The 144,179-nt window shown below is 48.5% G+C and overlaps 1 protein-coding gene across 2 annotated transcripts; it reads right to left on the bottom strand.

The window, feature by feature from the left end:
* Window positions 1-77,303: 77,303 nt before the first annotated feature.
* LOC119956749 (bcl-2-modifying factor-like) lies at window positions 77,304-139,507 on the bottom strand. 2 transcript variants are annotated; one of them, XM_038784103.1, is made up of 4 exons: window positions 139,342-139,507; window positions 110,337-110,724; window positions 96,833-97,017; window positions 77,304-78,292 (listed from the first exon to the last, which is right to left on the bottom strand). In XM_038784103.1, the coding sequence occupies exons 2-4, from the start codon at window positions 110,650-110,652 to the stop codon at window positions 78,179-78,181; spliced, it is 615 nt and encodes a 204-aa protein (XP_038640031.1). In that variant the 5' UTR covers window positions 110,653-110,724; window positions 139,342-139,507; the 3' UTR covers window positions 77,304-78,178. The 2 variants fall into 2 exon arrangements, with proteins under 2 accessions (XP_038640031.1, XP_038640040.1); XM_038784112.1 differs by lacking the exon at window positions 139,342-139,507 and adding an exon at window positions 119,974-120,051.
* Between the last annotated feature and the right edge of the window lie 4,672 nt (window positions 139,508-144,179).

Below are 144,179 nucleotides of genomic sequence, written 5' to 3'. Positions count from 1 at the left end.
AACAGAGCAGTGAGGGAGGGGGAGGGGTGGCAGGGCTGCGAGAGCACAGCTAGGAACAGATTGTGTCTTGCCCGTATGCAAAATTAAAGTTCCGTTTACGGGGAAAATGGCGTCCCAGATACATGTGGCCTGGGACACAGGACAGTGTGCTCAATTATGAGACAATCCCATAAAATACGTTACAATTGGTCACCCTGCTATTGATGAATGGGGAAGGGTGTTATGGGACAGAATTTCCCATTCAGGGACGAAGCCGCATGGTGGGGTTGGAACGCTGGTCTAACTAATTAGGTTTATCTTGATGTTTCAAGCAGCAGAAAACCCCATCGTCATACCTGGTTGCCATGTTTAAAAGGCGCATGGACATCACACTTACCCACTGTTGAAATAGGAGATGGCAGACTGATCCGAGGGACCCCTGGCCCCACACTCAAAGACGCCTCCTTGGAAGTCCTGCTCAATGCAGTGGAGGCCAGGAGGTTCTCTACCCAGAGGATGGAGGGAGGAGGCTGAATCAATAAACCAACCCAGCTTAGGAGCAAGTCTCAAGGGCGGTCAATGCCCAGGGCCTCCAACAGGAGACCTCCCTGCTGTGCAGGAAAAATATGAATGACCTCTTCCGCTCCTCCAGGGTAAGTTAAACCTCAACTGCTAACACTCTTAACACTCACCTCAGTGAGGCGACATGGGCCTCAGTGACATTGTGATAAGGTGAAGCCTTATGGTCTTAGATAAGGAAGTGCACCTGTAGGGGCGCCGCATCCTCCACCAGCACAGACACAGACACCTCGGTGGGTACTAGATGTACTTCATTAAGTGTCTCACAATCTGGCGGTCACTGCATGGACACGTATCAACAGCAGGAGGAAGCAGGGAAGCCTCTCGAATTGGCTATCAATAAGATGCCGAAGAGGCAGCACGCGGCAGGGAAACATCAGGCAGAGGTGGTTGAGGCCCTCAGCAGAGAGTCATGTGTGGCAAAAAGTCGTCCGTCTGCCCTCTGACGATGTGGGTCCAACCTGTGCGCGTGTGGAGTTCTCCATGAGGAGGGTTTGTAAAGGTCAAGGAGAACCTGGTGCATCAGATTCTGCTGGAGATTCAAACAGACCTGCATTTCATCGTTGTAGCCATGGGTTACTTTGCATAATGGCTACGCAAGAGGGGGACGGGGCACCTCAACTTCCCTCCAGGTGCCCCTTCCCCCCAAGGGGTCAAGCAGGAGCCTTTGGGAACCCAAAGGAGGAGGAGGAGCGGCTGTTAGACTCCTGGGACATCCACTCGGGACTTGGAGGGGGTTTGGCCCTTTGAGATCCCCCTTGCCTGTGACACCTTCAGCTTCATCCTCTGTGACTGCAGAGAGAGCAGCTGGCGCACAGCGGGACAGCCAAAGTAACCCGGGGCCCTCCAGAATCTGGGTCACCAGAGGATGGTCGCTAAGGTCATTCAAGCCAAGAGAGCCAACTGGTCAGCAGGCTGCTTCCAGATTGTTAATCTTAAGATTGTTAAATTTACGACACTTCTGTAAATAGACCACACATGCATTTTAATGAGGTCTGATGTAGTTTAGCTGCGATTCCCAGTGCGTAAGCCTGTACGCCAAACCATTCTCCACCCAAACCCCAACACCCACCCGCCAATCCACCACATCTTCAGAGGGACACCCAGACTCGGTCGATGTTTCCCAGAATCAGGCATATGCAAGGCAGCAAAGATATTTGTCATGATGGATGGGAGCACACATTCCCACCATTATTTTTACACTGGCATGAAACTGACTTTTCAATTCCCACTCCATTGTCCCCCTGCCCATCATTAAACCCACCACAGAGCAGTTTGGAAAATCCTGCCTGTCGTTACCGACGTGGCATCCTGATTAGATCCGTCACAGATGCCCAGGCAGAAAGGGGCTGTCTAAATTGCCTCCTCCCTTCCTCTTATTCCTCAACCCTTTGCTGTTCCTTCATATGCTCCTTCACCTCCGTTTCCCCCCCTACAGCTTGTGGCTGCCTCCTCACGATGGTGAGGTTGTGCAGCATGCAGCAGACCACCACAAACTTTGGGTGGCAAGGCTCCACCAGACCTCTCTTGCATTGAATGCATTCTGCACATTTGAGCGGGGATTACGCACCTGAATCAGAAGCTGTGTTGTCATCGGACAGCCCTTCTAGCCCAGTAGGCACCCTTTACTTTGTCACAGTGACTGAAGCATAGCTGGCACAAGGTGTAAGCCACAGTGTGTAAGCAAGATGATAACTGCTATGATATTGAGCCTTGAGCTGCAGGATTGACCGCTGAAGGCCAACAACAGGGAGTGGATCCTTTTCAGTTCCAATGCGCGGCAAAGTTCAGGTATCGCACACATACAGTGATGTCTATGCAGTCAATGGCCTCCTGTACCATGGAGAAGTCTGCAATCCAAGCTAATTCCACCTGTTTGACTCTAGCCAAGAGAGAATGAAATGTAGTCATCGCTCGTTCTCTCAACAACAGGTCTCAGTAAATTCCCTTCTGTAACAGTGGAGGGTAAACTGCAAAATGTTACAAATGTCTCCACCTCAAACCTGGAATGAGCCAGATGCATTAATGTTCATTGCCACAGTCACCTTCACAGCCACTGTAATGCCTTCCACACCCCATGCTCTCAGGTTGTAGTTGTACCTGCTGCAGGAGGCAGATTTCAGTGAGGCCATCATTACTATAGCAGAAACATTTCACACGTTGTTCCTTTCTGAGGTTCAGTAGAACGATTCTTCCCTGAACAGCCCATGATAAATGCGGCCTCCATCTGAGGGCCTTCTTCCCCAACCTCCTTCTCCCTCCTCCAGAGGCTTGTCCTGCTCTATGTGATCTCTGTCCATTCTCCAAGCCAAGCTGTATTTCAAAGTGCCTCACAGTGTACCAATATCTGGCTGGATCTGCTACCAGTGCACCAATGTCTGGGTGAATTTGGGTACCAGTGTATCAATGTCTGGGTGAACTTGGTATCAATATATCAATGTCCAGCTAAACCTGATACCAATGTATCCATGACTGGCTGAACCTGGTACCAATGTATCAATGTCCGGCATAGACCAGTTGAGTTGAACAACCTGTGTCAGTTTCAAACATTCAATGTAATTCCAGGTAATTTGTTTGATCACCTTTCAGGAGGATAAGGGAAGGGCAGGTCATGGAATAATTTTTTTCCCCTTCCACTAGGCTCCATTACTTCTTGCAGGAGATTTGATGGGTGATGGCTGGATGGATGGGGTCATTAGAACATAGAACATACAGTGCAGAAGGAGGCCATTCAGCCCATCGAGTCTGCACTGATCCACTCAAGCCCTCACTTCCACCCTATCCCCGTAACCCCTCCTACCCTTATATATGCCATGCTGTCATGGCACATATAAACTGCAATCATGTCGACCAAAGCTAGTGAGGGAAGGGGTTATAAGAGGAAATGGTGGGAATGGAGGCCGATTTCTGGTCCTGCCCACATCAGGATCTTCCCATCCTGTCAAAGGTCAGTGGACATATGGCCAGCCTTACCACATACCCCACGCAGAGCACCGCCGTAAAGTCCCGCCGGGAAACTTTAAACTGGTTCATGAGAAACTGATTCTGCCCCTGTGAAGTGCCTTGAGCAGTCTCACTGTGTTAACAAGGCCACAAATTTGCAAGGTGCTAGAGTTTATTTCTAGGAGGAATAGAATTGAATGGCAGCGGAGTTGTGTTGAAACTCGGTTGGGCTACACTTGCACCATTCTGGTTTACGCATGACAAAAAAAGAATACTGGGGCACTGGAGAAGGTGCAAAAAGGATTTACAGCAGTGTTGTCAGAAGTAAGAGATTGTAACTATCAGGAAAGGCTGGACGGGTCAGAGCTCATTTCTCTATTAAAGGGAAGGCTGAGGTGACCGAACAAATGATCAGATGTTTTGATTGGAGTAGACGGAGAGAAGGTTTTTCCATTTGTGCGATGTTCAAAACTATGGGTGATAGATATAAGATAAACAAAAATAAATCCAATGAATAATTCAGGGGAAACTTCCGCATCCAGAGTTATCGGAATACAGTACTCGCTACCACACAGAGTAGTTGAGGCAATTCGAGTACCATAATCAAGGTGTGTAAATTGGCCCAGTGCACAAGACAACCACATTTTTCCAGCTCAAAAATCATGCTTTTACATATATTTGCCAAATAAGTCACCCCAGCCTTCCTTTCAGCCATGACCTGTGATTAATTGTCAGCCTCAATTTTTCACCTCACAGGTGCATCTTTTACTTCCTGTTACCTTATGACTGGACATGAGGAGGGGGGGGGGGGGGATTTTCCAGGCAGTTCTCACCAGCGAGATCTTCTGGTCCCACTCACTGCGAACCTTCGCCACGGATTTCCCGGCAGCATGGGGGGGGGGGGGGGAATTCAATGAGAAATCCCGTTGGCAGGAATGTAATGTGAGAGAAGCCTCGAGCATTAACAAAGGTTGGGCTGAGTGGCCTCTTTCTGTGGTATATTCGTCGTGGTATAAAAGTTGTTGCTGTGCACAAACTTGGCTCAACTTCAAGTTCAGCTGGGGAGTCTGCCTCCTTCCCAGTCGAATAGTCTACAACATTGACTGGCTGGACTCGCAAGCATGGAAAATAACCATTGGGGGCTGAGGGAATTATACAGCAGCTTTGAAGAGACAAATAAATCATTCGGCGATTCACTGTGCAGTCGCTCAGCTTTTTGAGATACACAGATGTGAGAGAGAGTGAGATGCAGTGGGAAAAGGGGTAGAGGCAAGGAAAGAGTCAAGAGTTACAGAGGAGGTAATTGAAAGCAATCACCAGCTTGGCTGCTGAATCATCTCTCCGTGCCAGATCCATTCTTGGAAACGACTTTGTAATCGCTGGTCTTGCTGTTTTAGGGAGACATGAGCTGTACATGGGTGAATTATTTGTCAGTGGATAAGACCGATTACCCAGCGCACGATTAATGACAGATTGATGTCGCAGGGTCGGCTGTACATGGTACATCTCTGGGAGGACTCGAATAACACAGGCACCATTTGTGCAGCTGCACTCTCTGTCAGCGTGGGGCCTGTACTGAGGGGAAACTGCTGACACAGGTATCTGCTAATACACGGAGTTCGCCCTGCCTGCAACCTCACAGCCAGACCGAACCTCTTAAAGAGACACCACCGCTTTGTCACACTCAAATGCTCAGCTAGTTACCCCTGACTTCACCAGTCAAGGGGGAAATAGTGTGGTGAGGGATGGGGGGGGGGGGGGGTGGATAACTGGCAGGTGTAAATAGGGAGGGGGAAAAGAAAGGGAGAGGGCGAGAAAGAGAGGAGGAAATAGCGAGGGGAAGAGAAATAGAGGGGGAATAGAGAGGGGGAATAGAGAGCTGGGAAAAGAGGAAAACCGGGAAGGGAAATAGGAACGAAGGACAGAGGAAAATGAATGATTAATAGAGAGGAAAGAAAGAGAGGGGAATAGGGAGAGGATAATAAAAGAGGGGCCAATATACATTGAGAAAAGGGGGAATAGAGAGTAAATAAAGAGAAAAATATATGTGGTGAAAAGGGGAAATAGAGGGGAATAGAAAAGGCAAATAAAGAGAGGAAAATATCACCTAGAAAAGCATCAAAGCAATCACAAAACATTTCTTTGATATATGGTGGCTGTCAAACAGCTAAGGGGAGCGGCTAATTTGTACATGGCATGATCCCACAAGTATCTCTTTGGCAGGGGAATGAAAACAAGTGAAATATGATTTACAGAGGAACCGTTTATACAGTTTTATCTCCTGTGAAAGGTTGCCCAGGGGAGTGCCTGATAATTGGAGACAAGACACTGGAGGATTAATTGCACCGACTATGAGCTTTGCAGATGTGTCAGCGTTTTGGGCAAGCTCTTTCATAATAATCATATTTGCTGGGGCAAGAATATTGACCAGGACATAGGGAGAGCTCCTCTATTTATCTTTAAAATATTTTGTCTCAGAATCCTTTATGTCAACTTAGAGGGGAGACATGGCTTCGGTCTAACACCTCGCCCAAAAGACAACTCCCAGGGCATCGCAGTACCCCTTCAGCACTGTTCTAAAATGTCCGCTTTTATTATTGAAGTGCACAACATTCTCTCTGATGCGGTAGATTCAGGAAAGATATTTCCCTGGCTTGGGGAGTGCGGATTTTAAGAACCGGGGACACAGTCTCATAAGAGGCCATTCAGGTAAGAGATGAGGAGGAATTTCTTCACTCAGACGAGGAATTTCTTCACTCTGAGATACCAATGACATTGCACGGGCATAGTACGGGAAGATGGCATTGAGGTAGAAGATGAACCATGGTCTACTTGGATGGTGTATCGGGCTCAAAAGGCTGCTCCTCTGTTCTTATAATGCTTTCAAGTGTGCACAGTAAGAAGTCTTACGACACCAGGTTAAAGTCCAACAGGTTTGTTTCAAACACGAGCTTTCGGAGCGCAGCTCCTTCCGAAGGAGCTGCGCTCTGAAAGCTCGTGTTTGAAACAAACCTGTTGGACTTTAACCTGGTGTTGTAAAACTTTTTACTGTGCTCACCCCAGTCCAACGCCGGCATCTCCACTTCAAGTGTGCGCCATGAGATTTGAGCACGCAACCGTCTAACTCAGACTGCACAGTGAGCCACTGCCTTGCAGTTTCTTTCAGTGCCACACAAGCTTTGGGAGGAAGGCTGGGTGGCTTGTGTTTAATGAGTCAGCCAGGGGATTGGATCTCACACATCGCAGCACAGTTTCTGGACTTCATTTAGAATGTCCAGCTTAACAACCCAAACAACATTCAGGAATTTCACTGACCAACGTCCTGGTTGCTTGGATAATTCAGCATGGCCAATCCACCTCACCAAGTCAAACCCAGTCTGTCCTCACACCTGGATGTAAAAGATTCAATTTCACTGCCTTGTTTCCTACCACCTTCCAACACTACACTCCTTTGGCAGCACGGTGGCCTAGTGGTTAGCACAACCGCCTCACGGCGCTGAGGTCCCAGGTTCGATTCCGGCTCTGGGTCACTGTCCGTGTGGAGTTTGCACATTCTCCCCGTGTCTGCGTGGGTTTCGCCCCCACAACCCAAAAATGTGCAGTGTAGGTGGATTGGCCACGCTAAAATTGCCCCTTAATTGGAAAAAATAATTGGGTAATCTAAATTTTAAAAAAAACACTACACTCCTTTATTCACTGCACAGCACCTGCGGTAGGTAGTAATAATAATCGTTATTGTCACAAGTAGGCTTACATTGAAAATAAGTTACTGTGAAAGCCCCTAGTCACCACATTCCGGCACCTGTTCAGGTACACTGAGGCAGAATTCATAATGTCCAAATTATCTAACAGCACGTCTTTTCGTGGGAGGAATCCGGAGCACCCAGAGGAAATCCACACAGACTCCGCATAGACAGTGACCCAGCCGGGAATCGAACCTGGGACCCTGGTGCTGTGATGCCCCATTGCTAACCACAGTGCTACCATGCTGCCCCAGGTGAAGTGTGCTGTTCCTTTTTGATTCCATTGCTGACTTATTGACTGACCATGGTTCCCGTGGACCTTTCACACATCTAGCTGGTTAAATTACGGGATGCAACAGTTGCAGTGGTTGCTACATGTCACGAAGAGCCCTTCACATCTCACAAGCGTTGATAGTGTGCGAAAATCCCCAAACAATAACCACACGATAAAAAGATCTGATTAAATGTACAGCAAACAACCACAAGCCTCAGTGACTGTGGCAAGAGTTAAAGCACTGTCAAAGCAGCTGCGTTACTAGAAACCAACAAAAAAAAAATTCCCTGGCTGCAAATGGAGCCCTTGCTGAACTCAAAGCTTCATAAAATACTACAGCACAGAGAGAGACCAGAGATTAATCTTTAACTCTTGGAGATGCGCAGATTATCCTGGAGATTGGACAACCCAATTCGATCGATTTAAATCAAAACAGAAAGTGCTGGAAATAATCCACAGGCTGGGCAGCATCTGTGGAGAGTGAGAAAGAGGTAACGGGAGGGATTCTCCCCCCCCCCCCCACCCCACCCCATTTTGTGGTGGCAGAGGATGCCCACCATTGGCTGGCAGCGGGACCTTCTGGTCACGCCATTGCAAATAGGGTTTGCCGTTGTTCACAGATATCCGCTTTCAGTGGGACCGGAAGATCCTGCCAGCGGGAACTGCTGGAAAATCCTGCCCAATGTTTCAGGCCCTGATACCCTTTATATTGTCTTAAACTTAAGACTGAGGTGGTATCAGCTTGACTCTACCCTCACTCACACACGCAGAGCCCCAATCACTGCCTCCCTCAGAATCCAGCCAACTGACGGAGTTTTCAATCTCTATCTCTGTCCCAAACTTACTCACCCCTTCCAATGATGGGGAATCAAACTTAACGTAACTATTCCAGGCAGCTGGTCCATACTCCTTCCCTTCATGGTGGCTGCTCTGAGACTCTGAACATTGGCAGACTATTTGGCCACAGTGGGAATCACAGTCAATCCTAACCCAACCCGATAGCCACGTTTTAGTGGGCACCATTGCACAGTCATCATCAGCGGAACCCACATTACCTCCCTGAACTCCCCCCCCCCCAATCTCAACCCCAATGCACACCCCCCCCCCCCCCCCACCACACCCCCACACACACACATATCACAATCTCAGCACCTCCCAAAGTGCGTTGCAGCCAATTAAGTGCTTTTGAACTGTAGTCACTGTTGGAATGTAGGCAACAGATTTGTGCAAAGCAAGATCCCACAGCCAGCAATGTGATGATGACCAGATAGTACGATTTGGTGATGTTGGCTAAGGGATAAAGATGGTCACGGCTACATGGGGAACTCACTTGCTCTTCTTGAAATCGTGTCATGGATTGTTGACATTCACAACAAAGGATCAAACATCTCATTCGGAAGCTGGTGCCTCTGACTGTACAGCACGCCCTCAGCATTGCACTAGAGCAGAGTCAGCATGAACTGAGAGTTGAAGTCTCTGAAGGGAGCTTTGAATCTTTAACCTTCTGATTCTGATGCTGGGGTGGGGATGGCCATCCAACAAACCAAGGCGAACTCTGAGGACTTCAGAGAACAGTCGTCCATCTGCTTACACCCTGGCTGAGATCAGCTGAGCCAGTGCAGAAACAAGCCAGGATCTGCTGCCTTTGCTGGATGAGACTGTCAGGGGCAGAACCTTCTAGCTTCTGCGGAAAGCAGAAAAACAAACAATAAGCCGAACAAAATGGAAATAGCATTGTGAGCAGCAATCTGAAGAATCACATAGCCATTCCGCCTTTGGGTCTGGGCCTATGCTTGGTTGAACTCACTCTGGGTTAACCTTTATGCTCTGTCTCCATTACCCTCTCACCATTCTCACATCTTTGCCAAAGATGCATCTGGCACCTCAGGTGCTTTGGCAAGCTGAGCAGAGCAACCTGCGGTGCAGGGCAGCTGAAAGCCAGCTTCTGTATCAAGACACACTGTAGAGGAAATACTACAGATTGTAATCAGTGCCATTGAAGTAAGATAGAAGTAGTAGCATGCACCTTCATAGCTCCCTGTAAACACTACATGCAAAGGGTAACACATGTTCCTTGGCATAGAGTGAGGCCTGATCAATGCTGATATCCTACAATGCATATTGGAAGCAATCCTTGAATCTAATCAGGAATATAGGAACAGAAGCTGTTCATTCATTTACTCAATTCGCTATTCAACTAGATCATGGTTCATCTCTACTATAGCTCCATCTCGCTGCCTACCCATATACCCTCGCCCAATAAAAGTCTATCTATTCCAGTTTTACTAACTATCCATTGACCACCAGCAACCAAACCCTTTTGGGGCTGGGATTCCAGATTTCCATGACCCTTTCCATGAAAAGTGTACACCACACGGTATAATGTTACTGTCCTTATAAACGACGGTGTTGTCCCTGGCTCTGCCTCAAATTCTGGATGAACAAGAAAGCCATTTTGGAATATCTCATCTTCCTGTCCTTGACCTGGAAAGAAACTTTCTGAACAATGTCTTAAATGGAGAAATCTTTGTGAGGGGGTCAAGGCCAACAGTTGCAGTGTTGCACATAACCAAGTGTGCGAAAGAATTTGAGGTAAAGAGGTGGTCAAGCCCCATGAAGTTAGGGTTTGAAAGGCCAAATGATGGGAGGAGAATACCGACAGCGATATCATATTTCACACAGTGACAGCCCTGAGGTAAAATGGGTAGGAGTTGGTGCAGTGAGCCTGAATTTCAACAATGTGAGAACATAAGTAGAGAAAGGCTCAACAGGGAGAAGGGCAAAAAGTTATGACCAAAGTAATGCTCAAAAGAAGGGAAACATCGATGCTGTAACCTATCATGCTCCCTACACCCACCCCCCCTCCCACCACCCCCGCCTCCTCCATTGCCAGTGTGGATTCAAATTACCCTTCTTCCCTCGACCCCTAAAGCAGGGCTTCCCAGACTGAGGATCACCCCCAGTGGGGACCCAAGCACCGGGGCAGCAATGGCCGCCATGGACCTCGGACTGAGTGTCAACAACTTTGAGGCACCTTTAAAGCTTGGAGTTATTTGTCTATTGGTGGACGTGGCCTAGCGGACATATATTTGAGGCCTGATTCCTGCTGCAAAAAAATAACGTTAAAAAGGTGAGTGTTTCCTTTTTTAAAGAAAGCTACCCCTGCTCAGAATCTAAACACCCCCTCCCTCTGCAGCTAAAGAAAACTGGGAAATACTGACCTAAAGAGTGAAAATAGCGGGCATGATGTTCCCACCACGCTGCGCCTGGCACTGATCTGGGCTCGCCAGGTCGCCTCGTGAGAGAGGATCAAATCGAGATTTGCGCGGGCGAAAACCATTTTGCAATTCGCCTGGCCCGCTCCTGATGTTGAGTTCCGAAACTCACCCATAAATGGCAAGAAACTCATTAAACCTAATTTGCATTCATTTCAATCTCATTAGAGAGATTTCAATCTCATTAGAGAGATTCAAGTTGAATAGAACGGCCTCCCGAGAGTCACCTGACTCCCCAGTGAGAAGTCATGTGACCGTCATTTAGTCCTCCTCTGCAATAATGGGAACCCGGCACAATGGCTACTGAGGGGAGGTGAGTAGTCCTTTCCATTTTCCGTCATGCAGCTCAAGGGATCCAGGTTGGGGGTCACCCTAGCCCGGGGAGGGATGAGGGGCTTTTTTGTGAGGCCTTCAAACCATCTTTAAACATCTTGGAGACCCATAACAGAGGCAACCACAGCTTCAGCCTGTCTGCCCTACCCATCTATGCCAGGAAAAAGCCCTGCTGCAGTCAATTTCACCTCCTTTGACTGTGAACAACCTCTAGCTTCACAGCTAAAGGCTATTTCAAAGGAGGGATTAGCCTGTTGGTTATAATAGCACTTCACACTCCTGAACTCTGAAGTGCTCCTCAAAGAAACAGGTGCCATGTCTGAGAGGATGAGTAGTGGACTGGATGTCCTGCAACTTTTGATGCCTGTACAATGTGCCGATCCTCTAGGAGCACCAGCACCATAGAGGCAGCTGCCAACAATAAAACACTAAAGGGCAGGGCTTCACCACTGAGGACCCTCTCTCGGCAAAAGAGTAAGTGTCTGGGCGAACAGAGGACAACGGAGCATGGCCTCTGTTGCTGGCAGTGGCCTGGGGTCCAGGGTCTCCAGATCTGGCCGGGAGGGAGTGTGCAGAGCAAGGTTTGCCAGCACAACTGGTTTGCTGGCTGGTTCTCTAAGGGAAGGTCGGACAGTCATGGTATGGATGGGAGAGGCTTGGGTGATATGAGGGTCCCGGGATAGAAGACCTAACTGATTGTCAGTCTCTCTCTTTCGCCAATTCCTTCCAAATACAAATATGTTTATTGGAGTCAATCCTGCGGAGGTTACCTTTGCTGTGCTTGTCGCAGCCGAGGCAGGCAGCCACTGAAGAAGGCAGTGTGGTAAATGTGATTCACACTATATACAGTTGCCAATATCACTCCATGTATATATGTTCGTTATCTACCCATTGTAAGATCTATGCTGTATAGTTGCCAATATAACTCCGTGTATATATGTTCACTATCCACCATTGTAAGTGCAGTTGCACTATCGGACCACCAGGAGGAGTCGCTCTGGGAGTACGCGAGAGTTTGTACTGGGCTCCTCCCTTGGCTCCGCCCAGAACTCCTCCCCCTGGGACCGATGTATAAAGATCAGTGCCTTAGAGCCAGCCTGCCATTTCATCTGGAGTTCAACGACGAATAGGCTGGCTCTGTTGTAAGTGTATTAAAGCCTCTGTTCAGATCCAACTACACGTGTTCGCTGAATTGATGGTTCCATCAATTTAATACACTGAAGAAGCTGCTGAAGTAAAGCATGGAATCCGCTCTAAAACCAGGACGTCTAGAACTCGATCCGCAGAGGCGAAATAAACCTTCTGCCACTGGCTGAAATGTTTTAAGGCCTACCTGGCCGAAATCAGCACCGCTGAAACTACAGAGGAACAAAAGCTCAGCCCACTGCACGCGAGGGTAAGCCACAGAATTTCTACACAACTAAATCCAGCCGGTTCCTACACCGCAGCGCTGGCGATTTTGGACAAAATGTATATTAGGCCCACGAACGAGGTCTTTGCCCGCTATGTGTTCATGACTCGCCGACAACGGTCTACTGAAACTTTAGCTGAATTTGCACGTGAGTTGAATAATCTCTCAAATGACTGCAATTACCAGGCCGTAACCGCGGCCGAACATAGGGAGCTTGCTGTGCAGGATGTTTTTGTAGCGGGCCTTCGATCTAGCTATGTACGCCAGAGACTATTAGAAGATGGGGCCCAGGGCTTAGAGACTACCGTAGAGGCTGCTATCACAATGGAAGTTTCCTTCGGCAGCCTCAACTTGTTTCCCGCGGACCCCGTTAACCCCGCATGGGCCCCCGACCTGAGGACCCACCAAGCCTGTGCCGCAAGGCACCCCAGCTATCGCGCTGCCACAGCCGGTAGACCCAGTCAACTACTCAAGCTATCCAGCTGCTCCAGCTAATTAGTCAGCTCCCCCAGCCAGCTACTCAGCTCGCCAAACCAGTTATTCAACTGCTCCAGCCTGCCTCTATTCAGCTCCCCAAACCAGTTATTCAACTGCTCCAGCCTGCTACTTCTGTGGACAAAGCCAACACCCACGGCAGCACTGCTCAGCCCGATCCGTGACCTGCAGCAGCTGCGGGAAGAAAGGCCATTATGCTAAAGTGTGCCTCAGCAGAAGGACCCCAGCCCTCAACACCCCAACAGTCCAAAAATATCGCCTTCCAGCACCAGCAGGCCCGTGGGGCCCGAAGCGCTGCGGCCTACGCTCAGGCTCCACCCCCTCCCACCATGTGCGATCCATCTTGACAAACCTCCACCATGCGGCCGGCCACGTGCGATTCATGGGGGCCGCCATCTTGGACGCCATCTTCATCACCACCCTCCATGTGCGATCCACAGGCCCCAGCTGCATCTCCAGACTCAAACAGCTCATCGGAGGAGTACGACCTCCCCGGGCAGTCACCACATGGCCCGCAACTCAGCGCAGTGATCCTGCATCAAGCTCGCCAGAACGCAGCGGCATCTACTCGACAGGACGCCCGATCAGAAGAATTCGACTCCCCCGGGCACTCACCACGCAGCCTGCAACTCAATGCGGTCACCCTCGACCAATCTCTCCCCAAGCATCTGAGAAATTCGATGACGGATGTCCAGATCAACGGGTACAACACGTCGTGCCTCTTCGACTCCGGGAGCACAGAGAGCTTCATACACCCAGAGCTGGTAAGACGCTGTTCCCTTCCTATTTTTCCCGTCAACCAAACTATCGCCCTCGCTTCGGGCTCCCATTCCATCCAAATCCAAGGCCGCACTACAGCAACGCTAACGATGCGAGGCGCTAGCTATTTCAAATTTAAACTATGTCTTGCCCGACCTCTGCGCGCCACTCCTCTTAGGCTTGGATTTCCAATGTAACCTCAAGAGTCTCACCCTCAGCTTCGGCGGGCCCCTGCCCCCACTCACTATCTGCAGCCTCACCACGCTGCGCATCTCCCCCCCTCCTCTCTTCGCCAACCTCACCCCGGATTGCAAACCGGTAGCCACCCGCAGCAGGCGGTACAGCCTGCAGGATAGGGTATTTATCAGAACGGAGGTCCGAAGGCTGCTCAGTGAGGGGATCATAGAGGCCAGTAATAGTCCCTGGAGAGCTCAGGTGGTGGTCGTCAAGACCGGGGAAAAATTCCGCATTATAGCCAGACCATCAATCGCTTTACGCTCCTAGACACGTATCCCCTCCCCAGAATCGCAGACGTGGTAAACCAGATCGCCCAATATCGGGTATTTTCCACGGTGGATCTGAAGTCTGCATACCACCAGCTCCCAATCCGCCCGGAGGACCGCCACTACACGGCGTTCGAGGCCGATGGCCGCCTCTTCCATTTCCTCCGGTTTCCGGTTGACGGGTGTTCCAACGAGCAATGGGCCGAATGGTAGACCAGTACGGGTTGCAGGCCATGTTTCCGTATCTGGATAATGTTACCATCTGCGGCCATGACCAGCAGGACCACGACTCCAACCTCCACCGTTTTCTCCAGACGGCCCAAAAATTAAACCTTACATATAACAAGGAGAAATGCGTGTCCGCACAAACAGACTAGCCATCCTCGGCTACGTTGTGGAGAACGGAGTCCTGGGCCCAGACCCGGACCGCAGTCGAGTCTTAGAACTCCCCCTCCCCCATGGCCCCAAGGCCCTCAAACGGTGCTTGGGGCTCTTTTCGTACTACGCCCAGTGGGTCCCAAATATGCGGACAAAGCCCGCCCACTCTTCAAGGCCACACTATTTCCCCTGTCTGCTGAGGCGTGCCAGGCCTTCAGCTGCATCAGGGACGACATCGCCAAAGCAGCCATGCGGGCGGTGGATGAATCCACTCCCTTTCAGGTTGAGAGCGACGCCTCAGAGGTAGCGCTAGCAGCCACTTTAAACCAAGCAGGGCGGCCCGTTGCATTTTTCTCCCGTACCCTATCCGCTTCAGAACTCCGACACTCCTCAGTCGAGAAGGAAGCACAAGCCATCGTGGAGGCTATCCGACACTGGAGGCACTACCTCGCAGGTAGGAGGTTCTCCCTCATTACCGACCAATGGTCGGTCGCCTTCATGTTCGACAACTCGCAAAGGGGCAAAATTAAAAATGACAAAATTCTTCGATGGAGGATTGAACTCTCCACCTACAATTACGATATCAAATATAGACCGGGGAAGCTCAATGAGCCCTCGGATGCCCTATCCCGCGGGACATGCACCAGCGTGCAAATCAGCCGCCTAAAAGCCATCCACGATGACCTCTGCCACCCAGGGGTCACCCGGCTTGCCCACTACATCAGAGCCCCGAAACCTGCCTTTCTCCAACGAGGAGGTAAAAGCGGTCACCAGGGACTGCCCGATCTGTGCGGAGTGCAAACCGCACTTCTATAGACCAGACAGGGCCCACCTGGTCAAGGCTTCTAGGCCCTTTGAACGCCTTGCGATCGATTTCAAAGGGCCACTCCCCTTCACTAACAAAAACATTTACTTCCTTAACATTATTGACGAGTTCTCCCGATTCCCCTTCGCCATCCCATGCCCCGATATGACCTCCCACACAGTCATTAGGGCCCTGCATAGTGTCTTCACCCTGTTCGGTTTCCCCAGCTATGTGCACAGCGACCGGGGTGCGTCCTTTATGAGTGACGAGCTGCGTCAGTACCTGCTCGACAAGGGCATCGCCTCGAGCAGGACTACCAGTTACAACCCCAGGGGGAACGGACAGGTGGAGAGGGAGAACGCGATGGTCTGGAAGACCGTCCTACTGACCCTCAGGTCCAGGAAGCTCCAAGTTTCCCAATGGCAGGAAGTCCTCCCTGACGCGCGCCACGCAATTAGATCCCTCCTGTGTACAGCTACCAACCAAACCCCTCACGAGCGGCTCTTCATTTTTTCCAGGGGCACTACCACAGGGGTCTCACTTCCGGCGTGGCTGAGGACGCCAGGCCCGGTTCTCCTAAGGAAGCACGTCAGGGCGCACAAGCCCGACCCCATTGTTGAAAAGGTGCGCCTGCTTCATTCCAACCCACAGTACGCATTTGTTGAGTTCCCGGACGGTTGCCAGGACACAGTATCCCTCCGGGACCTGGCACCCACTGGATCCAGCCCCCCACCTACCCCCACCGAGGAACTTCTTTCCCCGTTCCCTATGCGGCCGCCCTCTTGCGCCCCCGATTCTGCGAGCTCACCCCACCAGTCCCGAGCGCCAGCACCAGCCCGCTCCCTGCGTCCCCAGTCTCCATTCGACCAGGAGGTGTATGAGGCTCGGACAAGAGGCCCGGAGCCGACAACCGTACCCCAGTCCGCGACGCCCGCCCAGCCACTGCAAGAGGCTGCAACCCCAGTCTCTGCAGATCAAAACGGACAATTTGTCCACCGGACAGACTGAGTATTTGAGCCATCACCCCCGCCGGACTTGATTTTTTAAACAGGGGGTGAATGTGGTGAATGTTATTCACACTATATATAGTTGCCAATATCACTCCATGTATATAGGTTCGTTATCTTCCCGTTGTAAGATCAATGCTGTATATAGTTGCCAATATAACTCCGTGTTTATATATTCACTATCCACCATTGTAAGTGCAGTTGCACTATCGGACCACCAGGAGGAGTCGCTCTGGGAGTACGCGAGAGTTTGTACTGGGCTCCTCCCTTGGCTCCGCCCAGGTCTCCTCCCCCTGGGACCGATGTATAAAGATCAGTGCCTTAGAGCCAGCCTGCCATTTCATCTGGACTTCAACGATGAATAGGCTGGCTCTGTTGTAAGTGTATTAAAGCCGCTGTTCAGATCCAACTACACGTGTTCGCTGAATTGATGGTTCCATCAGGCAGCAAGGCCTCCGTAGGATGGAGGTAGAACCATATATTCAGGGTCTTTGCACTGCCAACCTCATGTCTTGACTGGGAGTAAGTGGTGAGGGATCGTTCAAAACAGCTCCCCCATGTTAGCAACGAGGCGTGGGTCAAGCGAATCAGACAGCGAGGGAGCCAAGCATGGCAAGATTCACATCGGGCCTCGTTTCAGGCACGAAGTGCTGGTGAATACAGGTCATGATCTTGCCATTACAGCCAACACGAAAGACCCCGCCGAACTCACCCCAAATGGCATTTTGTAATTTTTTGAGTGAATCATGCCCAATTACTCTACTCTTGAGGAAGTGGATGCGAAACCACTGCATGAATACACACAGTGTTGTGCTTCTGTTGCTGAGCCTAGTAAGTCAGGCCTATGTTTATAATCAGGAGAAGGTGTGCTCAGACCTACTGCAACAGTTTGAAAATTTGAATTCAGATTTTACCGGCATCACTTAAAGGCAGCATGTAGCTAGTAGGTTGTTGGTAAAGACACAGCAGGCTCTCTAATGTACTCCAGGGAACCTGCCGTCGTTATACTCAGTCGGCTTTTAAGTGACTCCTGCCCCTCACACAACGCGGCTCGTTGAGCACCCTCTGTGGATTAGCAAACCACTCGATGCTGCTCGGGGTGGGCATTAAATGCCAGCTTTGCCATATACTGAAGCCCACACCCTGAGAGTAATGGAACAGCCAGACCAGCCCAACAAAAGATTAAACTTTGTTGCTCGGTGTGTTTTATTTCTGACTAACACACTGACCCTCCCCCACCGCCACACACCGCTGCCACCCCTCCCCCCACATCCACCCTACCCCCGCCCAGCTACATGATTTCCTGCTGATTCAGGCACACAGCGGCTGGCCTCCGTCCAACCCGAAGCACAAAGAACACACTTAATCACGAAGATGCTTTCGATCAGCCCACAAGGACTACTTGTTGTGGTACATTGTGGAGAATTTCACTTCAGCTGAGTGCTGCTGCAGGGCAAAGAAACTTAACCCTTGAACGGCCACTTTACTTGGAAAAACTCACGGGCTTGCTTTGTCAGGAAGCCAATTTAAGTCAGGATATCAGTTTCCCTAAGCTGTGTCCTGAAAGGTTCCAGCACGCTCCGGGCCACCCTCGCGTGCACTTTCGCTTATCCAAAATCCCGCTCTCTGCCTCCACACCAAATCCCATTTACCCATCAGCCCTAGCAGCGCTCGATGACCTGGCTCCCCAACGAACAAGGCCTCAAATTTAAAATTCTATTCCCTGTTTTCCAGCCACTCCATGGTCTTACCTCCTCCTCAACTTTGTAATCATCCCCCTTCCCCCCTGACAGTCTGCAACTTTGTGTAAACCTCTGCATTCCTCCATTTCTTGTCTCTCATTCACACCTCATGCCCTTCGCTCACCATTGGTGGTTAGACACTTGCCACTTTGAGAAACTGTTTGGTCACCCGTCCAACTATCTTTTTGCTGATGGCGTTTGTCTAATTATGCCCCCGATAGAGACACGATATGAATGTAACGTGTCGTTGTTGGAAGAGGGGTAACAACCACAAATCCTTATTGCTGCTTGTATAATCCTGAGGTAAAGTGTACATTTGACTGTACGCAGCCAGCAGGTGAGGCGAGGGCTGGGCTTCACTGTGAAGCCCCGCACAGTCAAATACCACATGGATACTCAATAACCAAGTTAATATTTGAAGGGTAGCCATTCGGGTGAGAGAAGGAGTCACTGGGCTGGTTTCTCTGCACCCCGATGCCGAATCGTTCGGCGATGGGGCAGAGAATCCAGTTTCCTGCATGAAATTGGGACCGGTGCCGGTTACGCAATTCTCCACCCCCCAAAAAGCGACGTACTCAGGGAGTACGGTGCGCCAATTATCCTCCGCCTCAGGCCGTTGCCTGAGGCCCGCCCCGCTATTCTCCGTTCCCGCAAGGCCGAATTCCCGACGACGTGGACCACTCGTGGTCCCACCGTCCGTGATACCCACGTGGTGGCAGCTGACTCAGTCCGGGGCCGCCACAGTCGGGGGAGGGCCGATTGGAGGGCAGACTACACTTCAAAGAGTACACTGTCTTCTGGTGGATGGTTGGAGTCAGGGGTGAGGCAGGGTTGGAAGTAGTTTTAAAATAATATTTATTGTCACAAGGAGGCTTACATTAACACAGCAATGAAGTTACTGTGAAAAGCCCCTAGTCGCCAAATTCCGTCGCTCATTCGGGTACACTGAGGGAGAGTCCAAATTACCTAACAGGGCGTCTTTCGGGATTTGTGGGAGGAAACCGGAGCACCCGGGGGAAACCCACGCAGACACAGGGAGAAAGTGCAGACTCCACACAGACAGTCACCCAAGCCCGGAATCGAACCTGGGACCCTGGCGCTGTGAAGCCATTGGTGAGAAAGACACAAAGAAACAGACAATAAAGAAACATTTTAAAAAGTCAAAGCTCAGAAAAAGGGGGAGAGGGACAATCAGAAGCCCACAGTGCGAGATAGAGTGTGAAGAGTGAGAGTGGAAGTGAGAATGGTAGAGAGGGAGTGTGTGGGAGAGAGGGATGCATAATCAAATCCAAACAATATTTAAGTTAATAGAATTTCTGAAAGGGGTGCAGCATTGTACAAACCGCAATATAACTGAACCACAACAGGACAGCATGTCCTATCAGAACCCACAGACACCGAGCAGTCTCAATGCTTAGCAGTTTGCAGCAGCACATTAATATTGAGTCTATCAGCAACAAGCTGGACAGAGGAGTGGTGCCCAAGGTCTGACCTGAGCTTACTTCCCAAGCGATGTCAGTGACCCCCAGCATAGTATGCTGAAAAGTCATCTTACCTTCCTTTTCCTGGTCTGAGTGTAATTGAGAGGACAATGCAGAGGAAACTTTACTCCATATCTAACCCTTGCTGTACCTGACCTGCGAGCTTTTGATGGGACAGTGTAGATGGAAATCAATTCCATATATTTTTTAAAATAAATTCATTTTTTCCAATTAAGGGGCAATTTAACGTGACCAATCCACCTACCCTGCACATCTTTGGGTTGTGGGGGTGAAACCCACGCAAACACGGGAGGAATGTGCAAACTCCACACGGACAGCCGGGACCGAACCCGGGCCCTTGGCACCGTGAGGCAGAAGTGCTAACCACTGCACCACCGTGCTGTCCTATCAATTCCATATCTAACCCCTACTGTACCTGATCTGCGAGCGTTTGATGGGACAGTGCAGATGGAGATCAATCCCATATCTAAACCATGCTTTATCTGCCCTGGGAATGTTTGATAGGATAGTGCAGAGGGAGACTTACTCTGTATCTAACCCTGTGCTGTACATGCAACGGGAGTATTTAGAATCACTACAGTGCAGAACGAGGCCATTCGGCCCACTGAGTGTACACCGACCCTCTGAAGGAGCATCCCACCTAGGCCCCCACCCTATCCCATAACCCCATAACCCCATTTGGCCAACACACCTTTGGACACTAAGGGGCAATTTTAGCATGGCCAATCCACCTAATCTGCACATCTTTGGACTGTGGGAGGAAGCCAGAGCACCTGGCGGAAACCTACGCAGGCATGAGGAGAAAGTGCAAAAACCACACAGTCAGCCATCCAAGGCCAGAATTTAACCTGGGTCTCTGGTACTGTGAGGCAACAGTGCTTACCACTTGATAGGGTAGTGCAGATGGAGACTTACTCTGCACCTAGCCTGTGCTGTACATACACTGGAGTATTTCTTCGGCTCAAAGGTACCATTCCAGATTCTGGACATTAAACCTCAGTCCATCAATGTGTCAAAGGCGCCAAGAGAGGAGGGTTAAAACAGCCAAGGGTAAAAACAAATTTTCAAGAGACATGTTACACAATGTTCTCTGATTAATCACTCTTTTATTTTGTTTTGTTTTCTTGTGCCCTCAGCTATAATCTCCTAGAGTGTGAAGAGAAAGAGAACAGATCGGGACAATAAATAATCACGGGCTTCCCCGCCAAACAGTTTCTTCAAACAATTGCAGTAAAATGGTGTGTTGAATATGGAGTGAATCTCCTTCCACACTCTCCCATCAAACGCTCCCAGAGCAGATACAGCACAGGACTAGATACAGAGAAAAACTCCCTCTGCACTGTCCCAATAAATATTCCCAGGACAGATACAGCAAGGGGTTAGATACAGAATAACGCTCCCTGTCCCATCAAACGCTTGTCCCATCAAACGCTTCAAGAGCAGATACAACAAGGGGTTAGTTACAAAGAGAAGCTCCCTCTACATTGTCCCATGAAACATTTCCAGGGCAGGTACAGCAAGGGGTTAGTTACAAAGTAAAGTTCCCTCTACACTTGGTATAACCTGACTGGAGGCCATGGGGTCTGTACCATTTGGTTCCCCATGACCTCCCCTGAGTATGATCTTCCCAGATGAGTGGATGGAGCTATACCCTTAACCAAGGCTGCTCTGGGACATAAATAGCCCGGCCCAAGTGTGGGCCACGTGTGGGAGACCCTTCAAGTAGTGTGTGCAATGAATAAGTCAAATAAAACCTTTTTGTTCCACTCCATCATTGCTTCCTCGTGGTTGCTTGCCTGGATCTTACAATTCTGTCTCCATCAAACAACCCCAGTGTAGGTACAGCACAGGTTTAGATACAGGGTAAAGCTCCCTTTGCACTGTCCCATCAAACACTCCCAGGCTAGGTACAACACAGGATTATATACAGAATAAAGTTCTCTATAAACTGTCCTCATTAAATGCTCTCAGGGCAGATACAGCATGGGTTAGATATAGTACAAAACTTCCTCTGCACTGTCCCCATCAAACACTCCCAGGACACATGCAGCATGGGGTAAGATACAGAGTAAAGCATCCATCTACACTGACCCTATCAACACTCCCAGGACAGATACAGCAAGGGTGGGATACAGTGTAAAACTCCTTCTACACTGTCCTATCAAGTGCTCCCAGGGTAGATATAGCGTGGGTTAGATACAGAGAAAAGTTCTCTCCATACTATTCTATCAAACAGTTCTGGAGCAGATATAGCACGGGATTAGAAACAGAGTAAAGCTCCTTCTTCACTCTCTCCATCAAACACTCCCAGGACAGGACAAACATGCCGGTAGCTGGAGAGCAAAGTTCCCTCTTTTTTAAAATCTAAGTTTAAAGTACCTAATTCTTGTTTTTTCAATTGAGGGGCAATTTAGTGTGGCCAATCCACCTACTCTGCACATCTTTGGGTTGTGGAGGCGAAACCCACGCAGATACAGGAAGAAAGTGCAAACTCCACACGGACAGTGACCCGGGGCCGGGATTGAACCCGGGTCCTCGGTGCTGTGAGGCATCAGTGCTAACCACTGTGCCCCCGTGCCGCCCTACAGTTACTCAATTAGAGAATGGCTGATCTGTACACTAACTCCAATTTCCTGCCTTAGCTCCATATCCTTGATACCCTTACAGAAAAATTGCACTAAAAATACAAGAGGAGTGACGCAAACTCTGTCTCTCCAGCAGACGGGGCGGTCAACACATCGATGTCCGCCAAGGGTCCAGCCATCTTCCAGATTAATCTGTTCTCGTGAGCGGATGGCAATGGTATTCTATCTGAAGTTGGCAGTGTGTTGCAATAAATATCCAAATTGGTATTCAATGACATCAACGGGATATGACTGCAATATTAGCTCTTTCCCTCCAGGTATGCGGGAAGTGAATCAGGAAGAGGGGGTGGGATTCTCTAATCTCGCAGCAGAGTGTCCACGCTGTCCTGAATGCCGTCGCATTTTACAACGGCATGAACAGGCCGACCCGACGACTACTTCTGGCCCGCAATAGGGGCCAGCACAGCACTGGAGTAGTTCTCGCCGCTCCAGCTGCTGATCCCGGCACGAACCGGGTGCCGCGGGATCCGCACATGCGCAGTGGCACCAGCGGGATCCGCGCGCATGCACAGTGCCTTCCTTCAATGCGCCAGCACCAACGCAACATGGCGCAGGACTACAGGGGCCGGCATGGAAGACACGAGGCCCCCAGCCAGAGAGGCCGGCTCGCCGATCGGTGGGCCCCGATCGCGGGCCAGGCCACATCAGAGGCATCCCCCGGGGTCAGACCTCACCTTCCCCCCCCCCCCCCACAGACCGCCCCGACCCTTCCACGCCAAGTTCCCGCCAGTTGAGAGCAGGTGTGGCCGGCGCCGGCGGGACTCGCCGTTTTCACAACGGCCGCTCGGCCCATCCCGGGCCGAGAATCAGCGGGTTGGCCGCGTAAAGCAGCCCCCGACCGGCGGCATGACAACCACGCCGGCACCAATGATGCCGATTCACCGCCCTGCGGAGAAACCCGTGCCGGCGTCGGGGTGGCGTGGCGTGATTCGCGCTGGTCGCGGTGATTCTCCGGCCCGGCCCTGGGCTGAGAGAATCCCGCCCGCGGTGTTTAAGGGAAGTTACTTCACTTCCCTTGGGGAGGGATAAGGCTCCCTTTCCTTCCCTAACTTCCGCTGAAACCCTCCTGAAACCCCTTTCCTTCGGTGCCAGCTTACTGGTCACTGACACCATCTGGCGGGGGCGCAGTTTGCCAGAGCAACTTTGACATTTTCCATCTCCCCTTGACCCCACTTCACATTAGACCTAGAGATTGAAATATCTCGTTTGACATTACTCTTTAAACTAAAACAATCGGGAGTCCATATGAGGGTGAAATTCTGCAACTGAGGTATCAGTTGTGGATCAGTAATAGCACACTGAACTATAAGGTTGTGAGTTCAAGACCCACTCTAGAAACGTGAGCACATAATCCAGACTGGCACTTCCAAATCTTCCCTGTCAAAAGTGTTGTTTTTGAGAGGAGGCATTAACAAGAGAACCTATCTGCTCTCTCTGGTGGGCAATGTGCTATTCGAAGACGATCTCAACGTCGAAAACGATCTCAATATCTAACACAACTCCACCCCCAAACAACAACACTAAACCCAATTATCTGTTTATGTATCTCATGGCTATTTTGGGGATCGTGCTGTGCTTTTATTGGTTGCCATGGGCTTTTGTTTTATTCATGCACGGGATCAGTTCATCGCTGGCAACGCCAGCATTTATTGGCCAGACACTTCCTGAGATACAACAAGCGACTACACTTCAAAGAGTACTTCATTAGCTGGAAAAGGCTTTGGGATATCATGTGGTTGTGAAAGGCACGATATAACTGCAAGTTGTCATCTTTCACTCCTTCCTTCCCTTCCACCCTTCCCCAGTGCTACTTGATGAAGTAAAGATTGCTAAATAATCCTCCCCTAATCCCCTTAAAAGGATTGGCTGTTTGTGAATGCACATTTATAAAACGACACTGATCGAATGTCTGTGACATGGGAACAGGCTAGTGGAGGTGCACGTTGTCCATGCAATGTCACATCAGACCAATGAAAGGTCTGTTTGGCAAAATGTTGCTGCCCTCGGGTTGCCAACCCTCCAGGATTGGCCTGAGCTCTTCAGGGATTGAAGATCAATCTCCAGGACACTGCTGTCTGCAATCCTTGAAAAAAATCATTGGGACATTAAAAAAGATTGTTGTTTTTTTAAAATTTGTTTGAACATTTCTCTTTACCAGATATTAAAAAGCGGGAGGGTGGGAATGGGGGAAGAGATGGCTGATTGCCTGGCAGTCAAACATCATTCAATTGGGTAATGAATCTTTTTGATTTCCAATTGGTTCTGTACTTTACAAGGATGGGTGTGTTGGCTGACTAATAGATGGTGTGTGCATGGGGTCAGGCCATGTGATGAAACCTCCAAGGATGGCATGGTGACACAGCGGTTAGCACTGCTGTCTCACAGCGCCAGGGACCCAGGTTCAATTCCAACCTCGGATGACTGTGTGGAGATTGGACTTTTTCCCTGTGTCTCCTCCTGGTGCTCTGGTTTCCACCCACAGTCCAAAGATGTGCAGGTCATGTGTTTTGGCCATGCTAAATTGCCCCTTAGGGTCCAAAGGTTAATTGGGGTTACATGGTTACAGGGATAGGGCAGGGAGTGGGCCTCGGTAGAGTGCTCTTTCAGAGTCAGTGCAGATTCGATGGGCTGAATGGCCTCCTTTCTGCACTGTAAGGATTCTATGATTCTAACACATTTCATCAGTATTGGCAACTCTACGCTGCCCTCCACCACAAACAGGATCATGGCAAACCCAGAGAAATGGTTTGTGAAAGATTGGGCGGGATTCTCTGATCCTGATGCTAAATGTTGGCGCCGTCGGAAACGCCGTTGCGTTTCTCGACGGCGTCAACATGGCCTCAGGAGCAGCGATTCTGACCCCTACAGGTGGCCAGCACAGCACTGGAGTGACTCACGGCACTCCAGCTGCCGATCCCTGGCGTCAGATGGGCGCTGCAGATCTGCGCATGCACTGTGGGACCGGCGCGCATGCGCAGTGGAACCAGCACCAATGCGCAGTGGCTCCCTTCTGCGCGCCGGCCCTGATGCAACATGGCGTAGGACTACGGGGGCCGGCATGGAACAAGAGAGGTCCCCAGCCCGAGAGGCCGGCCTGCAGATCGGTAGGCCTCGATCGCGGGCCAGGCCACAGCGGAGGCCCCCCCCCCCCCCCCCCCCCCACCGGGGTCGAACCCCCCACCATGCTGCCCCCGAATGCATGCACGCCGAGATCCCGCCAGGTAAGACCAGGTTAGAACGGCGCCAGCGGGACTCGGCTTGTTTTGCATGGCTGCTCGGCTCACCCCTGCGGAGAATCTCCGGGCCAATGGCGCCAATTCTCCGCTCTCCGGAGAATCGCCGGACCGGCGTTGGGGGTGACGTGGCGCGATTTACGCCCGTCCCGCCGATTATCCGGCCTGGACTGAGAGAATCCCGCCCATTTTGTTTCCTCAACTATGGTGTCCTGTGAAGAACGTCCTCGCAATGATGGAGACATCTGGGGCTCCTCCCGTGGGTCAGAGTTCCAACCAGTGAGGCTTGCATTCCTGCCAGGAAAGCCCGAGGTTCAAAATCTGCTCTGCCATGGATCGGGGTCAACTGATCTCAGCTCAGCAGTAAGAGCATTTCAATTCGTGGCCTGAGAGTGGGGGCCCAAAACTAGGCCAGCTAAGAACGAGGGAGAAAGGAAGAGAAACATATGTTGATTGGATCTGACGAAGGAAAGTGGGAGAAGGCGTGTTTGTGGCACACGCACTGGCATTGACTGTTTGGGCTGAATAGCCTTTTCTGTGTCATAAATTCTGTGTAAATTATTATCCAAAGTTCATAGCAACGTCCTGCCCCCACCCCCACACTACCACCCTCGCCAGCCAGGAAGGAGCCTGTGTGGATTAAGTCTGGTGAGGATTGAGACAGATCTCTAGCCCAGCCAACGATGGTAACAAAAAGGGGAAACAAGGGGCAAAAAAAGTGTCCAAGGAAAAAAATATAAAGAACCTCTGAAGGGGAACAGCTGGTGGCTTACAAAGGAGGCACCCAAGAGCTTTTAGATTCTGCTGACGAGACAGAACAGAGTGCACCGATATCCTCCCTCACCCCCCTCACTGGAAAAACTTCACCAAGCGTAACTTCAATGGCTGAAGAAAGCTTTGAGAAATACTCTAAAACTTGGCATCACAGGAGGTTGATTAAAGTTAGAATCCCTGGGAGAGGGGCCTCTTTAAATATCATGGTAATAATCTGCACAATTCCCTTTATATCCTCAGCCCTCTGTCTCTCTCTCCCTCCTTTCAGCAACAACTCCCCCAACCACCGCCTCTCAAAACACAGACTGAACGCACTGCACCACCCAGAGAAAAAAAGTGTCTGACTCAGCTTTTTCCTCAATGTCAGATAAAAATAGTCGACCTGCAACTCTTTGTCTGCCTCCCAGTTTGTGATTAATTCAGCCACTTGGGCCAAACAAAGCGAGTGGATGACGCTGAACAGAAATCTGCCTTGTGCACACATTGATCAGTCTCCAGATAAGTGCTACTGTCCCTCAGTGAAGTCTGGCACTGAATAGTGTTTAGTGAGTGGATAGATCCAATTCATGGAGATCAGGATTGTGTTTTTTTTTGAGTTTGGGAGCAAAATAGATCTCCACAGACCTTCCCCAGACCTTACTCTCCCACTGCTCCATGACTAAATCAACAATAAACTTTCTTTTGCAGCTTTAACACAGTGTAGTGCTTCAATGTGCTCTGTAGCAAAGAGGATTGGATATTAAACCACAATCTGAGCAATTTATTTACTCTTCACAAGAAATGGGTGCTGCTGGCTAAGCCAGCATTTTTATTGCCCGCCCCTAATTGCCCTTGAGAAGGTGGTGGTGAGCCGCCTTCTTGAACTGCTACAGGCCAGCTGCTCCTCACGTTCGGCACAATATCGTGGGCCGAAGGGCCAGTTCTGTGCTGTATTTTCTATGTTCTATGTTCTAGAACACCTACATGTGGTATAGGGACACCCACAGTACTGATAGGGAGGAAGCTCCAGGATGTTGACCCTGTGACAATGTGATGAACGGTATTAATAACTGCTGTAAACGGTACCTGACCTTAAATACCTTGCCCCTTTAAGATGCTTGGAACACTGGGGGACTCCGCCTCTGGCTACGCCCCCAGGAAACGGTATATAGGATAAGGCTCCATGTGGGGAGCACACTTCTCTCGAATGCTGTCCTGTTCTCTGTAGATTAAAGCCTTTTGATTACCGACCTCGCTCTCGCATCGTAATTGAGGGTGCCTCAGACAGCAAAGGAATGGTGGCGATAATGTTCCAAGGAAAGGAGCCTTGGCGAGTTGCTACAGTGCATCTTGTAGATGGTACACTCTGCTGCCACTGTGCGTCGGTGGTGGAGGGAGTGAATGTTGGAGGTAGTGGATGGGGTGTCAATAGGTGGTGTGCATCGGTGGTAGAGGGAATGGATGTGAAGGTGGTAGATGGGGTGCTAATCAAGCAGGCTGCTTTGCCCTGGATGGTGTTGGGACTTCTTGAATGTTGTTTCTTATTCTTTCATGGAATGTAGACATCCTGGGAAGGATTCTCTCAGCCCGGGGCGGGCCGGAGAATCCCTGCGACCGGCGCGAATCGCGCCACGCCACCCCGACGCCGGCACGCAATTCTTCGCAGAGCACAGAATCGGCACCATTGGCTCCGCCGTGGGTGGTGCGGCACCGGTCCTGGGGTGGGGGGGGCCACCGATTCTCGGCCTGGGATTGGCCGAGCGGACATCATAAAAACGCCAAGTCCCGTCCACATCTGCTCTCAGCCGGCGGAAACTCGGCGTGGAAGGGCCCCGGGAATTCCGACCAGGGGGGGGGGGGTGCCTCCGATGTGGCCTGGCCCGCGATCGGGGCCCACCGATCGGCGAGCCGGCCTCTCTGGCTGGGGGCCTCCTTCCTTCAGCGCAGGCCCCTGTAGTCCTGCGCCATGTTGTGTCTGATCTGGCGCGTTGAAGGAAGCCATTACGCATGTGTGTGTTGGCGTCGGTGCCACTGTGCATGCGCGGACCCAGCGGCGCTCAGTTGACGTTGGGATCAGCAGTTGGACCGGCGTGAACCACGCCAGTACTGTGCTGGCCCCCTGCAGGGGCCAGAATTGCTGATCCTGAGACCGTGTTGATGCTGTGAGAAAACAACGGCGTTTCCCACAGCGTCAACACTTAGCCTCAGGTTCACAGAATCCCGCCCCCTAGGCCAGCAGTTGTTGCCCATCTCTAATTGCCCTTGAGAATGTAGTTGCGAGTTTTATTCTTGAACCGTTGCTGTCTATGTGGTGTAGGTTGGACAGTAGCACAGTGTTGCTTCACAGGTTCGATTCCCAGGTTCGATTCCCGGCTTGGGTCACTGTCCGTGAAGAGTCTGTACATTCTCTCCGTGTCTGCGTGGGTTTCCTCCAGATGCTCCAGTTTCCTCCCACAAGTCCTGAAAGATGTGCTTGTGAGGTTAATTGGACATTCTGAATTCTCCCTCAATGTACCCGAACAGGCGCCGGAGTGTGGCGATTAGGGGATTTTCACAGTAACTTCATTGCAGTGTTAATGTTAGCCTACTTGTGACACCAATAAAGATTTCTATAGGTACACCCTGAGTGCTGATAGAGAGGGAGTTTCAGGATTTTGACTCTACGAAAATGAAGTAAAGATGAAATGGTTCCAAGTCAGGATGGTGTGTAACTTGGAGGGGAACATGCAGCTGGTGGTCCCATGCATCTGCCTCTCTTGTCCCTCTAGGTAGTAGATGTTGCAGGTTTGGAATGCGCTGTCGAACGAGCCTCAGTGAGTTGCTGCAGTGCATCTTATAAATGGTTCACACGGCTGCCACGGTGCGTCAGTGGTGGAGGGAATGAATGTTTGTCGAACGGGTGCCAATCAAGCGGGCTGTTTAGTGCTGGATGGTGTTGAGCTTCTTGAGCATTGTTGGAGCAGCACTCATCCAGACAGGTGGACAGAGAAGTCACCATCTGACTTGTGCCTTGCAGATGGTGGACAGATTAGGAGATTCAGGAGGTGAGTTATTCACTGTTGAATTCCCAACCTTTGACCTGACCTAGTAGCCACAGTAGTTATATGGCTAGTCCAGGTCAGGGTTAATGGTAACCCCCAGGATGTTGATAGCGCAGGATTCAGTGATAATGCAATTCAATGGCAAGGGGAGATAGTTGGATTCTCTCTTGTTGGAGATGGTCATTGCCTGGTACTTGTGCAGCAGAAATGTTGGCCGGGATTCTCCGATCCTGCAACCAAGTTCTGACACCGGCGTCAAAGGTGGCGCGAGTGACTCCAGCGTAAAAGGGCCTCCAGGCCCAGGCATTCACCCCTTCCTAGGGGGCTAGTACGGCGCTGGAGTGGTGTCCGCTGCTCCGCCGCTCGAAAGTCGACACGTCACGGCCGGCGCAGGTCAGCACATGCGCACCACGGCCGGCATGGGTCCGCGCATGTGCGTGGGTTGCCATCTCCGCGCTGCCTCACGGGCAATATGGCAGAGCCCTACAGGGGCCCGGCACGGTGGAACATAGGCCCCCCCACAGAAATAGCCCGCCTGCCGATAGGTAGGCCCCGATCACGGGCCTAGCCACCGTGGAGGCCCCCACCAGGACGGCCCCGCAGCCAGAACTCCGAGGATCTGCCGGGTAGGACTATATGTAACACACGCCGGCGGGAGTCGGTCAAACTTGGTTGGCACGCGGCCCGTCGAGGCACGGAGAATCGGCGGGGTGGGGGCCACTTTCAATGGCCCCCGACCGGCACACAGCGACCCCACGGGCGCGATTGCCGCCGATTCTCCGGTCGCCGGGGAATCGGATGCCCGGCGTCGGAGCGGCGTGCTGCAATTCTCGCGCCCCTTCGGCGATTCTCCGACCCGGCGCGGGATGGGATAATCTTGGCCATTATGCATCACTTATGAGTACAAGCCTGGATATTGTCCAGGTCTTATTGCATGTGGGCATGGACTGCTTCAATATTTGAGGAATCGCAAATGGTAATGCGCAATCATCAGTTATCATCTGCACTTCAGACTTTACAATGGAGAGAAGGTCATTGATGAAGCAACTGAAGATGGTTTGAACCTAAAGCACTCCCTAAAGAATTCCAGCAGCAACATCAGTGAGCAGGTTTTTGCTGACTAGGTGTTGTTTGATAGCACTGTTACTTACACCTTCCATTAATTCACTGATGATTGAAGTAGACTATTGGGCCATGAATTGGCTGGGTTGGATTTGTTCTGCTTTCTGTAGACAGGACATAACAGGGCAACATTTCATATTGTTGAGTAGATGCCAGTGTTGTAGTTGTGCAGGAACAGCTTGGCTGTGGGCAAGGTTCGGTTTGGAACACAAGTCTTCAGTATAACAGCCAGAATATTGCCAGGGCCCATAGTCTTTGTAGTATCCAGTTCCTTCATCCGTTTCTTTTGCATTGTTGTGCTGGGCTGCACCATCATTACGGGTGGGATATTGTGGAACCTAATCCTCTGGTTACTTGTTTGGCTGTCTATCACCATTCATAACTGGTTGTGACAGGGCTGTGGAATTTTGGTCAGGTCTAATGTTGTGGCGTTGCTTAACTCTGTTTATCACAGCTTCTACTGTTTGAAATGTCCTTTCTTGTAGCTTCACTACGTTGACACCTCATTCTTCAGGGTTGATCCCCTGGCTTAATGGTGATGGTGCAATGAGGGACATGCTGGGCCAAGAAGATACAGGTTGTAGTTGAATACAATTCTGCTGCTGCTGCTAATAGCCCACAATGCTTCATGGATGCCCAGTTTTGAGCAACTAGAACTGTTATGAATCTATCTCACTTAGCACAGTGGGAGTGTGACACAACACAATGAAGCACGTACTTGGTGTGAAGACAGGACTTTGTCTTCACAAGGACTGTGCAGTGGTTATTCCAACCAATACTGTCATGGACAGATACATTTGTGGCGGGTAGATTGGTACAATTGAGGTGAAGTAGGTGTTTCCCCCTGTGTTGATTCATTCATCACTTGCTGTGGTCCCAGTCTAGCAGCTCTGTCCTTTTGGACCTGGCCAGCAGTAGTTTTACAGAGCCACTCTTGGCAGAGGGGAATTTACAGGTCATGGGGCCCTGCGCTCACCAAAAGGGCGGCATGGTGGCACAGTGTTTAGCACCTCACAGCACCGGGGACTAGGGTTCAATTCCGGCCTAGGGTAACTGTCTGTATGTAGTTTGCACATGCTCCCCGTGTCTGTGTGAGTTTCCTCTGAGTGCTCCAGTTTCCTCCCACAGTCCAAAGATGTACAGGTTAGGTGGATTGGTCATGATAAATGGCCCCTTGGTGTCAAAGGTGTGAGGTTTTGGGGATAGGGCAGGGAATTGTGCCTAGATAGGATGCTCTTTCAGAGGGTTGATGCATACTCAATGGGGTGAATGGCCTCCTTCTGCACTTGAAGGATCAATAACCACAGAAATGAAGGAGTAGTCCGAATTGAAGGCTTTAATCTACAAGATGTTTCCCCAGCAGCTCGAGTACAGAAAGAACAATGGCTGCTGGGGAACACGGGTTCTTATACACCGCCTCATTGGGCGGAACTACCTTCGTCTTGACCAATGAAATGCAAACACTTGGGCCAATGAGCAGCGAGCCTTCTCCACCAATAGCAGCTCACACTCCCAGGTACCGTAGTACCTCTACTCATACTACCACAAAAATCGAAGCTTCCCTCTGGTCAGAATGGTGGTAAAGATGGTCAGCATTGCGCTGTGTGAATCTTGAGGCAAGCAAACATGGAACTTACTGATGAGCAGGGAGATGGAAAAATCAGCCAACGTCACCACTGCAGCACCAACCATTGCAGGACAGCCTAAGTTATCAGGTAATTCACCCATACCTTTGGATGAGGATGAATGTGCAGTTGATGCACTGTTCAATACTTCAAACTTTTAAAAGTAAAATGACAAACTATTATTTTGCTGATCTTCACCCTCCTGCCTCGCCTTCAATTCTCTGCATTTTTGACTGCCAGGTTGATAGTGTCACTTTATATTGCTAAAGAATCTGATCTTGATTTTAATAAAGTGTCTGCAAGAGCAGGCGTTTGCACAGTCAATCCCATGTTTTCATCAGCTTCCACTCAATACAAAAATTGGATTCATTTTTTAACTATGAAGCTGTGATTCTGGATTTCAAACAACACTCACGCTAATGGCCTCCGAAACCCACTCCCCACTCACCCTACTCCCCTCCCTAGGCAGCCTGATACCTCATTACCCTAAAAGCAAGGGACCTACCTGGTTCCAGCAGGATCTAACAAAGTACTCCGTGGCTCTTCTTGCAGTCCCGGCAGGGCCCACTACCAGGTTGCAGCACCGCGGCGACTGCTGAAGTTGGCTGGCCAATCAGGTGGACCAGCAACTCTTGAGGGAGGGCCTGCCTCTCATTGAGAGGCCGATGTCCCATTCTCCACCTGTTTATATTCATAGGGTGGCACGGTAGCACAGTGGTTAGCACTGTTGCTTTCCACCTCCATGGTCCCAGGTTCGATTCCCGCTGGGGTCACTGTCTGTGCGAAGTCTGCACATTCTCCCCATGTCTGCGTGGGTTTCCTCCGGATGCTCCGGTTTCCTCCCACAAGTCCCGAAAGACGTGCTGTTAGGTGATTTGGACATTCTGAATTCTCCCTCAGTGTACCCTAACACGTGCCGGAATGTGGCGACTAGGGGATTTTCACAGTGTTACTGTAAGCCTACTTGTGACAATAATGAAGATTATTATGATTGGTGGCGCCATTATATGGCTGAGGGATGGTCTTTTTGATGCGTCAATTGCTAGCCGACTCTTGCAACTTGGGAGGGGTAGAGAAAACAATATGTACCGCCAGTGGAATTAAGCTGGAGCTGGAGCAGTGGGTGAGAGAATCTATGATTGGAGGAGAAACTCCACACAGATCCTTCCCATGCTCCAATCCAACTCTGCAATGTTTCCCCGCCTCTCAACATGACACCTCCACCCATCAATAAGCCGGCATGTAAGCTGATGTGGACGGGGGCGACAATCGTCAAATTCTTCGCTCCCGTCTTTGATTTTTCGCGGGCTCTTTATGAAGTTTTAAGGACGTCCACTCCCCCACCCCATACATTCTGAACCCTGGTGAATGGGGCTGGGCGCAGATTTGAATATGAGCAAGCGTTTGGATGAGCTGATGCTTATATTGTCAACATGGATGACGGTGGATCAGGCGGAATTTACTCTTACGGTACCAGCGGCTGCGATGGCGGATGAAGGCTGCAGCAGTAGGGAGATCCCCAGTGATGCTCGATCAATGACTCCAGAAGCGAGATTGGACGAGAATTGAAGGCTTTATTGTACTAGATGTTTCCCCCAGCAGCGCAGGTACAGAATGCAGCTGCTGGGGAGACACAGGCTCTTATACCCCGCCTTACTGGGTGGAACCAGCAGGCAGGCTTCACCAATGATATAGCAGTCTCAGGTACTTCCCACACCAATGGTCTTACAGCATTGTCCAGGGTGAATAGACACTCCACACTGCTGCACGAAGGACCGATTATGCCACATCAATACTTGAAGAAATATCATCGTAGGGAAGAGGATAGGCAGGAACCAGTGTGTCAGGTGGTAGAAGCAGTAGAAGAGGCCTTATGCAGTCATGGTAAGAAAAATGCCTGTTGACTGATGCCTGAGTTTTCCAAATTTCCACATGTCCTGCCATTAGTGTCTCATGCGCTATCCGCAGTATTTCCCCATGGCATTCGGGCAGTACCACTATCTGATGAATAGGGTGGTCTTCTCCACGACGATAAGAATCTACACAATCTAACAATACCCCATTAAATGGTCCTTCAAACACTGGTATGGTATCCATGATGTGGAGATGCCGGCGTTGGACTGGGGTGAGCACAGTAAGAAGTCTTACAACACCAGGTTAAAGTCCAACAGGTTTGTTTCAAACACGAGCTTTCGGAGCACGGCTCCTTCTTCAGGTGAATGGAAAGGCTTGTTCCAGAAATGTTTATATAGACACAGTCAGAGATGCCCCGGAATGCGAGCACCTGCAGGCAATCAAATCATCAAAGATGCAGAGAGAGAGGTAACTCCAGGTTAAAGAGGTGTGAATTGTCCCAAGCCAGTTCAGTCGGTAGGCCTCTGCAAGTCTGGTATGGTATCAACAGTGGTGGTCTGATCACATGTTGTGGTTTACCCAGGTCCCGCAGATGTCTTGGAGCCTGGGATATGGGTTCAAGTCTGATTTTTTTTGGCTGGCAGGGGCTTGCAGAGGAACATGTCCCAGGGTGGGAATTGTTAGGGAACGTCTTGGGGTCTATGGAGAGAGGCTTGGGGTGGCGGTGGGTGGGGGGGGGGGGGGGGGGGGGGGGGTGGCGTCAGAGGTCTCTGGATCTTAAGGGGACCAGTTGGAAGGGGATTCTGATGGAGACCACCTGCAACAAGCCCCCCATCCCCCCACCTCAACTTCCCAGCCGAGATCGAACTTTCTTTATATCTGAGTTTCCCCCCTGAGCTTTCATCTGCCTGTCAGCCTAAATGTTGAGGCTGGGCTGGAAATTGACTAAATTGGCCAACTGCACTTGTTTAAATAATTCCTCCAATTGTCCTACATGCTCCTCCCATGTGTCACTGTAAATTACCACGTCATCTGTAGCCACCGAAGTTGGCCATTTCCCTAAATACAAAATGGAGGAACGCAAAGCATACAGGATAAAATGGACAATGTTTGCAGCCCCAGTAGGCTGCACCTAGCAGGTGTGGATTCTGTCTGCTAAGAAAGCTGACAGCACCGAAACGAACATTCTGCATACTAATGAGGCAATCACCGGGATAATTAGCATGTTAATGGAACGATTCCCGAGACAATGGACACAATTGGGGAAGCAACTGCAACATTGTAAAGGATACCAGACACTCAGGCACCAGCAGGGTTCGAAAACAAAGAGCCTGAAGGCCCGCCCAGTAGCTAAGGAACAGCCTCAGTATTGGGGGGATTCAAACATATCGATTGGGAAGAGATCCAATTGATTCCAAGCAGGTAAGGGAGTCTGCCCAAAGGGGCGCGGATCCCTGGGACCTATAAAAGACAGGTCCCACACATGGTTCAGTCTTCTCGTCCAGCCCTTCTCTCTCTTTGACCAACACTCTGTGGACCAGCACCTCGACCAGCTTTTGCCAAGAAGACCTTGAACGAGAGAGAGGAGAGGGTTCGGACAGCAGCCGCCAGCAAGTAAGTGCCTCACAATGATCGCTACCAGAGATAGACACTCCTGACCCCTTTTAACCTATACCAACCTGAAGTCTGCAGACCAGAGCAGAGCAAGAGGCCTTGTTCCCTGATCCGGCAGTTCCTTCGAGATAAGTATTAGTTTATTTAGCAGCAGGAATAAGTTTAATCCTTTTAGCGTGTGCATGGGTAGTTATTATAATTGTATTATAATAAACTCAGTTGTTTGGACTTACTAATTGGTGTATGGTTTATTGCTTTGAACTTCACCTTGAACTTATGGTGGTGTCTTAACGATACCTGGCAACTCCAGAGCTAAGTAAAGAAACAGAGCCAAATTGAGTGTTGAGCACACTCACCCAGAACGACCAACACATCCAAATGGGCAACACAGTTGGGAACCCAAACCACTACTTGATGTACACATGGTTGAAATATAGCTGATGCGTTTTAAATTCTGAATGTCATCATCTTACGCTATCAATCTCCTTGGAGTCACAAAGGTAGATGTCTCTTTAGCCCTGATTGTTAAAGGAACCTGCCAATTCCCATTTAACAAATCGATTTCGAAAGGCACGAGGCACTGCCTACCCTATCAATACAATCCTCCAACCTGGGAATTGGATACAAATCAGCTTTGGTGATGACATTCGCCTTCCAGTAGTCGATACAGATCTGGCTTGTCCCATCTGGCTGAGGTACAAACACGACGAGCAAACCCCAGCTACTCTGGCTCAATTAAATGATTCTCCAACATGTATTGAATTTCCACTTCTATCTGAGCTAGTTAATAGGTTCAGTCGATATCGATGTTGGAGTTGGAGTCACCAACGTCTACATCACATTCAGTTAATGTAGTGCACCCCGGTGTGTTCCACAAGCCTTCTTATGCTTTTGCAGTCGCCTTATGAGATCTATTCATTGTTCTTTGTCTAAGTATGCAAACTCAGAATCTAACTGTTCTAGCATTACCGTATTTGTTAGTCGTACCACAAGAGGGTCGCTTTGTGAATTTTCGACCTCTTCCCCTGCCTCACTCTTATTATCTCTGATCTCTTCCACTGCTTCTACCACCTGACACACTGGGTCCTGCCTATCTTCTTCCCTACGATGATATTTGATGTGGCATAATCGGTCCTTCGTCCTGCAGTCTGGAGTGTCTATTTACCTTACTCGCCCTCCTAATTACCTTTTTAGGGGCCGCTGAATTTTGCTTTCAGAGGTTCGCCCTGCAAAGGCAACAATACCATTCCTCATCTCCAGCTTGGAATGTCCTGGACCTGGCATGTTTGTCTGCCTACATTTTCATTCTTGATCGTGAAAGCTTTCAATGCTCTCAGGCTACCTGACAAGCTCCTGTGAGTCTTTCCAGGAATATGGACATGTAATCCAACATGTGAGTCTTTCCAGGAATATGGACATGTAATCCAACATTGAGGATTTGTCGTTTTGTTTTAGAAACTTCTCTTTCATCAACTTTAATGGGCCCCATACTTCATCGGTGGGCTTCTTTGCCAGCGTGATTCTCCGTTATGCCGGCGTCCAGGGGTTTCCCAACGCCGTGGGGCTGCCCCACAATGGGAAACCCCATTGACCATCCGGCGTAACGGAGACTCCCGCCGGCCAGTCGAGGCAGAAATGTGGCGCGGCGAGTCGGAGAATTCCGGCCACCATAGACCTATTCAAATGGGCCAAATCCAGTAGATTCGTTCAGAGAACCTCTGGTGGGAAATAGTAAAAATCCAATCCCTTGTCCCAATCTTTTAGATCTTCATGGAAATAGGCCCTAATCCTGGTTTTAAGAGTCTGATGATATATCTCCAAAGCTCGCCGAGTTTGTGGGTGATAAGCAGTAGATTTTAGTTGTTTGATACCTGAAGTACGAATTATACCCTGGAAAAATTTAGACATAAAATTAGGACTGGTCAGATTGTACTTCTCAGGGCAGGTTCGATTCCCTGCTGGGTCACCGCCTGTGTGGAGTCTGCACGTTCTCCCCGTGACTGCGTGGGTTTCCTCCGGGTACTCCGGTTGCCTCCCACAGTCCAAAGACGTGCAGGTTAGGTGGATTGGCCATGATAAATTGTCCTTTGTGACCAAAAGGTTTAGGAGGGGTTATTGGGCTACGGGGATAGGGTGGAAATGAGGGCTTAAGTGGGTCGGTGCAGACTCGATGGGCCGAATGGCCTCTTTCTGCACTGTATGTTCTATGTTCTAATACTCGTATCCACCTCTTAAAATTGTTCTGCTGAATCCTTTCAAGTTCAACATAAGTCTGTCCCAGCTGTTTCCTTGCAATCTGAAACTTTTGCCTTTATGTCTCCGGAATTAATTCATATAAACCAGAATAGTCTCTTCTTACCTCATCATAATACTTAGACACCCCCTCTGACAGAGAAGCATCCTGCGCCCATCCCATCAGTTCACTTTGCATGGGTAATGTCCACTTTTCCATTTGAGTGGCTATTTTCTAAAATGTCATGAAGAATGCCTCTACACCTCTATCCTCAAACTTTGGCAAGGCCTGTATAAACCTAAGCATATCACCATTGTGTTCTTATCTAGGGTTAAGCTCCCCTTTAGCTCTTGACAGCTCTCATTTAATTTCCAGCGCTCACACGTGATCGGCACAGGCTTGGAGGGCCGAAGGGCCTGTTCCTGTGCTGTATTGTTCTTTGTTCTTTGTTCTAAGCTGGAACTCTTTCTCTTTTGCTGTTTCCTCCAGTTCCAACTTCCTCACTTCAAATGCTCTTTCCTCTAATTCCATGTCTGTTTTTAAGAATTTCCTCATGCTCGAACTACAACCAAATCCTCTCCAGATCTCCAGGGGCTGGTTTAGCTCACTCGGCTAAAATCGCTGGCTTTTAAAGCAGACCAAGCAGGCCAGCAGCACGGTTCGATTCCCGTACCAGCCTCCACAAACAGGCGCCGGAATGTGGCGACTAGGGGCTTTTCACAGTAACTTCATTGAAGGCTACTCGTGACAATAAGCGATTTTCATTTCATTTCAGATCGGTTTCTCCACCAGAAAGTGCTTCTGATGCTGCACTACCTATACTCTCTTGTGTTTCTAACAGACCCAAAGTACTCAACTAATACACCATGGGCGGGATTCTCCACCCTGCCCCGCCAGTCAATGGGGTTTCTCATTGTCGGCAGCCCCACGCCGTTCGGAAATCCCCAGGCGTGGGTGCGCTTCCGGCGCAACAGAGAATCCCGACAGTGGAGAATCCTGCACCATGTATCTCTACCGCCTTAGCTTTAACCAGCACCTCTACTTTGAATTCACTTGCCAATTCAATTAACTTATCTTTTCGAAGCACTTGTGAATCAACCAAAGACAAGTCCTCCCACCTGAAGAAAGGCTTTAGCAGCTTCCAGAGCCATTCCCGTACCAGCCTCCTCGGACAGGCGCCGGAATGTGGCGACTAGGGGCTTTTCACAGTAACTTCATTGAAGCCTACTCGTGACAATAAGCGATTTTCATTTCATTTTTTCATTTCATTCTATTATTCTAATACAAAGCTGGTGCCTCTTTAATATATACTGTACCTCAAATCGGCGCTGTCCACCGTTACAAAGATCCCAGGGCTGAACCCCCAAATTATGTCACACCATCCTGGGCTAGAGCATGGTCAATTCCATCTCCACTTGACCCAGAGTCATAACACAAGTGAAATCAGATATTATTTTAAAATACCTGAAGTCCTTGCCTGAGCCCAATAAACTGCAGTCACCAAGTTTGCAACTTTAACACAGTTTAACACAGTTTATTATGTACAGTATTATAATTAAACATACAGAAAATGTAACTGACTATCTGATACTCTTTCCCAACCCCTCCTTCCTACCTACCCCCACTCTCTACACACACACACAGACACACACACACGGAAGGGACAGGGCAGTTAAGAGGTAAATAAATGATTCATTAAATAAAAGGGTAAAATATCTTTAATGCACTGGGCTGACTTCTAATTAGTATTTTTCGAAGTTCAGGCATTTGTCTTCCTTATTGGCTTGTGATGGTTTTCTCTGGCAAGGTTGTCTACTTTCTCTGTAGATTCAGGAACATTTCAGGCAGAATTCTCCGTTCCTGCGGCTAAGTGTTGACGCCAATGGAGGATCCGTGGATACGTGGAAAAATCGGCACCACACCCGCACCGATTTCGCTACCGGCCGATTTGGCTATCGGAACATGTGAAAAAGGGTGGGAGAATCGCCGGGTCCGTGCTGGACACGCGCAGGGCTGACAAGCTGCTGCCATGTGTACACTTACATCCCCCACACACGCACCAATCGTGCCCAGAAAGATGGCGCCGGTTGTGCTGGACCATGTAACTGTCCACCTCGACCACACAACCCACCTCCCAGCCACCCACAACTACTCCCCCCAGTCCAGGCAGAAGCTCCCCTGGCCTGCGGCAAGACTGTTAGCAACGTATGGCGGTGCTGGATACTGTCTGTAAGCCCTCTCCCTCTCTCTCTCTGCAGCCACCACGGCCCGCACCATCGGGAACTCGGCCCATCGGAGGCGGAGCATTGTGGGTGGGCCTGTGATATACCTTCAATTCACCAAGAGACAGAGAGAGCGAGTGAACATTAGGCTTTATTAGTCATGAACTTGCCTAGCCACAGTCGGTTGTACAGATGAATGCGCCCACAGGCGGCCCGTCTATATATGGCCCCGGTGAGGGCGGAGCCAGAGGCGAAGCCATACCGGGGTTACAGTACCATACCTGGAAGCAGCTCGTATCACCACTTCCAGGTCATAGGTTACAGTATCATACATGCATTAGGTGAATACATTCACCACAGCCTGATAATAAGATGCGAACGCGGTCGCAACCGTGCACGCGCAATGACGCAGATTTGGAAGGGTGGAGCATCGCGAATCGGCGCCAAACTTTCGCCTGCCATGATTTTGGCGTTGGGAGCTATTCTTCACCCGATCGCCGTTCCCAATTTCAGCGTCGGGCAACAGAGAATCCCGCCCTTCAAGTTTAGAACAAAGTTATGCCAGTCACTACTGCTTTCACAACAATAAAGCAGTTCTTTCACTTCAGTCAGTGTTCCTTCTCCTTTCAATGTCTGAACACTTCTGCCCAGTTCTCTCAGAAAGTATATTGCAGGAACCAATCACTGACTGCTGTCAGGTAGAACACTGACCCTGGCCAACCCACCAGTTGCTAGTTAGCCAATCGAACCTACTTCCTCCAAAGCTGGTTCCGAAGATCCACCTCCTCTTCAAACCTAAAACCTGGGAACAAAGTGTCCTAACAAGCAGGCTGCTTCAGCTTGAGTCTTCTGCTTAAAGGTACATTCCGATTATGGGTCTAAACTCAGAGTCAGAGATGCTCGTGGAGGGTCCCAGGGAGCAGGGGAATTTTCCATTGGAAGTTGAAACTTCCCGGGTAATTCCCACCAAGTTTAACGCATCAGTACCGTAAGGTCCTGACAGATTTCTCAATCATATGTCTGGCCTCTGAAGTTCCAGAGACTGGAATATTTGGGCCAATCTATTTTTATGATCTTGGTTGAGGGATGCCGGCCAGGATGCCTGACTCCCTTCAGAATACTGCCATGGGATTTTACAAGTCCACTTGAGGGGACAAATAGGGTCTTGGGCTAATCATAAAGCCAGAAGACAAGGAAATTAACTTGTGTCAAAGTTATCTCAGTGATAAAAAACAGGGACTTTCTCAACGGCACTATACTACTCCTTCTAACCACTCATCACCTGAGCTGTGAGAAATAGATTATAACAACCAGCACACTTGTTGAATTGAGAGACCCATACTTAAACTAACAGTCACAGCGCTGAACTAGTTGTCTGTGTTAGAAATCCCCCAGTATCTCCAATGCTATCAGTCTTATTGAAACTGGGTTAACCCTTTCTCACTTGAGTAGATGCACTCATTTTTTTTTCTTTCTAAATTTAGAGTACCCAATTATTTTTTTCCTAATTAAGGGGCAATTTAGCATGGCCAATCCACCTGCACATCTTTGGGTTGTGGGGGTGAAACCCACGCAAACACGGGGAGAATGTGCAAACTCCACACGGACAGTGACCCAGAGCCGGGATTGAACCTGGGACCTCGGCGCCGTGAGGCAGCAGTGCTACTCACTGCACCACAGTGTTGCCCGTAGATGCACTCATTGACTTCAAGCTGACCGAGCGTACCATCTAGGCTGACTACAAAGACACGGTCTGAAGATGCCAATCTTCAGATCAACTTTAAACTGAGATTCTCTTCCTGTCGTGGTTGGATGTCCGGGTTCTCAGGGTTTTGTTCATAGAGGGAGCATGTCTAACACAAAGTTGGGTGGGAAGGTGAGCTGTGAGGAGGATTCAGAGATCCTTCAGTGTGATTTGGACAAGTTGACAGAGTGGCAGATGGCGTATAATGTGGATAAATCTGAGGTTATCCACTTTGGTAGCAAAAACAGGAAGGCACATTATTATCTGATTGACCTGAAATTAGGAGAGGGGAATGTGCAACGAGATCTGGGTGTCCTCGTACACCAGTCACTGAAGATAAGCAGGCAGGTGCAGCAGGCGGTAAAGAAAACAAGTGGTATGTTGGCGTTCATAGCGAGAGGATTTGAGTACAGGAGCAGGAATGTCTTGATGCAATTATGCAGGGCCTTGGCGAGGCCACATCTGGAATATTGTTTGCAGTTTTGATCTCCTTCTCTGAGGAAAGGGGCTGGATTCTCTGGACGCCAACGCCGAAATACGTTCGGCAATCAGCGGGAGAATCAAAGTTCCCGACCAAATTGGGGGAGCCGCCGCTTTCGCGAAGCTCCTCCAATGCGCCGCCCCCGACCGGTCGAGTTTCCGGTGACGTCGGTCGCGTGTGGTCTCATCCATCGGGAAATCGGTGTGGAGGCTGCGGACTCAGTCCCGAGCCGCCACAGCCGGGGGAGGGCCGATCTGTGGGCAGGAGGGACTTTATAAGGGGGTGGGGCACTGTGGGGGGCTGGTCCGCTGCAGGCCGCCGCCATGCGCATGCTTTCGACTGGACGCGTCCAGCTGTATTTGCCAAAACCCCTTGGAGGCGTCCAGCTTCGTGAAGAATTTGGCATGAGCCATCTCGCTGGTGAGCTCTTCTCGTTTTGGTATTGGGTAGTGTTCCCTCATAATGTTACGGTTCAAATCTTTGGGGTCGATACAGATTTGAAGTTCCACTGACGGTTTCTTGACGCAAACTATGCAGCTAACCCAGTCTGTGGGTTCCGTGACCTTAGAAATGACGCCCTGGTCCTGGAGGTCTTGCAGCTGCTGCTTGAGGAGGTCCTTGAGGGGTGCCGGCACCCGACGCCGTGAGTGAACCACAGGGGTGGCATTTGGCTTCAATAGGATTTTGTATCGGTATGGGAGTGCGCCCATACCTTCGAACACGCTATGGTGTTGTGCTATGATGTCATCAAGTTGAGCCTGGAAGTTAACATCTGGCGAGGCTGTTGCCTGTGCGGACGACATGGTGTGAACCCACTGCACTAGGATCAGGAGTTTGCAGGCCCAAGCACCGAGCAGGGAAGCTCTGTTGGCTCCTACAATTTCAAATTGCAGCATTGCTTTTAATGACCTGTTGGACACCGCAAGCTGGCATGAGCCACTGGCAGCAATGGCATTGCCATTGTAGTCGAGGAGCTGGCAGGCCGGTGGAAGAATGCTTGGTTTGACGCGGATGGTGTCGAGGTCAGACTTTGAAATGAGGTTCGCTGAAGCGACGGTGTCCAGCTTGAAATGTATGCGAGCCTTGTTAACCGTAAAGGTGGCACACCACTCGTCATCCGGATCAATGTTCAGAATTGGGAGTTGTTTCACCATCATTGAGAAAGACAGTGCATGCTTGGTGATGATGCCCACCCGGAATGGGGATTTGAGGCCCTCAGTGTCGGAATCTGGTAGACTGTTGGGGTTGGAGTCTGTCACGGGTTGCTGTACTGACCGGACGCTCCTGCGCTGTGGCTGGGATCGCTGTGTGCTGGGCAGTGGAACAGATCTGCAAAGGGCTGCGTAGTGGCCAAGCTTGCCACACTGGAGACAGCGTCGAGATTTTGCCGGACATTGCCGCTTTAAATGGGCGGAGCCACAATTGGAACACATCATGGCGCCGACGTCAGGACGTTCCGTGCGCCACCGCGCATGCGCAGTGCGGTCGAACGACGTGCGCACTTACACGGGCTGGTCGTCTGGTCCCCTCGGTCATGGCGCGCATGCGCTGGAGCCCAGGAAAAGCGCGCGAAATGGCCACTCTTATCCAGACTCAGGTCCTGCATTTGTTTGATGGTCTGCACACGTTCTGCCTCGTGGGGGTTTTGCCTTGCCATTTCTGCCGCCCTGATATGGGAGTACCGGTTGTTAGCGTGCTCAAGGAGGACGCAGGTTTCGATAGCGATGGTAAGAGTGAGCTGCTTAACTTTCAGGAGCTGCTGGCGAAGGGAATCGGAGTGGACCCCGAAAACGATCTGATCCCGGATCATGGAATCAGTTGTCGAGTCATAGTTGCATGACTGCGCGAGGATGCGGAGATGGGTTAAAAAGGACTGAAAAGGTTCATCCTTACGCTGAAGCCTCTGCTGAAAAACGTACCGTTCAAAGCTCTCATTGACCTCGATGTCGCAGTGGCTGTCGAACTTCAGCAGAACTGTTTTAAACTTTGTCTTGTCCTCACCTTCAGCAAATGTGAGGGATTTGTAGATGTGGATAGTCTGGTCCCCAGCTGTAGAAAGGAAGAGAGCGATCTTCACCAACATCCGATGCGGCCTTGAGGTCGGTGGCTTCAAGATATAGCTGGAACCTCTGCTTGAAAATCTTCCAGTTTGCACCGAGGTTGCCGGTGGTGCGGAGCTGCGGGGGAGGGCGGACGCTGTCCGTGTTACCGGATGGCTGATCGCTGGTCAAGGCAGACTATCTCAAGGTAGGTCCGTCAAACTCGAGCATGACTCACTGGTACCATGATGTGTTGGGTAAGCTGGGTCTGCGAGGACTGCATTTGGTGTAGTAGAGAGAGAGACAGGCTTCCAACACTTGAAAAGATGCAACACGATTTTATTGAACAACTAACTATAATACATGCTTAACTGTGGGTTGACACTATGCTGACTTGACTGGAGACCTGAGGCTACCCTGACCAGACTATCTGACTGCCACATGGTGTTTGTTCTAGTTGCTGCTCACGAGTTCTGACTGTCTCAGAGGCTGGATCCCGAGAGAGCGGGAAAACTGGTGCCCTCTGGCTTCATAGTGGTCATGTCCTGAGACAAGATTTGCTCAGCCGTTCCCATTATTGTCCTGGTCGACATTCGTTCTTGAACTGATCACTTGACTATTAACCCAATGCTGATCCAGGAAATTTGATGTGATTGTAATTCAGAAGTACCTCAGGAATGCTGCGGTTTGGAAGGCGCTATATAAATGCAAGTTCGTTCTTTTGTCTGACTGTTGATCCAAGGTGAGGCAGCCACGGTAATGCTGTGACTCGATATCCCAAGGAAAAGAGGGGGGAACTTAAATGTTTGTCAGCTCTCAGCATTTATTCCAGGAACAGACGTTTTAGACTCAACATCCTGGGGTTTATGCTCTCCATGAGCCTCATCCCATCCTTCTTCATCGGATCCCACTCACATTCACTTCTAGTCTGTTGTCCTTCATGTCTTAGTCAATCTCAAATGCACCTCTGTCAATCACCTCGTGGTGGTGAGTTCTACATTCAACCACGCTCTGGATAAAGAAATCCCTATTGAATTTCTGAGTGACTGCCCTGTATCAATGGACCCTGAGTTCCTGTCTCCTCCACAAGTGGAAATATTGCAGGGGGTGTGATTTTCCGGTCCCGCCGATAGTGAACCCCCGCCATGGGTTTCCTGGTGACGGGATAGATTCAATGGGAAATCCCATTGTCAGCAGCAGGACTAGAGGATCCTGCAGCCAGCCAATGACGGCACTCATCCTACCACTGAAAAACCCACTGCTAGGTCACTGAAAATCCCCCCTGTCTCTATGTATAGAACCATTGAATCCCTACAGTGCAGATAGAGGCCATTTGGCCCATCGACTCTGCACTGACCCTCCGAAAGAGCACCCGAGACATGTCCAGCCCCCTGTCTTTCCCACCTCCTAAACTGCACTACCTTGGTCACTAAGGGACAATTTTAGCATAGCCAATCCACCTAACCCGCACATCTTTGGACTGTGGGAGGAGACTGGAGTACCCGGGTAAAACCCAAGCAGACACAGGGAGAATGGTCAAACTCCACACAGGCTGTCGCCTGAGGCCGGAATTGAACCCTAGTTTCTGTGGGCTGTGAGGCAGCAGTGCTAACCACTGTGCCACCCGTTCATAATCTTCAAAATTCAAACAGGTTACAGGGCAGTCCTCTCCTTTGCAGAGAAAAGAGCCCCAGCCTGCTCACTTTCCTGATAGAAATTTTGTTTTTGGTTGTTTTAAAAAAAATTTAGAGTACCCAATTCATTTTTTCCAATTAAGAGGCAATTTAGCGTGGCCAATCCACCTAGCCTGCACATCTTTGAGTTGTGGGGGGGAAACCCACGCAAACATGGGGAGAATGTGCAAACACCACACGGACAGTGACCCAGAGCTGGGAACGAACCTGCGACCTCGGTGCCGTGAGGCAACAGGGCTAACCCACTTTCCTGATAGATATAACCTCTTCTACGCACCTTCGCCTACCACTTCCTATAATATGGAGACAGAACCGTGTACAGAATCCCAAGTATTCTCGACAAGTTTCATATGGCTCTCTGCTTTTCAGTTCTATAAACCACAAATTTCGCACCATTTGCCAGTTTTGAAATTGTCCTTCCAATTCCTGAGTCCAAATCATTTATGAAAGTGGAACCAGCCACTAATCCTTGTGAAACACAACTTTCTGCTGTTTGCAGGCCAGATGAACTACCTTTAAATCCCGGCCCTCTGTTTTGTCCTTTGTAGCCAACTTGTTATCCAAAGTGCAATTTGTCTCCTGACACCCATATGTTCTGATCTCGGTCTTGAGTCTATTATAGTCAAAGATCTTTCGAAAGTCCAAATCTATCGACAGCATTAGCCTTCATATCTATCCTATCCTTTAAGGAATTCCATAAATTTCAACAATCCACATTGACTACTTTTTATTGTATTTTTGATTTTTGAATGGTTTTCAACAAAATCTTTAAGAATTCCACTGTCAGGGCAGCACGGTGGCCTAGTGGTTAGCACAACCGCCTCACGGCGCTGAGGTCCCAGGTTCGATCCCGGCTCTGGGTCACTGTCCGTGTGGAGTTTGCACGTTCTCCCCGTGTCTGCGTGGGTTTCGCCCCCACAACCCAAAAATGTGCAGAGTAGGTGGATTGGCCATGCTAAATTGCCCCTTAATTGGAAAAAATAATTGGGTAATATAAATAAAAAAAAAAAAAAATTCCACTGTCTTCCCTAATAGTAGTCACTGCTATTAAGTTATTTAGTCCATTGTCCCCCAGGCTTGTTTAATCTATTTAGATATTGCTACCCACCAGTGCTTTGACATTATTCTCTTCACTAATTTGATATATATATTGCCTCAGCTATCTCCCTTTAATTTCTTCATCAGCAATCCCTCCTGTCAAGGATGATTCTTCCTCATGGTTGATTATGAGCTGTCAAGTGTTGGCTGTAGGTTTGCAGATGGCTTACGAGCTCCATCTTAGCCTTGCAGACTCTTCCACAGAGCGGACATTGGTTGTCGGCCAGATTGATGTCAGGGCGGTTCGATTCACTCCTCCAGCTGACTCATTTGGGCCATGGGGGTGTGGCGATTCTAGCCCCTATTGTAGCCCCCCCCCCCCCCCCCCCCCCCCCCCCCCTCCCCCGGCCTCACTGGTGTATGGAGCCCTCGGCTCCTGTAGCCACCCAGCCTGCAGCTGGGGAGTTGCCTCCACTCAGCTGCTGGGCCTGGCACCCCAGCAAGGGATCCTGAATCAGGATCCATCCCAGTGTGCACATTAGCAATGGGCTCTCTTCTGCTACCACAGAAAAGAATGCTGTTTGAGTGAATAGTTGTCCAGATCAGTGGCTGAGGATCTAGGCCAAGACTAATAGCAAACTCTTAGCTCCCGGTTAGATTTAGATTCTGTGCCAGTTGAAAAAACATTTTGGAAAAGCCAAGTCATGTTCTTTATTCCCAACAGTTGAATTCTCAGGGACTATGTACATGTTTATTGTGACAGGCACGATGAGGTTTCAAACAATAAAGCCCAAGAGGGCTGGAAGCCCTCAGGTTTCAGGCAGGCTGGGCTTAATTAACTGAGTAGGGTGCAAGAATTAGCCTGAGTATTCCCCTGTTTGGGGGGGGGGGGGGGAGAGAGAGCTAAAGGAACTGGGGTTCCTGCTCCGAGTGAATAAAAGCATCATCGGGTGGCACGGTGGTGCAGTGGATAGCACTGCTGCCTCACGCCGCTGAGGACTCGGGTTTGATCTTGGCACCGGATCACTGTCCATGTGGAGTTTGCACATTCTCTCCATGTCTGCGTGGGCCTCACTTCCACAACACAAAAAGATGCGCAGGGTAGGTGGATTGGCCACGCTAAATTGCCCCTTAATTGGAAAAAAAGAATGGGGTACTCTAAATTTATTTTTAGAATATCAAAACATCATCGGGGGCTCAATATCTAGGCCCACTCATGAAGAAAATCTTTGGAAGATTGCGCTATACCTGTTGAATCTCGAGATAGCGTCTTTAGGGGAAGACTAAAGTTAACCCACTGACAGTATTATTTCAATAGGAAATACAGCAATAATGAGGTTAGTGGGTTCATAATGAGGTTACAGTGGTTTATTTAGTGTTTTTCTGCAGAACTCTGTGAAGGAAAGAAGATTGCTTTGTATATTTCTCAATTATATTTCACATTTTCTACAGTGGAAACACATATGCGATGCCCCTGCAGTGGAATAATCTGCCTGCTGTCACATAAGAAATGGGAACTTGCGCTCAGTACCGAAGGGTGACTGAAACCAGCACAATTGATGTAAACAAGAACGGATAGGCAAGGAGTGGGAATTGGCGAAAAATAAAGGAAAACCATCACGGGAGTAGGATTGGTTGAGCCATACTTGCAAGTGCACAGATGGGCTGCAACATTAGGGAAGAGAGAAGCTTGTTCTCCCTGATGTCCTGGCCATTGTAATAGTTATCTCTCAACCAATACAGGACATTCTAAAGTGCTTTGCAACCAATGAACACTTTCTGAAATACTGTCCTGTGAGAGTACCTTTAAGAAATGGGTGTTTATAAATGGGTGTATAAATATCTGTAGTGAGAGTATCTTTAAGAAATGGGTGTTTATTACTGCAGTGATGTCAGAGAGTGGGTGGAGCTGGGCTGTCTGTCAGCTTTTTACTTTCGCTTTAGGCTTTTTGCAGCAGGGTGGGTTTGGTTTCATTTTAGTTTTGGAGAAGCTGCAATCACAGCAGGACGTGTATGAATCTTTGCAAGCTTATGGGTGTCCATTTGCTGATTTCAACGTGGTAACTGTTCTCAGTAGTGAAGTTAAGCCTGATGTCTTTCTGTTAAAAGGTTTTGTTTTAAGTCTTATGGATGTTAAAAGGAAAGCTCAAGGATTACTTAGTGTTGTAGTCTTTGGGGGTTGTACTTGAATTGATGGTTGCTAAGATGTTCATTGTATGTTTTAAAAAGGTTAACTTGAGTTCATAGAATAAACATTGTTTTGCTTTAAAAAATACTTTTCCATTTCTGCTGTACCACACCTGTAGAGTGGGCCATGTGCTCCCCACACCACAATCTATTTAAACGTTGTGGGTCAGGTGAATTCCATGATACACCTTGGGGTTCTCTAAACCCTGGCCCATAACAACACAGACACTGTTAATTTTCACACTGCGAGATCTCAAAGACAGCAATGCAATAGGTAACCAGATACCCCTTTTTAGTGTTGATGGATTGAGGGATATATATTGTCCGGTACCTGAGGGAACTCTCCCCTCTTCTTACAATAATGCCTTTAAGATATTTAATGCTCACCTGAGGGGGCAGGTAGGCCCTGGGTTCAATGTCTCTTCCATTGGCAGTACGGCATTCCCTCAGTGGTAGCCTCAACAATGTGCTCAAGACTCTGGAGTGGGCCTTGAACCTTTGGTTCTGAAACATTGAACAAACTAGACCAGCAACCAAATGAGGGAACAACATCTTACATATACATTGTGCCTTTAGCAGAGGGACATGTTCTAAAACGCTCCAAACATTTTCAAACAAATGTTGAGCCACATCAAACAAAATTGGGTCACATGATCAAAAGTGTGGTCCAAGAACTTAGAATCTTTACGGGGAGAAAAGAGGTGGAGAGAAAGCAAGACTTTGCTGAAAAAGGGTGGAATTCCAGGGTTTAGAACCTAGGTAACTGAAAACATAGCCAACAATACTGGAGTAAAGGAAACTGAGGATGTGTAAGAGGCCAGAACTGAAGGAATGCAGAACCTCCTAACCTTGGAGGGTTCGAAACAGTTACAGGGATAGTGAGGATGTGGAGATGCCGGCGTTGGACTGGGGTGAGCACAGTAAGAAGTCTTACAACACCAGGTTAAAGTCCAACAGGTTTGTTTCAAACACGAGCTTTCGGAGCACGGCTCCTTCTTCAGGTGAATGGAAAGGCTTGTTCCAGAAATGTTTATATAGACACAGTCAGAGATGCCCCGGAATGCGAGCACCTGCAGGCAATCAAATCATCAAAGATGCAGAGAGAGAGGTAACTCCAGGTTAAAGAGGTGTGAATTGTCCCAAGCCAGTTCAGTCGGTAGGCCTCTGCAAGTCCAGGCTTGTTGGTGGGGGCCGAATGTAATGCGACATGAATCCCAGATCCCGGTTGAGTCCGCATTCATGCGTGCGGAACTTAGCTATAAGTTTTTGCTCAGCAATTTTGCGTTGTCGCGTCTCCTGAAGGCCTCCTTGTAGAATGCTGACCCGGAGATCAGAGGCTGAATGTCCTTGACTGCTGAAGTGTTCCCCAACTGGAAGGGAACAGTCCTGCCTGTTGATAGTCGCACGATGCCCGTTTATTCGTTGTCGCAGTGTCTGCATGGTCTCGCCAATGTACCACGCTTCGGGACATCCTTTCCTGCAGCGTATGAGGTAGACTACATTGGTCGAGTCGCACGAGTATGCGCCGCGTACCTGGTGGGTGGTGTTTCCACGTGTAATGGTGGTGTCCATGTTGATGATCTGGCATGTCTTGCAGAGATTACCCTGGCAGGGTTTTGTGGTGTTGTGGTTGCTGTTCTGAAGGCTGGGTAATTTGCTGCAAACAATGGTTTGTTTGAGGTTGCGCGGTTGTTTGAAGGAACTCAATAAGTTCCATCCCACCATCAAACTCACCATGGACTATTCTCCAAATTCAGTTCCATTCTTGGACACACTCGTCTCCATCAAGGACGGTCACCTCAGCACCTCGCTTTACCGCAAGCCCACAGATAATCTCACGATGCTCCACTTCTCCAGCTTTCACCCGAAACACATTAAAGAAGCCATCCCCTATGGACAAGCCCTCCGTATACACAGGATCTGCTCAGACAAGGAGGAGCGCAACAGACACCTACAGATGCTGAAAGATGCCCTCGTACGAACGGGATATGCCGCTCGACTCATTGATCGACAGTTCCACCGCGCCACAGCAAAAAACCGCACCGACCTCCTCAGAAGACAAACACGGGACACCACTGACAGAGTACCCTTCGTCGTCCAGTACTTTCCTGGGGCGGAGAAACTACGACATCTTCTTCGCAGCCTCCAACACATCATCAGCGAGGATGGACATCTTGCCAAGGTCATCCCCACACCCCCACTACTGGCCTTCAAACAACCGCGCAACCTCAAACAAACCATTGTTTGCAGCAAATTACCCAGCCTTCAGAACAGCAACCACAACACCACAAAACCCTGCCAGGGTAATCTCTGCAAGACATGCCAGATCATCGACATGGACTCCACCATTACACGTGGAAACACCACCCACCAGGTACGCGGCGCATACTCGTGCGACTCGACCAATGTAGTCTACCTCATACGCTGCAGGAAAGGATGTCCCGAAGCGTGGTACATTGGCGAGACCATGCAGACACTGCGACAACGAATAAACGGGCATCGTGCGACTATCAACAGGCAGGACTGTTCCCTTCCAGTTGGGGAACACTTCAGCAGTCAAGGACATTCAGCCTCTGATCTCCGGGTCAGCATTCTACAAGGAGGCCTTCAGGAGACGCGACAACGCAAAATTGCTGAGCAAAAACTTATAGCTAAGTTCCGCACGCATGAATGCGGACTCAACCGGGATCTGGGATTCATGTCGCATTACATTCGGCCCCCACCAACAAGCCTGGACTTGCAGAGGCCTACCGACTGAACTGGCTTGGGACAATTCACACCTCTTTAACCTGGAGTTACCTCTCTCTCTGCATCTTTGATGATTTGATTGCCTGCAGGTGCTCGCATTCCGGAGCATCTCTGACTGTGTCTATATAAACATTTCTGGAACAAGCCTTTCCATTCACCTGAAGAAGGAGCCGTGCTCCGAAAGCTCGTGTTTGAAACAAACCTGTTGGACTTTAACCTGGTGTTGTAAGACTTCTTACAGGGATAGTGAGGGTTGAGGACATGGCATTTTGAATCCCCAGGAGTTTAAATCTTTAAAAAATATTAAGCATCAGGTAGTATTGAAAGGAGACAATGGGTGTCTTCAAATAGGTTGAGTGTCAACATGCAAATCCTTCCAAATATGACAATGGCTTCTAGTAAGAGCAGGAGAGACTCCTGGTCAGCAACGCTTGATGTGGAATGGCGCCCCTCAAGCTATAAGCTTCTGGTGACAAAGTAGTGACCTGTTCCAAGAATTACCAGCTATTGTCATGTGAGAGTGCCTTTAAGAAATGGATGTTTAAGCAATGTACCTTTAAGAAATGAAGCAGCTCATATTACTGAAGTGATGTCAGAGGTGGAGCTGTTTTTTTTAGCTCAGCCATTTTGCAGTGTTTTAGTTTCAGTTTTGAGGAAAAGAGCTTGGGTGTGCCTGTGTTTGCAGTGAGCTGGATCTGTGGTAATCTCTGCCAGGAAAGACTATCTCTGAATCATTTGGGTGATTTAAACTCATAATAGTAATGTCTTTAAGCCGGTTTTTTTCCTTTTAAAGGTGCTAAGTCTTTTGGAGGTTTGAAGGAACATTTTGAGGGATTATTTAGTGTTGTATTATTTTCGGGGTTACATTTGAAGTAAGGGGTGGTAAGTGATCCAATGTTTATTTAAAAAGGTTAAGTTGAATTCATGGAATATACATTGTTTTGTGTTTAAAAACCCACGTGTCCATAATTGTAATACCACACCTGGAGACCAAGCCATGTGCTTCAAAAGCAACAATACATTAAAGAGAGAGGTTGGTTGAACTCCATGATACATTTTAGGGTTATGATAACGCCGCTCCCATAACAATTGGGGACTCGAGGGGGATAAAAGTCTATCTATTGGATTGGCTTTTGTGAACTTAAAGACAGTAAAGGATTGTTGCTTTTCCGGTGTGGTATTTTAGTTTAAGTGGGGAGAGTGTTGTGAACAATGGCTCTTTCAGAGTGATGGAACCATCAATTCTACGGACACGTGCTTGTAGGATTAGAATAGCAGTTTTAATATACTTACAACAGAGCCAGCCTGTTCGCCGTTGAACATTCGATGAACTGGCTGGCTGGCTCTGTGGCACGGATCTTTATTAGGCAGCTCCAGGGGGAGGAGTTATGGGCGGAGCCAAGGGGGGAGCCCAGTACAAACTCTCGAGTACTCCCAGAGCTACTCCCCTGGTGGTCAGGTAGTGCAACTGCACTTACAATATCGGTACGTATATACAATGGGAACAGAGTGACATTGGTAACTTATAACACCGTGTGAATCTCATTCACCACATTCACCCCTGTGAAAAAAATCAAGTCCGGCGGGGGTGGTGGCTCACAGAGTTAGTCTGTCCGGTGGACGAATTGTTCGTTGCGATCTGCGGAGCACCGGGATTGCAGCCTCTTGCGGTGGCTGGGTGGGTGTTGAGAGCTGGGGTATGATGGCAGACTCCGGGGCGGGTCTCGTCCAAACTTCATACACCTCTGGCTCGACCGGCGGCTGGGGGCGGGCTAGTGCTGGCGCGTGGAACAGGTGGGGCGAGCTTGCGGGATCGGGGGTGCGAGGGGGCGGCAGCATAGGGAACAGGGTAAGTTTGATCCTCCACCGAAGGATTTTATCGTTTTTTATTTTGCCCCTTTGCGAGTTGTCAAACATAAAGGCAACCGATCGTTGGTCGGTGATGATGGTGAACCTCCTACCTGCGAGGTAGTGCCTCCAGTGACGAACAGCCTTCACAATGGCTTGTGCTTCCTTCTTGACTGAGGAGTGTCGGAGTTCTGAAGCGGATAGGGTACGGGAGAAAAATGCTACAGGCCTCCCTGCCTGATTTAAGGTGGCTACTAGAGCTACCTCTGAGGCGTCGCTCTCAACCTGAAAGGGAGTGGATTCATCCACCGCCCGCATGGCTGCTTTGGCGATGTCCTCCTTGATGCAGCTGAAGGCCTGGCGCGCCTCAGCAGACAGGGGAAATCGTGTGGCCTTAAAGAGTGTGCGGGCTTTGTCTGCATTTTGAGGGACCCACTGGGCGTAGTATGAGAAGATCCCCAAGCACCATTTGAGGGCCTTGGGGCAATGAGGGAGGGGGAGTTCTAAGCATACGGTCCGGGTCTGGGCCCAGGACTCCGTTCTCCACGATGGAGCCGAGGATGGCCAGTCTGTTTGTGCGGAAAACGCATTTCTCCTTGTTATAAGTGAGGTTTAATTTCTGTTCCGTCTGGATAAAACGGTGGAGGTTGGCGTCGTGGTCCTGCTGGTCATAGCCGCAGATGGTAACATTGTCCAGATACGGAAACGTGGCCCGCAGCCCGTACTGGTCTACCATTCGCTCCATTGCTCGTTGGAACACCGAAACCCCATTAGTGACGCCGAAGGAAACCCGGAGGAAATGGAAGAGGCGACAATCGGCCTCGAACGCCGTGTAGTGGCGGTCCTCCAGGCGGATTGGGAGCTGGTGGTATGCAGACTTCAGATCCACCGTGGAAAATAGCCGATATTGGCGATCTGGTTAACCATGTCTGCAATTCTGGGGAGGGGATACGCGTCTAGGAGCGTAAAGCGATTTATGGTCTGACTATAGTCGACGACCATGCAAAATTTTTTCCCGGACTTGACGACCACCACCTGAGCTCTCCAGGGACTATTACTGGCCTCTATGGTCCCCTCACTGAGCAGCCGTCGGACCTCCGATCGGATAAAGACCCTATCCTGTAGGCTCTATCGCCTGCTGCGAGTAGCTACTGGTTTGCAATCTGGAGTGAGATTGGCGAAGAGAGGAGGGGGGGAGATGCGCAGCGTGGTGAGGCTGCAGATAGTGAGTGGGGGCAGGGGCCCGCCGAAGCTGAGGGTGAGGCTCTTGAGGTTGCACTGGAAATCCAGGCCTAATAAGAGTGGCGCGCAGAGGTCGGGCAGGACATAAAGTTTAAATTTCGAATAACTAGCGCCCCGAATTGTGAGCGTAGCGACGGTGCGTCCTTGGATTTGGCTGAGTGGGAGCCCGAAGCGAGGGCGATAGTTTGGCTCACAGGAAAAATAGGAAGCTCTCGGTGCTCCCGGAGTCAAAGAGGCATGGCGTACTGTACCCGTTGATCTGGACCTCCGCCATCGAACTTCGTAGGCGCTTGGGGCGGGATTGATCTAGTGTGACCGCGTTGAGTTGCGGGCCGCGTGATGGGTGCCCGGGGAAGTCGTAGTCTTCCGAGTGGCCGTCCGGTCGAGTAGATGCCGGTACGTTCTGGCGAGCTTGATGCAGGATCGCTGCGCTGAGTTGCGGGCCGCGTGATGAGTACCCGGGAAGTCGTAGTCTTCTGATGAGCTATCTGAGCATGGAGATGCAGATGGGGCCCGTGGATCGCACGTGGTGAGCGGTGAGGAAGATGGCATCCAAGATGGCGGCCCCCATGGATCGCACGTCGCGGGAGGGGGCAGAGTTGGGGCGTAGGCCGCAGCGTTTCGGGCCCCGCAGTCCCGCTGGTGCTGGGAGCAATTTGTTCTCTCTACTGGGGTGTTAGAAACTGGGGCCCTTTTCGCGAGGCACACTCTGGCATAGTGGCCTTTCTTCCCGCAGCTGCTGCAGGTCGCGGATTGGGCTGGGCAATGCTGCCGCGGGTGCTGACTTTGTCCACAGAAATGGCAGGCTGGGGCAGCTGAGTAGCTGGCTGGGGCAGCAGAGTAACTGGCTGGGGCCGCGGAGTAACTGGCTTTGGCAGCGTGGTAGCTGGGGGGCCGTGCGGCACAGGCCTGGGGGTGTTGTTGGTTGGGGGCCCACGATGGGGTCGCGGGGTCCACGGGAAACGAGGTGAGGCTGCGGAAGGAGACTTCCATTGTGGTAGCAGCCTCCACAGTAATGTCTATGTCTTGGGCCCCCTTTTCCAGCAGCCTTTGGCGCACATAGTTTGATCTGAGGCCCGCTACAAAAACATCCCGCACGGCAAGCTCCCTATGTTCGGCCACGGTAACGGCCTGGTAGTTACAGTCATTGGAAAGATTGTTAAGTTCCCGTACGAATTCAGCTAGTGTTTCTGTCGGCCGCTGACGGCGAGTCGTAAACACATGGCGTGCATAAATCTCGTCGATGGGCCTAACGTACATTTTGTCCAATATCGCCAGCGCTGCGGTATAAGAACCGGCCGGGTTTAGCTGCGTGGAGATTCTGTGGCTTACGCTCGCGTGCAGTAGGCTAGCTTTTGTTCCTCCGTTGTTCCAGCGGTGCTGGCTTCTGCCAGGTAGGCCTTAAAACATCTCAGCCAGTGGGAGAAAATTTCTTTAGCCTCTGCATCCTGCGGGTCGAGTTCTAGGCGTCCGGGCTTGAGGGCTGTTTCCATGATTTACTTCGACTGTTTCGTAAGTATATTAAATTGATGGAACCATCAATTCTACGGACACGTGCTTGTAGGATTAGAATAGCGTTTTTAATATACTTACAACAGAGCCATTGAACTTTCGATGAACTGGCTGGCTGGCTCTGTGGCACGGATCTTTATACAGCAGCTCCAGGGGGAGGAGTTCTGGGCAGAGCCAAGGGGGGAGCCCAGTACAAACTCTCGAGTACTCCCAGAGCTACTCCCCCTGGTGGTCAGGTAGTGCAACTGCACGTACAATATCGGTACGTATATCCAATGGGAACAGAGTGACATTGGTAACTCATAACACCGTGTGAATCGCATTCACCACACAGAGGCTCAGAAGTTTTTGGGGGTGGTGAATGTCACACGCAGTAACTTACGGACAAAGACGAAAAGCAGACTGTTAGATTTGGCAAAAACATTGCAGTTAACATTACCTGACAAAATGCGAAAAGATGAGGTAATTATGACGGTGGTTAAGCATTTAAAGTTGCCTAAGATAGAGCCTGACTCATTGGAACTGGCAAAAATTCAGTTGCAAATTAAACAAATGGAACATTACATTGGCTTAAATATGAAAGAGAGAGAGAGGAAAAAGAAAGAGAGAGAGAGAGAGAGGGGAAAAAGAAAAGGAGAGAGAAGAAAGGAGAAAAGAAAGAATAGCCCTAGCAGAACAAAAAGAAAAAGAAAGGGAGATACAGATCAGGGAAAAAGATAAAGAGAGGGAGTTTGAACTTCAGAAAATGGCCATGAAACATGAAAGGCAATTAAAACTGGCAGACATAAAGGGAAACGTACAGTTGGATGATAGTGATGAGGATAGTGAGAAAGAGCGTCATAGTCGAAGGCTTGGTGGGAATCTATTTAAATATGTCCAAGCATTGCCAAGGTTTGACAAGAAGGAGGTAGAAGCCTTTTTCATTTCATTTGAGAAGGTAGCTAAACAAATGAAATGGCCACAGGACATGTGGGTATTACTGATTCAAACAAAGCTGGTAGGTAGAGCTTGTGAAGTGTTTGCATCACTACCGGAAGAAGTATCTGGAATGTATGAGGAGGTGAAGAAATCCATCTTAAGTGCATATGAGCTAGTGCCTGAAACTTACAGACAAAGGTTTAGAAATTTAAGAAAAAAATTTGGTCAAACATACATGGAGTTTGAAAGGCTCAAACAGAGTAATTTTGATCGGTGGATAAGGGCTTTGTAAACAGACCAAACGTATGAAGCTCTCAGAGAAATTATACTTTTGGAGGAGTTTAAAAATTAAATTCCTGATGTAGTGAGAACTCATGTGGACGAGCAGAGGGTCAAAACTGTGAGATTTGCAGCAGAAATGGCAGATGATTATGAATTAGTTCAGAAATCAAAGATTGGTTTCCGACATCAGTTTCTGCCGGTGAGGGATAGAAACTGGGGACATGAGAAATACTCAAGTGGTAAAGGTAAAGGTGATCTGATGGGAGACAATAAAGAGAGTGTACCTCAGATTAAAAAAAGAAATCCAGGAGGATGGAAAAGAAATGAAAAGTTTCAAATGTTTTCACTGTAATAAACTAGGCCATGTAAAGTCACGGTGTTGGTGGTTGACGAAAAGCACTGGGAAGGCTGATGTGGTAAAACAGGATAAGACAGTGGGATTTGTTAGAGTGGTAAAGGAAAGCCCCAGGGGAGGGAAGGAGGTGCAAACGATTGTACAGCATATTCAAGAAGTAATTGTTAAGAAGGTGCCAGATGTCTTTAAAGAATTTACTTGTGTGGGTAAAGTTTACTCATGTGTATCAGGAGCAGGTAAAGAAGTCTCAATTTTAAGAGATACAGGGGCTAGTCAATCTTTAATGGTAAGAGATGAGAATTATGTAGTTTGGGAATTATGTGGTTTGGGAAGAATGTTGCCAGAAAAGGTGGTGATATGTGGAATTCAGGGTGAGAGGAGTAGCATTCCATTATATAAGGTAAGGTTGGAAAGTCCAGTGAAGAGTGGTGAAGTGGTAGTAGGAGTAATAGAGAAACTATCTTGTCCAGGAATACAGCTTATCTTGAGTAATGATATAGCAGGTGGGAGTGATGCCTACTGTTGTTGATAAGCCAGTGGAAAATCAGACAACTGAAGTGTTGAAGGACGAATATCCTGGGATTTTTCTGGATTGTGTAGTAACCCGGTCGCAAAGTCACAGGTTTAGACAAGAGGAGAAATCAAAGCGTGAAGATGAAGTTGAAGTGCAATTATCAGAAACGATTTTTGATCAGATGGTTGAAAAAGAACAAGAACAGGTGGAGGATGAGGCGGATATTTTTAGTTCAGAAAAATTGGTGGAGTTACAACAGAAAGATGTAGAAATAAAATGGATATATCAGAAAGCATAGACGGAAGAGGAATCTGAGAGTATACCAGAGTGTTATTACCGTAAAAGTGATGTCTTGATGAGAAAATGGAGACCTGTACATATGCAGGCGGATGAAAAGTGGGCAGAAGTTCATCAAGTAATTTTGCCGGTAGGGTTTAGAAAGGAGGTGTTGCGAGTTGCACATGAGGTACCAGTAGGAGGTCATTTGGGAATCAGGAAAACTCAAGCTAAAATCCAGAAACATTTTTATTGGCCTGAACTGCATAAAGATGTGGTTAAATTTTGTCAATCATGTCACACATGTCAAGTGATAGGGAAACCTCAAGCAGTGATAAAACCAGTGCACTTAATACCCATTCCAGCATTTGAGGAACCTTTTACGAGGGTCCTAATTGATTGTGTAGGACCGCTTCCTAAAGCAAAACGTGGGAATCAATATCTTTTGACTATAATGGATGTGTCTACTAGGTTTCCAGAGGCCATTCCAGTAGATAATATTACAGCTAAAAGGATTGTGAAGGAGTTACTTAAATTCTTTACTAGATATGGACTACCCACAGAAATTCAATTGGATCAAGGATCAAATTTTACTTCAAAGTTATTCAAAGAAGTTATGAATAGCGTAGGAATAAAACAATTTAAATCAACTGCGTATCATCCAGAATCGCAGGGAGCGTTGGAAAGGTGGCATCAGACATTAAAGACAATGTGGAGGGCGTATTGTCAAGATTATCCAGAGGATTGGGATAAAGGAATTCCATTTGTATTGTTTGCAATTAGGGATGCACCTAATGAGTCTCCCAAATTTAGTCCTTTTGAACTAATTTTTGGTCATGAGGTAAGAGGACCACTTAAATTGATTAAGGAGAAATTGGTGGGTGAGAAATCGGAAATTACACTATTGGATTACATGTCAAATTTTAGGGAATGATTAAAAAGAGCAGGTGAATTGGCTAGACAACATTTGAAAGTTGAACAAAATGTGATGAAACGGGTAGCGGACAAGAAATCCAAAGTTCGTAGTTTTGTCAGTGGGGATAAAGTTTTAGTGTTGTTACCAGTGGTAGGTGAGCCTTTAAAAGCTAGGTTTTGTGGACCGTATCAGATTGAAAGGAAATTAAGTGAGGTGAATTATGTGGTAAAAACACCAGATAGAAGGAAGACTCACCGAGTGTGTCCTGTGAATATGCTTAAAAGGTACTTTGAAAGAGGAGAGAAAAAGGAAGTTTTAATGATTCTAACTCAAAGTGACGAACCAAATCCAGATGACTGTGGATTTGACATAGCTCAAATTGGAAAATGCGGATGTTCTTAAAAATTGGGATGAATTGTTGAGTTACCTTCCAGAGGAAAAACGAACTGACCTGAAAGAGTTATTGATATCAAATGGACAAGTTTGTAGAGATAAATTGGGAAGTACTAAAATGGCTATACATGATTTAGATGTGGGAAATGCTGTTCCTATCAAACAACATCCATATAGACTTAATCCTTTAAAATTGGCACAGGTTAACAGAGAGATTGAGAGTATGCTGAAAAATGACATAATTGAAGTGGGTTGCAGCCAATGGAGCTCACCCATAGTGATGGTACCTAAACCAGATGGTACCCAACGGTAGTGTGGGGACTATTGAAAGGTGAATGCAGTTACAAGAACGGACTCTTACCCTATCCCACGTTTGAAGGATTGCATTGAGCAAGTGGGGAAATCTGCTTTTATTTCCAACTTCCAGACGTGGAAAGAACATTTAAAACATCGTATGGAGTTCTTCGATCGACTTCAGGAGGCAGGTTTGGTGATGAACCCAGCTGAAAGTAAATTTGGAGAAGCCGGAATCACTTTCCTAGAGGAGTTTCCGATACCCTCAAGACGAATGGAAATAATGCAATTTCTTAGCATGAGTGGATTTGATCGAACCTTTGTGCAAACGTTTTTGTGGCGTGATTACTCCACTGATGGACTGCTAAAGAAACGTCAAAAATTTCAATGGACAGCGGACTTTCAACAGGCATGTGACTGCCTGAAAGCTGTGATAACCGATGCTCTTGTATTGGAGAATTGCAAGGGACTCTGTGATCAGATTGAACTGAAGTATCTAACCTTAAAGAGAATTGCCGAGGCGTAGAGGAATGAATAAGTTGTGCATTGACTTCCTTGTTCAAAGAGACTGTCATTCGAGAAGGATTTCAGTTGGAGGACGAAGAATGAGAAAGATGGACTTTATTATTATGCTTGTTTGCGTGTTTTTTTTGTGAAATGAAAAAGTATATTTACTGTGTACATTTCTTAGTGGAGGGTGCAAAAGTGAAAAATGAAACCATCTTGAAGTTGATGGTTTATTTTTTTCTTGGGGGGAGGTGTCATGCGAGAGTACCTTTAAGAAATGGATGTTTAAGCAATGTACCTTTAAGAAATGAAGCAGCTCATATTACTGAAGTGATGTCAGTGTCGGTGGAGTTGGGTTTTTTAGCTCAGCCATTTTGCAGTGCTTTAGGTTCAGTTTTGAGGAAAGAGCTTGGGTGTGTCTGTGTTTGCAGTGAGCTGGATCTGCGGTAATCTCTGCCAGGAAAGAATATCTCTGAATCATTTGGGTGATTTAAACTCATAATAGTAATGTCTTTAAGCTGATGTGTTTCTGTTTAAAGGTGTTAAGTCTTTTGGAGGTTTGAAGGAACATTTTGAGGGATTATTTAGTGTTGTATTATAATAGGGGTTATCTTTGAAGGGGTGGGAAGTGATCCAATGTTTATTTAAAAAGGTTAAGTTGAATTCATGGAATAAACATTGTTTTGTGTTTAAAAACCCACGTGTCCATAATTGTAATACAACACCTGGAGACCAAGCCGTGTGCTTCAAAAGCAACAATACATTAAAGGGAGAGGTTGGTTGAACTCCATGATACATTTTGGGGTTCTGAAAACGCCGCTCCCATAACACTATGGAGACAGACAAAAGTCTACCTTAATACACCACTAGATGTAGGATGGAATGGACATCTTTCCTGCTGGCTGGAGAGCTGGTGGGAGCCCCGCGTCACCTCCTTTCGGGAAGGCCAGGAAATTATATTCTAATCATTCCCTTAACCTCACGGTACCTTTGGGGCCTCACGGTAGCATGGTGGTTAGCATCAATGCTTCACAGCTCCAGGGTCCCAGGTTCGATTCCCGGCTGGGTCACTGTCTGTGTGGAGTCTGCACGTCCTCCCCGTGTGTGCGTGGGTTTCCTCCGGGTGCTCCGGTTTCCTCCCACAGTCCAAAGATGTGCGGGTTAGGTGGATTGGCCATGCTAAATTGCCCGTAGTGTAAGGTTAATGGGGGGATTGTTGGGTTACGTGGGTTTAAGTGGGGTGATCATGGCTCGGCACAACATTGAGGGCCGAAGGGCCTGTTCTGTGCTGTACTGTTCTATGTTCTATGTTCTATGTTCTATGTTCTATGTTCTATGTTAACCGGACAGCGGTGGGCCTTTTCCAGGATAAAGGGTCTCAGGTGAAAAAAATCCATCCCCCTTCGTGCTCATTCCAAGAACTGGTGACAGCTGTGCTTTGCCTGTCAGCGCCAATGGAAGTGGTGGCAGCTGCAAGCAATGCAGCCACCTGAGGGCCAGAATCATTGAGGGATCCCAGATGATGGCGGGATAAAGGTTGTGGTGTTGGGCGGTGGTGTGAGGTGCAGCAACAAAAGCGGAGGGGGGAAGGGAGACTCAGTGGTCCCCCACTTTCCCAAACCTAGGCCCCATGATCAGACACTGAGTGCCTCTGAAGGAGGGCCACCCTTCCCCAACCCTACGCAAACTCCGGCTCACTCCCAGAATCCCACAAGCAACCCCAACAAGGTTGCTTTGTGGGCTTCCCACATGACAAGTCCCAATGCTGCCTCGAGGTCAATACCAGCAGTGGCAGGGTGAGGCCCTTAAGTGTGCAGTAATTGAGGGCATCAATTGGCGATGGGGCAGGAAGGCCGATCACGAGCCTTCATGTCCCGCACTTAATCAGGGCAAAAATGGAAAGTGGCAGGTCACCACTGAAGAATCCAACAAAGACAAATACAAGAATGCATGGTAGGCTGTGATGAACACAGGTTTATTTGATATAGCTAACTCTCCTCATCCCGAAGGGTACCCCTCCCCGGCCTGGGAGCAGGTCGGGGTTTATATACAATGAGGTTCCCCCTTGTTAAGGGGAAACACCGCCCTGTTTTACTGGAGTTCATAGTTTGTGGTGGTCACAGGGATCCGGATACTGCCTAACCCGTGACCTCCAAAAAGGTTGCGACATCTATCTGCTGCCCTCCCGCCTAATTAAATACCCCGCCACCAAATTACGCACATTGGCGCCACCCAGAATCAATAGAATAAAAATGCCTTCCAATGAGTCAAGGCAAAAAGACATCAACTGTTATACTTCAATAGGTTTTATTAGAAACAAAAGTTTACAAATACTTTACAAACATAAAACGGAACCCATAAGCTTATAAAGGACAGGAGTCTAGCTTCAATATACAGCCATATTGCACAAAGAGAAAATCAGCTCCCAATATCAGCTATTTACAGTTACTGAGTGCACTTCCCCGAGTCTCAATAACACACACAATACCCAAGGTGTTTGTTCTAAACCATGCTACATTATCACTGGGTCTCTAGTCAGTTGTTGACTGGGATTGTGGCGTTTTCAAGACTGTGGGGAAAAATATACATAAACAGAAAACAAAAGGACAACTTGGAACAGTTCCAGCAAAGAATGGATTGTTATCTGGGAAACGAGAGAATCAAATTAAAATCAAGTACACAGACACAAAGCCCACTGGCCAGTTTTAGCTGAGTAGGTCACATGGGTCTGTGCTGTGCCATGTCCTATTAATGTAAGTTTCCCAGTGTGTGGAGGCAGGAATCTGCCATGTGCCATATGTACAAGATCATTATCCATTAACATCCACTCACTGCCCTGAATAGAGAAGCAACAAGATCAGTCCTTGATGGGTCATAACTTCATACATCTGCTTCTGTTCCCAATCTCAAACTCCTGGAAATAACTCTGAATTTTAACTTCAGGAAGGAAAATAACCATTTCTGTCAAAAGAGTTGAGGCTGGGGGTCAATTAAAAATGCCAAGGCAGATATTGATGGGTTTTTTGGAGGCAGGTTAAGGGTTATGGAACCAGGGTGGATAGATGGAAGTTTTTCTACAGATCAACCATGGCCTGATTAAATGACAGGACAGGCTCGAGAGGCTGAATGGCCTACTCTTATTCCTACTCCTACCTTCCAAAACCCAATGACCTTCGTATTTGCAAGATACCAATCACTCTAATGCGGGAGAATGAGAAACTATTTTCTGTACAAGGGCAAGGAAAGGAGCTGGTGGGTGCTGTGAGCAGTCAGATCGCTTGCCTATATTAGTTTAGCTTTTCAGTTATTAAAAATATTGGGGGTGGGACAGAAGGCTATTTGACTGACAGATAAGAATGATCTAAGTAGATAATAATTTGCTTCAGTAAAGCATTAGATTACAAAAATGGGTGTGTCACCAGATGGGTGGTTGTGTAGGGGAGGGGGATTTTGAAGGCTAAAATATATGTATTGAAACCTGCTGGGATATATCCAATCAGAGTGGCAATCCTACCTCCTGCTAAATAAAGACTGAAGCTGTGCAATGGAAAATTGTATAATATTCACAAGAAAATATGCAGGAAGGTGCTTTTTTAAAATTTAAAGTACTCAATTATATTTTACAATTAAGGGGCAATTTAGCATGGCCAATCCAACTACCCTGCACATCTTTTTGGGTTGTGGGGGTGAGACACATGCAGACACAGGGAGAATGTGTAAACTCCACATGGACAGTGACCCAGGGTCGGGATCGAACGTGCGACCTCGGTGCCGTAAGAGAGCAGTGCTAACCACTGCGCCATCGTGCCGCCTTAGGAAAGTTTAGTGCTTATAGCACTCGCTTCACTTGGTTACGCAGACTACTTTTACTAGTTAAGCTCAACCACAGTACAAGTAATTAACATCCAACCCCCCCCCCCCCAACTCATCCAATTAAGTGGGGGGGGGGGGGGGGTCATCGGCAAGAGTTGAATCTCCTGGTTGAATAGTGGCAACATGATGGGTGAGTAAAAATAATGGAGTTGCTCCTGATCACCTGAGGGGTTATTGATAATGAACTTTTCAGTCCAAGATTTATCACAATGAGGTATGGTCCATTCTGCTTTGGAACTTTAGCTGCATTGGATTGTGAGAACATGTTTCCTATGTTGACATTATTAAAATCTTGTCCTCATGGCAGAATCACAGGATTGCGTGTCCAGTGTCAGCAAATGAGACTGGGATTAAGGGGCTAGAGTTCTCATGAAAAATAACCTGCATTGATACAGCACGTTTCTCATCCTTGGGGCACCCTAAAGTACTTCACAATGTAATCAATGCTGCCGTGCAATCGCAGGTGGAAGGCTCACCCAGTTTCACAATGGTGTTAGGAGCTAAGATGTCGACAACACCCTCCCCCCTTCCCCATGTTCAATGAGGTGAATAATACAATAAAATGAAATGTGCGCAATTCTCAGACCCCCACGCCAGGTGGGAGAATCGCGGGAGTGCCGGGTGATTCCCGCCATGCCGCCCTGGCACCCACATGCAATTCGCCAAAAATGGCGTGTCACGTTTTACGACAGGCCGCTCGGAAAATCGCCGCTTGCCGTTTCTAACGGTCGAGCGGCGATTCTCCGACCCGGATGGGCCGAGCGGCCTGCCCAATATGACCGGTTCATGCCGGCGCCAACCACACTTGGTCGCTGCCGGCGTGAACAGCGCGAGAACGCTGCGTGTGCGGCCTGTGGAGGGGGGGGGGGGAAGGGAGGATCGAGCACCATGGGGGGGGGGGGGGGTGTCAGTGGGGGTCTGGCCCACAATCGATGCCCGATCCGCGGGCCGGCGTCTCTAAATTACGCACTCTTTTCCCTCCGCCGCCCCGCAAGATCAATGCTTCATGTCTTGCGGGGCGCCCGCGGGGAGGTCGGCAACCGTGCATGTGTGGGTGACGTCATTTAGGCGCCGCCGGCCACGTCATTTAGGCGGCGCCACTTTGACGCGGGCGCCAAGGCCCGGCACGCAAAATTGACGCGGCGCTGCTCCTGGGGGTGGGAGAATAGGGGGCGAGGAGTGGCCTCCGACGCCAGAGTGAAACACTCCGGTTTTCACTCCGGCGTCATCACTTAGTCTCCCGTTGGGAGAATCGCGCCCAATGTACCTCAGGGGCTCACCTTAAGACTCTGAAATAAAGGACAGCACGGTGACGCAATGGGTTAGCACAGCTGCCTCACGGCGCCAAGGTCCCAGGTTCGATCCCATCTCTGGCTCACTGTCCATGTGGAGTTTGCACATTCTCCCCGTGTTTGAGTGGCTTTCATCCCCACAACCCAAAAGATGTGCAGGAGAGGTGGATTGGTCACGCTAAATTACCCCTTAATTTGAAAAATGAATTGGGTACTCTAAATTTTTTTTTTTTTTTAAAGACTCTGAAATACATTATTAGAGTCACATAACAGAATTATTCTTTCTCCCAGGATTTTGGGCAGTGAGACCATGGGACCATATGGATCTCAGTCAGTAAGAAGCAGTGTCGCTGGCTATAACGCACGATCAAAAGGCATGAATAACTTTGAGACCTCTTAAACAAAGCCTGCACCAAAGTTCACAGTTTAGAGTGGTGTAGGGTTGGTAAACAGGACGCTGATAAATGAGAACCTGTTGCTCATAATGGGAAATCAGTTATTTTAACACCTCGCTGCTTACTAACCATCCTTGTCAGAAGCTACTTGTTCAAATGTCTTCCACCCAGACTTTTCCCCTTCCAGTTTCCACTTTTACTTCAACAAGAAAGCCAAGTCTCTGGAAAAGATAACTGGATGGAGAGTTCAGGGTCTGGGCCGATGAGGATTGTTTTATTTCTCATGGGCCATCCGGAGTCCTTTCATGGCTGTGATCATCTTGTGCTCCTGAAGAAAAAGCTCCCAATCCCCCTGGCTGCCTATGAAGTGACCCAGCTCACAATTCACCATAGGATACTTAAGGGCCCCCCTTGAGGATTTCAGAGATTTAAAAACCCTCAAGCCCACATCGGCACATTGTCAGGCAAATGTCCGTGTACCTGACCTCTCAACCCTGGGCAGGACAGTCAACGTTCTTAATGTCAGGGATACTTCTGTAGCCCCAGCTCGCCACTGGAGGTGGATAAGTCCATACGGTTTGTTGTGGGAGCCGGGCGATTGTCATCTGCTGGTACAGAAGGTTTCATGGCGTTTACATCTTTTTTTTTTATAAATTTAGATTACCCAATTATTTTTTCCAATTAAGGGGCAATTTAGCATGGCCAATCCACCTACTCTGCACGTTTTTGGGTTGTGGGGGCGAAACCCACGCAGACACGGGGAGAATGTGCAAACTCCACACGGACAGTGACCCAGAGCCGGGATCGAACCTGGGACCTCGGCGCCGTGAGGCGGTTGTGCTAACCACTAGGCCACCGTGCTGCCCTGATGGCGTTTACATCTTGAGGAAAATCTCCTCAGGAGTCACAGAATTCATTGGGCACAGAAGCAGACAAGCTTGAAACCTACAAAGCACAAAATCACACTGTACAAACCACAATTCTTTGGAAAGGCCAAGGAAATAAAACGCCTTTCAGAAAAAAAGAAAAAAAAAACTATACAATAATACAAAAAAAAATGACATTCCAGTGCGTGTTTGTATATTCCTGTCCCCTATCTCAGCTCCCAACCTAACATTACAGTGGGAGCTTTCTCAAAGGTGATGGAGAAAGCTGTGCCCTTTCACAAACCAATTACTTCGAGAGAACCCGTGTGATGAAAGGAGCCAGCACCCTTGTCACTTAAAGATCACATACAAAGATCCCTGGCAGGCTGCAGGAGGGGCAGATGGGAAATTCCCACATTTTGTACATTCTATATCAGTCATGACCCGCACACAACAGGCTTATCGTCATGTATGTCTTATGGTCAATTATTCTCCAATGACTGCCAAGTTGGAGTTCCACTCATTACCTCAACGATGGGCAGATACTTTGACTCAAACAGAGCTAAGCCATGCGTACCAGGAAAAGCGTAGCTTCAACTTCCTTACTATGTCACTGGCCTAAGATGGAATGGCAACAAGGAGCAATATTATAGCTGATTACCATCCAGTTGAGGTCTTGTGGCACAGTGGGTGGTGCCCCGGCCTCTGAGCCAGAAGCTTTGGGTTCGAGTCCCACCCCAAGGTTTGATTGCCCAGGAAGGTGTGGTCAAAATGCAGTCAAACAGGTTGAGTGAGTTAACCCGCAAAGTCCTTCTAAACACGCCAATGGCTGGCGGTAAGACCAGGAGAGATGCAGTCGCGCTTGATGTGGAGTGGTGCCACTCAAGGCGAGACATTCCTGGCGACAGACGAGCGACCTGTTCCGGTCTTGGCCCTTTTAAACCCTATCCAAATCTTGCCTCACACCTTTAAAGGCCGAGGAGAGGAAAATCCATAAACATGATTGTCAACCTGAACAGAAAATGGCAAGCTCCCACAACAATATGGTTGGTTCTGACCCGTCCTCTGGAGTGAATCAGCATGCCACTGCAGTTGTGTCAAACCATGAACAATGGTTCAAGAAGAAGGCCCATCGCCAACCTCTGTGCACTACGAGAAATGGGCAATTAAAATGTCGGCCTGGCCAGTGATGCCATCAACCAGATCATCAATCTTATTAAAAACACTCTGTGCTGAAATCACAAATTCATGCCACCTTTTCCATGCTTGAAAAGCAGGAACCAAAATTCATTTAACAGTCAGAATGGGAATGGAGAAAGATCTTTCTATAGCCCTCTGATACTCATAATCCAACCACTTTGAGAGTGTCTCTTTCCTCTCATAACTGCTGTTCCACCGTCAATCCTTAACCCCATAACTTGCTCCTTCTCTGACCATGTCATCGGATGGTCGGAGTGCAGGCTCCGCACTTTATTATATTCACAACCCAGCTGGTTCTGATGGCCTGATTATATAGTTAACTGGTCTGAGGAACCATGGGCCATATTCTTTGTATGTGATCTTTAAGCCTATCCCAAGTTCTGTGTGTTTATATGGAATGATTGTTTTTAGCCTATGTACATTATCAGTCACTATCTAAACACTGTCAAGTAGATGCAGAAACTGTGTACCCTCCCCAACCATCCGCCCCCTCCCCCCACCCCCCCAAACAACAATACATCTTACAATTCCCCTGAGAGAGGCCTGAATAAGGTGCACTTCCGTGCTGAGGGCTTACAGACGATGTGAGTGGGCCTGTTTGACTGCCTTTCCGTGACAGCCTGGGTCTGTATGAGCCAACCTTGGGCTAGCCTTTGACCAACAGCCTTTAAGTAGTCGACATGTAAGTAGTTTGATCGAGAAACTCTGACAAGGAAGAGAAGCAGATTTCCTAAGACATACAACAACAAAAAAGAAAATGGCACCCGGGGAACTTGTAATTCACCAGACATCGGATGCGGAGATTGAAATGTCCGTCTGAGTTCACCCTAAAACCATGCTCACTTTGGGACATGATGGTGACGCCCACGTCTTCGCAGCTCTGGTGATGGTCACGGTGGATTGCCCCTCTCTCGCTCACTAGCTGCTGGGCAAATCGACAATTGTAAGATCATTGTGCAAGTTAGGATCTGCCGATTGGTGTCAGTATTTTTTGGAGCAGAGAGGCTCCTCCAGGAGGGACTTGGCAGCAGGAAAGTTTGCTTTGGTTTCTACTTAGTGGAGAGTCCATACATAACTACCTGACGAACCACACATCCTGTGCCTCCCACTTCTCTTCTTCCTTAACCCGATCCGAGTGGAGTCCTGATGAAAGTTAGTTATAAAGTTCCTACACCACTCTTCTGTGATGATTAAGTGAACTCCCAAACCCAGGGAAAAGAGGGTATGCGACAATGGATGATACATTGAATTGTTGAAACCAGAAGTGAAAGCTCCCAACATTAGGCCATGTGAGACCTAATGCTTCTCCTGTGAAGTCAGTCCTTTTCTGTACAAACATTCATAAGGGAAGGAACCTCAATGCTCCTTCCCAAGACTAGACCATCATTCAGATCTCTGTAGAGGGGGCAACTGGGTGGGGAGGGGGCTGAGAAGTCATGGGTGGCGGCATCTCGATGAAAGATGCACCACATCACAGCGAGCAGTTATGACACTGGGGATCTGACTGTAATTCAGAGAGGAGGCATCATTTGTCCAGCGTATATAATAGCCACGCTTGCATTATTACAGGTGGCTTGTTCTCCCACTCCCCCACACACACTCCCCCCTCTCCCTCACAAACCTCTGGGCACTTGTCCTCCTCTGCCAATTCCTAAGGTGCCAGTTTCAGCATGTGATCAAATTAGCCTGTTCCAATCGGGCTGGCACAGCCAACCTCAATGAAACGCAAAGAAATTGCATACTAGACAAACTGGACAAGACCGGTAATCCACAAAATAAATTATACAGAATAAATTACAGAAACAAACGGGAGATCCCCTGCGCTTTTTACAAGATTAACTGAGGCAGTCTGCGACGAGCATTCTATGCAGCTCCTTATCAGTTGCCCATTCTTGAGGCAGTCTTTCTATGTTAGCTGGCTCAGCGTACAAAGATTGCAGGAAACATTTCTTCACTTTTTTTTGTAAAAAGGCTGCACCCACAAAATGCGCTGGGACGGTAAAGTACCAGTGTTTGCTTCGCTTCCCGTTCCTCACGAGAAAATGTTGCAACTCCTCGCTCAGAGTCTCAGTAGGGTCAAGTGTCAGCGGAGGTTTGGGGGAGGGGGGGGGGGTGTCACCTTCTATCTTACCCAGAGGGAGAAATTTTGATGGAGAAACTATAAAATGGTTCACTAAAAGGATGGTCCCATTAACCTGTATGAATGTGTGTAAAGGTATCGGTACACATGGGTCATGTATGTCTATTTGCATCTTTTGAGATATAGTAACCTCGCTGTTGTTCCTATTCTTGTATCCCCACCTACATTCCCCTCTGTTGCCAGCAAACTTCATTGCATGGTCTTACTCTTCCTATCACAGGACCTCAACACGGTGGAATTCTTCATCTCTCTTCAGTCTACCTTGTCTTTCTGAGCCAAGCTTGGCAGAGGCATTGGTACAGCACAGGAGGAGGCCATTCAGGCCGTCATGTTAGTGCCGGTTCCCTAAAGGAGCGGTTCACACAAGTGCCAAACCCCCTTGTTCAGGGTTGTGTTACTAGACGGGTAATCCAGAAGTCCGAACGAACGACCTGGTGACGTGGGTTCGAATCCACTGTGGTAACTGAGGAATTCAATAAGTGAAATCAAATCTAGAATTAAAAAGCTAGTACCAGTAATGGTGACTGTGGAGCTTCTGGCTTGTCATTAAAAACTAATCTGGTTCGCTGAAGTTCTTTGAAGAAGGAAAATCTGCTGGCCTTACTTGGTCTGATCAACACATGATTCCAGGCCCAATGTGGTTGGCTCTTCCAGAATTCTGAGGGGACTCCAGAACTCCAGAGTGAGGATGTGGAGAGGATGTTTCCTGTTGCGGGAAAATCTAGGGGGTCACCCATTAAAATGGAGATGAGGAGAGTTTCTTTCTCTCAGAGGGTTGTGAATGAAAGTCCCTACTGTAAAGGTGGTGGGAAGCAGAGTTTTTAAGGAAGAGGTGGATAGATTCTTGGTAAGCAAGGGGATGAAAGGTTATCGGGGGTGGATGGGATGCAAATTTGAGGTTACTGTCAGATCAACCACGATCTTATTAAATGGCGGTGCAGACTCGAGGGGCTCCTTATTCGTAGGTCTGTATGCAAATAATCTCAAGGATTTTGGCCAGTTCTAAAGGATGGGTAATGTATAAACATTAGTAACAGTAGTCGGCCATTCCGCCCGTTGGGCTACTGCAGCATTCACTATTTGTTCACTGACCTGCACCTCAACCTGTGAGGACAGCCATTGCCTTTCCAATTCCCAAACTGGAAGTGCTGCCAAAGAGCAAAGTGCAAGCAGGCACCTTGCTGCTCCAACTCCAAGAATCATGTATCATTAAAGCACTTTGAGATGCCGTCTGGTCACGAAAGACGCTATATAAATGCAAGTCTTTCCTTTTAACAACTTATTCAACTTCAGGCTTCAAAGGGTTCTGCTTTCTTAAGGATGTGGTGGTGGGGAGGAGTGAAAGATAAGATAAGAGAAAGATGAACAAGATAAAGAGAAGGAAGAGAGGAAGAGAGAAAAATAAACCCAATTGCACAGATTGAGTGAAAAAGCAAGGAGGAATGAAAGAGACGAGAGGAACGCAGAGTGAACAAATGGGAGAGAGAACAAATGAGGCACGAAGGTGCAGGATAAGACAGCAAGAAATGGGCAGAACGAGATAAAAGATGGGATGAGATGGATGAAAACTGGCTGAGGGGGGCGAAAGAGAGAAGCCGTGACAAAGAAAGATGGAGAAAATGCGTGCAAGAGGTAGCGTGAGTTTAAGCATTCGAAGTCAGGCATTAATTGCGACTGGCAGGCTTCAGTGACAAGGAAGCAGCTCAGATTTACTGCTTCCTGCCGTGCCAGATCAGAGTCTACTAATTAAAATAGCTGGAGCCTTTCATTACATCTTTATTACTCTTCTTTCACTAATAAAACTCTTTGATTTACTCAAACAACAATTGTAAAAGTTGTTGTAAATACAGCAGAGAGAGGTAGCAACTCAGTCTGCACCTGAATTGAGGGCAATATGATTACACCAGGTTTAGCTCTGATGATCTCATAACTAGCTGTAATATGAGTAACCTGGATCAACAGCGAGTAGTTAATGAATGATTAATTCATTACTCTTTAATATCTTACTATTGAGCCAATCCACATTAGATATGATGTAATGGGTCACAGGTCAAGGGCTACAGGTCACATGTCAGCTGATCAAACATAAAGAGATTTATGGAACTGGTAGAAGGCAAAAAAATGTAGGAGGCAAATTACATTTTCTCCTTTATTGCAAGGGGAATGGAATCTAAAAGTAAGGATGTTTTGCCCCAGTTGGTGAGACCACATCTGGAGTACTGTGTACAGTTTTGGTCTCCTTATTTAAGAAAGGATATAAATGTGTTGGAAGCCACTCAGAGAAGGTTCACTCGACTGATGCCTAGAATGGGGGGCGGGGGGGTAGTTATCTTATGAGGAAAGGTTGGACAGGTTGACAGTTCAGTTGGAGTTTAGGAGACTGAGAGGTGACCTTGTTGAAACAAATAAAATCCTGAGGGGATTTGACAGGGCATATACTCCCTTGTGGGAGGGTCTAGGACCAGGGGACACAGTTTAAAAGTAAGGGGTCTCCTATTTACGATGGAGATGAGGAGAATTTTTTTTCTCTCAGAGGGTCATGAGTCTTTGGAACTCTCTTCCCCAGAAAGTGGTGGAGGCCGGGTCTGGTTTAACACAGTGGGCTAAATAGCTGGCTTGCAATGCAGAACAATGCCTGCAGCGTGGGTTCAATTCCCCTACCGGCCTCCCCAAACAGGCACCGGAATGTTGCGACTAGGGGCTTTTCACAGTAACTTCATTGAAGCCTACTTGTGACAATAAGCGATTATCATGAATAATTCAAAGGCAGGAGGTAGATTCTCTACTAACAAGGGAGGCAAAGGTTATCACGGGTACACAGATGTGGAGTAAAAGCCACAATCAGATCAATCGTAATCTTATCGCATGGCGGAGCATGTTCAAGGGGCCAAATGACCTCTTCCTGCTCCTAATTCATTTGCTGGCACATGTGTTCGTAACCCACCTCAGGCGGGTCTGCAGCTGATGGCTGGTTAACATGTGGTACTGGCAACAACTGCCAACCTTCCTTTCCTTTATCCTCACCCCAACATCCATTCTCCCCCCTCAACATTGCTCTGTGGCGTGGATGATGTGAATCAGCAAGACAAATTGGTAAACAAAGCCACTTTGAAGAGGCGGCAGATGGGGATTTGGAATTAGTCTTGGTGAGCTTGGACCAGGGAGCGGAATTTGGTCAATAGCAGAAAAGTGGGTGGGGCCACAACAATCTGTGGTTGGCTAGCTGACTCGCGTTCACAGTGTGCAGTGTGGGCCGCACAGGACGAGATGAAAATGGCCAACTGCATAGAGCCACTGCAACAATCCCAATTATAATGGTGGCATTCAAGATTACTTCAGGCTGTGGGCAGCACAGTGGGTTAGCACTGAGGCCTCACGGCACCGGGGTCCGAGGTTCGATTCCGGCTCTGGATCACTGTCCGTGTGGAGTTTGCACATTCTCTCCGTGTTTGTGTGAGTTTCGCCCCCGCTACCCAAAGATGTGCAGGGTAGGTGGATTGGCCTCGTTAAATTGCCCCTTAATTGGAAAAAAAAATGAATTGGGTATTCTAAATTTATAAAAAATTACTTCAGGCCTTCAGGAAATAATTTTCCCTTTAAGGTGAAAGCTTTTCAGAGAAACGTCTCGATGAGGGGTTTGGACTTTGAGCAGCAAATCTGGGAACTTTGGTGTCAAAGCCATTCCCCCCACGTTCCAAATGGCCCAAACCACTTTTAAATAAAAGGCTTGCATTTATCTGGTGCTTTTCAACAACCTCAGGACATTCCTAAGCTTTTCACATCCATAAGAATACTTTTAAAATATAGGGTGAAATTTTCCGGCCCTTCCCGCTAGCAGGGTCCCGCAAAAGTCGATCCCCTGTGGCAGGTTCCCCTGTGACAGGATGGGAGAGCCACGCAAAATGCCCTAGACATCGGCGGGACAGGAGCAACCTGACGTATTTTCTGGCAGCGGAGGTGGCAAGCCATTGTAAGGTGGCAAGATCTTCTGGTCCCTCTGAAGTCTTTGGGATTTAGCGTGCCCCGTACACTCTGCCACCAAGGAACTGGTCTCAGGGGATCACCATTGGCGGGACTGGATGATCGCGCCATGGAGAAGGGCTGGGAAATTTTAGCCATGGTTATAGTTGCAATGTAGGAAAAGGCAGCAGCCAGTTTGTGAACAGGAAGCTCTCACAATGGTGCATGCAGCCAAAGCAATACAGGACTGAGACTATAGATGCTGGCAGGGTCATTGATGACAGGTTGCATCAAAGGATTTTGTTTAATAATTGACCTATCACTGGCACGATCCTTTGCGCTGACAAAATGGCTTCAGTACCAGTTCCTTCTTGAATCCAGTGCTTTCATCAATCAATGAAGGAGAGACGGTGGTGTAGTGGTAATTATCATTGAACTAATAATCCAAAGGCCTAGGCTATGACTGTCCTGGGGACGTAGGTTCAAATCTCACCCCGACAACTGGTAGAATTTAAATTCAGCAAATAAAACCTCGAATATAAAGCTCATCTCAGTAATGGTAACCATGAAACCATCATTAATTATCATAAAAACCCATTTGGTTTATTAATGTCCTTTAGGGAAGGTAATCTCCTGGTCTGGCCTATTTGTGGCTCCAACTATTTTAATGAAACTAAATTAAATAAACTGAGGGGCAAAGTAAAAGGGCAGCCCCTTAAAGGGAGGCTGCCTTAAAAAAAACCAAATCACAAATGAAACTTAAAAAATCAAATTAAAATGTGAGTAAGATCAATAAAGCAGCCCAGATCCTGCAGTTCCCAGTGGGCATGGAAGGCCCTCAATGGTGCTCGTGGATATATGTGGCTCGAGGCCCACATTAATGTGGTTGGCTCTTAATTGCCCTCTGAAATAGTCTATCAAGGCACTCAGCTCAAGGACAATTTGGGATGGGCAACAAATTTTGGCCTTGTTATCAATGCCCACATTCCACAAAAGATTGGTTGTCAGCTTCCAGGATTCCTTCATGAAGACCAAAGTGTTTGTGGTTCTAGCAAAGTATTCGTGGAAAGGGACTTTTTAAGCACTATCCTGGTAGAGCTTAATGGCATGCTGTCGGGAATGGGATCGTTAAGACTGTTGTTAGCTATGTCAACCTGTTTGCGGAAGTTGGGAACCTCAAGATGTTTCTCCTCAAGCCAACAGGGACCAAGAGCACAGGCCACACTGGAAATTTATGGCAGCTCTATATAGGTCTGGGCACTGGAGATCTCTCCCTACAGCAGATGAAGGACACCCTGTGGCACAATGTGTGCAACCTGGCATCAGCCGCCCCTCTGATCAATTTTCAATCTTCACTGGAAATAGAGAGGATTTTGCAGTGTCCTGAGGACTTGGCTTGGGCTCCAAGAATCTCAGAACCCCATCAATGAACAAGTATGGTAGAAACTGGAAGTGGGTGGGAAGGAGAAGTATGTGTCTCAGTGGTTCTGTGACTACAAGTGCTCTCGAACTCTCTAAATAGCTCAACGAGTTATTACATCAATAGTGAAGCTTCATACAATCCCAGGTTCAATTCTTGCCTACGCTGTGTTAACTGATCTTAGGTTCGGTGGTCCTTGGCTTAGAAAGGGATCTTCATCCATGATCCCTGATCCCGGCTGCTAAAAAGCAATGCCTGCTGAAAGTTGAGGGTGGATGAGGGCAGGACTTGGCTTGACGAAGGCACCGTGCCTGAATAACCTCACACCATTCACGTTTAGAAAGAGCCTTGAGGTGATGTACCAGGGAGCACCTGCAGAACTGTACCCTCCCCACGCAGTTCGAGACTTTTAGTCAATGCAGACAAACTGCAGCGAAAGAGAAAGAAGAGCTTCCATTTAAGGATTGGAATGGAGTGCTATTCAGATTGAATCGTAAAGCCAGAATCTCTCTCAATCGCCCCCCCCCCCCCAAAGATCAGCAATCTTTGATAATGGTGAATAAGGCAAGATTTAATAGAGATGTGGGGTTTTATGTATTAAAAATGGAGAAACCAGTGTTCCAATGCAGGATGGTCAGTGAGCAGAGGCCACAGATATAGGGTAATTAGCAAAATAAACAGAGGGGAGAAAAGGAGAATTTGTTTTACATGTGGGGCGTTGTTACGACCTGAAAAGGTGGTGGGTGGAAGCAGATTCAATGGTCACTTTTCAAAGAGAATTGGATAATACTTAAAAAAGAAAAAAAAACAAGGCTATAGAGATAGGGCAAGGGGCACATTGAATAGCTCTTCCAAAGGGAAGACATGAGCACTATGGGCCAAACGGTCTCATTCTGTGCTGTATCATTCTAGGTCTATTGAATTCATCCTGGTCAGAAGGGAAGAGAGGATGAGTGACTGGGGACGAGCAGACAATTTCTGACTCAACTGCTTCCAAGCACATGTGCGCTCTCTGATTCTTGTTCCCTCCCCTCCCTCCATTCCACGTAACATGCAACTTCCCCCCTCATGACTGAAGCACAAATCAGAGAAACGGTCATTGCTCTGCAATATTTTTCATTTTTATACAAAACTAGAATTGACTTCTAAAGGGGAGAGGAAATTGGTCAAGAATGGAGTCCAGGCCTCTGTTTGGGCTTGTGTGGTCAGTCGAGGAAAAACCAGCCTGCTGGAGAGTACTCACTCAGCAAAGTTCTAATCCCAAAAGTGGTCACAACATAGTATCTTAAATAAACCATTGGCAAAGCAAAGCGTTCAGCATGACAACAGGAGCCTGACAGTGGTCTTTGTGCATGAGTTGGGCACAAAATTTCAAGGCACCTCAATCTCGGCCCTTCCAGGAGAAATTATCTAGTTCTCAGAGAGGTCACTTGGTTAAGGGAAAATGGAAGATAGAAAACACATGGTGAACCTCTGAGGGATTGCACGTAACCAGCATTGGGAATCCAGTGACGTTTGCTTCACTCGAGTATTAAAAACTCTTTGGTGCGGCTTTAATGGTTTGATGATTGATAAGATGTCTCCATTTTGTTTTTTTCTTCTTCTTGCCGCTGTGCTTGTCTGTATTTGCTTTTGTTCACATGATTCTTTGTTTTGTTGAGGCTTTGAAGGAACAGAAGGAAAGAAGTAGAATACATTCTTTGCAGAGTTGACGGGTTTATCAGGAGTCCGGCCCTTGGAAGATGAGGCATTGCTAGCGGATGGACAACACATGGTGGTGGACAGCAAGTTTCTACTGGAGGTTTCTGCGAATCCAAGCTCCATTTCCACTGTATATTTTTTAAAAAGGTAACACCATCCGACCAGCGGTGTGTGTCTTCAAACCCGTGGTTTTGTTCCCTCGTTTAGTGCCTTTCACCATAGATTCTCAATGCAGGGTTGCACAGCTGGAGGGGAGAATGGGGAGGTTGGGCCTCACCTTTGCCCTGCGGGCTCCACATTCTCTTCCGGGTCAAAGATCAAAGTAAACAGGAGGAGCAAAAGCCGCCACCAAAAGGGATGGTCTATGTGATTTTCATTCCTGTTATGCTGTGGAAGAAGAATAAAATTCTTTGTGAGGAATGGTAAAACATTGGCATATAGCAGAAGAGAGAATACAGGACACATAGCACTTGAACAGCTTTTGAACTACACTTGTTTTAAATTCAATACAAATGGCGAAACACTGGTATCATTTTATATTGGGGAGCACAGTTCTATGTGGCATGGACATTGCAGATGACATTGAAAGAGGATGAGGGGTAGTGGGTAGTTTTGAAGGAAGGGGGATGGTGTGAGCAGATATTCGAGATAATGAGCATCACTACATATTAATTCACATTGACATCACAGCTGAAAACAATTCTCTCCTTCCTACATTACGGCTGCACCATCAACTCCCCCAGCACACTACCCATCAACCCCCCAGCACACCACCCATCAACCCCCCAACACACCACCCATCAACCCCCCAACATACCATCCATCAACCCTCCAACACACCACCCATCAACCCCTCAGCACACCACCCATCAACCCCCCAACACACCACCCATCAACCCCCCAACATACCATCCATCAACCCCCCCCAACACACCACCCATCAACCCTCCAACACACCACCCATCAACCCCCCAACACACTACCCATCAACCCCCCAGCACACCACCCAGCACACCACCCATCAACCCCCCAGCACACCACCCATCAACCCTCCAAACAAACCACCCATCAACCCCCCAGCACACCACCCATCAACCCCCCAGCACACCACCCATCAACCCCCCAGCACACCACCCAGCACACCACCCATCAACCCTCCAAACAAACCACCCATCAACCCCCCAACACAGCACACATCAAGCCCCCATCATACGGCTCACCAATCCCCAACACACGACTCACCAACTCACCAACACAACACTCATCAACCCAACACAGCACTCATCAAGCCCCCCCCCATCATACCATTCATCAACCCCCCCCAAACACACCACTCATCAAAACCCCAGCATACCATTCATCAACCCCTCAACACACCACTCACCAACCACCATTATACCACTCATCAACCCCCAAACACATCAACCCCCCCCAACACACCACCCATCAACCCCCCAACATACCATCCATCAACCCCCCAACACACCACCCATCAACCCCCCAACACAGCACTCATCAACCCCCCAACACACCACTCATCAACCTCCCAACACACCACCCATCAACCCTCCAACACACCACTCATCAACCTCCCAACACACCACCCATCAACCCCCCAACACACCACCCATCAACCCCCCAACACACCACCCATCAACCGCCCAGCACACCACCCATCAACCCCCCAGCACACCACCCATCAACCCCCCAGCACACCACCCATCAACCCCCCAACACACCACCCATCAACCCCCCGACACACCACCCATCAACCCCCCAACACACCACCCATCAACCCCCCAACACACCACCCATCAACCCCCCGACACACCACCCATCAACCCCCCAACACACCACCCATCAACCCCCCGACACACCACCCATCAACCGCCCAGCACACCACCCATCAACCCCCCGACACACCACCCATCAACCCCCCGACACACCACCCATCAACCCCCCAGCACACCACCCATCAACCCCCCGACACACCACCCATCAACCCCCCGACACACCACCCATCAACCCCCCAGCACACCACCCATCAACCCCCCAACACACCACCCATCAACCCCCCGACACACCACCCATCAACCCCCCAGCACACCACCCATCAACCCCCCAACACACCACCCATCAACCCCCCGACACACCACCCATTAACCCCCCAGCACACCACCCATCAACCCCCCAACACACCACCCATCAACCCCTGAACACACCACTCATCAACCCTCCAACACACCACCCATCAACCCCCCAACATACCACCCATCAACCCCCCAACACACCACTCATCAACCCCCCAGCACACCACCCATCAACCCCCCGACACACCACCCATCAACCCCCAGCACACCACCCATCAACCCCCCAACACACCACCCATCAACCCCTCAACACACCACTCATCAACCCTCCAACACACCACCCATCAACCACACAACACACCACCCATCAACCCCCCCAACACACCACCCATCAACCCCCCAACACACCACCCATCAACCCCCCAGCACACCACCCATCAACCCCCCAGCACACCACCCATCAACCCTCCAACACACCACCCATCAACCCTCCAACACACCACCCATCAACCCCCCAACACAGCACTCATCAAGCCCCCATCATACGGCTCACCAATCCCCAACACACCACTCAGCAACCCCCCCCCATCATACCATTCATCAACCCCCCCCCAAACACACCACTCATCAAAACCCCAGCATACCATTCATCAACCCCTCAACACACCACTCACCAACCACCATTATACCACTCATCAACCCCCAAACACATCAACCCCCCACCAACACACCACCCATCAACCCCCCAACACACCACTCATCAACCCCCCAACACACCACCCATCAACCCCCCAACACACCACCCATCAACCCCCCAACATACCATCCATCAACCCCCCGACACACCACCCATCAACCCCCCAACACACCACCCATCAACCCCCCAACACACCACCCATCAACCCCCCAACACACCACCCATCAACCCCCCAACACACCACCCATCAACCCCTGAACACACCACTCATCAACCCTCCAACACACCACCCATCAACCCCCCAACATACCACCCATCAACCCCCCAACACACCACTCATCAACCCCCCAGCACACCACCCATCAACCCCCCGACACACCACCCATCAACCCCCCAGCACACCACCCATCAACCCCCCAACACACCACCCATCAACCCCTCAACACACCACTCATCAACCCTCCAACACACCACCCATCAACCACACAACACACCACCCATCAACCCCCCCAACACACCACCCATCAACCCCCCAACACACCATCCATCAACCCCCCAGCACACCACCCATCAACCCCCCAGCACACCACCCATCAACCCTCCAACACACCACCCATCAACCCTCCAACACACCACCCATCAACCCCCCAACACAGCACTCATCAAGCCCCCATCATACGGCTCACCAATCCCCAACACACCACTCAGCAACCCCCCCCCATCATACCATTCATCAACCCCCCCCAAACACACCACTCATCAAAACCCCAGCATACCATTCATCAACCCCTCAACACACCACTCACCAACCACCATTATACCACTCATCAACCCCCAAACACATCAACCCCCCACCAACACACCACCCATCAACCCCCCAACACACCACTCATCAACCCCCCAACACACCACCCATCACCCCCCAACACACCACCCATCAACCCCCCAACATACCATCCATCAACCCCCCGACACACCACCCATCAACCCCCCAACACACCACCCATCAACCCCCCAACACACCACCCATCAACCCCCCAACACACCACCCATCAACCCCCCAACACACCATCCATCAACCCCCCGACACACCACCCATCAACCCCCCGACACACCATCCATCAACCCCCCAGCACACCACCCATCAACCCCCCAGCACACCACCCATCAACCCCCCAGCACACCACCCATCAACCCCCCAACACACCACTCATCAACCCCCCAACACACCACCCATCAACCCCCCCAACACACCACCCATCAACCCTCCAACACACCACCCATCAACCCCCCAGCACACCACCCATCAACCCCCCAACACACCACTCATCAACCCCCCAACACACCACCCATCAACCCCCCAACACACCACCCATCAACCCTCCAACACACCACCCATCAACCCCCAACACACCACCCATCAACCCCCCAACACACCACCCATCAACCCCCCAACACACCACCCATCAACCCCCCAACACACCACCCATCAACCCCCCAACACATCACCCATCAACCTCCCAACACATCACCCATCAACCCCCCAACATACCTCCCATCAACCCCCCAACGCACCACTCATCAACCACACAACACACCACTCATCAACCCCCCAACACACCACCCATCAACCCCCCAACACACCACCCATCAACCCCCCCAACACACCACCCATCAACCCCCAGCGAACCACCCATCAACCCTCCAACATACCATCCATCAACCCAACACACCACCCATCAACCCTCCAACATACCATCCATCAACCCCCCGACACACCACCCATCAACCCCCCAACACACCACCCATCAACCCCCCAACACACCACCCATCAACCCCCCAGCACACCACCCATCAACCCTCCAACACACCACCCATCAACCCCCCAACACACCACCCATCAACCCCCCAGCACACCACCCAGCAACCCCCCAACACACCACTCATCAACCCCCCAACACACCACCCATCAACCCCCCAGCACTCATCATCCCTCCAACACACACACACCACCTGTCAAACCACGCCAAACATACACACTACCCATAAATCCCCCGCAATACAAACACACTATTCACCACCCTCTCCAACACAACACCCATCAACCCAACACACCATCCTCAACTCCCCCAACACACTCACATACCATCAACTCCCCCAACACACACACATCCATCAACCCCCGAACACACACACACACCATCCATCAAACTCCCCCAACACACACACCATCCATCAACCCCCGAACATACACACCACCCATCAAACTCCCCCAACACACACATCAATCAACCCCCGAACACACACACACCATCCATCAAACTCCCCCAACACACACACCATCCACCAACCCCCGAACACATACACACCACCCATCAACCCCCGAACACATAGACACCACCCATCAACCCTCAACACACACACCACCCATCAACCCCCGAACACATACACACCACCCATCAACCCCCAACACACACACCATCCATCAACCCACGAACACATACACACCACTCATCAACCCCCGAACACATACACACCACTCATCAACCCCCGAACACATACACACCACCCATCAACCCCCGAATACATACACACCACGCATCACCCCCCGAACACATACACACCACCCATCAACCCCCAACACACAGACACCACCCATCAACCCCCAACACACATACCACCCATCAAACTCCCCCAACACACACCATCCATCAACCCCCGAACAAACACACCATCCATCAACCCCCGAACACACACACCACCCATCAACCCCCGAACACATACACACCACCCATCAACTCCCCAGCACACCACCCATCAACCCCCCAACACACCACCCATCAACCCCAACACACCATCAACATCCCCAACACACCATCAACACACCCAACACACCATCAACATCCCCAACACACCATCAACATCCCCAACACACCATCAACATCCCCAACACACCATCAACATCCCCAACACACCATCAACATCCCCAACACACCATCAACATCCCCAACACACCATCAACATCCCCAACACACCATCAACGCCCCCCCCAACACACCACTCATCAACCCCCCCAACGTACCACCCATCAACCCCTCCCCCCCAACACACCACTCATCAACCCCCCAACACACCACTCATCAACCCCAACACACCACCCATCAACCACACAACACACCACTCATCAACCCCCCAACACACCACTCATCAACCCCCCAACACACCACTCATCAACCCCAACACACCACCCATCAACCACACAACACACCACTCATCAATCCCCAACACACCACCCATCAACCCCCCTCCCAACACACCACCCATCAACGTCCCCCCAACACACCACTCATCAACCCCCCAACGCACCACCCATCAACCCCTCCCCCCCAACACACCATTCATCAACCCCCCCCCCCCCCCCCCCACAACACACCACCCATCAACCCCCCCAACTCACCATCCATTGCTCCTTAATTGGATAAAAAATAATTGGGTACTGTTAACTTTATTTTTTTTAAAAATCTCTGTGGGAGCTTGTTCGACCCCTTATATTACAACAGTGATTACACTTCAAAAGTACTTCATGGGATGTGAAGCTCTCTTTGGAATTCCCAAGGGATCATCAGAAGCATTAAATAGATGTTTTCCCCTTTCTAATAGATTGTTAGAAGTGACATGACCAACTCTCTAGAGCTGGTTTGAAGGTGGATGGCTGTAATAACATTGAGGCTGGCACTTGACGAGAAATGGATAGATCTTTCAAATTGCTAGCACATGCATAATGAACCGAATGGCCTCCTGAGCTTGATGACTGTATGATCATTCTGAAGGAAATTGCCAGAAAGCTGACTCTTGCGAAACTTGGTCTGGTGCCAAGCGTTCTGTGGAGCTAATCTGTGATAGTGTTACAAAACATTTCACAGTCAAAACAAACCTCAATGTTATTCATCTCAACCCCTCAACGGGAAGAGGTTCTGTAAGGCTCGCTCCTTTAAATCAAAAGTCCCCGTTCACATCAAACCTTCGCTTGACTGATGTTGGGACAAAGGCCTTCAGAGGCTAGGCATTTCAATCCTGGATGAGAATAGCCTTAAAGGTTTCACCTCACGACCTCCCACCTTGAACCGTTTAACATTCTCTCACGTTTGAGTTATTCAACATCATTTGGGAGGCAAACAGCCTCTGTGAGCTGGATTTTCCCAACCCTGCAGATGGGGTTGGAGGTAATGGAGGGACCTGTAAAATAAGAGATGGTTCACCACACCTTCTCGTCGCCGGGCAAAGTTCCCAGGAGTCAATGGGGAACCAGATTGGTGGCCCCCACCATAAATGTGTGCAGCAAATGATGATATTGAAGGCCCCAATTAGAAGCAATTTTGTTACCACCAGTGCAACATCCCTACACCTTATGCAAAGGTCACCACTTCTAAGGAGGCAACCCCCTCTGGCAGGCCAGGCATTGGAGCCAATGCAGGACAGGCCACACTCGTAGCCCAAACACTTCCTGCAGAGGGGTTTTTCCTCCAATCCGAAGGGCCTATTTGGGGCTGGGGCCTGCTCCATGGTGGCCTCCATGTTGAGGTGTCTTCCCAGTCACCAACTGCCTCAGTGGCGACATCTTTCCCAGTGGCAATGCTGAGGCTCTCTTGATGCTGGTCTTCCGATTGGGCAGATCGACGGAGACCAGTCTGAAAAGTAATTACTTCATCCAGGGCGTGTGGTCATCTTATGGCGGGTCGGGTGGGTGCCTGTTTCGAGCAAGATGTTTCCTACACGAGACAGGTTTTTGAGGGAAGTGACTGAATGGAAAAAAACCTATGTCGGATTTGTGCGCGTTTAGCGGGGTGTTTCATGGTGACAGCAGCGCTGAGAAACACCCCACTATGCAACGCAACTTTGCCGTTTATTTTTGGCCTTGGGGAGTTTCTCTCTGCTGAGGGCACACCAGTCATTTCTTGCTGGCGATCCCAGCAGAGAAGGCTCCCCGCAGATCAGGGCACCTTTTCGTCTGGCTACCTGATCTTACCCCCGCCCCCCTTTTCAGCCCCTCCCCCACCAGGGTTTTTGATCACCCCCTTCCCTCCCCCCAACCTCACGGAGGTTCCCGGGAACAACCCCCCCTCCCCCCCACCTAGTAAGACCCACCCGGCCTGACCCCTGGTCGTGCCAACCTGGCACTCAGGCAGTGCCCCTGCCTGCCTGGCAGTCCCACCATAGCACCATGCAAGGAGGACACCCTGCCCGCCGATCACCCGGGATCTCTAATACCTGGGATACCCCTCTAGGTGACATTACGACTGGTCCACGTTTGTGGAAAGCAATTTGAACAACGCCCTGGCAAGGTCTCCGAGGCCTGCCCTTTAGGTCACGGGTGCCAGGAGAATCCCGTGAGCACATATTTAAATGAGCCTAATGGGGGTCAGAACCAGACCACTATGACATCCGGGATTTTGGTGGATTTCACGAGGCATTTCAAGCATCGCAAATCTTGCGAGAGGCCCCTCGCATGATTCAATGACATAATCCTGACACCAAGTAGGCGCGGCGAGACCACCAAATCGCACCCAAAGAATCCCTGAAAATTCAGCCAGCTGTTTTGAGTGCAAGAACGCCAATAGACACATTGCAAAAGCTTTAGAATATACTTTCTTTTAGTTCACAGCATTACAATAATAATCTTTACTATTACAAGTAGGCTTACATGAACACTGCAATGAAGTTACTGTGAAAAGCCCCTAGTCACCACATTCCGGCGCCTGTTTGGGTACACAGAGGGAGAATTCAGAGTGTCCAATTCACCTAACGAACACATCTTTCGGGACTTGTGAGAGGAAACCGATGGGTATGGAGTACGTGGGTAGAAGGGACAGTGCAAGTTAGGATACAGGCAGCAGAGTCATGAATAAGCTCACGTTCCATGCCTTTGTCGTTCACGGGTCTTATACGTCCCTTCAGGTAAGCAAGGGGTTAACCGATGTTCAGACAGCTCAAATCAGCCACACGAGAGGGGGTGAGGTGAGTCAACAGTTGCCCTAAGGGGGCAAAACACTTTCAGAGACCTTGCACTGCGGAGTTAAGGTTCACAGTGAATCTTTACATGCACAAACATTCACTGGTAACACTGTTACAGGTGCTAACGCACCAGGTGACAACCAAGCCTGCCTCCCCCACCCTTCCGCACCGCCACTTCCCCCTCCCCCCCACCCCCTGCCGGCTGTCTGAGGCACTATAGAACACAGAGATCACTTCCGTCAGTGAGGAGACTTTGATTTAAAGAAAAACAACAAACACTTCCTTTTCAAGTGGGAGTACAGCGTTCGCAAAAATACTTTTGCACAGATTTAACATCCACATACATTTGACTGACTTTGCTCTCTGCTTCATTTAAAGGGTTGGGGTGTCATCACAGTGGCTATATAGTCACAGTGCTAGTCATTATATGGGTCACACCAGCCATGGTCACAATGCCATTCTCCACATGTGTCGCACTGTCCCTTCAGGTTATCGTCTGAATTGCAGCAACTGTTGTACACGGCTACCAATTTGCACTCATGTAACAGTGTTCTTCAAACTTTTTTTCCGGGGACCCATTTTTACCAACTGGCCAACCTTTGGGACCCAACCAGTTGGGGAATTAAGGGTTACGGAGAGTAGGCAAGAAAGTGGGTATAGTGAGTGCTAGATCAGCCATGGTCATATTAAATGCAGAGTAGCCTTGATCCCCCACCTATCCTAATGTCGCCCCATCATTCTCCCCCAGCCCCCTGTCTCCAAATCCTTCCCCTTTCCCCCACCACTTGTCCCACTGCTCCCCCCCTCTGTTGTCCTTCCCTCCACATCACCCTCACCTCGCACCCTCACTCCGCTCCTCCCAATCCTCACCTGGAGACGAGCAGAGCCCTATGCAATTGTAGCTTGGAGCAGCAACCTTTAAACTGTGGCACCTTTAGTGGTGCCAGCAATCAAAGGGTTAAAGAGAGGTCAGTCTCGGGCATGCATGGGGAAGGGAATCGGCAAGACACTGGTGGATGGAACATTTCTTGATGACCCCTAGTTTACAGTGGGTTTGGCAAATGACTTGCCCCCACACGCCTCACCCCCAGGCGTTTATCTCTGCTACATTGAGTGGCCGTGTCCATATACCGATGGGGATGCAAGTTGGTGTGGGTAGTCTCGAGCGAGTCATGCTGGCAGCTAGAGTGGTGACTCAGTCCCTAAATATAGAGCAGCATATAAACAAAGACAAGACAGGCAGACAGGATCAGTCACCACTGGGCTAAACTGCCGCACGCATCACTTACAAAGGCATCTTTGTGTAAGAGCAGCCACCGAGGCCCACTGTTGATAAGAACGTGCACGCGATTAAACAAAGCAGCCTAAAGCACAGAAGGATCCCACAGCTCACTGGCTCCCTCAGAACATGGGCACTGGGCTCTCCCCTCATCATGAAAATCGACCAGGCCCCATTGCCTCCCCCTTACCAGCCCTGATGTCACAGGTACCTCAGAGGCACCCTTGCCCACGGGCTGAGAGGCACCCTTGCCCACGGGGGGGGGGGGGGGGGGGGGGGGGGCTGCAGACTCACAGGCCACCTGGGGCTCAGTAATTCTCAGCTGGCTTCGATTCTCCAAACAGTGGCTCTGAGTGAGTTCCCACAACATTGAGACTTTGGGAGGATGGGGGAGGGGTGGTATATTTTCTTTCAAAGTCCTCTGTGACTGTCCAACGTCAAAAAAAATGTTCATTAAATACTTTCTGCCACTTTTTCCTGCGTGACAACAGTGACTCCATTGTACTTTAAAAAATAAATTTAAAGTACCCAATTTCCTCCCATAGTGCGTTGAGCCTTGCAGGGTTAGAGGTCACTTCAGGTGCCCCGGAGATCGGGACACCATTTAAAAATAGCATCCTGATCTTTCGCTAAACTGAGTTCTGGCTAGCGGAGCTCCTCAGTGCATGAAACGGGACTATGTGCGGCCATTCTCTGTTGAGACCCCTTATCAAACGCAAGTTGCGTTTTATAGCCTTGTGTTTCTCTGCGCTGCGAGCACCGAGAAACACGTAGCTAAATGAGCTGACTATGGGACTTTGATCCCATTTAGTTAAATCATGCCCATGGTATTATATAAAGAGAATTTCCAAAGGCCTCCACCACTTTCATGTTCTGTCTGGGCTTGTCAAAAACTAATGAATAGAGATTGATTGTTGGATTTGTTGACAATTCTATTTGTATTGTATAATGCGGCTACCAGGCTGATTAAAGGTGACCTGAAGGGAGTTTGCCCATCGAGCCATTCCTATGCCAGGCCCTTGTGTTGAGTGTGGCACAGACATTGATTACATCAGATGGAGATTAACAAAGTGGTTGGCAGTCAGCTCGAGAGAGAGAGAGAGTTTGCACAAAGAGGCTCGATGGTTTAGCAAATAAAGAAACCCCCAACTTCTGCTCCTAATTTACTCGTGGTTTAAACTCACCATCAGTCACTGGGGCCCTTTGTCATGTTGTGTTTTGAAACCCAACAGATACGTCTGCAATTTTATCCAGTTCTGGTCTCTTCTGCATCCCGGAACCCTTTGCCCCATCATTCACTACCACGCCTGTCTCGGCCCTAAGCTCTGGAACTCCGCCCTGACTCACTTCCTCTCTCTACCTCCTTGTCTTCCTTTAATTCAAAACTGACCTTTTTTGAACAATTACTTTTGGTCATCTATCCTCATATCTCTTTGCGTTCCTCCATATCAAATCGCACCCTGTGAAGCTTACCCTCGGATCTCTTACTACGCTAAATACAGAGGACGGAATTGTCTGATAATGGGGCTATGTCCTCACGCCCGCGAGAAAACAGGCACGAATAACTCTGGATTTTTTTTGAGAAAGTCCGGAGTGTTTCTCCATTTTGAAGGGGGCTAGCAAGGCCCCGGAGTAGTCTATGCAGCTCCGGCTGCTGTTACGGGGCCCTGCATTTCTGGCTGCTGGTCCGCGTTTGCGGGCGGAGGCCGCCTGCAGCAGCGGCCCCGCGCAACATGGCGGACCCACACAGCGGGCCGGCCCCCACAATATAGCCCACCCCCAGATCGCACGTACCCGCTGATCGGTGGCCCCCGCTCACGAGCCTGGCCATCCTAGAGGCGCCCCCCCCCCCCAGTGACGGATCCGCCCGCCCCCACCAGGGCGGCCGCAGACACTCTGACGGCCTGCTGGGTGGAACCATGAGTGAACCACGCCGGCGGGAACTCGGACAGTTGCCGGCGGAGAATCGCCACGGGGGGCCTTTTTCAATTGCACCCAACTGGTGCCGCGTCGACTGCGCACGCGTGACTGCCACCTATTCTACAGTCCCCGGAGAATCACGGAAAGGCGTCGGACCCGATCACGGGTCTGACGCCCCATTCCTCGCCCTCGCGCCGAGCCAGCGTTTTTTTCAATCCTGACACACAGCAGGTGGGGCTTTCCAACCCTTTCCGCAGGCGGGATTTGCCGGTCCCACCAAAGGCACCTCGGTGATGGATTTCCTGACGATAGGATGGACGAGCCACAGAGAAAGCGCGACCCGACGATCCCACCAGCAACCAATGGCGAGCTGCCTCTACCTCCAGGAAAAACATCATGACGGGGCTGTAAAATCTCGCAAGAATCTTTACGCCTTGGGGATATACCCAATGGAGGACTTCACTGTGATCAAATGATAGGAGATATCCCCTTCTGCCTTTGAGGGGGTGTTTCATTGGCGGTGGTGGTTTCATTCGCAACTCCTCACATAATGAAGCAGTGGGATGTGAACGCATGGCCCGACCACTGAGTAATGGCTGACAATTTATAGGTACAATGTGGGGGGTGGACAGTTATGGGGCCACATTTTCTAGAATATTTCACCAGAAAAATAATCTTCAACAAAATAAATCTTGTGTCAAATATCCAAAGCGAGGCCCCGATAAGGAAGGTTCTTTTACCCACCTTACAAAATCTACAATCAACTGACAGAATCAAGGCTGTCCCAACTTACAGACAGAGTGACAGATCGATCATTATCCCACATGGTGGAGGAAGCTTGAAGCTGTATCTGATTGGAGGCTGCTTTATGCGAACACTGTGGTATGTATTCTCGAAAGCATATTCTATCCTTCAGTAAAAGTAAAGCCACCATAGTCTCAGCTGACCATAGGCTGCTTTCCCCTTTGAGAGGGAGAGCTGACTGGTGGGGATTTAACCTGAGGATCACCACACCTCAGGTGGGGACTTCATGAATAACCTCAAGGATAACCTCATTCTCCCCATCACACCATTTCAAGGAATGAAACTCAAGAGGGTTAATGCTGGAGAGATTGAAACTGTGACCTTGCTCTTTCGCTCTTAGGATCTAGAATCTACTGTGACTGAAATGTTTTTTGGAGGGTTTTTGTATGATAGAAACTGCAAACTACAGGTTTTGCCATGCCTATTGCAGGCAATGACAATCAGAGAATAAAAATGCCCTCTTTGGCCTCTTTTCTTATACACACAGAACAGACACTAATCCAACCATTTTGTTATCAAGTATTTCATGAGACACGCCAACTTCTCTGCCTGGCACACTGCCCCACATAGAGCTAGGGCTATTAATACTATCTATTAAATGCTGGCACAGACTGTGTGTATGTTCTCCATGCCATCATTCAAGTGGAGTCACCTGTACCTCCTACCAACATACACATTCCGGCCCAGAAGCAGGGAAGCTACCCACTGCACCACATTCTTCAGGTCAAACTGCACATCTAATTACATTTTTTAAAATTATTCCATGAAAGGGGGCATGTCACTGGCTAGGCCAGCACTTTTATTGCCCATCCCTAATTGCCCTTGAGAGGGTGATGGTGAGCCGCTGCCGTCCATGTGGTGTCGGGGCATCCACAGTGCTGATAGGGTGGGAGTTCCCAGATTGTGACCCAGCCACAGTGAAGGAACGACGGCAGAATGATTCCATGTCAGGGTGGCGTGTGGCTTGGAGGGGTACTTTGCTATGTGTCTACAGCCCTTGTCTTTCTAGTTGGTAGAGGTTGTGGGTTTGGAAGGTGCTGTCGAAGGAGCTTTTGTGAGTTCCTGCATCTTGCAGACGGTGCACATGGCTCGTACTGTGCGTCGGGGGTGGAGGGAGTGAATGTTGAAGGTGGTGGATGGGGTGCCAATCAGTTGCTTTGTCCTGGATGAGCTTCTTGAGCGTTGTTGGAGCTGCACTCATCCAGGCAAGTGGAGATTATTCCATCACACCCTTGACATGAGATGTGAGACATGAAACAAAGCAACTCGTAGCTGTCCCTGAGCCTTGCTTAGGCAAGTGGTCTCACAGAGTTAGTCACACCCTCTGTTGTAGAAGTGTTTGGAGCCTCCTTTCAATCCAGAACAAAGGCTATTCACTACGTGGCTTTTTGGAGAAAGGAAGAAATCCCTTCCTCTTACTACACTGAATAATATTTTAACATTGCAACAAAAAACAGGTAATTTAGCTTACCTGGTCCAAGCTAGTTTTTATGCTCCATATCAGCATCCACCCACCTTCCTGCGTTTAATCCTGTATCCTCGATCATGTACGTATTTAGCTTCCCTCTAAATGTTTTATCATATTCATTTCAAATTCTGCCCAAAGGTAGGTCTGACCCACAGGGCCATGCCCTCCACCATGGATAAAGTAAGGCGGAACGTTCCAAATCCATCCCATTCCTGGAATTGGGATCGGACCCCAGGGTGTTGCCACCAATCTGACCCACACAGGCCATCCAGCCAACCCAAAGATCCCCACTCTCCGCCCTGCCCTGCCACAGAGTCTGTGTTGCTGTGGCAACATACAGTTTTGCATGCATGTTGTCATCTGGAGTGATGCATTGTGATGCTCGAGGCTCCGTTGGTTGTATATATGTAATGCAGAAAGTAATTAGATGTGCATTTTGACCTGAAGAATTGGTGGGAGTTGCCGATAACTCCACTTTAATGATTGCACAGGGAGCATCCAGCCAGTCCGTTCCAATGGTTGTAGTATTAATATCCCAAGCTCTGTGCCAGGAATCTCTCCCACTCTTACCACCTGCCATAAGTTGGCAAGATTTACAGGTTGATAGTCAACCTGTTTGGCCACGTTATAAACGCACTTTCCTTGACCAATAAGTCCTGGAGTGAGACTTAAACCCAGAGTTTCCGGCCCAGAAGCAGGGACGCAACCCACTGCACCACAAGGCCTCTTTGTTTCTCTGGAAGTGCAAGTTCCACAGTCTAACCACACTGACTAGAGAGGTTTCTGTAGGATTCCTTATTGGATTTATTTATGACCATCTTATATTTATGGCCCTTAGTTCTGGACTCCCCACAAGAAGGATCATCTTTACATCTACCCTTTCGAACACCGTCATAATTTGAATGGCCCTATCAGATTTCCCCCTCAGGCTTCGGTTTTAGAACATAGAGAAATACAGCACAAAGTTGTGCCGAACTTTTGTCCTAGGTTAATCATAGAATTTTGGACACTAAGGGCAATTTATCATGGCCAATGCACCCAACCTGCACATCTTTGGACTGTGGGAGGAAACCGGAGCACCCGGAGGAAACCCACGCACACAGGGGGAGGATGTGCCGACTCCACACAGACAGTGACCCAAGCCGAAATCGAACCTGGGACCCTGGAGCTGTGAAGCAATTGTGCTATCCACAATGCTACCGTGCTGCCCTTAAGAACAAATTAATCTACACTCCATTATTCTACCATAATCCATGTACCAATCCAATAGCCGCTTGAAGGTCCCTAACGTTTCCGACTCAACTACTTTCACAGGCAGTGCATTCCATGCCCCCACTACTCTCTGGGTAAAGAACCTACCTCTGACATCCCCTCTATATCTTCCACCATTTACCTTAAATTTATGTCCCCTTGTAATGGTTTGTTCCACCCGGGGAAAAAGTCTCTGACTGTCTACTCTATCTATTCCCCTGAACATCTTATAAACCTCTATCAAGTCGCCCCTCATCCTTCTCCGTTCTAATGAGAAAAGGCCTAGCACCCTCAACCTTTCCTCGTAAGACCTACTCTCCATTCCAGGCAACATCCTGGTAAATCTCCTTTGCGCCTTTTCCAAAGTTTCCACATCCTTCCTGAAATGAGGTGACCAGAACTGCACACAGTACTCCAAATGGGCATTTTCTGGAGAAAAGGGCCTCACTCTGCTCGGTTCTCATTTCTGGAGTGATTCTTCTAAATATTTTCTGTATCTCAATACCCCTTTTGTAATTTGGAAATGAGAATGGCGCAAACTATTCCAAGTGTGGTTCAATAGAAATTCAACACAATTTCTCTGATTTTCAACTCTGTTCCATGTCCTTTGTTTATACTTTTTATGAATTTATTAAATTGTACTGTCACTTGCAATGATTTGTGAATGTGTATCCCTGGATACTAAGAGTGAGATAAGAGCACCAATAAATTAGACAAAAATTGGGAAAGTGGCAGGAATAGATAAAATACCTGCACAGTTGATTAAAGCTCAGGAACAAACTTCATATCAGTGTTTACTAAGCTGTGCAAATATGCTTATCATCAGGAGAACGTACAGAAGATTTCATACAGATCAGAGTGATTACCCACAACTGTCACTCAGTAATCCCTCCCCCAGCACCCTGTGTTACTGGCTGTATGTCTATTGACATTAATCCAGCTCCCTCACACTGTCACTCAGTAACCCCTCCCCCAGCACCCTGTGTTACTGACTGTATCTCTATTGATGTTAATCCAGCTCCCTCACACTGTCACTCAGTAACCCCTCCCCCAGCACCCTGTGTTACTGACTGTATCTCTATTGATGTTAATCCAGCTCCCTCACACTGTCACTCAGTAACCCCTCCCCCAGCACCCTGTGTTACTGACTGTATCTCTACTGATGTTAATCCAGCTCCCTTACACTGTCACTCAGTAACCCCTCCCCCAGCACCCTGTGTTACTGACTGTATCTCTATTGATGTTAATCCAGCTCCCTCACACTGTCACTCAATAACCCCTCCCCCAGCACCCTGTGTTACTGACTGTATCTCTACTGATGTTAATCCAGCTCCCTCACACTGTCACTCAGTAACCCCTCCCCCAGCACCCTGTGTTACTGACTGTATCTCTATTGATGTTAATCCAGCTCCCTCACACTGTCACTCAGTAACCCCTCCCCCAGCACCCTGTGTTACTGACTGTATCTCTACTGATGTTAATCCAGCTCCCTTACACTGTCACTCAGTAACCCCTCCCCCAGCACCCTGTGTTACTGACTGTATCTCTATTGATGTTAATCCAGCTCCCTCACACTGTCACTCATAACCCCTCCCCCAGCACCCTGTGTTACTGACTGTATCTCTACTGATGTTAATCCAGCTCCCTCACACTGTCACTCAGTAACCCCTCCCCCAGCACCCTGTGTTACTGACTGTATCTCTATTGATGTTAATCCAGCTCCCTCACACTGTCACTCAGTAACCCCTCCCCAGCACCCTGTGTTACTGACTGTATCTCTACTGATGTTAATCCAGCTCCCTCACACTGTCACTCAGTAACCCCTCCCCCAGCACCCTGTGTTACTGACTGTATCTATACTGATGTAAATCCAGCTCCCTCACACTGTCACTCAGTAACCCCTCCCCAGCACCCTGTGTTACTGACTGTATCTCTACTGATGTTAATCCAACTCCCTCACGCTGTTGCTCAGTAACTCCTTTCAGCCAACACTTTACGATGCTGACTATAGAGTGGTCAAGAAGGCATACAGCATGCTTGCCTTCATTGGGTACAAGAGTTGGCAGGTCATGTTACAGTTGTATAGGACTTTGGTTAGGCCACATTTGGAATACTGCGTGCAGTTCTGGTCGCCACATTACCAGAAGGATGTGGATGCTTTAGAGAGGGTGCAGAGGAGGTTCACCAGGATGTTGCCTGGTATGGAGGGTGCTAGCTATGAAGAAAGGTTGAGTAGATTAGGATTGTTTTCATTGGAAAGACGGAGGTTGAGGGGAGACCTGATTGAGGTCTACAAAATTATGAGAGGTATGAACAGGGTGGATAGCAACAAGCTTTTTCCAAGAGTGGGGGTGTCAATTACAAGGGGTCACGATTTCAAGGTGAGAGGGGGAAAGTTTAAGGGAGATGCGCGTTAAAAGTTTTTTACGCAGAGGGCGGTGGGTGCCTGGAACGCTTTGCCAGCGGAGGTGATAGAGGCGGGCACGATAGCATCATTTAAGATGCATCTAGACATATATATGAACGGGCAGGGAACAGAGGGAAGTAGATCCTTGGAAAATAGGCGACAGGTTTAGATAAAGGATCTGGATCGGCGCAGGCTGGGAGAGCCGAAGGGCCTGTTCCTGTGCTGTAATTTTCTCTGTTCTATAATTCTGAATTTAATCCTTCATTATTGTATAGTTGGATTTAGGGATACAGTACTTCACTGATCCAAGTTTTCTGAGAAAAGCTACAGATGCTTTAATGAGGGAGTAGGGCTGGCAGGGAGGGGCAAGGGTGTATGGCAGGCAGGGAAGGATAAGAGGGTATGACAGGCAGGGAGGAGCGAGGAAATTGTGCTGGCGGGGAAGTGTAAGGGGGTGGTGCTGGCTGGGAGGAGCGTGGGTGTGGTGCTGATTGGAAAGGGTATGTGGGTGGGGCTGACAGGTATAGGCGAGGGGGTAGGGGTGGCAGGTACAAGATGGTGGGTGGGGCTATTGTGGAGGGAGTGGAGCAGGTGGGGAGGCGAGGGTGCAGTAACATAAGGTGCGGTGCAGCACAAGGCTGCATTCAAACTGTTAAAGGAAGGGTTGAGTGGTGAGAGTGCCTCGAGGAGGGAGAATCATAGAATTTACAGTGCTGAAGGAGGCCATTCAGCCCATCGAGTCTGCACCGGCCCTTAGAAAGAGCACCCTATTTAAGCCCATATCCCCACCCTATTCCCGTAACCCAATAACCCCACCTAACCTTTTCTGGACACTAAGGGCAATTTAGCATGGCCAACCCACCTAACCTGCACATCTGGACTGGGGGGGAAACCGGAGCATCCGGAAGAAACTCATGCCGAGACAGGGAGAACATGCAGACTCCACACAGACAGTGCAGAGAATAAGCAACAGCGCATCAAATGTAGTTTGCAACTTACCCTCTCCATGTAGGAGCTGTGGAACTGATCCCCAATCTGCTGTAATTTCTGGCCAATCCGAATTTCCACTCTCTCCTCTGGCTGCAAATCCATCGGCAGGCCATCCATTCGACCATGACGGGAGGTTGTGCTGGCCCGTGGCACTTCAAACACCTCGGTAAAATGCAGCCGGTACCCTGCGTTTCCTGTGGGAAAATATAACTAATCACAAACCAGCATGTGTATGTTTCCTCCCTGTTCTTTCTTCACCTCGAGAGGAAATCTGCTTCTGCGATGATGCGTTTGTTAAAAAGATCATTATACTTCAAAATTTCCATGTGTCCCCAGGTGATATGTGCAGGCTCGGCTCACTCATCAGCATTGTTCAAGTTTCACTCGCTCTGGAAGTAGGGCTCGGGGATATTAATTGTGGGAGCTTGACTCTATGACTGTAATCGTGATCACGTCACTGGGTTAGGGCAAACTCGAGACTCTCTTCAATAACAAAACAAATTATTTAAATTGCTTTCCCTTCGCAATGCTCTCCCCAGATACATGCACCCACCAACCTCTCATACATACACATGACACATGTGGGCATGTGCACACACATAGACACAAACATACACACACAAGGACACACACAGACACACATGAATACACATACACAGACACACACAAATATGGACGCACACATGTACGCAGATGGACAGACACACACATGGACGGACATGCACACACACACAGACACATACGCAAAGACGGTTACGCATATACACATGCACGGACACACACATACACACATGCACGGACACACACATACACTGGCACACATGCACAGGCACACACATACACACAAGACAACACACAGACACATTCACAAACGCATACATACATACATATACACATATACACTCATACATATATAAGGATACCCATGCACACACCCTGAGTGGCCCAGTTGGTAGCACACTGGCCTGTGGCCTGGAATGCCCTGGATTCAAGAGCCACTCCAGGACTTTAATGTCACGGGAGTGGTGTTCATCCAGATCAAACTTTCACATGTCCGTTGACCATTTTTTTAGGGGTGGACAGTGGTGTACTGGTAGTGTCACTGGAGTAGTGATCCAGAGGCCCTGCCTAATGCTCTATTCAAATTCCACCATGGCAGCTGTTCAAGGAATAAAATCTGGAATTGGAAACAGTAATGGTGACCAAATAACTATCATCAATTGTCGTCAAAAAATCATCTGGTTCACTAATGTACTTTAGGGAAGGAAATCTGCCATCCTTACCCGGTCTGGACTACATGTGACTCCAGATCCACAGCAATGTGGGTGACTCTTAACCACCCTCCTAGCAAGCCACTCAGTTCCAGGGCAAATAAAGATGGATTTAGGGGGAAATCATTTCTCTGCAGATGAAAGAATAAAGAAACATACATATACACACACCCATCTACATAGACACCCACCCACACACATCTACATGGATCCATATACAGACACATGGACACACAGACACAGACATGACAGATATACACATGTACGCACACATATAAATGGGTAAATCTGCAGACACATACATACAAAAATATACAGATCCATACACATACTTATTTGTGTAGAGATACACATATTTACATACACAGACATATGCATGTACATATGCATACACACATGTACACAGACATGCAAATATCAATGTGCTAAGGGAAACCTGAGCCTCTCTTTCAGAACAAAGCAAGTTGTTTACACTATTCTCTTTGCAATGGTCTTCTCTACGCAACCAAACATGCACATGGACACAAATACACAAACAAATGTGCACACCCATGAGAAACACATGTATATGCACAGATACGTCAACATCCAAAAGCACACATGGTTGCACAAATACCTCTTTGCAACACAATAAAAGGGTACATTCAAACTGTTAATGTACTGAGTATGCTTCAAAGCGATTCAAATTTCAGTGCATTGGGACAGGGAGAGAGATTAGTCCATGGGGGTCATTCTGACTTTGGGCAAAGTGGTGAAAGGTTTAGTATCGAGAAGCTGCCAGTTACACATCTCGCCTATCAACTCTGACTGAATTGAAAATCGGGGCAGATGTCAGAGGGGCAGCTGAAAGTCAAAGCCCCAGGAAGGGCAACCGGTCTGACTGAGCTGGGCTTCAAGAATCGGATATAGGGGCAAACATTTCTCTGCAGATTGAGGACTGCAGTCAGCATAGCAAAAGGAAAGAGGGACAACCAACCCGCCTCACCCTCCCCACTACAACGTGACCGCCCCGCCCCATCCCACCCACCCAGTTTATGAAAGTAGTTTCGACAAATTTTAATCAGAAAGTTACTATTTTCCTGTCTCTCTCAAAAGTGCAAATTCCCCCCCCCCCCCCCCCCCAACCCTAGAACCACTTCAGTGCTGTGCTCGAACAGCCAGTCTTCCTTTGCGACAGAAAACAAAGAGTTCAAGGGGACTAACTGACCATGGAAGGCCTCACACCAAGGAATCACCTGATATCCACACATGCTCAGGTCCCAGTAGGGCATGCTCGGCTAGCAAGCTAGTCTTTCGTGATCTGTCATCTCCCTAAAATAAGAGGAATTTACATCCCCTGACCCATTCCCCTATCACCACTCTAAAACAACTCAGTAAACTCAACAGAGCCCTCCCTCCCTCTGGGATTAACAGCTCACTACCAGACCTTGTTTCATAGTTCAGCATTACACTTATTCAGCCACTGGGGGAGCTCGTGAACCATGCAGAGGAAAGGCAAATTGTAGACAAATAACATTGACTGTATCCAACTCATACACAGAAAACATTCACTGCAGATGAGGTAGGCCCAAGAGTTGTTACCACAATGGCAACTTTTAAGTGTCACTTTACAAGAGAGTTTCTCTTGTACAATGTTATATAAGAACGAAGAGGAGGAGTGGAACATTCGGCTCCTCATTTTTGAAATATAAATTCAGAGTACCCAATTCATTTTTTCCAATTAAGGGGCAATTTAGCGTGGCCAATCCACCTAGCCTGCACATCTTTTTGGGTTGTGGGGGTGAAACCCACATAGACACGGGGAGAATGTGCAAACTCCACACGGACAGTGACCCAGAGCCGGGATCGAACCTGGGACCTCGGCGCCGTGAGGCTGCAGTGCGCCACCATGCTGCCCCACTTGATAAGATCATGGCTGATCCGACAGTCACCTTAAATTTGCATCCTTCCCACCCCCGATAATCTGTCACCCCCTTGCTTACCAAGAATCTATCCACCTCTACCTTAATAATATTCCAAGACTCTGCTTTCAGCAGCTTTTCAAGAATAGAGCTCCAAAGACTCACAGCACTGTCGCCTCATCTCCGTTTTAAACGGGTGACGCCATATTTTTAAAGACCCCTAGGTCTAGATTCTCCCAGAAGAGGAAAAATACTCTCCACATCCAGCCTGTGAAGATCCACGGAATCTTATATGTTTCAATCAAGTCGCCTCTTACGCTTCTAAACTCCAGCGGATTCAGGTCTAACCCATCCAAGATTGCCTCGTAAAAGTCGCATCCTGGTGTTCAAATCCCTCCATAGTCTCGACCCTCTCCATCTCTGAGAACTCATCAGCCCTACAAGCCCTGTGAAATTCCTGCACCTTCATCCTGAGCATTCCTGATTTTTGTTGCTCTGCCATTAGAAGCCATGCTTTTGCGTTCCGGGCCCTAAACTCCGCAATGCCCTTCCTCAACCTCTCTACCTCGCTCTCTCCCTTTAAGATTCTCCTGAACACCTATCTCGTGGACCAATGCTTTGGTCACCTGTCCAAGTAGCTCCTTATGCAGCTCAGTCACAAATCCCATTTTATTTCATGCTACTGTGAAGGCACATGGAGCTTTTTGCTGATGCTTTCCATGTAAAAATTCAAAATCATGAAAACCCCATCACACGCCCACTAAAACCTTCCAAACATTTAGATTAATGAGTGGATTTGGAAGACAAATGCTAAAATAAATATATTGCTCTGCCAACAGAGCTGCTTTGGGACAACGTGTCCGGTTAGCAAGCATAAAAATTATTCCAAGGTCAGCATGACTCTGGCAATTAGCGAGGAGATCATTAACCACAAGTTAACACTATGTAAATATAAGGAAAAAGAATGACTGGATGTTGGCCGATTCTCTATCGCTCAGAGAGTATAGGACCTCTGGAACACATTACTAGCTGGTGTATTGGCTGAGGACTCCCTACATGTTTTCATGAGGGTTCCTTGCTGGAGCAGTGATCGTATCATATCTTCTCCCACTGAATTCATTGACCTGTGGCGAGTAACTCACCTCCTAACTCCCCAAAGCCTGTCCATCATCTACAAGGCACAAGTCAGGAGTGTAATGGAATACTCCCTACTTGCCTGGATGAGTGCAACTCCAAGAACACTAGACAAGCTCGACACCATCCAGGACAAAGCAGTCTGCTTGAATGCTCTCCCTTCCACAACATTCACTCCCTCCACCACCGACAAACAGTGGCAGCCGTGTGTGCCATCTACAAGATGCACTGCAGTAACTCAACAAGGCTTCTTAGACAGCACCTTCCAAACCCACGATCATTACTGCCTAGAAGATCAAGAGCAGCAGATACCTGGGAACCCCACCACCTGGAGGTTCCCCTCCAAGTCACTCACCACACTGACTTGGAAATATATCGCCGTTCCTTCACTGTCACTGGGACAAAATCCTGGAACTCCCTCCCTAACAGCACAGTGGGTGTACCTACACCTCAGAGACTGCAGCGGTTCAAGAAGGCAACTCATCGTCACCTTCTGAAGGGCACCTAGGGATGGGTAATAAATGCTGGTCTGACAAGTGACACCCACATCCCATAAATTAATTTTTTTAAAGTTCCTGATTGGATTTGATCATCTGACAGGAGGTACTTTCCCCTGTTAATTTGATAAAGGAATTTTAAATCTTGAAGGGTATGGGCAGGACAGATAGGGAAAGAAAAACTGCAGGTAGGTGGATCAAGAACAAGAGGCACAGATTGAAAGTAATTGGCATAAGAAGGATCGGAGACATGAGGAATTTTTTTTTCACGCAGAGAGTGGTTAGGATCAGAATGCACTGCCTGAGTGTGTGTCGGAGGACAGTTAAGGGGGAATTGGATTATTATCTGAAAATGAAGAATGTGTAGCACAGGGGTGGGCAAACTTTTCCGTGCAAGGGCCACATTCAGAAATTCACAATTTTAAAGGGCCGCATAGTATATTAAGTAAAATAATTACTTCACCCGGTTATGATTCTGGGCGCCTCGTATAGAACATAGAACAGTACAGCACAGAACAGGCCCTTCGGCCCTCGATGTTGTGCCGAGCAATGATCACCCTACTCAACTCAACGTATCCACCCTATACCAGTAAGTAACCCAACAGCCCCCCCCATTAACCTTAAAAAAAATAATTAAAAATTAAAAAAAAAAAAAAAATTTTTTTTTTTAATGACTTGGTGGGCCGCATAAAGACCAGTTTGCCCACCCCTGGTGTAGCATTACAGAGAGAAGATACGGCAGTGGCTCTGGGGCCATTGATCATTCGGACAGCTGACACAGACATGATGGGCCAAACGGTCTCTTTTGTATTGTAACAATTTGGTGATTAATGGTCATGGTTTTTCCCCTTCTCTTGCAGGCAATTACATGGCTGCACCATGTGGGGCGGGGGCAACAAGGCATTTTTTCAAGATGTTCCAGACATACTGAAATACGGCAGAGACATATCGCTCTTTACCGGTCCATCAATTTCATACATTCATTGCCAACATGTAATAATAATAATAATCTTTATTGTCACAAGTAGGCTTACATTAATACTGCAATGAAGTTACTATGAAAAGCAACTTGTCGGGGTCTGTTCGGGGACACGGAGGGAGAATTCAGAATGTCCAATACACCTAACAGCACATCTATCGGGATTTGTGGGAGGAAACAGACTCCGCACAGACAGTGACCCAAGCCTGGGACCCTGGTGCTGTGAAACAACAGTGCTAACCACATGTAGGGCAGGATTCAGCGGTCTTCTAGCCGCATGTTTCCCATCATTCGCTGGCGCTGTCGATGGGATTTCCCATTGAAGCAACCACCCTATGCCACCAAGAAACACGCCACCAGCAAATGGCTGGAGAATTCCAGCCATAATAATTTTTAAAATTTTGGGCGGGATTCTCCGATTCCCCGTTGGATGGCGTGAGCCCCGCCCCTCCGTGCCGGCTGCGGTATTCTCTGGCGCCAGTTTTCGGGTGGGGGCGGGGATCACGCCACGCCAGTCGGGGGCAAATCCCCGGGTCCCGATTGGCTGGACGGCCGTCGGTTTCTGGCCAGTCCTGCCGGCGTGAATTGGACATGATCCCACATAGCGGGACCTGGCTGGTGGGCCAGCTGGTGCGGTCCTTCGGGGGACGCGTGTGGATCCAGCCCCGGGGGTGGCCCCTAGGTGGCCTGGCCCCCGATCGGGGCCCACCGATCTGCGGGCAGGCCTGTGCCGTGGGGGCACACCTTCCTTCCGCACCAGCCCCTGTAGGGCTCCGCTATGGCCAGCGTGGAGAAGACACCCCTGCGCATGCACTAGAATACGCTGGCCGGTCTGCACATGCGCTAACTCGCGCCTGCCCTTCGGCACCGTCTGGCATGGCGCCAACCCCTCCGGCGCCGGCCTAAAGTGCGGAGAATTCCACAACTTCCGGTCGGCCTGACGCCGGCGCCGGGCCATCGCGGGCATTCGGGAGAATCCCGCCCCTTGACTCTCACAAGCGCACAAGAAGCGATGCAGCAAACCTGATCATGCAAACTGCTGAAGGAACTGCCCATAAAAGGAACTGTGCAGATGACTGTAAAGAGCTTCAATTCACAAGAACGATTTGCATTTATTTAGTGCCTTTCACAAGGCTTAAAGCATTTTACAATCAATTGCATACTTTTGGTGGCGGATCACAACGTAAGAAATGGGGCAACCAGGGCGGAACATGGCGCATGTGGTTAGCAGTGGGACTACGGTGCTGAGGACCCGGGTTCGAATCCCGGCCCTGGGTCACTGTCCGTGTGGAGTTTGCACATTCTCCCCATGCTGTACTGTTCTATGTTCCATGTCTACGTGGGTTTCACCCCCACGACCCAAAGGGGTGCAGGTAGGTGGATTGGCCACGCTAAATTGCCCCTTAATTGGAAAACAAATAATTGGGTACTCTAAATTTATTGAAAAAAATAAATGGGCAACCAACCTGTACACAGCAAGATCCCAATGAAACAATGACTGGATAATCTGAGGGATACAAATATTGACCAGGACCCGAAGGAAAACTGCCCCTCCATTCTCTTTCCATTGTGTTGGTGTATCTGTTACCCTCACCTGAGAAGGCAGATGGAAACTCGATTTAACGCTTCACCCAAAAGAAGTCACCCCTGAAAGTGCAGCATGCCCACAGTACTGCACTGCGATGGCAGAGTTTGCGCTCCGGCCTCTGGTGTTGGATTCTCAAGCAGGGGTCCGGAACCGGAAAAGGGAGTGCAGCCCAAAGACATGCTCTATGGCGGGCCTGTCACTCGCACAAGGCCAACAGGTCACCCACGTCCATAATACAAGGATGTCTGCAAGCCCGACTTCAAGTTGACCAGGATTGGAGTAGATTGACGGGATGTCAATGGGCTGACCAGACCGCCTGGAGACAAACAGTCAGGTAGAGTGCGGAAAAAGTAGAAGACAAAAGATATGACCAGATGAAAAGGGAGCCCACCGGTAGGAAACAACAGTCCACCTCAGGCCAACGCAATTCATCTGTGTCAGCTGTGGAAGGGACTGTGGCCTCTACAGCTATAACAGGCGGTATCCTAAACGGTAGTGACCGATACCCCGGGCACAGTCCATCATCTCCCATGACGGACGGATGCAAATACTACATAATAAGTTGACCATCACTTTTGGAAGTATTTTCCATGGCTTCAAAGGTCTAGCCTACACCTACGAAATGTTTTGCAAATCTGCTTCCATGTCCAACCTGTTCTGCAGGTGAAACAAGTTTGGCTGAATGACAGCAACCAGCTAGCAGTACTGAAGTTAGAAACTGGGTGAGAATTGGTGATCTCCAAGCCCCTTTGGGCTAATTGTTTTCCTGCACCCCGTGGCAGCTTTCACAAGAGTACGGATAAATCAGTGGGTCCTTTCCTTCTAACGTTTTCACATGCTTGTGTGCATTAGTAAACTTGCTGGCTCCTCCAACCCAGTGGAAGACGAGCCTTTGGCTTTTGAAAACAATCATTGCCCCGGTAAATGCGCAGTAACAATAAACTGGCAACGTATTATCAGAACAAGATTCAGATATTCAAACTCTCGAACCTGTTCCACCGTTTAATTAGATCATGGCTAATCTAAACTCTATGGGTCCAAATTCCTTGATAAACTTACTGAACAAAAAATCTTCCCAATCTTAATTTTGAAATGTTTGGAGTTTGCCGGAGAGAATTTCCATAGTTCTATGACCAGGAATGTTTCCTGACACCATTCAGGAATGATCTGAGTCTAATCTTAAGGTTATGCTCTCTCATTCAGCACACACTCCCCACCAGAGGAAACCATTTCTCTCTTTGCAGTCTATCAACTTCTTCAATCATCTTAAAACAACGCAATTGGATCCGCCCGTAATCGTCTCCACTCAGGGGAATGCATAGGCCATACAACATGCCCAGATAATTTAACCCTTTTCACCATATGGTATAATTCTTGTAAATGAACAGCGAATCTCAGCTAGTAAAGGCTACTGCAGTGATACACAGATGATCATAGAAAGGTGGCAGTACAGAATGAGGCCATTCAACCCCTAGATGCTGTGCTAGTCCCACTACATGCCCAGCCCACATATTCCATGCACATGTCTATCTAATTGCCTTTTGAAATCTGCAGTTAAATCTGCTTCCACCACCCACTCAAGCATAAGCTCCTCCCCCCACCCCAACCAATGGCCAGCATGCCACTGCCAGGGCATTGCGCAGGCACATCCCTCTTCTTCCCCCCCCCCCCCCCCCCCCCCCCCCCCACCACCACCCAGGCCCATACTTAGCTGTGCGCCCTGGCAGGTTTCCCTTGACCGCTTTGCGTTTCCCAGAAGCAGTTGGGGGAGAGGGGGGATACGTGTGGCGGGGAAGCTCTCTACAGCAATGTAAATTTATTAAAATAGATTTAATTGAAGTTGCCGCCATCGTTCAGCTGTGAGGGGCGAGGAAAGTCACAGAACGAGAGCTCGCCGCTGAGCTTCTCATTTAACCGGTCTCATGAGACGTTCCGCCATTTTCGCCTGCAGCGGGTGCCGGCAGGGAATTCTGCCCACCCCTCCCCTCTCCGAGTGTTTCAGATCCTAACCACTCGCTGTGTAAAATGCTTTTCCCTTGTGTTGCCTTTGGTTCTTTCATCTTCAGTCTGGGTCCTCTGGTTCTCGGCCATTCCCCCAATGGGAACAATTTCTCCCTACTCTGTATTTTGAACAGCTCGATCAAATCTCCTCTTTTCTCAAGGGAGAACAAGCCCAGCTTTTCCAATCATCCCTGGTTCCAGCCTTGTAAATTCTTTCTGCACCCTCTTTCAAATCTTCACAGCCTTCCAGGATGAAAATGAAAATCGCTTATTGTCACGAGTAGGCTTCAATGAAGTTACTGTGAAAAGCCCCTAGTTGCCACATTCCGGCGCCTGTCCGGGGACGCTGGTACGGGAATTGAACCGTGCTGCTGGCCTGCTTTAAAAGCCAGTGATTTAGCCTGGTGAGCTAAACCAGCCCCGATTGAAACCAGCCCCGACCAGCCAGGATTGAACGCGATATTCCAGTTGAGGCCGAACTAATGTTTCTAAAAGATTCAGTGTTACTTCCTTGCTTCTGTTTATAAAGCCCATAATCCCACATGCCTCGTTAGCCAATTTCCCAACCTGTCTTGCCACCTTCAATTATATGGGACGCATACACCCCCAGGTCACCCCTTGGCGTTCTGTCCTACTGCCTCGTGCTGGGCAGATCCCCAGTGGAGGGCTCTCTACGTGAGGATCCTCCCTTTTTGCATTGAGGACCCACCATGGAGGATGTTGCACTTTAATCCGCAACCTCTACTATAAAATATTAATTGACACTGTCCTCTCCAGGGAAGAGAGTTCCAAAAACTGACCAATTCGGTCTATTGGAAATGCCTGGATTTTTCACCTGTGGGGCGGGCCTGCCTGAGCAATGTAACGTCCTGGCCACTGCGTTCGCAGCACGATTGCTGCTGAGGAGTGGTCTCAGGCACCTCAGTCCCAGGAGCTATTCATGCAAGGTCAAGACTCTGGCAGCAGAATACATCAGCCTTGCCATATTTTGCCATGAAAGGTTAGAAAACCCTGAACCCGCGTGTGGTTTTGACCTCTTGCTGTGCGTCTATCTCCTCTGAGTTGTCAAAGTGCTGACAAAGAGTGGAGCCCATTTGAAAGTTGCAATGTCAGTGGAAGATGGCAGTCAACTGCCTAATTGCCCACCTCAGTTGGCTTCCCCCCCCCCCCCCCCCCCTCCCCCCCCCAACCCACTCCCGCCTGGAGGCAGAAATATACCGGCAAAACAGCCCAGCAGGTTCTTCTCTAATTTTGCTCAATCCCTGCCTCCAATGGCCGGGTAAGAATCCCCCGATCCCCCGTAAGAAAAGCACAAAACTATGGCTGACACACCAGTGCAGTACCAAGAGCGTGCTGCATCGTCAGAGGTGCCATGTTCAGATGAGGCCCCGCCTTACCTCTCAGGTTAATGCAAACAATTCCATGGCGCTATTCTTCACATGAGCATGGGGTTTTACCCGGGCCGATATTTATCCCTCCACCAACATTGTTAAAACAGATTAGATGGTCACGTGCGGGATTCCGCTTTGTGCAAAATGGTTGCCACATTTCCGAACATACTTTCAGTGGAACATGTGCTTCCGCTGCTTTGGGATGTCCTGAGGTCATGAAAGACACAATTGCCAGAGTTCCTGAGCATTGCGGCTGTGCGTAAAGATTTCCCCAACCCGTGCATTTCCTCCGGGATCTTCTGAGCTGGGTGAATACGCAGTACAACATGTCCTGGGAAACTCCATCAGAGCGGAGCCGTGTTGTGGTCAGATGGGCACACCTTTTTCCCGGCCCTGGCTGCTGTATTCTGGTATGTGTATAAATGCTCAGTCTTTTAATGTATGTTCGTGAATGGAAGAGTGAATGAGTCAGTGGATGAGCAGATGGGTGACGTGAGTGAGTGGACAGATGGGTGAGATGGGTGAGTGGGGTAGGCGAGGTGGGTAGTTGGGGAGGAATGTGAGATGAGTGAATCGATAAGTGGGTGAGGTGAGTAGTTGGGTGGGGTGGGTGAGGTGGGTAGGGGTGGGTGAGGTGGGTGAGTGGGTAGGTGGGTGAGTTGGCTAGGTGGGTGAGTGGGTAGGTTACGTGGCTTGATCTGGGAGGGAGCAGAAACTGCAATAACACAAAGATCCAAAACTGTATCTGGCAAAATCCCCAAAGGATTAACTTAACATGGGAATGTGAGTCAGGAATGAGATACACATTGAACCCTTCCCTCTCCATAGATCTCAGTACATGACACAATAGAACTCTTCGATTGCATCAGTCAAGTCATCTGGGTCTTCAAATGCTTTAGGGAATTGCCAAGGAAAAGCTTGTCCAACAACCACCAAAATCTTTGGGCTGAGTATCTGAATGTAGGGAGAACGCCCTATATTGTACATACGCACGCACATATCTCACACATGTACACACATACACTGCACCCACCACTCCCGCTGTTGAGTGTCACACTGAGCACAGTGGGAGGTGGTTTTAAACAATACTGGGAAGAAACGCATTACTGTGATCTTCAACCACAAGCTATTAAAGGGGAGACAAACAAATGGGCCATTCAGCCCATCTAACCTGCGCTGCCATTCAATTAAATCAAGCCTGATCTGCATCCTCCATCCCATTCATGGAACTTATCTCCATACCCTTGATGTCTAGCAATCTCAGTTTCAAGAGCTACAGTTGCTCTCCCAGCATCCACAATCAGCTTTAGATCTAGATTTCTCCAAGGAGACAAACTGATTATGACAAGAAGATTTTTCTATGATTGTATTGTATGATTGATTCATACCTTTTGCATGATTGATTCTGTATGATTGACAAGATGTAAATTATGACAATCCTTTCCATGGATTTCTCCCGCCTTCCCCGTCCACACGCCACCAAACTTGGTTAAAGGTTTTTTCCCCCCCCCCCCCCCCCCCCCCCCCAACGATCCTCTGTCGTGACTTACGTGTGGTTACTCTGTCTGACTGAACCAGACTAGCTCTTAGCCACGTGGTGGAGGTGTGAGATTGTAACAACACCCTTGACTGACTCTCTAGATGTTCATCAGTGGAAAGAGGCGGAGTGTGAGTGCTCCGTGTCATTTATAGTCAGATCCCACCCCTGAGTGTCCTGCCTGCTTATTGGTCATGTCCTGTTCTCTGTGTCCATTAGCTGCTTGTCTATATATCATTATGTGTGTGTGTATGTGTGTGTGCCTGCATATCATGACATCCCCACTTCCCACTTTTCTGAATGTGGAGATGCCGGCGTTGGACTGGGGTGAGCACAGTAAGAAGTCTTACAACACCAGGTTAAAGTCCAACAGGTTTGTTTCAAACACGAGCTTTCGGAGCACGGCTCCTTCTTCAGGTGATGTTTCAAGCTCGTGTTTGAAACAAACCTGTTGGACTTTAACCTGGTGTTGTAAGACTTCTTACTGTACTTTTCTGAAGGCATTGGTACAGTACTACCCACCTTCTTATATTTCACCCAAGTGGACGTGCAAGCCTGACAGTGAGCATTGTTTGGGCTATCGCACGTGGGCGTTATCGTGACCAGGCCAAGCCGCTTCTCAGCACAATTTCCCACAAATGCAAATCTCTGACCAGGAATCGCGACACAAAATGAGGGCAAATAAACCTATCTCTGGCCGACCGGCTCATTTTAACAGCAATCTTGCTGTTTCAGTAATGATCAGTTAGCTCTGCATAGACTGGGATGTCTGTATGGTTTCCTATGATTATATTGTATGATTTATTAGTTCATACCTTTTGTATGATTGATTCTGTATGATTGACCAATTTGCCTTTCTTGTCGCTGATCTCTGCTGAACATGTTTAACGTCTCACGTCTCTTGCCCCTGCCCCGGCCTTTCTGCCGCTAAAACCTCCAGCAATTCTTTTGTGACCACTCAGAGTTGTTGAGGGGGAAAGTTGTTCCCCGCCGACTCTTCGGGTGGTGGGAAATGAGACCGTCTACCATCTGAATGATTCAGGTCTATGTTGCTTAATGGATTCTGCAGGAAGCTAGCACATCATTCTCTCACACAGAACATCAATCTGAAAGACGAGACGTGCAACTCCTCCATCATCTAACAATGTCATCTATCCAACCCAGACATATGAATTAAATTAACTGAACTGAAGCAGGTGTTAGGGAAGGATTACCATAGAACAGTCTTTGCGGCTCACTTCCAACTCCGCTTGGTAACATGGGATTGGCTGACTCTGGGTGGATAGACGGGGGTGTGGAGCTGGAGGTTTGAGTCGCTCTGTCACACGGTTCCTCCTGGCTGCACCCTGCTCCATAGATGTGCATGGACTGTGTAGGAGAGAACAACCGCTGACGTTGTGAGGTCCAGGTCGGAGAGGCACCAGGTGCGTAGGTCCCACTCGTGTCGCTGTAACCGCTGTCGGGAGCCGTCAAGTCCTGGTCAAACACTTCATCGTCACTATCGAGCTCCTCCGCCTCGGACAGATCCATGTCATCCAACACCGGCTTTCGAGTTGGCTTTTTGGGTCAAGTTTTCTTGGGAGGGGCCCTGGAGGAAGATTCCTAAGGGAGGATACAAAAAAAACTGGTAAAGCCAAATTACAGGTAAACCCAACCTGTTTCAATTTGCAACTTGTTGATTTTCTGTTTTCCCGTTCAGTCTTCTCGCTACACCTAGAGTCCCGTCTTCTCGAGACAAAGCTCTGAATCTGTACAGCTTAAAGAGACAAATCACTTGGGGGAACTAGTGGTGAGTTGCCATAAATGATCAATGAGATGCCCAAAGAGATTGACGGGAAGAAGTGTGAGGGTTCTTTCCAACATCAGAGCGGACTCCAGCTGAGTGCTGAACCCTGCTGCTTGGTGGGAGCGGCCTCCTGGATGCCCATTAGAGCTGGAGGCATGACGGAAGGGAGTGAAGGAAAGGCCACAACCACGGTTCAAACACCTCCTCCAGGGGGGGACCCCTCTGCTCCTAGCGGCCTACCCACTCCTTTTTTGAAATTGTACCCATGCTTCCAAGTGTGCATCCATTTTGAGGCGCCTCATGCCCACCTCTCTGCCCGGGCAGTACCCGCCTCTCCTTTAATCGGATGGAAGTCAGGGATGCAGTCATTTGGAAGGCCGCCTCCCAGAGGATTGCTAGAGCTCGCTCCAGTGTGGAGTTGGGACATGGAAGTGAGCCGGGAAACAGACAACCACCAGAAGATTCTATACTGTAGGACCACAGTACGAGGTCACATAGCAGCAACCCTCTACAGTGACAGTGCCACTGGGGAGTGGAGGGGGATGGGTGCAGGGAAGTGGAGTTGATTTATTATGTTTTATATTATGCCTTTTGCAACACCTGCACCCCCCCCCCCCCCCCCCCCCCCCCCCCACACCCAAAGCACTTTGCAGTCAATTAAGTTCTTTTGTATCCAGTCAGGCTTGCAATATTGCAGCCATATTTGTGCTCAGCAAACTTCCACAAACCGCAATGAGATAAACGATAAGATGATCTGCTTCAGTGGTGGTGTTTGTGGGATAGTAGTGACTCGGCCGCTAAAGAGAATTCCACACTTCAAATAGGATGGTGGGATCTTTTACACCCACCTGAGAGGGCAAATGGGGTCTCAATTTTAATGTGCCTTCTAAAAGACAACACCTCCAATCAGGCAGACCTTTCTTGGTAGTGCTCTGAAGGGTCAACCGTGATTATGGCCCATGTCCCTGGACCTTGACTCCTCAATCGTCTGACTCGGAGCGAGAGTGCTGACTGCCTGAACCAAGGCTGGCAGCAATGTTAACATTCAGGTTCCGAGGTCCTTGCAAATGGTATGCAAGGTGGCGCATGCCACTCAGACAACACCTGGCTTCTCCGAAAGTACTTTCACCTTGCTGCAGATCTGCACAAGATATATTTCTTCAAAACACAAGCTAAAAACAACCACAGGGGGGGCAGGACACCTGTGAGAAGCCACCAGCTTTACTGTAAGTGATGTCAGGCACTTCACATGCCGTCACTGTGTTATTGAGCAAGTGTGGCCTTGTTTACTCTGTCACAGGTGGGCAGAGAGACATACGGAGAGAGAAACAATCCCATGGAGCCAAAAGGAACCTAAACACAAGGCAGAATTTTACAGTCCCGCCACATTGGGGGCAGGGCCAGAAAATACGGTGGGCAATTCCAACGTCAATTGACTTCGGCGGGACCGTGAAACCCGCCCACAGAGTCAGGAACTGAGAGAGACAGGCCCACGCACAAACCCACACAAAGAAGCAGAGACACATCCAGAAAACAGACACAAGAACTTCAATTTAGATAGCACTTTTAAGTTCCAAATAAATGGCCCAAGTTGCTTCCTGGAGGAATAATCAGACAAAAATAGACGAAAACACAGGAACAGAGGAGACACACAGAACCAATAACTGAGAGAGAAACAGAGACACAGAGATGCAGATACAGAGAAACAACAACTGAGACAGAAACAGAGAAACACGCGCACACAAAAACAATAGCAGAGAGAAAAACAGAGACACAAAGACAGACACAGAAACAGTAACAGAGAGCGAAACTGAAGGGACAAAGTCAGGGGTGGGCAAACTTTTCCGTGCAAGGGCCACATTCAGAAATTCACAATTCACAAAGGGCCGCATAGTATATTAAGTAAAATAATTACTTCACCCGGTTATGATTCTGGGCGCCTCATATAGAACATAGAACAGTACAGCACAGAACAGGCTCTTCGGCCCTCGACGTTGTGCCGAGCAATGATCACCCTACTCAACTCAACGTATCCACCCTATACCAGTAAGTAACCCAACAGCCCCCGCCCCCCCCCCCCCCCCCATTAACCTTAAAAAAAAATTTTTTTTTTAATGACTTGGTGGGCCGCAGAAATACCTTTGGCGGGCCGCATGCGGCCCGCGGGCCGTAGTTTGCCCACCCCTGGACAAAGTGAACCAATAAGAGAGACACAAAGAGAAACAGATCAACAATTATACAGACATACAGAAGTAATACTGAGTCGCACAGAGCAGTTTCTGAGGCAGAGAGAACCATACAGAAACAATAAGAGAGAAAGAGAGTTTTCTCAAATATCTACGCTGGACGTTGCCCCCGAATCAGCTGTCTATTTGAAAAATGAAATGAAATGAAAAAATGAAAATCGCTTATTGTCACGAGTAGGCTTCAATGAAGTTACTGTGAAAAGCCCCTAGTCGCCACATTCCGGCGCCTGTCCGGGGAGGCTGGTACGGGAATCGAACCGTGCTGCTGGCCTGCTTGGTCTGATTTAAAAGCCAGCGATTTAGCCTGGTGAGCTAAACCAGAAAAAAGGGCAGCATTTTCTCTCCAATACAAACATTTTGGCACATTCAACCAGCGGAATCCACAAAGCTACTCTCGAGCGTCCATAATTATTGATATTTCTTAACTGAATTTAAATTCCACCAGCCCCGATGGTAGACATTTGACCCCATGTCCCCAGACAACTAGGTTCGATCACCAATCCAGTAACATCATCACCATTGCCTATTTGTATTCGTCAGCACCTAGCTTGCTGAATGATAACACTCTTGCCTGGCACCAACATTTCACGTAGACCAGTGTTGGTTACTTAAAGCTGGGATTTTCCCACACATGGCGGGACCCGTCGCAGGCATGACGGAAAATTCAGCCGGCATTGGCTTTCAGCGGGACCGTCCATCGGATGGGACATTGCGGCCCTTTCCCACCGGTGGGATTGTCCAGTCCTGCCGACAGGATCATCCAATTCCATCGACAGGGTGGTCCAATCCCGCTGATGGCCTGTCCCCCGCGGGGTTCCCTAGTGGCGGAAGGTGCAAACAACAGGAAACGCCGTTGATAGCGGCAGGACCATTAGGTCTCACTGTTGGCCAATGGCCTTCTGCCTCCCCTGCTGCAAAACAGGTGACGGGGCGGAAGAGGACGGGGTTGGAAAATCCCACCCGTAACATTCTCATTGTTGTCCTTTGTGTCTTGTGCCTGAAATGCCCCTCTTCCTTTCACAGCACTGGTTCTGTTGACTAATGTACCACCTAGTGTGGCAGTGGGCAATGCAAAGAAGTAAGAAATCAAGTTTACCCGGTCTCACTCAAACAGGACAACAAAATGGGTTTCACAAATTGGCCTGCAATCCAGAGCATAGTCGCTGTCCAGTGACCCCACTCCAAGACAGTGCTGGTTTGGACAAGAACAGGATTGGGAAGCGATGCCCCCATCCCCCCTATGATGAGCAAGCTAACAAATGCCTCTCCAGCCCATGTGTACGGATGGACCTGCTCAGTGACACATCACACAACACTTGGCAATGAGGTGACTACAGCTTCATTGGGAGAATGAAAGGATAACCTGCCTCTTACATATTGCCGTACACCAGCTGAAGTGTCCTCCACAAAACGGACAGAAACACAGGAACAGAGGAGACTCCCAGAATCAATAAGTGAGACAGAAATAGAGACACGGCTGATGATAATTGAGTCCGCCGAATATGGACACTTTTATCTTGTTAACAAGAGGGTTAATGTATTTCAAATGATTAAAACAGGAGCCAAACTATTCAGCAGCCTGCGGCAACATTGTGCACTGCAATAACGTTCAAAATCAACATTGATTTGTTTAATAATAGAGTGGGCTTCACAACTGGCAAACCAGAGATTATTGAGGCAGATGTGAGGGTTTGCTGGTTTAATGTCAGTGGGCAGAATCGTCTTTGCCCACCAACAGGGGGAAGCTTGGCGAGTGGCGGCAGAAGGGGGGAGGATCTAAATTGGCATGAGGCCAAAAATCAGTATTCTGGCGGCGTGATGAACTTTAGGCATTGAGCTCTCAGGACTTCAAAAACGGATCAAGCTTCACCACCAAAATTATCGGGAAGCCCTTCTGCACATTTTAGAATGTCATGCATGCTCACTGAAAAGCCACCTCGCTTGAATTAAGTTTCCCTTCAATGAGAAATAAAACATGCACGTTTACGACTGCATGTAGATAATTTGTGAGAAAAACTCCATCCATAATTAACGGCAAGTTACTACTACTTTGAGTAGTACCTATAAATGCCAGCCTATGCTGGAGACTGGGTGGTGGCAGTGCAGGTTGCGTCCAGGGTGTTAGTGTGAGGTTGGAAGTGTTAGCCTTGTAAGACTGAGCTGCGCCAGGCAAAGTGAAAGGGATTTTGTTCATTCTTTTGTGAGATGGGGATGGGGGTGTCACTGGCAAGGCCAACATTTTCAGCCCATGCCAAATTTCCCTTGAACTGGGCAGCCTGTTCGATAATTTCAGAGGACAGTCAAGAGTCACATGTAGGCCAGGCGAGGAAAGGATGACACGGATGGACAGCACGGTAGCACAGTGGTTAGCACGGTTGCTTCAAAGCACCAGGGTCCCAGGTTCGATTTCCGTCTTGGGTCACTGTCTGTGCAGAGTCTGCACGTTCTCCCCGTGTCTGCGTGGGTTTCCTCCTGGTGCTCCGGTTTCCTCCCACAAGTCCCGAAAGACGTGCTGTTAGGTAATTTGGACATTCTATATTCTCCCTCTATGTACCCGAACAGGTGCCGGAATGTGGCGACGAGGGGCTTTTCACAGTAAATTCATGTAAGCCTACTTGTGACAATACAGATTATTTTTTTTTAATTATCAAATTTCTTCCCTAAAGGACATCAGTGAGCCAGATGGGTTGATTATCATTTCATGGTTGCCAGTCCTGAGACTAACTTTATATTACAGATTTATTAACTGAATTCAAATTTCACCAGTTGCCATGGTGTGATTTGAACCCGTATCCCCCGAGCCTAGACCTTTGGGTTACTCGTCCAGTGACATTTCCACGCTGCCATAGACTCCCCCAACGATTGTTGCAGCTGTTTGGGTGTCATGTAAATATAGTGCCTGGACCTCCGACCCCAAGAGGTAACGACAGGGACGGTAACTTCCTGCTTGCCCCCGCTGCGAGGAGAGCTACATAGGTAATGAGCTCTATTACCTATGAGCTCATGACCTCTGTAGTAAAATCAAATAGGGACAGCCACCCGCTCCACAGCATGAAACATGCACATTTGCATGTCCACACTGAATGTAGATTCCAGAATGGAATATTCTAGCCAGTCAGTAACATAAAGTGCTGGAGGACTGGTTACTGAGTGACAATGTGAGGGAGCTGGTTTAACATCAATACAGATACAGTCAGAAACACAGGGTGCTGGGGGAGGGGTTACTGAGTGATAGTGTGAGGGAGCTGGTTTAACATCAGCAGAAATACAGTCAGTAACACAGGGTGCTGGGGGAGGGGTTACTGAGTGACAGTGTGAGGGAGCTGGATTAACATCAATAGAGATACAGTCAGTAACACAGGCTGCTGGGGGAGGGGTTACTGAGTGACAGTGTGTGGGAGCTGGATTAACATCAATAGAGATACAGTCAATAACACAGGGTGCTGGGGAGGGGTTACTGAGTGACAGTGTGAGGGAGCTGGATTAACATCAGTAGAGATACAGTCAGTAACACAGGGCACTCGGGGAGGGGTTACTGAGTGACAGTGTGAGGGAGCTGGATTAACATCAATAGAGATACAGTCAGTAACACAGGGTGCTGGGGGAGGGGTTACTGAGTGACAGTGTGAGGGAGCTGGATTAACATCAGTAGAGATAGTCAGTAACACAGGGTGCTGGGGGAGGGGATACTGAGTGACAGTGTGAGGGAGCTGGATTTACATCAGTGTAGATACAGTCAGTAACACAGGGTGCTGGGGGAGGGGTTACTGAGTGACAGTGTGAGGGAGCTGGATTAACATCAGTAGAGATACAGTCAGTAACACGGTGTTGGGGGAGGGGTTACTGAGTGACAGTGTGAGGGAGCTGGATTAACATCAATAGAGATACAGTCAGTAACACAGGGTGCTGGGGGTACTGAGTGACAGTGTGAGGGAGCTGGATTAACATCAATAGAGATACAGTCAGTAACATAGGGTGCTGGGGAGGGGTTACTGAGTGACAGTGTGAGGGAGCTGGATTAACATCAATGGATATACAGTCAGTAACACAGGGTGCTGGGGGAGGGGTTACTGAGTGACAGTGTGAGGGAGCTGGATTAACATCAATAGAGATACAGTCAGTAACACAGGGTGCTGGGGGAGGGGTTACTGAGTGACAGTGTGAGGGAGCTGGATTAACATCAGTAGAGATACAGTCAGTAACACAGGGTGCTGGGGAGGGATTACTGAGTGACAGTGTGAGGGAGCTGGATTAACATCAATAGAGATACAGTCAGTAACACAGGGTGCTGGGGAAGGGGTTACTGAGTGACAGTGTGAGGGAACTGGATTAACATCAGTATAGATACAGTCAGTAACACAGGGTGCTGGGGGAGGGGCTACGGAGTGACAGTGTGAGGGAGCTGGATTTACATCAGTAGAGATACAGTCAGTAACACAGGGTGCTGAGGGAGGGGCTACGGAGTGACAGTGTGAGGGAGCTGGATTAACAGCAATAGAGATACAGTCAGTAACACAGGGGGCTGGGGGAGTGGTTACTGAGTGACAGTGTGAGGGAGCTGGATTTACATCAGTAGAGATACAGTCAGTAACACAGGGTGCTGGGGGAGGGGTTACTGAGTGACAGTGTGAGGGAGCTGGATTAACATCAATAGAGATTCAGTCAAGAGCACCGGGTGCTGGGGCTTTTAGAATTTCCCTGACCCGAGGGGTTAATTTTATTTGTCTATACTGGCTAAACCATGGAAGGAGGGAAAACTATCTTCCTGCCAGACACAGAACAACTCTCACCAGAGGGAGGTTACTATTAGAACATAGAACAGTACAGCACAGAACAGGCCCTTCGGCCCTCAATGTTGTGCCGAGCCATGATCACCCTACTCAAACCCACATATCCACCCTATACCCGTAACCCAACAACCCCCCCCCTTAACCTTACATTTATTAGGACACTACGGGCAATTTAGCATGGCCAATCCACCTAACCCGCACATCTTTGGACTAATTCTGAGCCCTAAACAGTTATACAGGTTTCAGTTACATTTTACTGGAAGATTTCTCGAGTAGTTTGCTCAAAACTAAACCTCTTACTTTTTCAGAGTGGATCCTGTCACTTAAGACATCCTAAATGAGCATCTAGGATCTAAAACTTACTCAATGTAACCATACGCAGTTTATTTTTACTGGGGTTTATTATAATTTCAGAGTATAAAAACAAAGTTACAGAGTCTAAAAAATATATAACTGCTAATAGTCCTTTGTTATCTGCTAACAGCTTATCTTCTTAAAGAGAACAATAGATTTAAAAATGGAAATCTGAAAATATCGCTAAGTATGTTTAACTAATACATTTCTCAGAGCAATACTCACAAAAGTGTCAAGAGGCTGTGTTCGATGAAACAGGCTGGCAAAAGAAACCTTGACTGCACTATCCTTACAGGAGAGAGTGAGTACTAGCTGTGTGAATCTGACCTTTTTTATACACTTTCTTTCCTATTTTCTGACAGAGCCCGATTTATGTCTTATAGTTATTATGAGTGGTTCCCGACGAAGTCTGTAGTTTCACTTAATCTTAATGACAGTCAGTCTTTAAGTGTCGATTAATGTTTCTTTTAATATTAGTTTGAGTGTCAAACATTTTAATATATACTTCGTCAACAGATCATTCTAAGTTATCGCTCAGGTGTCAAATGTTTTTATATATATATATATAAAATTGAACAGAAAGCTTCAAGATTGTCTCTCATGTGTCAAGAAGTAACATAGTTGGACAGAAGATCGCTTAATTCGTTCTATTCATTATCTCTGATATAGCCTCTTTCGTCCAGCTGTGGTCACAGCTGCAGTTTAGGTGATTCAAAGGGATTTATGGTCTGTCAAACCAAGGACTTTGGGCGCCTTGTTTGTCCGAAACAACTTAATTAGTCTAAGGGTGAGACATGTGTCCTTCTTTTACATAGTGTTTAATGCACAGTAAAAATACATGTCTGCTGTAATGATTTTATTCTATCTGGGGTAAACACACTGTGCATCAGATTTAATTTCTGATTCTTAAAAGCTTCTTTATTTTAATCTGAATCTTGAGGGGCTGTTTAGCACAGGGCTAAATCGCTGGCTTTGAAAGCAGACCAAGCAAGTCAGCAACACGGTTCGATTCCCGTAACAGCCTCCCCGAACAGGCGCCGGAATGTGGTGACTAGAGGCTTTTCACAGTAACTTCATTTGAAGCCTACGTGTGACAATAAGCGATTTTCAGTTTTTCAATTTCAGGTCAGTGTGATATTCACCACAGGGGGCTGGGGGAGGGGTTACTGAGTGACAGTGTGATGGAGCTGGATTAACATCAATAGAGATGGTCAGGAACACAGGGTTCTGGGGGAGGGGCTACTGAGTGACAGTGTGAGGGAGCTGGATTAACATCAATAGAGATACAGTCAGTAACACAGGGTGCTGGGGGAGGGGTTACTGAGTGACAGTGTGAGGGAGCTGGATTAACATCAATAGAGATACAGTCAGTAACACAGGGTGCTGGGGGAGGGGTTACTGAGTGATTGTGAGAGGGAGCTGGATTAACATCAATAGAGATACAGTCAGTAACACAGGGTGCTGGGGGAGGGGTTACTGAGTGACAGTGTGAGGGAGCTGGATTAACATCAGTATTGATACAGGGTGCTGGGGGGTGGGGTTACTGGGGCTAAGTGATTAAATTTTAAATTGAGATCCTCACTGAAACATTTTAACCAATATCTTCTTTCATTCAAATTTCTTCCTGGATATGAAAAATAGGGAAAGGCCGGCAATAGAATGTGAAGTAGCTCACCTTTAAACTCCTGGTGCGGAACCTTCCCATTTTCTTGACCTGACCTAGCGGCCTGGTGCAGCCTCAGGGCCCCCGGGCCTTGTGGAGCCAGAAGCCTTCCTGCATTTGGTGGTTCTCAAGATGAACTGCTTAGTCATCTGAGTCGAAGCTCACCAGCATGGGTCTCGTGCAGCAGTCTCACTTCCGCCGTTTGGCCACGGGCAGATATATTTAGCGAACACGCGCCCTGGTTCAGCCTCTTTTGTGGTTTTTCTCTCAGCTCTATGAGAAAGTAATGTTTACCTTCACATTCAAGCACAACGGGAGGAAGAAGGGAAGAGGAAGCGGCCTACACAGGGAGCTCTGGCCTCTCGTTGTTTGCCACGCTTCACAACAGGAAGAAACGTGGCTTTGAGTAGGCCTTGCTGATGTGAAGTTATTTACATAGGTATATATAGATTCTTCTCAAGATTAAACACAGGCCCAGATTGAATCTCAATCAGTCTGAGCTACAAAAAAAAACAAAGCGTTCAAAAGAAAATTCTCATAAAATGTGAAGATTTTTTTTGACATAATTTAAATATAGCATCAATTTATTTTTGCATCAGATGCTCAACCCTCTGCAGTCAACACGGTTACTTTCTCCCTTTATCCATTCAAAGTGCCTGTTCACCCATATAACGCTCTTGGATAATTTTGGTCACTTTTCGCACCAAAACTAATTTTGAATTGTGCAGAGCAACTAAAATGGTCGAAGGCCAAACACCGGCAACAGTACCCAGGAAGAAGATCAGTTCCATGGTTAGCTCAGGGGAGGGGAGTAAAGACAAGTGGGGAAAGATTCGTCAAGGGGAGGTCATGCCGACAAATCTGTTAGAATTCTTTGAGGAGGTAACGAGGAAGTTAAACAAAGAAGAACCCAGGGCGGCACGGTGGCACAGGGGTTAGTTAGCACTCAGATTCGATCCCGGCCCCGGGTCACTGTCCGTGTGGGGTTTGCATATTCGCCCCGTGCCTGCGTGGGTCTCACCCCCACAACCCCAAAAGATGTGCAGGTTAGGTGAATTGGCCACGCTAAATTGCCCCTTAATTAGAAAAAAAAGAATTGGGTACTCTAAATTTATTAAAAAGAAGAACCAGTGGGCAAGATCTATTTGGATTTCTAGAAGTCCTTTGATAAGGTGCCGAACAGAAGGCTGCTAAATAAGATAAGAGCCCATGGTGTTACGGGCAAGGCACTGGTATGGAGAGAGGATTGGCTGACTGGCAGAAGGCAGCAATTGGGGATAAAGGGGTCTTTGTCAGGATGGCAGTCGATGATTAGTGGTGTTTTGCGGGGGTCAGTGTTGGGACCACAACCATTCGCGAATTACATTAACGATCTGGAAGAAGGAACTGAGGGTATTGTTGCTAAGTGTGCAGATGATACAAAGATCTGTAGAGGGATAGGTTGTGTTGAGGAAGTAGGGGAGCTGCAGAAGGACTAGGAGAGTGGGCAAAGAAATGACAGATGAAATACAATGTACAAAAATGTAAGATTATGCACTTTGGTAGGAAAAACAGACGCATAGACTATTTTCTAAATGCTAAAGGCTTCAGAAATCAGAAGCACAAAGGGACTCAGGAGTCCGAGTTCAGGATTCTCTTAAGCTTAACGTGCAGGTTCAATTGGCAGTGGGGAAGGCAAATGCAATGTTAGCATTCATGTCAAGAGGGCTAAAATACAAGATCAGGGATGTACTGTTGAGGCTGTATAAGGCTCTGGTCAGACTCCATTCGGAATATTGTGAGCACATTCCCGTATCCTGGGAATGATGTGCTGGCCTTGGAGAGGGTCCAGTCGAGGTTCACAGGAATGATCCCTGGAATGAAGAGCTTGTCGTATGACGAACGGTTGAGGACTCTGGGTCTGGACTCGTTGAAGCTTGAGTTAGTTGTGTGATAGCTTCACAGTTATGGACTCTTAATCGGTTATGTGGTTGGACTAGCAATTAGAGTTCAAAATCCAACCATTACAGGTTGGAAAATTTGCCTTTCCCTATTAGAGAAATGACCATGTGAACCTTCCAGATTATTCTGAAACAAAAAACCCAGCTGGTTTATTAATGTCCATCTTTACTCAGTCTGGTTTTCCATGGGACTCCAGTTCTGTGAAATATGATTGACTCTTAATTCCCTTAGGCTAACTGGAGATGTACAGAAAATGGGACCTGCAGCTTATTTCCGAAGAACAGATCCATAGAATCCATAGAATCCCTATTGTGCAAAGGAGGCCATTCACCCAATTGATTCCGCTTCGGCCCACTCCCCTCCCCCATCCCCGTAACCTCTATCTTTGAGACACTGAGGGACAATTTAGCGTGGCAAATCCACCTAACCTGCACATCTTTGGACTGTGAGAGGAAACCGGAGCACCCGAAGGAAACCCACCCAGACACGGGGAGAATTCCACACAGTCACTCAAGGTTGGAATCGAACCTGGGTCCCTGACGCTGTGAGGTAACAGTGCTAACCGCTATGCCACCTGCCACCCAAAATTAATGCCCAAACAGGAACAGATTAAAAGTCTGATGCTCTATCAACTGAGCTATCGGGTACTTCAATCCTCCAAACATCCCTCCAATCGTCAAAGGATCTTAATGGCTGTAGGCTGATTGTGGGTCGAAGTTATTCAATCTAGTCATTGGTTATGGAAAGGATCAGTCATTATTAACCTTATTCATTAGTCCCGAATCTACTCCCTCAGCAGACTAATTGTTTGCACCGGACAAATTTTAACCTGGATTGATGGAAGGCAGGAGGATTCATTGAAGTGCTGCAAGTTTTAAAAAACTATTGGTGGTATATTTCATAATTGTCACCCAGCTGTTGTCAGCTAGACAACTGGTTTGTGATGCAGAACAAGGCCAGCAGCACGGGTTCAATTCCTGTACCAGCTTACCCGAACAGGCGCCGGAATGTGGCGACTGGGGGCTTTTCACAGTAACTTCATACTTGTGACAATAAAAGATTATTATCAAATCAACTGCAAAGATCGGGATGTCAATAAAATGCTCACGATCTGTTGCAAATGTTTCTGTCAAAGAAGACCAATCAGAAGAATACAAGAAACCGGAGCAGAAGAAGACCATCCGCCATTCAATTTGATCACAGCTGATCTTGGGCTTTAACTCCATTTTCCTGCCCAGTCCCCATATCCCTTGATTCTCTGAAAGGCCATAAATCTGTCTAATCCAGCCTTAAATGTTCTCAACAATGAAGCCCCCACAACCATCTGGGGTAAAGAATTCTGAAGATTCACAACCCTTTCAATGAAGTAATTTCTCCTCATCCAAGTCCCAAATGATCACCCCCCCCCCCCCCCCCCCCCCCTTACCCTGCCATTGTGCTCCCATTAGATTCTCCGATCAGTGGAAACAATCTCTTTGTGTCCTCCCTGGCAAGCCCCTTGGCATTTTAATGAGATCGTCTCTCATTCTTCTAAATTCCAGATGATATAGGCTAAATTTATTCATCCTCCCATCACAGGACAACCCCCTCATCCCAGGGACAAATCCAGTGAACCTTCGCTGAATCGCCTCCCATGCAACGATATCCTTTCTTAAACGTGGAAGCAAAAACTGCACACAGGGGCGGGATTTTCCAGCCGTTCAAACAGGCAGGGTTTTCCAGTCCCACCAACAGCGCACCCCGCCACCGATCTCCTGGTGGCGAGGGGTGCATTAAACGGGAAACTCCATTGACAATGGTGGGATCAGAAGATCTCACCACCAGTAAATGGCGGGCTGTCTCCTGCTGCTGCAAAACCCGCGGCGGGTTGCTCAGTAAATCCTGCTCAGTGTTTGTGGGCGACACGGTGGTTAGCGCTGCTGCCTCACAGTGCCAGAGACCCAGTTAAATTCCAGCCTTGGGTGACTGCCTGTGTGGGGTTTGCACGTTCTCCCCATGTCTGCATGGGTTTTCTCCGGGTGCTCGGATTTCCTCCCACAGTCCAAAGATGTGCAGGTTAGATGGATTGGCCATAACCAATTGTCCATTAGGGCTGGATTCTTCCACCCTGCCCGCCGCAAGATCTGCACGGACGGGACACGGACCATGTAAAGGTCCATTGATCTCGGGTGGAAATTTCCAGTCACTGGCGGGTGCAGCCGGAGAATCCCCTCTTTAGTGTCCGAAGATGTGCAGCTTAAGTGGGGTTATGGGGTTACAGGGATGGGGCGGGGAGTGGGCCTAGGTGGGGTGCTCTTTCAGAGGATCGGTTCAGACTCGATGGGCCGAATGGCCTCCTTCTGCACTGTAGAAATTCCTTAATTCTATGGTTCTATTCTAGATGTGGTCTCACTAAATAATCCCTGTATAATTTCAGCAAGAATTCTTTATTCTTGTTCTCCAATCCCCTTTGCAATAAAGGCCAACCTGTCATTTACCTTCCTAATTGCTTGCTGCACCTGCATGCTAACTTTCTGTGTTTCTGTACGAGCACACCCAAGTCTCTTTGAATGTCAACACTTGGAAGTTTCATACCTTTAAAAAAAATTCTGCTTTGTTATTCTTAATTCAGTTATTAATCACATTTCCTCCGGAGAGAATTGACAGCGATAATGGCAATTTTCCCCTTGGAACAGAGACGGTGCATGGGAAATTTAATGAAGGTTTTCAACTTGTGAAAGGCTCTGAAAGCATAAAGAAGGAGAAACCGTTTCACACCAAGTTTAATTTCTAACCACACTAACCATGCCTGTGTGACCTCCCACACAGCTGCTGCCTTAAGTACGCCAAGTTATTTGTCAAGACTTCAACCCACACTGCCCTCAAAGATGGGCACAAGGCTGCATCTCACCACTCCACCACACAGAATCAGTACACACAAAGGAATGGCTACATTCTTGCCATTCATGGACCTCGACCCGAGCGCCCAATGTCGTAAGTTAGAGGATCGCCTGTGCCGTTCGGTTGCTTTCTGATGTTGGCACTTAGAGATCCATAAATCTGAACAACTAGGAGCTTAATGCACACTGATTCTACACTGTTGCGATCATAAATCTCAACCCTTCCGGCTGTGTAGGCACGGCAGCACCCTGTAACCACCACATTAAACACCCTGTGCTGTCTTTCCTATTAACCGTAAGGCATGGGAGCATTTCTGGTGCTGTCTTTCAGATGAACTATTAAACTGAAGTTGCCCCCTCGGGTAAATGTGAGATACTATTTCAAAGTGGAGCACTCCCCGGTGTCGAACCGATATTTATCACTCAAGCAACATCATTAAAATATTATCCTGTCATTGATCTGATTAGTTTGTGGTACTTTGCCCTGTGCAAATTGGCCATTATGTTTCCCTACATTACGAAAGTGATACACTTCAAAAACTACTTAATTGGCCACAAAGTGCATCAGAATGTCCTCAGGTCATGAAAGGTGCTATGTAAATGCAGGTCTTTCTTTCAGTTAAATAGCTGCAATGAAATGAAGCTTCAAATAAAACACGGTGCAGATGCCTTGCGGGAGAGGGAATTAGGATGAGCACTGGTGCACTGGGAATGGGTTTACTTTCTAAAGTGGACCCGTGCCAAAATGTGCATACAGCCATTCTCCCATTAGCAGCAGCTCCTTGGAGTACAGTTGACAGAAGTATCCTTTTTATCTCTAGTCCAGTCTGTGCTGAATTTGCTTATCTTAGAGTATCTTAGAGTACCCTTTTCCACAAGGGGCTTAAGAGCCTCTGGGCAGGCCAGGGCTCGTCCACGTAATTACCATCTATCGTTGAGAAGATGATGTGTAGAGAGGTCAGTGAGGACCGGCTGTGAAGCACCTCATGGTCAAATTGCATGCATTCACTGGCTAGGGCCAGCCCTGAAGATTACACAGAGAAACAGCACAAGGGGCTTTTGTAGTGCAGTGGGAGTTGATATCTTCAACGGAGGAAGGAAGAATATCATGGTGCAATAGAGAACGGCAACAAACTCTGGATTTCTGAGGCACTGAAAGTCATGATAAGCCAGAATTAATCACACCACTAATGATCTTAGTTATCTTGTGCTACTGGAAGGCCTGGTGGAAGATTACATTTACTCCTCTGTAAAAGTGCTGCTTTGAGCATATAAATTCCTGGCGAGATAGGGTTTTATCTGTGAGTAAAATTGGGCTACACTGCACATCTATCGATTTTTCCCCAAATTCCTTTCTCCCTTCCCAAATCAAAGCCAGGACCCTCACAGGCCTGAGTCACACTACCCCCTCCAGCAAAATGTGGTACTGCAGCCTCCATTCCCTTGCACTCAGGCACCCAGCCTGGTCTTGCCCACAGGGAGCGCTCGGGAGCACTGAAGCCTGGCAGGGTCAGCAGAGGCTAACCACCCCACACACCACTAACAGCGCCCCCCCATGGGCTTGCTGAGCCATTGCAACAATGTCCTCATCTACCGCCACTTTGTACAATGTGAGACTTTCAGTGCTTCGACAATGGAGGACTGACCTAGACATGTTATACATAAACAATCCATTCACATGCAAACATTTAACATTATTAAATGTGTTGATACTTACAGTGGTTGTACAGGAATGTGTTACCATTTGCAGGGAAAGGGGATTCCCAGGAATATGTCAATATTTACATGGGGGGGGGGGGGATTGAGGGTTCTGCACATAGAAAAGACTAAAACACAGAGCCAGGTTGATGGGGGAGGTGTTGGTTAGGGGGGGTTCCTTTCCAGGTGAGGTATAAAAGTTTCCACCTGTCTGTTCAGGGAGCTGTCAAAAGTCTTATATTATTCAGAGAAGAGCCATGAGCTCTCAGAAAGTGCGTTTGTGTTACCACCAGTCAGGTGCCAGCATCTACGAGACAAAGGGAAAGCAACCAGAATTGACAAAGAATGGCATCATCCCAGTCGTAAATCAGCTTACAGTCGACCACACATCACCCACTCTTCCTACTGTCACTAGCTCTGGGCTCACGCTGTGTCAAAGCACTTCCAATCGCAACATCCCTACCTCAGTAAACACTAATGTTCTTTCATCACACTTTGTCATGTTGTGTTTGTCTGCAAAATAAATGTCATCTGTGGCTCAGGGAGCACTCTGGCCTGAATCCGAAGTTTGTAGGGTTAAGCCTCACTCCAGACACTTGAGAACACATTTCAGGCTGATACCCCTCACCATGCGCCCCCCTCCCCCCTCAGTTTGATTGATTTAGCTGGTGCCCAATGAATTGGCCTGTCTGGCTTTGCTCTGCCTGGTAACGGGTAGTGATTGGATCATTTCCCAGTGGGATGCTTCAGAGTTCCGAGGTTTTTGGTTTGGTTTCAGTTTGACTCCTGACAGCCCCCAAGGAAGTTCCTGTTATCCTCGCTTCTCTGTTTTTCTCCTGAAAGGCTATGTTTCTGAACAGTCTGGATAAAGTCAACAATCTGCTAACTCTCCCCAGAAATGCTGGTGTGAATCGACTATCTTCCTCCAGAAAGCCTGAAGGCAAACCTCGAACTGAAAGCACGGTTTGATTAAACAAAGTCTGCCTCTCTGCGTAAAGTGTGAGTACGGTGTTTTTAAAACAGCAGGAAAACTAGTACAGGCTGCAAAACAAAGACTGTGTCTTACAAGCTTACTGGGAAGAAAGCATGCTTGGAACCATCATCTGAAGCAAATACATTTTCTCTTTCCCTTATGTTTCCCCCCCCCTTCCACCCCTATGTGTTAGTCTGTCTTGTGTGTGAGTGTGCAGAGTGTGGGTGGCACGTTACAGTGGAGGTTAGGCGTTTGTTGATCGTCAATCCACTGTATTTACTGCATATTTCATGATAGTTCTTGTTATAAATAAACAGTAACTGTGTTTAAACTTACAAACCTGGTGACTGTAATTATTGGGGAGCCAAGGGCCAAAGACTTTGGGTAATTTGAAAAGAATTATTGGGTTAATTCACTTGTATTGTGACTCCGGGACGAGTGGGGCTGGGATTGGCTGTGTATTTGCCCAGGGTGTTGCAGCCGACAGAGATTTGGACTTTCACCCCCTCAGTGACCGACAGCTCTATTAGTCCCAGCAGTGCCAGAAATCAGTAGTGGGTATTGCAAGGTCTGCCAGTAGGCCTTGGGAAGAATAACAATGGATCCAAGACTAAGATACGTCCTGAGCTTTGGGAGCAGGAACGTTACCCTTGGGCGCAGGCCTAGTGGGGGATGAGAGGACATATATTGGAGGCCAGCCGGTGAGGTATCATCTTGTGGGGAGTTTCCTTGATATGCCCAGAGCACATCTTAAGGATTTAACCTCCCCTCCTCCACCCAAATCCTTCACACCTTTTAACCAGTTTGGTTAAAAATAAGAGCCTGCCCACTCCTTCCTGCCTGCCCACACTAACACTATTATGGTGCAGGCAGCATAACATTCAGGTTAATTGGCTTATCAACAAGTCCATTTTCCTATTAATTATTATTTTTTAATGGCAGGGGGACTGCCGATTATGGCCTCCTCCCACCTGCCATTTTATGGGGAGCACGTCAAGGATGGGCGGGAAGGTGGTGGGCTAGCCCAGCTGTCATATTGCACAGGCAACCCCCCCCCCTCCACTAAAAACAGACCTGGCAGAGGTAAAATCCAGGCCAATGTTTCGGGTCAATGAGCTTTTGTGCAACTGCAGGCGATGTCTGCTGGAGATGCCACCTTTCAGATGAGATGCTAAAGCAAGGTGCTGTCTACCCTCTCATACATGAGGAGGAGAATCCTCCCCAGAGCCCATGTCGATATTCATTCCTCAACCAACATCATCAAAAGAATATAGTCTGCTCGTCATCATGTGGCTGTCTGTGGGAACCTGCTGTGTCCAAATTGGCTGCTATATTTCCGATGTAAACACAGTGCTTTACACTTCACAAGTACTGCCTCGGCTGTAAGAAGCTTTGGAATAGGCGATGAGGTTGCAACAGGGGCTTTGTTAGGGGAGCCCAAAATAAGAGAGCAAATAATAAGATAGTCACCGAAAAATCCAAAGTGAAATTCAGAGAAACCGCTTCATCCAAAGATTGGTAAGAATGTAAAACTCAATATCACAGATTTAGTGAGGCGAATTGTACAGGGATAATTAAAAAGAAGCTAGATAGAAGCACAAAGGATAAATTAGTAGGTGGCTCCAAATTGGTCTTCTGTGTGTCTCTCTATTGTGTTTTTTTATTCTTTCATGGGATATGGCCTTCACTGACTAGGCCAGCATTTTTTGTCCATCTCTAATTGCCTTTCAGAAAGTACGGGTGAGCTGCCTTCTTGAGCCACTGCAGTCTATGAGGTGCAGGTACACCACAGTGCTGTTAGGGATGGAATTCAAGGATGTTGACCCAGCAAAATGTGCGTGTGTGCCTGTCTGTGCGTGTATATGTCTGTCTCTTGAGTGTCTGTGCATATGAAATCTCTGAAATGGAGAACAAATCACAGTGCTTAGTCAGCATTTGTGGTGTGGGCCAGTGCCAACTTTAGTTCAGCTTACGGCAGTTTCAGTCAGAGGTCCATGTATTCAAACCTTGCTCCGGAATCTGGCATTCTGGTTTAATGGTGAGGGACTGCTGAGTCATCATAAGTGCCATCCTTCCGAGCAGTTGTTCAACTGAAGACTGGTGTGCCTCCTCAGTAATCAAACAGCCTTAATGGGAGAAGAGAAGGGAATTGTCTCGGACAATGTTCCTCCCTCAGCCAACAGTGCCAGGTACAGTTTGGCTCATTAGCTGGTACTTTGAGATGTTATAAAGCATATTTTGAATAGCAGCACTACACAGATGTCAACAGTGGCTCAGCCAATGGCATTTTTTCTTCTGAATCAAAATATTGTGGGGTCAAGTCCCACAAAATCTAGATTGACACTCAATGCACTACTGAGGAAATAATGCCTTTTAAGTAAAATATTAAACCAGGGCTCTCTCAGGTGAATGGAAAAGATACCACAGCATTTTTCAAAGAAAATCAGGGGAGTTTTCCCCAATGTCCTGGCCAATATGTATCACACAGCCAACATCAGATTATAGTAGCATTAACACACTAATGTTGTGGGAACTTGCTGTGCGCAATTTGGCTGCTGTATTTCCTGCATTAAAATAGGATCCATACTTAAATAAAAGGACTTCATTGGCTGTGCTGCATTTGGGATATCCTGAGGGCACAAAAGGCCCTAAATAAATACAAGTCTTTCCTTCTTATATGTACCCACCTCCGCCTCATTTACAGTCACTCCAAGGGATCCAGCATAATAACGGAAGCAGAGACCTTGCTTACATCTGTTGCCATTTTATTATTGGCCAAGTTGAGAGCAGTAAATTTGAGATGCTCCTTGATATTCCCTCTCCACATTGAGGGGAAGGGGGTGGTCAGGGATACTGCTGGCCATTTAGTCAAACTCTGGGAAGACCATGAATCAGATAAGTGTGGTGTGGTCAGACTGCATCTACATACTCAAGTGCAAAGATGTCCAATAGTCTGTGTGGTGTGGGAATTTGCCCACTGTGCAATTACTTATCTCTCTGTGGGACACCACACTGAGAAAGACCCCACTTTCATCTCAATGAATCACTTAATTATATAAGTTATAAAGGCCACAGGCTTTCATAATAGTTTATCTGTTGTATTCCATCCTGTTACTTTGTCCTTCTCCCACTTGCTCCCTCCTTTATCATCGCCTCCCCATCCACGTTGTTCATCATTCTGTGGCCAAAAGAGAAAATCTAGAACTCCACCAATAGCTCCCCCAAGGGTAAATGTGGTGTATTACTGGGTCACCCACACCACAATAATCCTGACTCGGACCAGAATAACCCACGTTCAATTATTGATCTCTTACACAATCACAAACAGCATTGAGAAAATGGATCACTACAGTTGTCCTAAGGACACTGAAAAGTAAGCTTGCCCAGCTTTGCTTTGATATATTCCAGGACATTTGACACGTGGCCTTCCCACCTCCTCCTGCTTGCCCCAAGCTCCCACCATCTGTTGGATAAAGGCTGTGGAAGCGAGTCTTGGTAAATACCTTGTCCAACACTACGAGAGAAATAGAAAGCAGTTAAGGTGGATGTAGATAGTTTAACTCACTCCCACCATTTGCTGTCTGACACAGCCAACTTAGTGCACATTGGCCTTCCTACGCCAATTGGAAAGCAAGCAGTCTCTTGGGTCACCTAATGGAGTAAATTTGGACCATTAATCTAAAAAATCTGGCCTCCAACTCCAATATTTTTGTAAGTAATAAACAGAGGTGGTCAAAGGAAATGTAAAAAAATGCGCCTTTGGTTTTTATAAATGCCCCAATTATTTTTTCTCCTGTGTTGGCTCTCAGTCGTGCCCTGGAGATCAATCCTTAACTCATGGGAACTCCAAGACAATCCTGCTGGAAGGGCAAATCTGTAGCTTCTCACTGAGGGCAGCACAGTGGGTAGCATAGAACAATACAGCACAGAACAGGCCCTTCGGCCCTCGATGTTGTGCCGAGCAATGATCACCCTACTTAAACCCACGTAACCCGTATACCCGTAACCCAACAATCCCCCCATTAACCTTACACTACGGGCAATTTAGCATGGCCAATCCACCTAACCCGCACATCTTTGGACTGTGGGAGGAAACCGGAGCACCCGGAGGAAACCCACGCACACACGGGGAGGACGTGCAGACTCCACACAGACAGTGACCCAGCCGGGAATCGAACCTGGGACCCTGGAGCTGTGAAGCATTGATGCTAACCACCATGCTACCGTGAGGCTTAACAGCTCCAGGGTCCCAGGTTCGATTCCCGGCTTGGGTCACTGTCTGTGTGGAGTCTGCACGTTTTCCCCGTGTCTGCGTGGGTATCCTCCGGGTGCTCCAGTTTCCTCCCACAAGTCCCGAAAGACGTGCTGTTCGGTAATTTGGACATTCAGAATTCTCCCTCTGTGTACCCGAACAGGTGCCGGAATGTGGCCACTATGGGCTTTTCACCGTAACTTCATTGCAGTGTTAATGTAAGCCTACTTGTGATAATAAAGATTATTAAAAATTAAAAACATTTGCACATGAGTCTGTCTGGCCAGAAAATACTGACAGGACTAGCTAGGACCACATATTCTACCGGCACAATCAGAAAAGGCAGTAATTTCACAAAGGGGTATTTGGGTGGGCACCTGTTACCCAGCTGGGGGAATCCCAGGCATAGATTCGGACATATTGCCATTCCGAGGGCGGCACAGTGGTTAGCACTGCTGCCTCACGTCGCCGAGGACCCAGGTTTGATTCCGGCCCCGGGTCACTGTCCGTGTGCACATTCTCCCCGTTTCTGCATAGGTCTCACCCCCCTCCAAAACTCAAAGATGTGCAGGGTAGGTAGATTGGCCATGCTAAATTACCCCTTAATTGGAAAAAATAACTGGGTACTCTAAATTTATTTTTAAAAACATTGCCACTCCTGGGTTCAACACTGGGGCCTGCATTTTAGCTTTCGGAACAGGAGTCTCTTTTCAGGTCTGGAAACCTCTGAAGTATAGCCTGTACTGGTTAGGGGCTTGATGTAGTGTATTTTGCGGTGTGGGGAGAGTATTTGGTAATGGGGTGGAGAAGCAGATAGATCATGAGGTGCTGGGGGGCAGGGGTTTACTCGATATCTTAAAAGGACTCCTGGCCGAGCAAGCAGTCCCACATGGATTCAATCTACGTAGGCGGTACGGTGGCACAGTGGTTAGCACTGCTGCCTCACAACTCCAGGGACCTGGGTTCAATTCCGGCCTCGGGTCACGGTCTGTGTGGAGTTTTCACTTTCTCCTCGTGTCTGCATGCATTTCCTCCGGGTGCTCCAGTTTCCCCCCACAGCCCAAAGAAGTGCAGGTTAGGTGGGATTGGCCATGCTAAATTGCCCCTTCGTGTCCAAAAGATTAGGTGGGGCTACCGGGTTACGGTGGAGGTGTAGGCTTAAGTAGGATGCTCTTGGGGCAACACAATGGCGCAGTGAATAGCACTGCTGCCTCACGGCGCCGAGGCCCCAGGTTTGATCCCAGCTCTAGGTCACTGTCCGTGTGGAGTTTGCACGTTCACCCCGTGTTTGCGTGGGTTTCGCCCACACAACCCAAAGATGTGCAGGGTAGGTGGATTGACGACGCTAAATTGGTCCTTAATTGGAAAAAACTGAATTGGGTCGGGCTGGAGCAGACTCGATGGGCCGAATGGCCTCCTTCTGCACTGTAGGAATTCTATGATCCCTCATGCCTTCTTTAAATGTTCTGTTTGCCAAGGCTTCGGAAACCTCACCAATATGGAGTTAAAAATAGAATAACTGTTAAAGTGAATTATAATATTTAAATAACCTATCCATCTCCTGTGAATGGATTAGCCACTTGTCCCCCGCACCCAGCTATAATATGTTGGTCCATAGATAAACATCATTGCTGGGTAGCTAATAACAAGCAGATATTGTTCCACGCTTGCAGGGAGAAGATATAATGATATTCTACGGCAATCCTTTTAAACTGATACCATAAAGAAAAAAAAGCTTAAATAAATGGCTGCTGCTTTCCCCAGCAGGCATTAGGAAGCACCAATATGCTGAAAGCACATCAGATTAATTCAGAAAGGATCATATTTTACAGAAGAGGCTATTTGGCCCATCAAGTCTGTGCACACCTTTCAAAAGAGCCAAATAATTCATCCACCAATGCTCTTTCCAATGGCCCTGCAATATTTCATTTCAACATCCAATACCCTTTTGAAAATTAAGAATGATGCCGCCTCTGCCAACCTTCCAGATCATAACGACCCTCCGCATTTAAAATTAAAATCTTTCACCAAATGCCTTAAATGTGTGCCCTTTCGACCCTCCTGTCTGTGAAAATAATTTCCCCCCATCGCCTCTATCAAAATGGGCCTCTATCAAAACTAGGCAGCATGGTGGCACAGTGGTTAGCACTTCTGCCACACAGCGCCAGGGGCCTGTGTTCGATTCTGGCTTTGGGTGATTGTGTGGAGTTTGCATTTTCTCCCCGTGTCTGCATGGGTTTCCTCCGGGTGCTCCGGTTTCTTCCCGCAGTCCAAAGGTGTGCAGGTTAGGTGGATTGGCCATACTAAATTGCCCCTTAGGGTCACAGGGTGGGGGATTGGGCCGAGGTAGGGTGGTTTTTGAACGGTCGGTGCAGACTTGATGGGCCGAATGGTTTTGTTCTGCACTGTAGGGATTCTATGATTACAAACCCTTCAAAATTCTGAAGATTGATTACATCTCCCATATCATTTGCAAAAGCCTCAGAATTGAGCACAGTGCGATGCTTTCTGACCATGACAAGTCCTGTCCTCTACCTTGCTAGGTCAATGCAGCGTCTGGTCTGGTGTCGGGTTGTTGAGTCTAGGAAGGTCTCAGATTGACTTCTGTTCTCAAGAATCCAACGGTACCTCACCCAGTCAACCTGGCCTCATGGCTGAGCTCCCTTACTTCCAAACCCATAAAATGCACTGTAGGGGTTACCAGAATGAGCTCATCTCAACTTGAGGCCAGTACAATTGGCCCAATTGGCTCAGATGGAATAGCCACCTTGATCCCCATTCCATGGCCCGTGTGGGGAAAATTGTGTATGGATGACACAAGGGTGTCCTGGTCAATAGCTGGCCAACTCTATCCACCTAGGCTTCCTCATGAAAAATCAACATTTGGGCAAGGATGAATAGCACCAGTGGAACCATGCCTTAATATAAATAATGTCCTCAGGAGATACAGGGAGAAGACTACAGAGCAGAAAATGTCTAAGGTACTTTTGAAAAGCCATCACTTCTGTTTTGCAGAAATATACAGCGGAAACCCAAAAACAAGAGATAAATGGCAAATTGGTGTATTTTGTTGGTGTTTGTAGAGAGATAAATGGTAGCCAGAATACTGGGGAGATCTCTCCTGCCCTTCTTCAAATAGTGCCATGCAATCTGGCACACCCACCTGGGAAGGCAGGTCGGTGGATGTTGGTTTGGCATCTCAGCCCAAGGGTGGCACTTCAAATAACATGGCGCTTCCTCGTACTGTCATCAGTAATTAGGTCCATTTGACTCCAGGTCAGAAAGGTGTGGGCACAAGACTTTAGAACGCAGCCTTTGCTGACACTCCAGTGCAGTAATGAAGGCGTGGAGTGTTGAACTGTTAGAAGTGTTGTCTTTTGAATGAGGCATTAAACCAAGGTCCTTCTTCCCTCTCAGGTGTATGCATAAGATCCCACCATACTACTTTGAAGATGGGCAGGGGAGCTATACCCAATGTCCCAGCTAACGTTTATCCCAAAAACTGATGATCTGCTGTTGTTGCTTATGGGATCTTGCTATGCGCAAATCAGCTGTGACATCTCCTGCATTGCAACAGTGACCAGACATCAGAAATAATTAATTAGGCACAAAGTACTCTCGGATGCTCCGAGCTTGTAAAACACAGATCTTTGGTCACCATTTTCAAAGTAGGGAAGATCTCTATAGCTACAACAACAACTCGCATTCATACTGTGGTCAGGGGTGGTGGGTGAGCCCGACTTTTGGATGATCTCAAATGTATGCGGGAGGGGCAAAAATAGGGGTTGCAGTGTTCAATGGTTCAACTGTTCTGTGTTTGAGCCGGTTTACTACTTGTGCCTGCATGTGGACACAAGAGAAAAGTAAAACAAAGAGAAAGTAGAAAGAGATGGAAACTACAGCTGAAGTATGGAAGAGACATTTTAAAACACTGTAAATAAAACCTGTCACACATATACACAAACTAGTGATTTCTTTGCCCCTTGGTGAAGGGATCAATGACCAGGGGACATAGCTTTAAGGTAAGGGGCAGGAGGTTTAGGGGTGGTGTTTTCACCCAGAGGGTGGTGGGAGTCTGGAACTCACTGACTGAAAGGGTGGTGGAGGCAGAGACTCTCATAACATTTAAGAAGTATTTAGATGAGCACTTCCAATGTCAAGGCAAACAAGGTTGTGGGCCAAGTGCTGGAAAACGGGATTAGAATAGTTATGTGGTTGTTTTTGAATGGTGCAGTCTTTTCTGTGTTGAAGACATCTATGACACTGCATGGATGCAAGTTATAAAATATATAACAGGAGCCCTGCCAGGAAAGCATGGGAATAGTCAACTTGTGAGGTTTACAAGTGCTTGGTGAGGATTTCAGAAGCAGATGAGTCAAGGCAGAGAAGGATTACAGAACGTGGAAGTGGATGGACTTTGAGATTTGGGGGGGGCTGAGGTTGAGCTTGGGGTCGAACAGGGTGCTCAATTTGCAGGGCATTCTTCTGAAGGGTGGATAAGCAGAACTCCAGTAGGGCAGTGTACGGAACTGGTTCTGTCTCCAGCAAGGTTGAAGCGTCAGCCAGTGGTAATTGGTTCCTAACTGGCTGGAGTTGTAAACAATGCCTCGTCGGGCTCTAGGACCCAGGGGCGACCCGGGAGAAAATCAGAAGCAATCGCTTGGCTTTGCATCCCGGCACAGACAGGACCGACACCTAAACACTCCTGTCCCCCGGCAAAGAAGCAGCTAATAAAGGGCCCAATCTAAGAGCGCCAAGGGCCAAAGAGAGAGGCAGCAGTACATAGAGGTGTTTGAGGTGCCTTCCAGCAGGGCTCTCTGCTTCTTTCAGCCTAGAAACTGATCGGGAAAGTGCTAATTGTAAATAGTTGCTGCTGAAAGGGGTAAGAGTCCCATAACAAAGTATCAGACAGTCCAGTCCGAGGGAGAAAGGTTTAACACAGAGTGGGATAGGCTGGATGACAGACCCCGGCACTGACACACACACACACAAACCTCTAGAGGGGGTCCCACGTGTTGGTGAGCGAACTACAGAATAAAATGAGTGACTGGAGGACAGACATTTACTCTCGAGAGGGCGGCACAGTCACACTGGATGAGAGTTACATTGGGTATCCGGAAATTGCATCAGATTGATTGTAACATTTTACACTGAATAAGTTACATTTGATACAGGGTATATCACCATTGGAGTAGGCTTAAACCTACACACAGTGCAGCACATTGAATCTCGATGTGCAACAGATCCAGGAGTTATAGTGGGAATAAAGAGACCCTGTGTGAGAGGTAGACACAGTTACATTACAGATACCGTGAGTAATAAAGGCGGAAATGGCAGGTATTGTGCAGACCGAGTCACTCAGGGTATATGGGCAGTTAGACTGGAGATACAGAGACCAATTTACAAAGACCTGTCTCTCAGCGCCGCCTACAGCTTCTCAAGGTTTTCCCGGGAAAAGTCACAGAGAACATCCCATTACTCGGAGCAAGTCAGACCTGAGACACCCCCTTACCCCAGACCTGAGACACCCCCTTACCCCAGACCTGAGACATCCCCTTACCCCAGACTGACACACCCCCTTACCCCAGACCTGAGACACCCCTTACCCCAGACTGAGACACCCCCTTACCCCAGACCCGAGACACCCCCTTCTCCCAGACCTGAGACACCCCCTTACCCCAGACCTGAGACACCCCCTTACCCCAGACCCGAGACACCCCCTTACCCCAGACCTGAGACACCCCCTTACCCCAGACCTGAGACATCCCCTTACCCCAGACTGACACACCCCCTTACCCCAGACCCGAGACACCCCCTTCTCCCAGACCTGAGACACCCCCTTACCCCAGACCTGAGACACCCCTTACCCCAGACCTGAGACACCCCTTACCCCAGACTGAGACACCCCCTTACCCCAGACCTGAGACACCCCCTTACCCCAGACCTGAGACATCCCCTTACCCCAGACTGACACACCCCCTTACCCCAGACCTGAGACACCCCTTACCCCAGACCTGAGACACCCCCTTACCCCAGACCTGAGACACCCCCTTCTCCCAGACCTGAGACACCCCTTACCCCAGACCTGAGACACCCCCTTACCCCAGACCTGAGACATCCCCTTACCCCAGGCTGACACACCCCCTTACCCCAGACCCGAGACACCCCCTTCTCCCAGACCTGAGACACCCCCTTACCCCAGACCTGAGACACCCCTTACCCCAGACCTGAGACACCCCCTTACCCCAGACTGAGACACCCCCTTACCCCAGGCTGAAACACCCCCTGACCCCAGAACCGAGACACCCCCTGACCTGAGAATCAAGACACCCCCTGACGCCAGAACTGAGACACCCCCTGACCCCAGACCTGAGGCACCCCTGACCCCAAACCTGAGACACCCCCTTACCCCAGACCTGAGGCACCCCCTGACCCCAAACCTGAGACACCCCCTTACTCCAGCCTGGCACACCCCCTGACCCCAGAACTGAGAGAACCCCTGACCCCAGAACGGAGACAACCCCTGACCCCAAACCTAAGATCCCCTGACCCCAGAACTGAGACAACCTCTGACCCCAGACCTGAGACACCTCCTTACCCCAGACTGAGACACCCCCTTTCCCAGACCTGAGACAACCCCTGACCCCAGAACTGAGACAACCCCTGGCCCCACCCCCTGCTACTTCCACACCCCAAAATTTCAGTAATAAGAATTCCTCCCTCTGCAGCTCAAACAACCCAGGACTTCATATCCCTGAAGATAAAACGAATTACTGCGGATGCTGGAATCTGAAATAAATACAGAAAATACTGAATTATCTCAGCAGGTCTGACAGTATCTGTTTGGAGTCTGGATGACTTCCTATCCCTCCTTCCCTGTTTCCAGGTAGCTGGAACACTCCCCGATTTGAATTCCCCTCAGGTAATTTTTCAGACCCCCTGGACCGTCCCCACCCATCCCGTCAATTTCAGACCCATTGGGTTCTGCCGGGTCAGTTTCACATCCACTTGGCAGGCTGATCGGAACCCGGCTCGGTTGATGCTGCCTGGCTCCAGGGGCAGGCAGTGCGATGACTTCCCGCCAACACCAAGTATATATTTCCTAGTTTTGTGAACCCGAGTGAAACGATCCCGATCGAAGATAAACAATAAACACAAAGTCAACACAACAGCAACTTAATCAACCTTTCAACTTGTAAACTAAATAAATCCCGAGCGCCCAAAACAAGAACCCTTTGCCAGCAAAACAGTGCATGTTTATGTATTTTTGCCTCAATGTGCTGCCCTGACATGTCCCGGAAATGAGAACAAGTGAGTTAAAAATGCCTATTTAAAAAAGCCTCCTATAAATTAGCACATAAACAAGCAAAACAACGCAAAGTGGTTTTATGGTGGCATTTTATCTGCCACAATGGCACTCTTTTTGATAAGAAAACTATAACCAGATCAAGAAATCTGGGCTGGATTTGACAACCAGTTTGCAAATCAGTTAAGTGCAGAAACAATATTGACAAAGAGACGTTTAAGTTACTTTGTACGGTTTTTCCTGGGCGGAATAATGGAAACGCGATTCCACTAAAAAGAGATAACGGAGATGCGCAGGAGAAGGAAATTCGGTTGCTGTAAAGTGCACTTACCCGGAGATAACTGAGCCGTTTTATGTCGATTTGTGCACACTCCTTACAGTACTCTGATTAATCATCGCGATTTGTGCGCGTCCTACTGTTTACCGCCTGTCCCGCCTGTCAATCAAAACTCGTCACAATCGAACAACCATGGCATCGCCAATCAGCAGCCAGTTCTCGCCCACCGAAGAGGCCGACCCCGGACCGGCTGAGCTGCTGCCAATCACCCCTTCAAACCAGCCAATCACCCTCCCTCTTCTCCGCCCATCTTGCAGTGCCGGCTTCCCACCACTGGCCGTGCTGTTTCCCCCATCCCGCTCCGCTGCCTCCCTCGCAGCGCCACCTGCCGCCGCTTCCAATCCCCCGCCGCTCCAGTGTTCTGCGGTCCTGCCACTTGAGTGGCTGTCCGTCACCCGTGGCAACGCGCACCGGCATCGGGTCCTGACGTAAATGTGCGGCGTGCACTTCACCAATCAGAAAATAGAAGCCGATCGTTACCAAGCGAGAAGGGCATAGGGTATCCAATCAAAAACGGCAATTTGTCTCTTCCCCCTCCCCTCTGCCCAGGGGCTGTCAGAAAGGGACACGGTGGCGGGGGATTTCCCAAACAACCATCTTAAAGGGGCATGTCGCTCCACTTAGATTCAAATCGGCACACATTACAAATACATATATATGTATCTATCAATATGCATTTGGTTTGTATCTCAAAGACTGGACCCAGCACGGTAGCATTGTGGATAGAACAATCGCTTCACAGCTCCAGGGTCCCAGGTTCGATTCCAGCTTGGGTCACTGTCTGTGCGGAGTCTGCACATCCTCCCCGTGTGTGCGTGGGTTTCCTCCGGGTGCTCCGGTTTCCTCCCACAGTCCAAAGATGTGCAGGTTAGGTGGATTGGCCATGATAAATTGCCCTTAGGGTGGGGTTACGGGGTTATGGGGATAGGGTGGAGTTGTTGACCTTGGGTAGGGTGCTCTTTCCAAGAGCCAGTGCAGACTCGATAGGCTGAATGGCCTCTGTCTGCACTGTTGATTCTATGAACAAGGGAGGTCTCAGATTCTGCATTGAGTGAATTGAGAGCCAATATACAGAATTAATATCTGGAGATATTTGGATCAAAAAAGTTTAGCAAGGAGATACAACAGTCTTTCACCAGTCACGATGTGAATGTCACTTTTATGAAAATGTCCACATATAGACCATGAGGTATAAGAGCAGACTTAGGCCATGTGGCCCATCGAGTCTGCTCCACTGACAATGGAAACTATAGAGAACCATGGAAAAATTAACAGTGCAAAATTAGACCATCGTGCTGGCCAGGAAAGAGCAATCCAGTCAAATCCCCGTAAATTAGGGCACCTCGAGCGCATTTCCAAGGGTTTTAAAAAAATGTGACGAGGTTTGCTATCTCTCAGGTGGTGACATCCAGACCACCTGCCAACCTCTGGATAACAATTCCTTCTCAACTCCCCTCTAATCCAATTACTCTAAATCTACACCCCCTTGTTTTTAGATTATACACAAATGGAAAATCGGTAATTCTGGCTCACTCTTCCTCAGCATGTCATACATTCATTAAATCTCCCCACAATCTCCTCCGTTCCAAAGAAAACAACATCAGCCTATCCAATCTATCCTGACAGCTAAAATTCTCCATTCCTGGCAACATCAATTCTGTACCCTCTGCCGTGAAGTCACAGCCTTCCTGCAATGGTGCAACCAGAACTGTAACTCTAAACTGAGGCCTTCTCATATTTTTTGCCGCTCTCGCATAACCTTCCTGCTCTTATACTCTAGACCTCGGCCAACATGCAACTTGAGTAAATCACTTATCTTTCCAAACAGCATGATTGTGAATTTACACAAGCCTGTGGGTGATATAGAATGGAACTGGTTCTGGTGCTCAACCCTTACCTGCCAAAATCCCTTTTGGCAGATCGATAGGTATTGGATCTATGTCAGGTGCTTCCTGTGGTACACTGGCCTTATATTTGTTTTGAACAAATACCATAGACAAGTCTCACTGTATCAATAATATATCATTCTAGAATTTCATCCCCTTTTTATATGTTGCTTCGTATTGTATGGAACTGAATAAGTGCATCAATGTGCTAAGTTGTGGTACCTGTCTCTGTACAACAATTGTTGTGTGTACATAGCATTCACCTAAAAAGACTGACCAAAAAGTGAACAAGCCTGATTAAACCATTAAAATAATCTCTCCAACATCACATACAGTGCCACACAGTGGCTGTATAAACTTTTGTTTCATTCATGGGATGTGGGTGTTACTGGCTAGGCCTGCATTTATTGCCCACTCCTAATTGCCCTTGAGTAGGTGGTGGTGAGCTGCCTTTTTGAACCGCTGCAATCCATGTGATGTAGATTCACCCACAGTGCTGTTCGGGTGAGAGTTCCAGGATTTAGACCCAATGACAGCAACCTGAGTACATAAGCTAGGTCAACAGCTCTGGTGACAGCTGCACTGTCGGAGATCTTTAGGATGAATATTAAAGCTGCCCTACCAGGCATACTCAAAAAATCGCTTGGTACTCTTCAGAGGATGAGCGGGGAAGTTCTCTCCTGTGTCCAGACCAATTCTTAACCCAAACTAACAAAGAACAAAGAACAATACAGCACAGGAACAGGCCCTTCAGCCCTCCAAGCCTGTACCGGTCATGATACCACCTTTGGCAAAAGCCCTCAGCACTTCCTAGTGCCGTATCCCTCTATACCCATCCTATCCATGTATTTGTATTTGTCAAGATGCCTTTTGAATGTCGTTAATGTATTTGCTTCCACAACCTCCCGTGGCAGCGCGTCCCAGGCACTCACCGCCCTCTGTGTAAAAAAAACGCCTCATACATCTCCTCTAAACTTTGCCTAACATCGCTAAAAATAAATTATCTGGTCATTATCACATTGGTGTTTGTGGGACATTACTGTGTGCAAATTGGTCGCTCCGTTTCCTGCATTAAAACAGTGATAACACTTTGTAGTATGACACTGGCTATAATGTATTTTAGGAAGCTTTGAGATTGTGTCAGATGCTATATAAATGTGAGCCTTTCTTTCAAGGAATGGTCTAGGCATTAACATTTCATAAAACCACAGGATCATAGAATCTTTACAGCACAGAGGAGGCCATTCAGCCCACCCTGTCCATGAAGCTGTCTGCAAGAGCAATTCAGCTAGTCCGACTCCAATCCATGCCCTCACAGCCCTGCAACTCTTTACTCCTCAGCGCTGTATTTGCAGTCACCGTCTGAAAAGGTTTGTCGAAATTGAGCTGCAGCTGCTGCTATGCTTTGGTGCCCTCATTTCCTCGGACACCAACCACCATCTTCTAAATGTGTCCTTTGCCCTGTGTATCCAGCTTGGAAAATGTGGATATTTAAACCCTTCCCTATCAGCCTCAGTTCTCCCTAGCCTTCTCCAGCCTGTGCAACCTTTCTGCCCTGTTCACACCTTCTAGCAGATCCCTCCTTCCCCTCTTCTCTCTACGTATCCCACACTTTTGAATGTTCTCCCTAGACCCATCTGCATTGCTATCTTCCTTCACTCCTTCGAAAGCTTCCTGAAAGTCATCTTTCACTATACCTTTTGATCATTTTATCTGATACCTCTCCCTCATCTATCATTAGACTTAAAGTGAAGCACTTGAAGATATTTTATGGCGCGAAAGGGGCTACTTCTAATTAATAATTGTTATTGTGGTCATGTATTGCTTTCAAAAGTCCCATAGGAGATGCCCGAATTTGCACCACTAACTATTGGAGTAGTTCCAGTCCCTCTTTTTGTCATGTGGATTCACTCTCCAGTGTCGAGCTGATAAACCTGGTGTTCCAGTTGTACTTGAAAAGGGGGTGGGAGCTCTGGCTGTGCCCAGGTGATGGCCTACACAGTTTTAACACCTATCCCAATGCCCCCCCTTCCCTGCCAACTCACAAAATCCCTGTGAACCCCACACTGAGAAATGTCACAACCATAATCTTTGGTCCTCTCTCACAAAATGCAGCACCACCATAAGGAGATTCCATCTTGTGGCCTTACAATCATAGAACTGTGCAGCATGAAAGGATGCCATTCAGCCCATCAGATTTGTACTAGCTGCCATGCCCAGTTAAGAATGTCAAATTCCTATCTTTCAAGTTACGAACTTTATTCAATGTAGTCTTCATGAAATTGACTTTTAAAAGTAGCCAATGTGCTGGGAAAATGGATGCTGAGGGTCAGGTGACCTTTTGTGGCCCATTGACAGAAAAAGAAGTAACTCAGGTCTCTGACAAGTTGTCAAAATGGAAATGATCATGGGTGGAAGCCCTTCCTTGAAAAGATATTTAAAATGTGAAACCACTTGTGAATGAACACCACCTATTGACTGGGTATTTACCGAAACTCAAAATCGATAGCCCATCAGATTCAGTATCTGCAATCCTGACACTTAACAAAAAGGTGTGGTGAAACCAGTTCACCACAAGACGGTTTGAACTGCCACTATTCATGCGCTGTTGGCTTCCAACTTCCAATATTTTTTGTGGCCAATAGAAATACTGATTATGTGGTCATATGATTGAAACTGACCTCAGATAACATACCTTATTACTCCAAGAGCCAGCCAGAGACAGGTCAGTCTGTAAAGCAACAGGACAAGAGGAACCATCCCTCCAGCAGAAAGACTGGAACTCTGCTGGAACAACCAGTCAACCCAGACAGTGAGTGACGGAGAAGTTCATTTATATTCAACTACCAAGATTCATCTCCACAGTATCTCGGCCGTGACGTTGTCTGGAAACCCAAAAATTCCCAACTTCCATTCATCCAAAGAACCACGAGAGAGAGAACCCAC

This window comes from Scyliorhinus canicula, chromosome 2 (assembly GCF_902713615.1).
Source record: "Scyliorhinus canicula chromosome 2, sScyCan1.1, whole genome shotgun sequence".
In the NCBI taxonomy this organism is placed as follows: domain Eukaryota; kingdom Metazoa; phylum Chordata; class Chondrichthyes; order Carcharhiniformes; family Scyliorhinidae; genus Scyliorhinus; species Scyliorhinus canicula.
Note: the sequence above shows the minus strand (reverse complement) of the source record. Positions and strands in the feature narration are given on the sequence as shown.

Excerpts from the sequence above, each read along its gene's own strand:
- LOC119956749 (XM_038784103.1), bottom strand. The coding sequence starts at position 110,652 with ATGGATCTGTCCGAGGCGGAGGAGCTCGATAGTGACGATGAAGTGTTT. Across the intron at positions 97,018-110,336 it reads GCCGCAAAGACTGTTCTATG|GAAACGCAGGGTACCGGCTG; the intron begins GTAATCCTTCCC and ends ATTTTCCCACAG. Across the intron at positions 78,293-96,832 it reads ACAGCTCCTACATGGAGAGG|CATAACAGGAATGAAAATCA; the intron begins GTAAGTTGCAAA and ends CTTCTTCCACAG.